At 43.6% G+C, this 143,489-nt stretch overlaps 5 protein-coding genes across 16 annotated transcripts in view; 3 read left to right on the top strand and 2 right to left on the bottom strand.

Moving 5' to 3' along the window:
- Positions 1–6,630, bottom strand: part of ZC4H2 (zinc finger C4H2-type containing) — a 10,553-nt gene extending 3,923 nt beyond the window's left edge. The window contains exons 1-2 of the mRNA XM_082322880.1: positions 6,563–6,630; positions 554–725 (exon numbers count right to left, since the gene is read on the bottom strand). Coding sequence (XP_082179006.1) covers positions 554–725; positions 6,563–6,615 — 225 coding nt within the window. The 5' untranslated portion in view covers positions 6,616–6,630. The remainder of the gene's footprint in view (positions 1–553; positions 726–6,562) is intronic.
- Positions 6,631–19,376: 12,746 nt separating this feature from the next.
- On the top strand, positions 19,377–53,726 carry ZC3H12B (zinc finger CCCH-type containing 12B). 10 transcript variants are annotated; one of them, XM_082323383.1, is made up of 10 exons: positions 19,377–19,644; positions 20,270–20,362; positions 24,153–24,408; positions 40,135–40,285; positions 40,518–40,699; positions 41,596–42,370; positions 45,936–46,075; positions 46,822–47,056; positions 47,146–47,252; positions 47,818–53,726. In XM_082323383.1, the coding sequence occupies exons 6-10, from the start codon at positions 41,760–41,762 to the stop codon at positions 49,236–49,238; spliced, it is 2,514 nt and encodes an 837-aa protein (XP_082179509.1). In that variant the 5' UTR covers positions 19,377–19,644; positions 20,270–20,362; positions 24,153–24,408; positions 40,135–40,285; positions 40,518–40,699; positions 41,596–41,759; the 3' UTR covers positions 49,239–53,726. The 10 variants fall into 10 exon arrangements, with proteins under 10 accessions (XP_082179509.1, XP_082179513.1, XP_082179514.1 ...); XM_082323387.1 differs by having other exon boundaries at positions 40,146–40,285; XM_082323388.1 differs by having other exon boundaries at positions 24,263–24,408.
- A 3,266-nt stretch (positions 53,727–56,992) lies between these two features.
- LAS1L (LAS1 like ribosome biogenesis factor) lies at positions 56,993–90,060 on the bottom strand (the record flags this gene model as incomplete). Of its 3 annotated transcripts, none has more annotated exons than XM_082323391.1 (13): positions 56,993–57,412; positions 67,579–67,720; positions 70,142–70,521; positions 71,108–71,243; positions 72,442–72,657; positions 73,610–73,695; positions 81,272–81,381; positions 84,559–84,605; positions 86,504–86,695; positions 87,704–87,785; positions 88,981–89,050; positions 89,239–89,364; positions 89,864–90,060. In XM_082323391.1, the coding sequence occupies 13 exons, from the start codon at positions 90,058–90,060 to the stop codon at positions 57,322–57,324; spliced, it is 1,875 nt and encodes a 624-aa protein (XP_082179517.1). In that variant the 3' UTR covers positions 56,993–57,321. The 3 variants fall into 3 exon arrangements, 2 of the variants coding, with proteins under 2 accessions (XP_082179517.1, XP_082179518.1); XM_082323392.1 differs by lacking the exon at positions 89,864–90,060 and adding an exon at positions 89,459–89,673; XR_014229395.1 differs by lacking the exon at positions 56,993–57,412 and having other exon boundaries at positions 67,587–67,720; positions 68,130–70,521; positions 89,864–89,978.
- Positions 90,061–90,146: 86 nt separating this feature from the next.
- LOC309595970 (voltage-gated potassium channel KCNC1-like) lies at positions 90,147–96,944 on the top strand (the record flags this gene model as incomplete). Its single annotated transcript, XM_082323604.1, has 3 exons — positions 90,147–90,218; positions 94,991–95,528; positions 96,141–96,944. Exons 2-3 carry the CDS (start codon positions 95,037–95,039, stop codon positions 96,942–96,944), a joined length of 1,296 nt encoding a protein of 431 aa, XP_082179730.1. The 5' UTR covers positions 90,147–90,218; positions 94,991–95,036.
- Positions 96,945–121,380: 24,436 nt separating this feature from the next.
- MSN (moesin) overlaps positions 121,381–143,489 on the top strand; it is a 46,722-nt gene continuing 24,613 nt past the window's right edge. The window contains exon 1 of the mRNA XM_082322831.1: positions 121,381–121,503. Within this exon, the coding sequence (XP_082178957.1) occupies positions 121,492–121,503 (12 nt within the window). The 5' untranslated portion in view covers positions 121,381–121,491. The remainder of the gene's footprint in view (positions 121,504–143,489) is intronic.

The following is a 143,489-nucleotide window of genomic DNA, read 5'->3' on the forward strand; positions in this document are numbered from 1 at the left end:
TTCCTTGTTTATAAACTGCTTTTCTCTTATTTGTATTAATTCCCTTCAGGCTGGTGCTTCTTAATGTTTGGTGGTTCCCCTCAGTGATGAAGGTCAGCTCTTACTAAGAACCTCACAAATATCATATATTTTCCCAAAATGTCTTTTCTTCCAAAAACCTCCAATCAAAAGTCCCACCTTGCTGCCAAAGTTTCTCTGTTTCCAGGTGCTAAACAAGGAAAGACTACCAGGAAGAACAGTTTCTATGGGACTGCCAGAGTGATGTTACTGTGGCTACTGGTAAAGCTGTAGCCAGAATGGGCTTGGTTATCTATCCTCATGGTGCAAATGCTTACTACGCCAACATTACAAAATATCCTGCCCAAGACAGGGAAAAACAAATACCCCGAGGTAAATTTACTTTGCACTCTTTGTAGGATCCTAGGATGGTGTTGTAAAGTCCAGATTATTGAACCAGTGATAGTTCACTGATGTGCACAATTCCACAACCTGTGGCATGATTCATATACAACCGTGTCTTAGTCAGGCTGTCCGCAGCTGGACTGTTGCATACCACATTAATATCAGCGTGGATCAGCCGCAGCTCCTCCACATGGGCCATCTTCTCTTGCAGCAGCAGGTCCATTTCCTGTTTGTATTCTTTCAGATGCCTCTCCTCAGACTCCAGGGCTTCAAATTCTGCTTTCAGTCGTGCCTTTATTTTTTCCATCTGCAAAGTCTTATTCCTGGATCCCAGTGACAATTAAAAATACAGAGAAACAACAGTGAGTCGCTGCAACATATTTTTCCGAGGTGTCACTTTATATGTGAATAGATGGAAGAAGGTGACAGCAGTAATAGACAAGGGTGAGACTAAATGAGTCTGAGAAAGGATGAGGTGCAACGAGGAACTGAATTCTAATCCCAGCTCTTTTGCTGAGCTTTTCTGTGCTATGGGAATTCTTACACTGAATTATGAAATTAACAGAACATTGTCAGACTTTAAAAGTTACTGTAGATTCAGAGAATTTGTACCAATAGAGTTCTACTGCATCAGTTAACTCAGATTAAATCCTAGTTCCAAAACAGAGAAATACAGAAAATCTGGGAGGTTTAGCACAGGATTCTGAGAAATGTAAAATGAATTGGAGGTTATTATAGTGTCATATACACTGACTAAAACTATGTAGACAGTAATTTGAACTGCTAAAATACTAACTTCAACTTCAGGTTAAAGAAAATTCCAGAGCAATGACATATCAGAATAGTAAAAACTCAAATGACACTGGCTGTCAACATCCCACTTGCAAGTAACTCTGCATTCTCCTGGTTCTTTGCTAAGATCTAGTACCTGTCACATATTTGTAAGTGTTTCTGCCCATATCCTGCATTCTGATTTTTTTTTCATTTGTGCCAATCTGTAATTCCATAGCAAAAATATTTAGATACTCAGTCCTTATCTCTCTCTTCAAAGCTAATAATCAAAGAGCGTGAGTTTCAGTCATCAGACAGTTTTAAGCGGCAGAACAGCCTGCTGCTGTAGTGATTCAACACTTGTCCAAGCTGTTGAACAGAACAAACAAACTGTTCTTGTTCCTGTGATTTAGTTAATGAAGAGGCCTTAGTTATTTTTCCTGTACTGTTAGTTAGAATATGATACTGCGTAACCAATGCGTCAACAACACTGAAGTGTTTCTGGCAAGAGGCTGCAATGTCACCTTTCAGTCATGTAATCAAGAGTTCAGGACTCCTCGCTTTACCTTGTGTGAAACAGACAGGAATGTAGCATTCCGTTTTAGTCACCTAACACCTGGTACAATAGCTCCAGATTGGTTTCCAAGTGCACTACTGAATAACACAGTAGACCTCCTACAAGCATGATGTAAGACGGGGCTGGGGAAGAAGAGGTTTGCATTCATATTTACATATCCTATTCCTATCCCAATGCAAAGTGGGATAAGTTTGCTTCAAATTCACCGTAAGCAGCAAAGCTGAGTATAGAATGCAGTCTGTAGATTATAGGAAGCTGCCTGTCAGATTAGCAACAAAATCCCAGAACAGGGATTCCACCCCGATCCTGGAACAGGGTGTGTGACTTCCCTTCCCACTAGGCCCAGACTTGCTCCCATTGAAGCAAGCAACACGGGTCTGATGTTTTTAATGGAAGCAGAAGGCACTGAGCCCCCTGGAGGGAGCTGGTCTATCACCTGTTTCTAGGAAAGGGGATTCTTAAACCTCTGTGGGGCATTTGTTCCTTTTACAAACTGTTTCCATACCCAGTCCCCAAGGGCCCTTTCTGAAACTGCTCCCACAGCGCTGAGAAATGAGTGGTTTATCTCAGTGTTATTCTATATCATACCTGTAAGAATAGGGAATATATATATCCTGGGCTTTAACAGAGTTACTGTTTTCTCTCACTCCAACCAAAATTCCCAAAGAAATTTTAAAGCTAGCCTGAGGACCCTTCTTTAAAGTATATGGCAGGTGTCTGTATAGATTTCATTCTTGCTTTCATTTGACCGAAGCTCACCCTCTGTCACCATCCCTCTTGGGGAGGCTCTGACATTGTATCTGTGAATCCTCCTCTCAGCCCCCTCGTTTCTGCTTCCAAATCAGACTTTGTGAGTTCAGTATCTGCTTATGCACCTAGTTTTGGTAACTTTTTCCTGAGTGCGTGAGACATCACTGGCACAACGGGCTTCCACCATTTGCTGAAGAGCGTGGCAGAAAGCAGAGTCAGTCCCTGGGACAACAGATTATGGCTATTTATTCCAAGTGCTATAGCTAGTAATGTGACCAGGGTTCCTCCTTCTCTCACTTCAGGAGTTTATAAAGCTGCAAGAGATAAAAATGGTATCATAAATAACTTTTCCGGTATGTATTCAGAAATGGGCTGCCTGGTAGGGATAATATGAATGAATGAGATTTAAAATGGAACAAGTAAAAAATTGAAGGCCAGAGGGACTGCTGCTTCTTTCCTTAGAATAAAATAAGACAAAATTCTGCCTTGCATTGGTAGTTCAGAAATAATTGTAACAGTAAAGTTCTTTCCTCTATATAAATAAGTCATAGGAGATACAGATTATTATTCCCAGTGATGGCAACCCATCATGGCTGTTAAGAATAGAAATACCAGACCAAAGAGAGATACAGAAAATGCCAATGACAAATAAGAACATGTCAGGGGTCACTCAGAGACGTTTACAGATATTGTGGAAGACATATTTAAAACCAAATTTGATAAAATTCACTCGGTAAGTATGATTATTATATCTGTACTGTAGCTCACCATAGAGCTCACCGTGCTTCAGATAGTATGTTTATTATAGAAAATATAAACTGTGTACCTGTGAGCGTACATTTATTTCAAAAGGTACACAGTCATTCCAGTTCTGAAAAGTCCGTGTCTCACCATTAGAGTAAAAAATAGCTGTTGGAATAATAAGTCAGCTAGTAAAAGTTCTATGAATGAAGTGCAGAAGAAGCCTGGATGTAGGTAGAATTCAAGTATGTAGCTACAACATTGTAATCTTTAATGTCATTGGAGGTGTTCTGTCATTTACTACACAACGGCATATACCAGTCTGAATGTAAATATTGGACTTAAACCAGTAGAGGAGATCCTCTCTGCCTTCCATTTTAAATGTGGCAATATCCCACTAAAAAGTACCATCCAACCGCCTACCCTGTTTTCATCAAGTCTCATTGTTCCCATTGACTTAAAACATTTATTTAGTAATGGCAGCTTTGATTACCGAAACGGGGAGTATTTGTCCCCAATTTCCTCCCTGTTTCCTCCCGTGTATTTATGGCATGTGTTCACCTCAGACCATGGAAATGGATCAGTTTCCTCACTGTTACTAGTCACTGGCTGCCATGCTCTGCCAAACTGCTACAACAAATGAGTTGCAGGGGATTGTTTCAGTCCAAATGATTAGCTTTTGACACTAGGAAAGAAAAAGTGCACACAAATTAGAACTCTCCCTGTTAGCATCAGGCAACATGCAGTAATGTTTTAAAACAGAAACCATAAGTGTGATTACTAGACTGCCTAATGAATTCTGCCTTCATATTCTTTTCCCTTCTATTTAAGTTCTTACACTGCATTGTTGATAGTAGTCACTAAGTGCGTCCCAATAGGACATTAAGCAGTGAAACTAGCATCTGTCATCAGTAAGTTCACTCTCATTCTCTTTTACCTCCTCCCAGTCAGAACACTGAGGTCCAGTCTTTAGGCATTTGCTTAATTTTATGACTGGGGTTATTTCTGTAGAACTACTTGATGCATATAAATAAGCACGTGCAGATATGTTTGGATTGTGGGCATACACATACGTTTACTGACAGCAGTATTCCATTGACTACAAATTATATGTGTGTATCTATAGATATAGATACGGATATAGATACAGGTCTTCAAAATCACATTCCAGAATCCCTTCAAAAACCCAGCTGAGCTGCCTTTAATAGGTGACAGAGATCAACTACAGGAGTGGGCAATTTCTTTGATTTTGATTGTGAGGGGTTTTTGCTCTCTGCTGTAGAATAGTACATGGAATGGAAGTTAAAATAAAGCCTGCCAAACCTATCAAAGGTGTGCCTGTAAACATAAGAAATTCTCATGTTTATTTTGAAGGAAACTCTTCATAGAATGCAAGCTCCTTGTAAAAGATTTGGGGATGAAAAAATAGGTTTATTTGATCAGATTTTCTTAAAGGCGACTCAAAATTGACATCAATGTTGCAAGTAGGATAGACTTTTTGATGTTGATTTTTTTAAAATTTAAAATATATTCAAGCAACTTTCTTGATACTTCATTGTACACTAAAGCTAGTAACATCGCCTTTACAGTACCTTATGCCACAAACTAATAGCAAAAATGTCTTAATTACAGTTTATAGATCGCCTTTGAATATATTATCAGAAAACTGAATGCACCATAAATTTCCAAATACAGGATACCACTCTCTCTGAAAAGGTAATGTAATGAGATATTTAAATTAAGTGTTATAGTAATTGGACCACAAACTGTAGTAGGCCATATTTAGATCTGTATTTTAAAACAGAGCCTGCCTAACAGTTGAGTAGAAAAGCATTGTTCCTACTCTGCAAAGTATGTGTTGTCCCATCTCTTTCTACAAATAGTTTTGGGATGCTAGACACACAAATATTTTTGCTTGATCCTTGTTCTCCTTTGCAGTATTGTGTGGAGAAGGCTGAGGCCCATACGCTGCTGCCCAATTCACCTCTTCCATGGGTAAAATGTGCTTCTTAGAGGTGCGGTTACCAGCAGCAGGCTCTGTGGCCACCTGCACGCGCTGCTGGTGGCAGCGCCTCTGTCCCCTGCCCTCTGTCCTCTCTCCCCGATAGCCCCCCTCCAGCTGTCCTGTCCCAAACACTTCTCACCGCTCTGGGGTTACCCGCTGCCAGCGTGCCTTGCGCCTCCCAGCTACATCCAAAATCACAGCCCTCACTTTCTTTGTAACGTGTTTTGGCTTTTGGGTGCATGAATTCCTACTAAATGCAGACAGCTCAGGCCTCATCCTGAAACTCGGTGCCCGAAGCCGAAGAGAGAAAATGCCCTACCTAAAGCTAAGGCACGCCCGCGGTGTGAGCAGGCACGGTGCCCTGCCTTGCTGCTTACCAGCCCCCTCTTCCAAGGCACCCTGCGGTTCAGCCTACGAAGGACGCTACACAGAAATCGGGGCTGCACCGCCCCGCACGGAGCAGCAGAGAGAGCCAGCTGCTGCCCTGGGCGGGTCCTGGAGGGGAGGGCAGGAAAGGCCCCGTGCCGGTGTCCCCATCCCTCCCACGCTGCCACCCCGCCACTCGCCGCCCTGCTCGCCGCTTCGGGGTGGGGGCCAGAAACAGCAGGTGGGGGGACCGCCGCGGGTTTCCTCGCCCGCCTCAGCCGCCCCTCCGCCCTCGGGCGAGCGGGAAGGGCGGGCAGGACGAAGCCGGCTGAGCGCTGGCTGCTCCCCAGCTCATCTGCTCCCCTCTCAAAACAGCCACCGCCCCCCGGCCACGGCCCCAGCGCAACGCGGAGCCGGACCCCCGGCCTGGCCGCCCGGGAGCCCCGTGCCCTGCGGCTGCGCCCCGCCCGCTGCCGCCGCGCCGCCCGGCCCCGCTGCGTGCCGCGCCACCCCCCTCCTTTCCCAGCCCGTCAAGGCTCCCGCCGGGGAGCGAGTGGGGCAAAATAATAGGTTTATGACAGAGAGCCTGAAGAACAAGAAATAATAATTGGAAGGGCTTAAAAAACCCCACCCGCAGCCCGACACCACTCCCCCAGCTGCGTGGGGCTGCTGCGTCCTTCCCACCCGCGCACCCCTCCTTCTCCCGTTCTCGCTCGGGGCTAATTCCCTGGAAATGCACGACCATTGCCGCCCTTCACTGCGCATTCCAGCAGCGACTCCCAGCAGCGGATGCTCCTTCCCTACTTCGAAAAATGTATTTTCAGCTCTTATCAGGAAGCCCCGCGGCGGTTTTCTTTCCCTCAGCAGCACAATAGCTACTTTCAGATCGATGCAACTCCTCCGAGGAAAAAGCTGCTTCGCGTAACTGATGCGGCACAAAGCAAACATACCTGATCTCCTTGATGCTCTCGAGTTTGCACATAATTTCTTGCTCATCTGCCATGCTTTTCGCTCCCGATTTAAACCTCCCGTGAAATGTACAAAATGTCAGGGGAAAAAAAGAAAAAACATACAATAGACACAATGTAGTCACCCCCTCCTAGCATATGGTCTCTGAGCCTGTGCGGCAGGCTCTAGTGGGAGCTCTGGGACTTAGAGTCCAGCCTCCCATTGCTGCCCAGGCAGAGAGGCGGCAGAAAGACTACAGCACCCACAAGGCAGAGCAGAGCTTTCCTGCCCTGCTTCCTGCAGCTACATTTTAAATCAATTTGTCACACCTCATTATGTCAAAGGTTGTTAGGAGTGCAAAAAGAGCAGAAGGCTTCCTCCTGTGCAATGTTTAGCATTTCATCAAAATTATCGAATATACACTAAGAGACTGTTGACTGAGTTCGCGATTTTGATTAAAAACTTTTTTGACACAAAGGCATGCTGTAGCCATTATTACTACCATGCTGTTTTCTACTAGATGCTCTGGGTGATGTGACTGTGCCTGGAGTTCAGAAAAGACATACTTTGTTCTTTAGGTTTTTCTTTTTTTATTTCTGCTACTATACATAGCACTTGTAACTATGGAAAAGAAAAACAGAATGTGAATAAAACTGTTGGATTGAGGAAAGTGACCATTTGTCTTTCTATGGGCATTCTAGCCAAGAATATCAGAACACTTTATAGGGACTGATGAATAGACTCCCAGTCTTTCCTCAGCCAGGTAATTATTTTCCTTCGGCTTCTGTAATGTACTAAGCACTGTGTTGTAATTTATGAAGATAACAGTTGTATCTCAACACTTCGGAAGGTCTCTTCCAGGATATGTCCTAAGGGATCCACAGTGTAAATCCATGATCCTGCACCTGTATGCCCAAGCACTTACCCTGGGGTTTACCAGCTCTGATGGTCATGCTGGGCTGAAGGATCAGCACATTAGAATGAATGTTAAGCTTAAGGTCTAGACAGTCAGTAGGGAAATTGGATTCTGCAAACATAAACTTCTGTGTGTTACAAATGTACGAGCAGCAGTACCATAGTCTTGGTGAATCCACTCATCAGTCAGTAGTGTGAGGCTGATGAGAACAGGGCAATTATTCTGGAATACATTACAGAAATGTTATGTGGAAGGCACTGGAAGTACTTAACCTCTACTCAGCACTGGTCAAACTTGCAGGTGTCTGGTCTGGGGCTCTGAAAAGGAGGTGAAAAAATAAAAATGGACAGAATGCAGAGGAGCAAAGAAAATGACAAGAGTTTTGGGGAACATGAAGGATGGCTGAATGCAAGACAGTGTGGCCGTATTTACATGGCATGTGGTAGATCTGCTTGAGTTAGGGCTTACGGTCACAGAACTGAACGTCTTGAGCCAGCTGCATCTACAGTTGCAGACTAAAGGGCAAGCAGTCCCCTTCATGTATGAATATCTGTGCATGGAAAGCTAGCAAACTAGAGTAAGAGGTAATAAGCAGCTGGTGTGAGTCATTGGGGTGTTGTGCTCTGGCTCCAGCACTGAGCAAATAGGATGGTATAGATGTAGCTCATAATAATAATAGTCTTCCAGTGTGAAAAATGTGTTAGAAGAGCCATCATGGCAAATAATCCACTAGGTCAGCTGAGAGAGAAGTCTAAAAAGTAATCTATTTAATGAGCAATACAGAAAGTTTAGGGCAGATTTCAGTAAAATGTCCAACTACAGAGTGCTTCACTAGGAAAGGCCATCTGGGAGGTGGAGAAGTCTCTGTATTGCTTTTAAGAACTACTTAGATAAAGGTGTCTCCATACTAATCCAAGTGCTGCAGATCCTTGCTTTGTGGTAGGGGTTTTGACCTGATCAAGGTTGAGTTACCCTTACAAATGTGGCATATAGCCTGCCACTGCAATGACCTGCTCCTCCTTCTTTAGTGACCTCTCGACATGGCCAGGGCCCTGGGGACTGGATGAGTTGTCACACGTGAGCATGGATTTAAGTGTCTGCATTAAGTTCTCAAGTCAGAGAGTGCACTCTTGAGAGGGCTGAAAAATGAAAGAATGTGTCCTGGCAGAGGAGGACCTTTCACCAGGAGTCACTGAGAATGAAAAACGATAGGCAACCAGGAGGGTTTGTCTGGAGAAGGGATGGGGCCTGAGACTGGAGTGGCAGCTGGGAGGAAGGCAGGCAAAGAGATCTGAAAAAAAAGCTAATTTGGAATTTTTGTCTGTCCAAAGCTTCAAAGTAGTAACTCCTACTTATCTGTAAATATTTCTACTCCTGCTCATTTATTTTAAAGAAACTGAGGTGTGTTCTCATTCAGTTGCTGATGCATTTATACCAAATATTGTCTGGAACTTTCCCATTTATTAAGTGTCACGATGAGGAATCACGGAGTCTTCTCTTGTGCACTCAGCTGAGCTAAAACTAAAACTACAATAAAAATATCACTTGTTATCTTTGGAAATTGCATGCATAGTCTGAAACAAATACAGAAAACCTACTGAGAAACCAGGCACAAAAATGAAAGCAAAAAAGAAAAATGCAAAATGTTCTGTGTAACAGAAGAGATTTAGGCCTGTAGAAGGGAATGTGACAGGCTAACATTCCCTCTACCTTCTCTTGAGTTCTTGTCAAGAAGGAAGAAAAGGCTTAAACTCCTGAATTCTGATACCAGGCCAGCCTCCAAAGAACTTTTGCTAGGATATACCCTCTCTGCCCTGCTTTGTTTGTGTAACGATGATGTTTAAGCAAACCTTTTGTAACTGAGGCAGCAAATGTTTATCAGTGGGATTTTCTTTTTCCTACACAAATTAATTACACTGTCACCAATAAAATGTAATGTGGATCAGACCCTGTCCCAGGCAGTGTGAGAAGCTGAAAGTCCCCAGAGATGCAGTTTGGCCCTTTTTTTCTGCTTTCACTGATGAGTGGAAATGAATGATCCAGGAAATCAGGTCAGCCATAAAAACTCTTCAGCACTCAGGGATGACATCAGAACCAGTGTGCTGCAGCTTTCTGCTCATTTTTGCCTGATAATAATAGCTTCAGTCATCATTTTAAAGGCTTTTAATTCCTAGTGAAATAAATGGGAATTTGGAATGAATGCAGACTCCAGTACCAGACCCCCATTTATTTTAAAAATTGGGTGTTTTAATAGCAAAAATTATTAGTTTCCATTAAGCACAGATAAGCTGGGTGTGTGTGTACCCCTTGGTTTACCTGTGTTCTACAACCTGCTCTTTACTATTCTCTTGTTCTCTGTGGCAGTTTGTTTTCTCTAAGTGCTTTTCCTGCTACTTCTATTTACCATCCTTGTCCCTTGTGCTGCTTTGGAGCAGGGACCCCATTTTTGTATACACCTGTAAAGTAATATAAATTTGCATGAAGTTATGAAGCCGACATAAATCTCAGAAACTAAAGCCATGTATTACTGCAATACTTGGTAACGGAACTCACATAGTCTAGGTAAAATAGCTGGTTCTGAGCTACAAATTGTTCTTGGAAACTCTTCACATGCCACAGTCCCCAGCATTTCACATGGAAGATTTGTGCAGTATAATGCACTCGACGTGTTGGGAATCACCCCTACCAATTTTCTACCCATGTGGGTTTTTTTTGTTGTTTTGTTGGGGTTTGTTTGTTTGTTTGTTTGTTTGTTTTCCAGGGAAGTTGTAAACTGAAGCTGTGGAGAGGCTTGGATGAGGGTGCTCGAGTTGGAAGAAATAAGAAGCCAGAAAACAGGCTTCAGAGCCGAGCTGTTGGGACTGAAGTTTGTCCTCAGTCTGAGACAGGGAAGTTCCTAATAGCTGGAGCAAACAGACCCAAACCGAGATCCCTAAATAGCCATAGTTAGGGAAAATAGCTGAACTGATATTTGTATGTCATGCCTTTCACTCTCTTGTAATCGTAACCATAACAAAGATAAATCCCTTGATGGATTGCTTTTGACCAGTCACTGAAGCACCTGTGTTGATTCAGGATGTGAAGAAAGTCACACTCTCTGAAGGATTAATAGCGGAGAGTTTGATTACTTTTTTACACTTCTGTGCTGGTTTTGGCTGGGATGGAGTTATTTTTCTTCAAAGAAGCTAGTACAAGGCTATGTTTTGGATTTGCACTGGATACACTGTTGCCAGCACAGGGATGTTTTTGTTATTGCTGAGCAGTGCTTACACACAGCCAAGGCCTTCTCTGCTCCTCACCCCACCCCCCAGCGAGCAGGCTGGGGGCACAGGGAGCTGGGAGGGGACACGGCCGGGACAGCTGCCCCCAGTGACCACGGGGATATCCCACACCACAGCATGTAAAGCTGGGGGAAGAAGGAGGAAAGGGGGGGCATTTGGAGTGATGGCGTTTGTCTTCCCAAGTCACCGTTACGCGTGATGGAGCCCTGCGTTCCTGGGGATGGCTGCACACCCGCCTGCCGATGGGAAGCAGTGAATGAATTCCTTGTTTTGCTTTGCTTGCACGCACAGCTTTTGCTTTACCTATTAAGCTGTCTTTATCTCAACCCACGAGTTTTCTTGCTTCTACTCTTTCGATTCTCGCCCCCATCCCACCAGGGGAGAGTGAGCGAGCAGCTGTGTGGGACTTAGTTGCCGGCTGGGGTTAAACCACGACAACTTCATTAGCAAATTGGTATTTGCTTTTCGAGAAATGGTTCCCATGAGAGTAGAGGTGTCAGCTCTGAGACCATGCGAGTTGTAGGTGGTTGGTATCTCTGAACAGTGAGATCTTCCCTGTCATGAATTTCATCACATTAGTGTCTACAGTCTTAAGCTATGGAGCAGGATCCTTTCATAATTAGCACTGCAGAAATCCAAGGACAAAAGCTGGTGGTTTCTGTTCCAAATAATTTACCTAAATATAAGGCAAGAAATAAAAAGAGAGAATGAATAGAAAAAGATGAGAGCACTGGACATCATGAGAAGCAGTGGCTGAGGTTCACCTAATGCCTGAGCAAGTGAGAGTAGTGATCAAACATTCCCCTCAGACAGAAGATTATTAGTGTTGATAATCTATTTATCACTAATTATAATTAATAATCAATAGTTAAAGAGAGTTAAAAACTCAGATGACTTGCACAGAACATCTACCTTCTTCTTCTATCAATTCTACTAGACAATAAATTAAGAAATAAATTGAAGGTTTCAGGCATTATAAAAATTATTTGAGTCTCTTATGAATCTTCCAAGTAATGATTTTGAGGATTTATCTGTATTATACAAATCCAATGTTTGCAAATGCACTCTTGCTGGTGTTGCAGAAGACGTATTTCTGGAACAGATAATTAATAAGCAGCAGTTGTGAATGGGGAGATGTTTTAGCTATTTTTTGCATTATTTAAGGACTTTTTCCTATGATGTCGTGTTCTTCAATTAAAGAAAGAAGAAGATGAAGGAAAACGGTGATAGCCATCAGCATCCCCTTCATCATCTCACAGCTTTTGTAAAGAAATTAGAACATGCAAGGTCTAATCCTCATATAATCTGAGTCCATTGCAAACTCTTGCTGCCTTAAAAATTGAAGACTGTAGGATTGAGCCCTAAGTGAGCTGTGTGCTCAAAGGGGGCAGGCTTCTTTGATGCATGATTTAAATAGATTAACTAATTGATTTGAGGGGGTAGGAGACAAGTTAGCTCCAGTGGGCCAGTGAATCTTGTTGCTAAGACACTGAGGGAGTGAGAGCATGCAGGGCGAGGATATGAGAGGAAGAGAAGGAAAGTCCCCTCTAGCAGGAGTGATGAGAGTCCCAGCCAACATTGGCAATGCTTATCCTATTTTTCATTTCTGATTTTACAAGCTAAACTAAAAGGTCGAGGACAGAAAATGAAAATGCAGATGTTCAACTTGTAACTTTACTCTGTTTTGAATGACATAAAGAAAACCACTTCACAAAGTGTTAGAAAATATTTGGAAGTTCTTAGCCAGGAAGTCAGCCTACCCACAAGTATTAGCAATCATTTTTCTTTCCATGTTTAAAAAAGGGACAGAAAATACTACATCTACATATTTCAAAGTACTTCAAAGGGGTCATAAAGTTTGATACTTATGGTCTGTTATATGGATTTAGGAATACTTTTAATGATGTAATACAGATGTAGGGATGCTTTTAATGTTATGTAAACAATAGCTGAGGAACAATTCCTATCACCTTTCTTCCTTACCTCTGGGATAGAATCTTCCCGTCCACTCCTGCATTGCTAAAATTCAGATCACTTATCTGTTTGGGCTGTTCTTGTTTTAATAGAGAGGATGGAGGCTCTCTCTTCACAAGGAGCCACATGGAGAAGACAAGGGGCAACGGGTACAAGTTGCATCAGGAGAGTTTTCATCTTGATGTAAGAAAGACATTTTTTACAGTGAGAACAGTCATTGACTGTAACAACCTCCCCAGGGGTGTGGTAGAGTCCCCATCACTGGAGGTTTTCAAGATGCAATTGGACAGGGTGATAGATAATGTTGCCTAGGCTCCTTTTCCCAAGAAAGGTTGGACTGGATGATCTTTCGAGGTGCCTTCCAACCTGGGCTATTCTGTGATTCTAATAATTCACCCATTGTATTGCGTTTGCGTGGCAAGGTTTTGGTAGCGGAGGGGCTGCAGGGGTGGCTTCTGTGAGAAGATGCCAGAAGCTTCCTCCATGTCAGATGGAGTCAGTTCCAGTTGGCTCCACGATGGACCCGCTGCTGGCCAAAGCTGAGGCAATCAGCGACGGTGGTACTGCCTCTGGGATAGCATATTTAAGAAGGGGTAAAAACTGTTGCGCAACAGCAGCTGGAAGAGAGGAGTGAGAATGTGTGAGAGAAACAGCGCTGCAGACACCAAGGTCAGTGAAGAAGGAGGGGGAGGAGGTGCTCCAGGCGCCAGAGCAGAGATTCCCCTGCAGCCCCTGGTGAAGACCATGGTGACGCAGGTTGTCCCCCTGCAGCCCATGGAGGTCCACGGTGGAGCAGAGATCCACCTGCAGTCCATGCAGTACCCCATGCCAGAGCAGGTGCATGCTCCCTGAAGGAAGCTTTGGACAGTTGGACTAGATGATCATTGTAGGTGTTATGGAAGTTACACATGCCAGCCACTGCAACAGGGTTCAACTCTAGGTTTCCACATAAGCCGAAAGATAGATTCCTTTATGAATGTACTTTTTATTAATAGCGCTACAGCTCAAGCTGGGTGCCTCTGAAGAGGGACCCCGAACAAAGAAATCCCTGGGCAATTATACCCTTACAATCTAAGTTCCCCATCCATCACGCGATAGTTTGGACCAATAGTAATACCAAGGTCTGGGGGCTTCTTGATTTTTATTGGTTTGATTTGTTTGCTGTTTTATTACTAAGTGGTTGCTAAGTGGTCATCTTCTACAATAGCGTATCCTCTTAAGTCGGTTTCAGCTGATTCGGTAGTTAGCTATTTGGCATGTTGTAATACAGTTGTTACAGTTCATATACCACGATCTATAGGCTTTGTCTACTCTAGCTGTTAATGTTTAAGCTGCTAGCTCTAAGTTTTGACTAACATTTTCTACAACAATAGGTCCCGTCCAACCAAAAATATCCTCTCCTCTCCTCTCCTCTCCTCTCCTCTCCTCTCCTCTCCTCTCCTCTCCTCTCCTCTCCTCTCCTCTCCTCTCCTCTCCTCTCCTCTCCTCTCCTCTCCTCTCCTCTCCTCTCCTCTCCTCTCCTCTCCTCTCTCACCCTGCGGAGAGCCCATGCTGGAGTAGGCTCCTGGCAGGACCTGTGGACCCATGGAGAGGAGCCCACACTGGAGCAGGTTTTCTGGCAGGACCTGTGGTGCCACGGAGGACCCGAGCTGGAGCAGTCCGTTCCTGAAGGACTGCACCCCGTGGAAGGGACCCACGCTGGAGCAGTTAATGAAGAACTGCAGCCCGTGGGAAGGACCCAGGTTGCAGAAGTTCCTGGAGGACTGTCTCCCATGGGAGGTACCCCACACTGGAGCAGGGGAAGAGTGTGAGGAGGAAGGAGCGGCACAGACAACGAGTGATGAACTGACTGCAACCCGCATTCCCTGTCTCCCTGCGCCGCTTGGGGGGAGGAGGTAGAGAAGTCAGGAGTGAAGCTGAGCCCATGGAAGAAGGGAGGGGTAAGGGGACGGTGATTTAAGATTTGTTCTTATTTCTCATTATCGTGCTCTGATTTAGATTGGTAATAATTTAAATTAATTTCCCCAAGTCGAGTCTATTTTGCCCATGACACTAATTGGTGACTGATCTCGCCCTGTCCTTATCTTGACCCACGAGCCTTTCATCCTATTTTCCCCTCCCTGTCCAGTTGAGGAGGAGGAGTGATAGAGCAGCTGGGTGGGCACCTGGTGGCCAGCCAAGGTCAACCCACCACACCCATCAAAACATTATTGGAGCATACTTAAGACGGTCTCTTGGGACTAGCAGGTGCTTTATGCAAGCCTGTCTTTCCCCTTCATTTCCCCAGAAGAATGAGACTTTAAAGGTTTTGGTATAGTTTCATTTTTGCTTTATTTATACAATACCCATCTGTTTATATAACAGCAAGGTCAAAGAAGTACCACTTGTGCTTAATATGCATAAGGGTCGAAAACCAGCTGGGTCTGAGGTGTGTTAGGTCTCACATAAAGTAATTAAAAATACAGGAATACAAACTTCATCATTTGTACAAAACTACAAATAATTAGTTGTGCAGAATAATGAGGGGAAGAAACAATACTTAAAAGCATTCAAAAGAAATGAAGGCTTGAGGTGAACTGTATTTCGTGTCAGTAGGTAGATTCCCATTGCTTTCAGCAGGTTTTAAATCAGACTCTAGATAAATAGCAGTCTTCTGGAGCATGCAATTAGCTTGAGCTCAGCATCCACAGAAAAATCAGTGTCTGCTGTGGTAACACATCCTGTGCTTCTCTCAGCTGTGGAATCAGCATGTCTGTTTTCTCGTGCTCTCCTCCCTGTGCTGCCTTTGAAGTACTGTGAATCTTCTTTGCTGTCTGTATCCTCTCAACTCTCCCTGGTTTTGGTAATGTAGCGGCATTTTTTCTCCCCACCACTGAAGAATACAGTCCTTTATATGCTGCTTCTGCTATTGCTGCCAAATTTCTGAATATTTTTTCAGTGTAACTTTCAGCAGACAAAGTGATAGAGGAAGAAGAGGGAAGCACGTTCTTTCACCACTGTTATCAGCTGAAGAAACAAGGTGAGGAAAAGGCACAACATACCCTGCAGAGATTTGTCAGTATTCCGATAGATGTACGCTCTGAGATCCCTAGTGTTTCTAGAGATGAAAATCCTTTTCCAGATCGCAAAGTCAAGAATCAGTACTTCATGAGGCATGTTGCTTTGAGGGTAGAGCAGAAGGCCAGGGGTCTGGACATCAGGATTGCTCTTTCAGCTCTGATGCTCACACTTGCTGTTCGAGCACATTCCAACTGGTAGCATTCAGCTTTTGCTTCATGGCTTTGGTCAAGTGTCTTAACGTGTCTGTGTTGCACTTTTCCTTGTATACAAAATAGGTCTGACAGTTCTTTATACGAGCTGAAATCACTGCACTGATGTTTAATGTCTATTCTGCTGCTATTTATAAACTTTGATGTGTGAGATCCAAATAATGGTCAGTTTTTCCCAGCACGCGGATTAGATTCTTCAAAGAGAGCTAAGGGACTTAAGCACAGAACTGCCATTGAAAAAAATCTTTCAGCTGACCCTGAAAAATTCAACCTTGTTTCTATTTGATCCTTTCTAACCCAAAAGCTAATAGGCAGATACCTTTCAAAACAAGTTGCAGCCTTATGCAGAATGAAATCAATGCTAAAATACTCCCCTACTCCATTGAGCAGAGGATTGAATTTTGTTGCTTGAAAAAAATTAGCCGCTTCCATTTAACAGTCTAATGTCAGTCCACACAGCCTTATCGTTGTGACAACAAATCCGGTACAGAACAATTCCAACCGCAAGAATGATTCCCCCCCCCCCCCCCCCAGGTAATCACCCCAGCTAGAGCAATCAATTCTACAAGACTGGATGTAATGAAAATTTTTGCTTTCTTTTCTTAGTATATGCTAGGTATAACACGTTAATGTAGATTCTTTTTTAAAAAGTTCTTCACCATTTTCTTTAAAAAAGAAAAAAATCTGGGTACAGAAGAAATGAGCCTACTAAAAGTATACTGATGTTTAATTTGGACATTTCTTCACTATTACTTATAGAAAACTTGACACATGTTGTAAAGAGCGCCCTGATATAACAAACTATCATCAGAGTTTATTTAAAATGAGTATGACTGATTTAGATAACAAAAATTACACATATAGTAACATTGTATATTTTGTCAACTTTTGCATTTTTTTCATCAGAGTATCTGAAACATCTTTACAGACAAATATCAGCGAGTTAAAGCAGCCAATCTGTATAATTTCTTTCTTGCAGATGATAAAACTCAGACATTTAGTATTTCATAAGGTTGCCCAGCTGGCAGGGGAAACTTGGAGACATGAGGGCAGGTGAAAATTCGTAAGGATTGACATTAAAATACCGGGAGTACTGTGTGCAGTTCTGGGCCCCACAATTTCAAAAGGATGCTAAGGTGCTTGAACGCGTCCAGAGGAGGGCAACACAGCTGGTGACAGGGCTGGAAGGCACGGCCTGCGAGGAGTGGCTGAGGGCCCTGGGTTTGTCTGAATCTGGATCTGAATTCTCTCAGTGCCAGGAGGCACGCAAGGCGCGAACATCGTTCTTCCACTTCGATCGGTCTGCGGCTGCGTGCTCTGGAGTCCCAAGGGCCACAGCGCAGTCTTCTGTTGGTTTTTTCCTCAAGACATGACCGATCCAGTTCCATCTCCTCCTCCTCACTTCATTACTGATTTTCTCCATCTCCGCCACTTTGTGTTTTTTTTTTGAAAGTTGATGCTCGTCGTTTCTGCAACTTTTTATTTTTTTTTTCCGGGAGGAGGTAGTTGGCTTCCTGCCCAACCCCCATGACTTGGAGGGCCAGTGGTTTTTCTGTCAGGGTGGCCTTCCCTTAGGCTGCGTTGGTTCGCGGCACCTTCTTCAATTTTATCCGGTGCACCCTCCAGAGAGGGATCCCCTATCCACCACCCAGGGGACGCGCCTTCTAGCCGTGCAGCCCCAGCCGAAGGCCTGGGTTTGTCTGTCTGGAGAAAAGGAGGCTGAGCAGCGACCTCATTGCTCCCTGCAGCTTCCTGAGGGGCGGACGTGGAGACGGAGGGGCTGAGCTCTTCTCCCTGGGATCCAGGATCTCCCCGGGATCCTTTGAGCCTGGGAACGGCTCCAAGCTGCGCCCAAGCTGCGTCCCTCAGGGGGGGATCGGGCTTGACGTGAGGAAACACTTCTCTACCCAGAGGGTGGTCAAACGCTGCAGCAGGCTGCCTGGGGAGGTGGTCGATGCCCCAAGCCTGTCAGCGTTGAAGAGGCATTTGGCCAATGCCCTGAATAACACGCTTTAACTTTTGGGCAGCCCTGAAGGGGTCGGGCAGTTGGGCCAGATGATTGTCGTACGTCCCTTCCAACTAAACTAATCTATTACAAAAAAATGTGTGCAACATGTTTTATGAAACAAATAGCATTTAAAGAAATATTAGAGAATAAAGACTAATGGAGAAGAGCCCCCAGTAAAACATACGACAGGACTGAACTTTGGCTAATGTACGGCTGGATTAAGTACAAGTCACCGTGAGTAGAATGGGTAGCAATGTTATTAAACCTAAGCATCAGAAAATGGATGAGTCAAAATGGTGCATCCTAAGTTGTGAAATTTGCTTTAAATTCCTGAGTTTTTAAAATGGAAACGGGTTCTTTCTGTATCCCATTGGGGTTTTGAGCATTCAAAATGTACTCAAGTCACATTTGCGGCATTTTTTCCTACAACCAGGCCACCCCAATTGTACCAGCCCACTTCATATTTTGAGGGAAAGCTGATGCTGGTTTCAGGAAGCTTTGGGAAGCTGAAGACAGTCATCAGCAACACTGAAACTGATAGGAGGCAACTACATGCTAGCCCTGAGATATTAAGAGCATCTAGTCTTTAAATGTCAAATTTATGCAAAGCCTAAAGTATTTGCAATCTTTTTTTTGTTAATCCTTCAATATATCCTGTGTGTAAGAGCACCCATTAGCATCCTAGCCAGCTAAAGGTTCAAGTACCTGCGTATGTTGATCTTGGCCCATTCCAAAGGTGGGCCTAAACAGATCTGAATTTAGTCACGCCCTTTATTTCATCCTCCATTCTCGTAACGTGCACGACGAGGAAGACGCGGTGTTTTCCCCGATGCTGCCTGCCGCCCCTCTGCCCTCCCTGGCCCTCCCCACCTTGCCTCCGGAAGGGGGTCGGATGTCCATCGGGGACAAGGCAGAGAGAAACCGTCTGCCTTTTCCCATTCGTTCCGGGAGCCTGTGCACGCAAGCCGCCTGATCACTTGTTTCCAAGAAACGGTACTCCCGAGCGGCGGGAGGTTGCTTACGAGCAAGGAAAGGCGCTACGAGCGGCCTCGCTCGCAAGAACGGCCCTGCAAAGCGCTAGCGCGCGCGCGCCGCCGCTCCCCACCGCGCGCCCCGCGCGACGGCCGGCCGCGCGCCCGCTCGCGCCCCGGGCTCGGCGGGCGGCTGCCGCCGGCGCGGCCCCGCCCCCCGCACGCGCACAGCGCCCCGCGGGCGGGGGGGCGGGGAGGCGCCTGCAGCGCCCCCGCGCCCGGAGGGAGGGGGAAGGCTGGCGCGCGCTGCCGCCCCCGGGAGCGCGCGGGGCGCCGCGAGAAGCCGGGCGCCTGCAGCGGCGGGGGCTGGGCGCGGTTGCTAGGCGACGGCGCCCGGGCAGCGGCGTTGGCCCGGCCGAGGCGCAGGCAGCGATGAGGCGCAGGCAGCGGCCCCCGGGCTCCCGCCGGCGCTGAGCCCCGCTCCCGTCCCGCCCTGGCTTCGCTCCTCCACCTCCCCCCGCTCCGGCCTGCCCTTCCCCCTCCATGCGGCGGCAGCGGCCGGAGTGGGGCCCGTGCCGCGGCCGCGCCGAGGCCCGCCGTCCCTCGCCCCCCCGCCGCCAGGTCCCGCAGGGAGCCGCGGGCGGTGTCTGCAGCGACGACAGCGGGTGAGGCCCCGGCTGGGAGAAGCGGGGTGGCGAGGGAGGGCGAGGGGGGGCCGGGGGCGGGGGGCGGCGGCGCCGCCAGCGCAGCGCCCCGGCAGCCGGCGGCGGGGGCCTGCGTGCGGGGAGAGGCCGGCAGGACGCCCCCTGCCGCCCCGCCTGGCGGCGTCCGGGCCTGGCGGCAGCCGAGCCGCGGCCTCCTGCCGCCCCCCGGCCCGGCTCCGCCGAGAGCCGCCGCCGCCCCGCGCGCACGGGGAGGGCCGGCGGCTCGGCCCGGCGTCTCCCTCCCCGCGGCGCGGCCGCCGTCCGCTGCGGGCCGCCCCGCCTCGGGGGCCGCCTGGGCCCGGGGCCTCCGCGGGGAGCTGCCGGTGGCGCTCTGGCGGCTGCCCGCGGGAGCCCGCGTTGGGCCCGGAGGCGGTTGTGGCGGGGCGGCTGGAATGGCCTAGGCCGCGGGGTGCGGAGCCGGGCAGTGGGGCTGGTGACATTTAGCAGTGGTGCGTGCCAGGAGGGGTTGCGAGGGCTGCGTTAGCGCGGCGTTTGAGAAGGCGTGCGGAGTCTGAACAGGAGAAGGGTAGCAGGGAACTTGCATTCACGAAAGCAAGGTGGTGAAATAAGGGAATTACTTTTGTAGAGGGTACCCGAGGATCACTTCTCGCATCCTTCCATTTTGCTCTGTCGTCGAAATGTGAATAAGGAACTGGTCGCTTGCTGCAGTATGCATGAGGTTTGAGATACTTTTTCTAATCTGTTCATTTAAAAATGTTATTTTTCGTAGCTGTCTGCTTCTCTAATTGTCATTTAATCCTTTGGAGATTATATTTCACAAGTGCTGTGTATTTCCTTTGCAAGTTAGCAAACAGTAAAATTGAATCAAAAGCTAGATTGTGTCTTAAGTTGATAAATGTGGATCTAAATTAATTTGGGTTTATTGAGAGATATGTGATACTTTTTTACTTTTTTTTTTTTTTTAAATCTTGCAGCGTGTTTCAGTGATTAGTATGTATTGCCATAAATGGGAAGTAGGAATAGGAGGAAAATTAAAATACTGGTCATTTATGAACTTCCATTATGCGTATCGGTAGTTTTGAGTGCCTGGGAGTGTGCAGCATTCCAGATCCATCTGATTTCTTATGCTTGATATGTTTGTTTATTGAAACGGATGTGTCTGTCAAGTAGTCATTTTTGTATAGGAGGTATCCTTTCTTGATGAGATGTGTCTTTTGATTGCCAGATGTTCTAAATGGACTATGGTGCGTAGAACTGAAAGGTGTATTTCACAAGTGTAGCTAATGTCACTTATAAAATTGCCTTTGCTTCTTGCAGGAAAAATAGGTTAGTGGGAATGTCAAGGTCATCCTCAAATTTAGAATGATTTAACTGCCGTTGGAATATGTCTTTTCTTCACTGTCATATGTTTTCCATATATCGATTCTGTGGCGATGTTTTCTGGACCTGTGATCTGTTTGTCTTCTAAAATGATCTAATGCTTAGCGAGTTTTAATAGAAGCAATCTATAAAGCTTCCTAAGTCAAGTTAATTTGAATGACCTCTTTAAGATGTATTAAAAAAAAAAAAAAATCTATCAGCATCCAAACTCACTATTCAGAAAGAATGGAAACAAAAGGTGTTAAGAGGGTGAATGGATACCAATGACACTTTATATGCAGATGAACTAGTAAGAAAGTAAAATCTTACTGTCAACTGCTATGAATAAGGTAAGTTCTGGCGTCCTGTTCTTTGATCTTTCTGGATGCCTTTTCCAATGCAAATTATTCCACTGTAGACATCTACTGGTTTTGAGTTTCCTAGACACTTTACAGTTTGCAACTGAAATGTCACTTTGTTAAACACTTATAATTCTACTATAAATCTGTAAATAATAGAAATAAACCAAATTGCTTCTGTCACTTGCACTCTTACTGTTTACATCAAGAGCAGAAGCTTGGAACTTTTGGGAATAAGGAAGGCAGCAGGTAAGTTCAGTTATGGAAGCAGGGCTTGGAAAGGTGAAGGAATGTAATTTATAAACTCAGAAGAAGTTTCCAGGTGTTGCCACGTTGTAAAGTAGTTTGATAGATTGATTTGTCCATCTCATAATGTAAAAAAAAAATACAAATGGCTGTGATGCTACCTAGACCTCACACACCTCATGCTATCCTCTTTTGCTCATGCATCCTGCTAGACATAAAGGGCTTTGAAGAGCCATGTGTACATGGCTGGACAAATATGTATTTTTGTATATATAAGCTTGTATTTTTATTGTAAAAGGCTATTTTTTTCTAGGCATTATAAATGAAAAGCGTGTTTGAGTAATAATACTGGTATTTTAAAAATTCTTTACCTCTTTTAATGTGTTTTATTCCCTGTGAATTGTCCCTTTTTGTCAATAAGCTATATTTGATACAATATGTTCATGGTAACACAGATAATTCATCTGGAAGTAAGAATACCATGACCACCTTTACAGATCTAGGCTTTCTGATGCCGTGATATGTAGTATTGCATTTGCTATATTTCAGATTTAGGAAACATATTTGGAAGTGCAGAACTGAGCAGTATAGCGTCTCCTAAGATGTAGTTTTATTGTTCTGAGGTGAACAATTTATTCATGACATTGGCCATGATAAGAAAAACTCTTCATTAGATGGCAGTTTTGATTAAAATATATATGTTCTTTCTATATTTAAACAAGTACTTCAGCTAAGTGTCTTTGAGTTTTAAAGGTAGCTATTGTATTTCATTTTCTTACATGAGTTATTTTTGACATTGCTTGCTAGCAAAGCAGGTTGAATCACCATGTCAAAATAAAACCTAGGCTTTACATGGCTTGTTGTGGGCCTCTTCTAGAATTTCATTAGGATATCATGGTACAGTGTAACTAAAACTTTTTACAAATCCTAGCATAGGCCAAGGTGCTTGTTGGTTACATAGTTGAAATATAAGAGCTCCTTTTCCACGTTTAGTCCATCTGGAGAGAGTACCCTCATCAAGATTTATATCTGTTCTGATTATCTGAGTCAACTTCTGTTTCAGTTGTCTGGAGAGGAATGCTATAACCGGGACAGAGTATCAACCTTAGGCTAAAGCCAAAAGTTTAGACTCTAATTATTTTCAGTAAGGACATCCACAAGAAATTTAACATATATGCTCCTTTAATGAGCCCACAGACACCTCAGCCAAATCACATAAAGTCAAAACTAAGTCTTAGAATTTTAAATGAAAAACCCCATGCAATTGCCCCCTCTGACCCCCTGCCTTTTTTTTTTTTTTTTTTTTTTTTAAGATCAAACACTAATTTGAGACTCTTTGCCAAGTCTTTCCCTTTTCTGATTTCTAGGTTGTCCTGATTTTAAAAAATGAACAAAACCCCACCCCCTAAAACACAATATCCCACCAGACAAAAAAACCCTTCCTCTCTGAGGCCTAGTCCATACATAGATCTCCCTTTAGAAAGGGAGAGATGAAGTTGCTGGAGCATAGGAATTTGCTGTTTTCATTTTCGAAAGCAAAGCAGTAGGCTTTTTCTCTTGTCTTCTTGAAGATGACTTTCCAGCTTCTTCACCTTGGAAATGAGCAGTGTTGTTATGATAAGAACGAAGGAATCTTAAAGTAAAAGAATAATTAGTTTGGATTGGACCTCAGGAGGTCACCTAGTCCAACAACTTGCTCAAAGCAGACCTAGTTAGTGACGGACCGACTTTGTTTTTGCAAAAGCAAGGTAACAGGTGTGAAAATCTAAAGTCACAAGATGCCTTTAAGCTCCTATTGCTGCATTCCCTAAAGGTACTGTTTGATGCTTACTGAGCAAGGTGTCTGGCTTCTGCCATTTTTTTAATAGCTTCTGAAGTGGTTGTTTCAGTTTATCAGAAAGCATGTGTCCTAACAGCTGAGTACATCCTGCCTCTTGTGGAATGGCATAGCATGTGAGGGTCCACCCAGTACATTGAGATTTTTGGTTAAAAAACATTTTGTTTAGTCTATCAAAGTAGTGTTCTAAATATTCAATTACAAAATTAGAATTAGTGTAAGTTAAGATGATGTGATGCATCACATCCTTGATGTGTCTTTGATTTAGCTGCAATCACAGCTTCTTTTTTTCCTTCCCGGAGCATTAATGAGTCATTTAGATCTGCAGAGTAGGTAGTACTAAACAGCCTCCTATCAGAACGTGGATTGGGAGAATCAGTGTATTGCTTTGGTTTTAGATCTGAATACATGATCTCAGTTTATAAGGAACTGCTAAGAAGTAACCTTTTAAGGGGTTACGCTCCTGCTCCTATTTTACCTAATGTCGTCAGCTGAAGTGTAAATGTTGCCTTGGTAGGGACAACAGACTTTTTGAGTAGCAATAATGCTAGTTGTAACTGCTTAAGATTCTTAGAAAGAGAAGATTGGTAGAAAGATGTACTATTAATATAGTATAGTATAATATAATTACTATAATATAATATATTGCTAGAACACCTTTTTTGAATACGTGTTTACTGTCTACTTTCTTTTTTTTTCTGTCTTAGGAAGTATGGTTGAATACCTAATGCAACAGAAATATTCCATTTCGTTCCCTTCAGAAGTCTGGCCTGTACTTTGTACTTGTCTTGTGCTCAGAACTACCTGTTCTTTCTAGGTCAAGAAATCGGTTAACTCCATATGCAAATCATAGATCTTAAGAAACAGCTAAAATGCCACTTCCTCTATTTATAATTCCAACTATGTCCATCCTGTCCCTTTGAGCTCGTACTTATGACTGTGACAAAATGAATGAAGTTTGAGGTAAGATGCTTAAATTCTATATTACCTTTGTGTATCTCTTCAGTTCACACTTGATTTGTAGTTGACTCCTTCACAAGCGCTTTCAAGTCCGCTATTTGTGTGACATGCTAGACACAGCTTGCTTTTATGTATAGTCTAAAACTGATGTCAGTGATCATTTGAAGTATTTACTGAAAAAAATTCGAAGTACCTCAAACATTGAGGTGATATGGTGGTTTCCTAGTACAAATTTTCAGTTTAACAGAACTCCACAGTATGCTAAGAATGAGGTGAAAATGGGTACCTTCCTACCAGGTTTTCTGTTCTATGATATTGTTTCTGCCGTATGTTTTGAATTAAATCCTGTAGTCATCACCAAAGCAAAATGACTTCTTTGCAAGTTCAGGCTTGGTAAAGGCTGTAGATTTAGGCCTAGGGATTCATTGCATATTTGCACAGCAAAGGATACATTGTTTTATTTAAGGTTCCAAATCTACTGTGATGTTAGCGTTTAATAGGTTTTATTTTGGATCTTCAGAAGTGGCCATGGTTTCTCAAACTTCTAGCTAATCAAAATGCTTTTACTTCTTTCCCTGTTGTCTGTTAACAAGATCACATTTTTGTTTGCCTGGCATTGTCTGAAATGGTCTCTAGGTTAATTTCTGAATCCTTTAGGAAAGGTTAGCTATGGAAAAGTGCCACAGATGTTTAGTCATGCTCTTTAAACTTGTCAGACAATCCTGCAGGGCAGATACCTAAGGTTTGTGATGTACAATACCACAGTTTGAGCACAGTTAGAAAAATGGAGTTCTGAGCACCTCTTTGAGGTCTTATTTCTGATGCAGCAAAGTGCTATGCTTTTCCGTTTAGTGTCTTGCTTGTTATGGGCAGCTTGAGCTAATAGCATAGTAACTCAGTACCATTTCCGCTAAGCTGAACAAGGAAGTTTTCATCAAGGTCAGCCAAAAAAAGATCTGTAACTTTGAAACCTGCTGGGACTCAGTGGCAGATATGGGAAGTTCTGCAGGTGTGGTTTTTTTTTTTTTTTTGTCTTGATCACTAGAATTGTTGTAGTGTTTAATCTAATTTTGCTCAAATAAAAAGACTATAAAAAGGCAGAGTTGTGCTCATTAACTTTCACAGTCTGGGAAGTAAGTAGTGGCTCTTGGATGTAATTCAGCTGAATGTCTTGTGATTGCTGAATGACACTGTCACTCTCTGATACCTTGTTCAGTAGTCCAGCCAAACACCAATTGCTTGCATTCAGCAATGTTGAAATGGAAAGTGAGAAACTGAGCTCCTTAGGGGGGCAGTTGCACAATTACTTTCTTGCGTGACAATGCTAGTATAAGATACTTTTGTCTACCGTGATGGTTCTTTCTTGCCTTTGTGTTGCAGGATGTTGTTCCCCTTTGCACAGGTGCAATTATTTTTTTTGAGATGCACTGTAAACTTGATCTGTGTTTAAAAACAAACATTTCTCCTCTAACTCCCCCCTTGAAAAAACCCTCACCCAGTCCCTTTTCCAGCTGGCATGCATGAGCCCATCAGCCTCTTCATACTGTAGGGAGTGTCATGGACAAGTAGGTTCATAGCTTAGGTGTTTTGGTTAAGAGTCTATGGCAAGATGGCATGAATCTACATTTTCATACCCACAGATATTCTTATCAAATTTGAAAATTAACTGATCTGCTAGCTCAGTGGCTTACCTTACATCATTGGCAGTGATCCTGAGTTTACATAGTTCTAGCGTAGCATTCATCATTTGTTTTAAACTGAGCCAACTGTGATAAAGGGATTTCGGGGACAGTGGGCTAGAAGTTGGTGAGGAAGAACAACTGTGTGGCTTATGTTTTTACAGCATTTGGGAAGGAAAAAGTCTATTTCACTTTCCTAAATTGGTCTGTGAAATGTATCAAGTGATACATTGACAGATTCAGAACTTTATATATATATATGGGCATATCTATCTATGTTTGTTTGTGTATGGTGTTTTTTTTTCCGTCACTGTTCTGTATAGACAGGACAACTGTAGGCACAAAAAAGATACAGAAGATCAGAAAGGTAAAGCTCAGTGGTATTTCTGAAGTCATTACTAGTTCTATATATTCTGGTGTGTGGATTCCTCAAATTCAGTCCTTTCTGCACAGCTGAACCTCTTCTACCATTACAAGTGTTCCCCCAGCATTTGTTAAGAATGAATATCCCCTTCAAGGTTGGGTGGTGATGATGATTACAGTCGTCTTAACTGGTGAGTCAACGCTGAAAATCTTCCTTTGCTTTTTGCCTCTGTAACAGAAGTGCGCTAAGTCACATTCCTTATTGTTCTACTCCAAAGGTGGTTAAGGGAGCGAGGCAGATGCAAAACAGAAACAGCAAATTTGCTTTTCTTTTAAAATACTACATCTGATTTGACTCAGAAAGAAGGAAGCTTCTAAATAAAAACTATTCCTAACCATAGCCAGCAGGCTATTTTTTCAGTTGCGGTTTCAATATTAATTTTAAGGACAAGATGTTCACTGCTGGTGTTACCTGCTAGTACTTTACTTCAGATTTAATGTATATCAGTGTTTTATTTCAGAGAAGTCATAATGAGTAGAAAAAGTAAAATATTTTTCTTGATGTTGTTCTGAGTTTGGCTTGATAAAAGACTATACCATATTAGGTCTTTGATTTGTGTAAATTTAAGGGTTCTCTGTTCATCAAAATGACAGTGTTGAAACTTCCCATTAACGTGTTGAGACTGACATTGCATAGTAACGTAAGAAAAATCCATTAAACTGAATCAAAATGCTGTCATTTATATGGCTCTAATTATCAAGGGACTAAAAACTCTGATCTGCCATTTTACTGCTTCTGTTAAAAACGCTATTTTTTAGTGCATACTCTGGGAATACTGATTATACATGTCTCTCAATGTATAAATGAGCTGCAGATCTGTGCTCAGGTCTTTGGTTTAGACCATCTCTTCTAGAACAGAGAAATGAGTTGGTTTAATTTATTAGATTAAAAAGTACAAAAAGTATTTGACCATATGTTCATTTTAAGTATCTTAAGAGTATTCCTTTTAAATAAGGAAGATTCCTTGCTCCTCAGTGAGCAAAGTACTGTAAGTGATGTTAATCCCAGATATTTGCATCAAAAGCCAGCTGCTTTTGTCTTGGTTAAAGCCTGATATACTTGTTTTCCTTCAATGAGTGACTTGTATGTATTTTGGATTTTTTATGGAAGCTATATCAGAATATGTATGCTATAAATCTGTCAGTGATATGATGCTTATATGAGTGTTGTTTGCGAAGTACAAAATCTCTTAGGACAGTCTTAATAAAACTATGTAAAATACAGTTTAAAGAGGAATAGAAGGGCAGAATTCTTTATTCCAGGTCCTGCTAGAGAAATTCAGAGTGCTTGGTCATATGATCTTATTGACATTACTGAGAGGTGTGCTTGAAACTGTGACTACAAATTATGAATATTATATTTTTGCGAAAGCATCACGTTTTGGAGTCACTTTAATTTCAAAATGGCCAACTTAAATAGGAAAATTTTGTACAAAGCCTATTTTACCCTGTTTTCCTACAGGCTTGCAACACTTGACACAGTAAATGAAAATTAAATATGCTAAGCTACCACATTTGTTACATGCTGAAAATAATTCATTCTAAGGTTCAAAAATAAATTGGTGAAAGTGATTAATTCCTGTTGAATTAAAACATATGTATTATTATGGTATGCATGTATAAACTGTAATGTATTCCTGTTATCTCTGTTTAAAATAATGATAAATATGGAAATCTAGTGGTTCAAGGTGTATAAACACACAGGCAAAGTGCTACAAATCACCAACCTTTTTCTTTTTATTAGGGACAAAAGAGAATTGCACGTAATGTCACGCAGCACAACTCTTCCAATTTTTTTAATCCATTCTGAAATACCCAAGTGTTAATTTTAGCATATTTTCTGCTTTTCTTCAGTTGTGAATCTGTCCCAGCAGATGTATACCACCTAAGTGTATAATTAGAATGAGAAAAAGCTACAATTTTTATTTGTGACTCATATACTTTGTCAGCTTTAAGCACTTCTTTCTCAGAAGATAAAATAGTTCACTACCTCAGAAAATATTCAGAACAGCAAGCAGTAATGTGTAATATCTGTACTGCTGCTGAAATAAGAATACAATAAGAAGGTTGTGTCTTCAATGCCATGAAAACACCAATATTGAGTTGTGTCACTTTTTTTCATGAGCACTGTAGAAATGCGGTTTGCAAAATTGAGGGCTAATCCAAAGTCTGTGCATCTTGAGCTGCTCTTTGTCTCTGTCCTCTGACAGTAACTACTGCCCAGTAAATACTGTTTGGTCACATTCCTGAAGACTAGAGCAGTGCATGTCGGTTTTTTGGTTGGTTGTTTCTTTGGTTGTTTTTTTTTTGTGCTGCAGGCCCAAGTTGTAATGTCTTTAAAATGAGAATTAGTCGTGTGTTGGGGGTGTTTAAAGATCACAAAAGCGTACTCGAGAGCGTCTCTTTAGAGTGACCACTAGTCCGTGCTGTAGCACACTGCAGCGTCGAAGAGTCTATGGGATGTAGTGTCTCTGAAAACTGAATTGTTTTTAAAACGACTTCTCTTTCTCTTTGTCTCTACTCAAATTGTTTCCATGGTTTTAGACTCTTAATTTACCGTAATCGGTGTGTGTGTAACCAGGGAGTTGTCAGCTTTTGTGTTAGTAGGCTTGTACGCTGTCTACACTGTAATGGCGGGGCGTAGTTGTAGTAGATATATAGTATATAGTGTGTGTATAGATATGTAGTATACCAGCCCTACCTGTTGTTTAGTCGTGAGGGTGATAGTGGGTTTCATTCATTCATGCGTTGTAGAACAAGTAACATGGGATCATGCTAGGTTTACACAGTTTGTGTTGAAGTCTGTGTTGTTATGATTTGGTTGCTCCGAGTGCCTGAGCTAGCTACATGAAAATCAATTCGTATATATGTCTTTGTGTACTTCAGTCAGCTTCTGATGATGTAGAAATAGCCACAGTAATCAAAGACTTGGCTCTTGTTTACAACAGGCTTCTTCCAGAAAGCTGCCTCTTCCTGTATGCCTGTCTTACAGGGAAGAATCTCTACAGAGGAGCACGCTAGTAAGTTAGTGAAATGGAGAGTAAAGAGAGATACTAAGACATTACAATTCATGCTGAAGCCATGGAGAGAATAACTTAATTTTCTGAATAAAAAACATGCCAGGTTTTTAAATTCTAGTGAAGGTGTTTATTGGACAGTTTAAGAAATATAAGAGGAGAAACTTGCGATATTTATTCCTTTATTTGTGATTTTTTTTTTTTTCCCTTGGAGTGTTATAAAAAAAAAACCCCCACACTTGTTAACTACATGTATCTCAAAAATATACAAACAATCCTCCTTCTCCTTAAAATAAATCCTATAGAATCATTGTCATATGTATTTATTATCCAGGTGAGAGAGACATTTGAGAAAATACTTGGGCTGTTTTGGCTGTGTCTTTTTTTTTTTTTTTTTTTTTTTAATTTTGCCTTTTAGTATCAGCAATGACAGAAAACAAGTAAAGCTACTTAAAAGTTGATGAAGTTAATTAATAAAATATTTTTCATTTAAAGGTTGTTCCTCATAACAGATGTGTGCATCGTATAATTGCCCTTTTGAAGGGCGTGGCTCAGAGCACACTGAGACAGTGGAAAGATAGTGTCATAAGGAACCAAAAGAGGTTGGTTCATCCATTCTTTCACCCTGTCTTTTCTGATTCTGTTGGCCCTGCTGAAATGAATAGGCTTCGAATAGAGTGTGTGTAGCGCCAGCTCTTTAATAGTCATTGTCATTTGAATATTAATTCTTAAATAATTCCCAAGTGTTTTTCATAAATATTACAGTACTTTATTAATGAGCAGACATTTTCCTTCTGTTTTAATATCAGCAAAATTAAATAGATGCTTTCAGTTTGGTCCTTTATGAACAAAATATAGATAATTTTGCCTCACTCTTTTTTCTGAATCGCATTCTACTAGTCAGTCGTGACTGTGCTGAAAGAGGTGTTTAGTAAGAAAACTTGGTTGCTTAGCAATGAACATCACGAAAATTAAAATTTTAAAGCTGCAGTATATATATTTCTGAGTTATAATATCTTCAAATCAGAAATTGGTAACAGCTTTATTTTTTCCTCTTTAAGTGTATGTTCATATTCGGCTGTCTTTGGGGAGAATGTAACTCAAACTAAACAAACACTAAAATTTCAGTGATACAATGTTATTGTTTATGATCTGTGAGATGGGATTTTATTCCATCTTTGAGAAAATTTTGAGGCACGCTGACTCATTTCTCAATTTTGTAGTTATCAGCAAAATCAAGTGTTACTCAAATTATTTATGTTTTTTAATGTTTGTTCTGTTTTTGCTTGTAAGTGGATTTTTTTTTTTAATCCCTGCGTGGTAACTCCTTAATGCAGCTATACTAACTTTAAAAAGTGCACAGTACAAGCAATAACAAAACAAAAAAGTGGAAAATCATCTGCAAGGATAGCTCTGTAAACTAATTATTAGTGCTTTTTTCCAGTAACTTTTTTCTGTGCATGTAAGGGCAAAGGGAGCGTAAAGGCAATGAGATAATAGAGAATTCTCAAAAGATCACCTATTGCTTCCAGAAATAGAGCTCAACTAAGATATCCCTGTCCAAAGAGTTTGCCTGAAAGCTGTCGTTTTATTCTATGTGATGCGTGAATTGCTTGCACTAGATTAAATGTAACCCATAGTTCACTCTTGTACTCTTCAGTCTGATACTACCCTGATAAAGATACACCGTGTTTGCAGGCTAACTTTATATGCAGAGTTGAGATTATCACTTTGTCTCTTCACTTTATCCTCCTCTTCCCATCCTTCTTCCTTCTGTAGAGGGTCCCAGAGTCTAATCACTGTTTCCTTTCAGTCTTTTATTCTATACCATGTTATTGGGGAATTAATTCAAATGGCTTGAACTGTTTATTTGCTTCACAAATTTCTCATCTACAGATCTTCTCTCCTTCTGCTCGAGCTCCTGGCTTGAATAGAATTTTAAAATTCATCCTAAATGTTCAGATTCTAATTTAAACTGAAAATGGCTGAACCACTGCTTTCATTTCTCCTGGATATGTGGTCCTGAAATCTAGGAGTCCTTGGCTGTCATCTTAGAGCCATGCAGCCAGAGTACTTCTGAGATTTCTCAATGGGAGAAATGGCTGAGATGGTCTTCCATTTCTGTTAATCCACCAAAACATTTATCCAGGCTGTCACTTCATACTGAGATCCTTTCCTAAGCTGCTTATTTTGATGTGTATGTTTATGTTTGCAAATGCGCATATTAAACACATAATTTCTTTCCATTTGCTGCTTTAAAACGTCTCCATAAACTCCCTTAGTGTGCCCGCAAAGTACTACCTTCTGGACAAACAGTGACCTGAAACAATACCAAAATGTTTCATGTAGTCTTTCTGATAGTCCAGTTATCACTTGTTTAATTCATCCGTAGCCTGTCGTCATAATTCTAGATTGTATTTTCTTTTGGGCAGGGACTATACAGTTGGACTGGAATAGGAGTTGAGTGAGGTCCCTAGGTACAGCTGTAGCGCCACTGCTAGATAATGTAAACCAGAAAGAAAAGAAATTCTTCATTATTGTCAGTATTCTGCAAGATGACGTGTTTGAATTTCTGAGAAGTGCAGTGTGGAAAAACAAACAAACAAACTATACTATTGCAGCTTTGAGGTTTTTTAGTCTAAATGCCAGTGAGTTAATTGCATACATATGTTGCTGCTGACTGGAAGTTCTCTCGGAGATGTGGTGCTGATTGTGGTTGTTTTTACGTGTATCAAAGAAATTATGAACTTTGTCACTTAAAGTGGGAAGCAGGAGGAAGATTAATAGCCAGGAGTTGTTTTCATATGGATGTGGAAAACATGAACTACCAAATTATCTTTTATTAAAAAAAAAAAAAAAAAGTTTTATATTTTTGCACATACTTTTTCTTTAGGCTATATGTATACAAATTATGCATATTACATACAGGCTATCACTTTAAAGTTTGGGTATTATCTTTACTCCATCTCTTTTATTGTAGAAAAATTTAGTGGTGACTTGGCCAATTCAAAAAATTAATCATGTGGGACCTGATGCCATTAGAAAAGAAGTTGAATATATATGGCTTTAGCCATTTCCTTTAAAAAACATGGAAGTTTGAAGGTTTAAGTACACCACATGAGATGGGTGCTTTGTACAGCTCCTAGTAACAACGATAGGCTTCTAACTCAGTAACAAAGGTATGTTAAGTTCTTTGCATTGTATTTTCGCATTTTTTACTTTATTAAATCCTTTTTAAAAAGAATTTAAAGGCAAAATTACAGTGTTTGGACAAAACATGATATTTAAGTTGAGAGAAACGTGTAATATTCAAGTAATATTTAACTTCATATTTAAGAAGTGTGATGTAAATGGTATTATGTATATTAAGAGTTTAGTACTAGATTTAGCTTTTGCTGTTTGAACCTTTTCTAACCTTTTGTTTATTACGATGCTAGAATATAATTTGATTGTCCTCTCAGTCAGGGGTCATTCAGCTGTACAGAAGACACTCTAACAGAAATACTTGTAACAAATTACTTAGCTCAAGTAGCAAAAATGTAGATATTTATATACACATAATAATAAAAAATGCATCTTGCCTGAAATGTTGGAAAGAAACTGATACGGTGTGCGCTAAAAAGCTTGTCTCCACAACCACAAAGGAGCATGGGGTCACGGTGGCAGGCCAGGGAACCCCGATAACACAGTCAGAGAAATGGTGGCCCAGGCTTCTCCGGGGGCTGTCACAGGAGAGCCATCAGCCCTGTGCTCTGGAGGTCACCCCCCTCACGAGGAGTCGACTAATGCTAGGGGCCGTCGGGACCATCTCACAGACCGAGGGGGCACGGCACACAGCTGGGGGATGCAAGGAAAGAGTGTTCTGTGATTGCGTACGACTTGGGCGGTCTGCGGGAGGAACCAAAGGCATCGCAGGGGTCAGGGGAGAGAATGGAGATTTCAAGATGATTTGTGAAGGAGCCATCATGGGAAAATAGAGGGATAAGGGGATGAAAGGGACAGATTGCCTGTAAAGGGGTTGTTGATCAGTATGCTTGTCAGGCCGTGTCATGAACCTGGTCAGCACACTCTGTCCTGTCTTCACATTGAACTCCATTTCTGACTATTTTTGTGGGTGAAGGGCTCCCTAGGGACCTGTGTGTCTGTGCTGCAAGCAAGTGGAAGATATGCATGTTGGTGCATGATTGCTAGCAAATATCAAGCTGAAGTAGCTGGCAGGAAGTTTAAGTGGCTAGGGAGCCACGTATACCTCTGGAATGAAACAACTGGAAGAGCTGGCTACTGGAGGGACGAGCAGGTCCAGGCCAACTGCTGGAGAGACTGTAAGGTCTGGGGGTCAACATGGAGTGGTGGTTCTGGGTGTGTATCTGTGGAGGATGTAACAGGGGAGACTGAGGGAGACAGGGGCCACCAGTGTTGCTGATGGGCTCAGCTTTGGCCAGCAGTGAGTCCATCTTGGAGCCGGCTGAAACTGGCTCTGCCCAACATGGGGGCAGCTCCTGGTCTCTTCTCACAGAAGCCACCCCTGCAGCACGCCTGCTACCAAAATCTTGCCATGTAAACCCCATACATGGGAAATGTATTAGAAATTGTAAGAGCAAGTATGGGACCTTCATCTTCATCAGCCAGAGAGGGGGGAGCAAGATGAGGCCATTGGTACTGCTTATGTTTGTGTAAGTGCTGAGTGTTTGTGTCTGTGTCCATCTCTGTGGCTGGCCACGCGTGTGTGCTGTGTATACGTGTGTGTGTGTGTGTGTGTGTGTGTGTAACCTGGGATTACATGCTCGGCCTTGCTAATGGCTGGAACTGGGGGTGTGTAGCTGCTCAGGGTTTCCTGAACAGAAACCATAGTTATTTGGTACACTATATGGGATGTATTTGACAAGTGATACTTAGTAATCTATAAGCAGCATGGGAAGCAGGAAACAATGCTAGCAACTATAAATGTGTTTTAAAATTCTTTATTAGGTTAGGCTTCAATAGCAACAGATACAAATAGTGAAGCAAGGAACTCAGTTGAAGAGGTAGTGAGGGGAAGGCAAAACAAGCTACTTATGAAAAGCTTAATAAAAAAATCCCAAACTTGCTCAAAAATGTATTAGAAATTGTAAGAGCAGTAAAAAACGGAGGACTTGGACTTGACTTAATGTCAAGATAAAATGTTAATCTTTTATCTGCTTAACACCATTTCACCTTTCCTGTGAGAGGCTGTAAAGAGCAGTGGCCACAACTGGGCCCTTCTTGTATTTGAGATAGCAAGGTAGAATCTAGTCAGTATCTCCTTTGCTCTTGATTTCCTGGCAGCATCAAGCTTCTTTTAAAGGAACTTCATAATTCCTACTTACAGTTTTTAATCAGTGATGTCTTTAGTTCGACTGTTGCAAAGGAAACAATTGAGATAGGTGGTGAATTCAAGTCACTGAACTTAGATGCTTTGAACATACAGAAAACTCATTTCCCCGGTGTGCCTATATAATAGATGACTCCTTTATTTGAAGGAGAATGATGTGGTCCGCTAAGAAGGGATAATATACTGAATGCTTGCTACGCTGTAGGTAGAGAGGTAATGATAGCAAGTAGAGGTGCTTAACTGGAAGTCAGAAATAAACTGAGACCAAATATGGTTTCAGACATAGAGCAGTACAGAGCAGAGACCTCAGCTTTCCAAGCACAGGGCATCTGAGCCGTTTTGGAGTGGTGGTACTGATTACGTCTGGATTGCTGGTGCTGACAAAGGCAGTGACTGACAGCCTTGTTAGATCAAAATACTGACTGACTGACTGAAAAGAGATACTATCTGTGCTGTAGTGATCCTGGGCTCCAGAATTGGATTGCAGATTTTTTTAAAAAAAACATGACTGCATTTTGAGGACAAGTAGTAATCAGTTTCTGTAGCTATACCTTTTCTCACTGTGGAGAGCTGGCTTGCTCAGGGACAAGGGTCTGGATCATGGTCTGTGAACACACATAGTAAATCTATAGTGATAACTGTGGGGCTATAGGTGGGTTCCAGGGGCTGCAATAGGGTATAGATTGGACTGTTCAGAGCTGTGAAGAAATGAGGGAGAGACCATAGTGCTGGTTTTATAGCTGAATGATGGTGTTACAAGTCTGATTTCTAATCTGGAGGGTGTCAAGAAGGGTGCTGTGTTAAAGTAGTGGTAGGTGCTGCTGCTGCTGCTTTCTCTTGCTCAGTTCTTCATTCCAGTATGTTTGCTGGCTTAGGAGCAACACAACACTTCTTCCTTCCTAGGTGCCCTCTCTGTGGTCAGTGGGAAAACTTGGTCCTGTGCTGTAATAATTTTGGTGGTGTTTTTGGTGTTGGATTTTTTGTTTGTTTGTTTTGGTGCAGCTGGCCCAACAATGAGATGATCCTTATTGTTTGAGGATCTTAACCTTGTGCATTTGGGAACAAATCCTACAACGTCCCAAGTCTGTGGATGCAGCGGAACAGTTAAGTTGCACAGATGGAGCGACTGGCTAAGGGTGGAGAGGCTTCGGTGCAAGCTGGCTTGTTTCCTAGGAGCTCTTTGTACAGAAGTGTACGGGGGTTGTAGAGATGGGCTCTGGAGACTGCCTGCCTCATTTTCTGTCAGTATGGCAGCTGATGCTAAAACAGATTATCTAAACGATTTGACAAAAGTTTCCTCTTCGGAAATTGGCTTTGTGTGCTGGGTGTTTAAAGGAAATGGGGAAAAACTCCTTACTTTTCCAGAAGTTATAATGTCTACATATTGTATCTTTTTTTTTTTTGTGGAAGATCTGTGCTATATCTTGGTATAAATCACTACAGCTGGTACAGGCAGGACCTTTTGACTTTTAGTACTTCCCTCACAAGATCCTAGATGGACATGAAGAGGAGATTTTTATAAAACAGTGATTTAGTTTTTAAATAGTTTGAAGATAACTAGAGATTTACTTCTTTTTTAGCAGATTTTTAATTCCCATCTCAAATATTTCAAAGATAACGGTGATGATTACATCACAGAGCAAATGCTTTCCACTGCTACGCAAGAGGGGGATGAGACAGCTAAAATTTCCCTGGTTAGTGGCTTTCAACCAAAGGCTGACATGAATGAAAAAAAAGGCAAGAAACTCCAAGATGAGTCATAGAAGTGGGTGTTTCCATAAAGTGAGCTTTCGTAACAGATCTACCAATCTATCACTAGTGACCAAAGAATAGTAAAGCACAGCACAGGACTGGCAGAGAGCGGTCCTTCCAGATATACAATACTGCTTCCTTACACGGATTGTATCTATCTATCTGAGCCGTTTCCTCGTAAGCCTGACAGAAGTGAGTACGCCAGCAGCAGTGATAGAAATTGTTCTTAGAATTGAATTTCTTTGTTTATATTTTAAATAATTTTTGAATTCAGGATTATTTAGATCTGACTATGATCAAACTATCTTCTTGTTAAAATAAGATCTTACTTTCAGGGAAGGACAGAGGAAATTTATGATAAATTGCTTATATGAGGTTAAATAACAGAAAACTAGAGATATGTATGTGGAACTGGGACAATGCAACAAAATGGTGAAATCAGTTTGTATGCAGATAAGAAATGTTATTTTCCAGCTAAGAAAGAGGAAAAAAAAAATTAAGAGCAAAACTTGTATAGTTGTCATTTACAAAAAAAAAAAAAAAAAAGATGAAAAATCTAAATGTGGAACTAATAGTGTTACCCAGATTATTTTATTCCTATTAAAAAAAAAAAAAAAATCATAGTCTTTTTGAGTGAGTCCCGTTGATTTAATTTCCAGTTGGGAAGGAACATATATTTTGCTTGTAGTTTAGATTAAGTGTTTAGAAGAGAATGTAAATTTGGTCCTTTAAAAATTGGTTTAAAGGGATTACTTCTGGAAAATCATTTGTTGAAATAAACCCAATAGAGAAGTTAATAGTAAATTTGAAAACCTAAACAACCTCCTTTCCCTTCATCATACTTTCAAGGTTATTTCCAGTCTTAAGAACCTTTGACTGATCATTCTTATGACATTTCCACTGGCAAAGGGGTTAGAATTATTTACTAGAGGTGGAAAAACAGGCATGATAAGTTTAACGAAAGCCAAATACATTCTTGTGACGTTACTCTTAAAGAAATGATGACAACTTGGGAAAAAGAATGGAAATCTTTAAACTTGGACCAACAGAATCACACTGTTCTTTGTCCAGTGCCAAAGCAGTACAGTGTCATAAATCTGAAAAAATGAGCCTTACCACAGGTATTGTAAAGTGTTCCTTAGTTGCAATATTTTGTAAGCTGAGAGTTCAGTGTGTTGATAACCTGTTTTTTTTTTTTTTAATCTTCCTTTATAATAATTTTTTATAGCCTTTGTTTTAATTTTGGCAAGGTACAAGGTTATACATGAGACCTAATTAAAATCCATTCCAGATTAAGCTGATTCTTATATCTATGTTGGCAATTACTTGGCTTGTAAATATACTGCTATTAGTGCTATGCGAGAGAAAATCACCTCAAATGAAAATAGAGAGTACTGTAATAATAGTGTCTAAATATTTAGAGGGATACTCTTTGAATGCATAATATCAAAGAAGAGCAAATATCTAAATCTAACCTAATCTAAGTCTAACCTAAACCTAAATAATCAGCATTAGAATTTCCATTCAAATGCAAGGGAGCTGTGTTTTTATTCCATGTTGCCTAAAGGACTTAGAATATGGTTCTTCTTTATTAAAAAATAGTGTTGGTTGACTCAAAACTTGTCACTTTAGGTTTTTTTAGGTATCAGTGATGAGCTTTTTATTTAATTAGCTTGATTTCCTAAGGAAACTAGATTTTTGAGCAGCCCTCTCTGCACATGTGTGTGTTTGTGTTTGCGTGTATGTGCATCACAAAAAGAGCACGAACGAGTGAGAGTCATTACATTTGGCACTGTTTGGAATAATTTTGAGACATTAATGGTTATCAGTCAAGCTAGCTACCTTTGCTGTGTACTTTTCTTGTTACTTAGAACCACCCAGTTGTAGCTGAAAATCTTGCTGTTCATATTCATCAAAAGAAATTTTCACTCAGACTGTGCTTCACATGATATGAGAACTAGGACTATATTTTAGAATATTCTATTTTTTTCTTCTAAACCTTTTTTTTCCACTGTACAGTTAATGATGGGAGTAATTCCCTCTTAGCCACTCTTAAGAGGTCACAAGTGAATTGAACAGAATATGAAAGATCTTTATCCCCAAAGCAAACAAAGCACATAAATAAATAAAATTTCAATCCAAGATATTTACCTAAAATTGCTCATTTGTAAACATACATATTCTTAAAATACCTACCTTTACTAGGTAGGTACTTCCCAGTGCCACTGGAAATGCGGGTTGAAGTTCATTGTATTCTGGATATATATCTACCATCTCCACCAGTATGTAAATTTACCACAGCCAAGTGAGATGTATAACTAAAGAGCATAAATTAGAGTGCATTCTTGTAGAATGTTACTGTTGGGCCTGTTTAAGGTAGTTATATAATTATATATTACTGTGTAAATGTTTCGCAGATTAATAATCTTTGTTTCACTTTGAGACAATTTTAGGTTTTTGTTGTTGTTGGGCCAATAGGGACCTGTCTTAGAGATCCTTTTACATTTTTATGGTTTTGATTATCAAATTTTGTCACTCTTCTAGACCTGTTGTTCTCTGAAATACTCCCAGAGGCAACAGAAAACCACCATTTAATGTAGGGAAACAGTCAAGGAAGGTGGCTTTCCGAGATGAGCGGTGTATCAGGGGCTATGATTTTCAGCATCTTATTACCTAAAAATGAAAGGATATGAAAACTCAGAACGAATAAACTTTGAGTTATGTGCACACTGGTGGTTCTTTCATTTTTCTTTTGTGGCTTATAATGCTTTGTAAAATGTCCGTACTGTTTTTCAGAAAAAAAAGATCAGTTTTTAATTTTAAAGATACTTTTAGTATGTAAGATTTTGTTTTCATGTTTATTATATTTGTTTTACGTCACTAAATGAATATATTCATGCATGTCAGCATTTCCGTTATTATTCTCTTGGTTTCACTATCTACTGAACTTCGTTCTGTGAAAAATTTAAAGTTCTATTTTTAGGGAAAAAATGAAATAAATAATAAAGTGAACAATGTCAGAGATGCTCTTTTTCTAGCAACACTAGACACAACTTTCCCCCCAAGACAGATTCCAATACTTATTTTTAGTCCCTAGATTTTGCATTACTGTACATCAAGAGAGTTACACTGCTGTACGTTAAGGGAGTATTTCTCCTATCATTGGCTGTTTTGGTAGACCACAGTAAATAAATAAGAGCCACAGTGGTCTCTTGGGGAGATAGGAATCAAAAAGCTTTTGAATACAAGTATATTTGATGATGTCCTATATATAAATAATTCATGTACTTGGTTGAGTGCTTGTGCTCTTTTGAGGAAAATTTTGTTGTCTTTTAATGTTTGCTCATAGCCTGAAGGAGTGGAAGAGACATGAGAGGAGATGAAAAAGGTGCATGAAAGAGATATAAATTTATTCTTAGTTACACTAGTGACCAATAACTCCCCAAAACCCCATGAGTTAAATACTTTTGATTTTTTTTTTTTTTTTTTTTTTTTTTGGGTGCATGAGGAGCTTATTAGGAAAGGACATCTTTGACCAATCTCTATTCCAGTGCCAAATTCGTGCCTATTCTGTGTCACCACAATTCTCTCAGGAATCCTGGGAAAGAGCTTTTCATGCATCCACAGCTTATATCTACAACATTTGTCAGAACACAAAGGTAACTGGCTGTACTGTTAAAAGCAAAGGTATATTGGAAAACTGATGTCAATACTAAGTCTTTCTTCTGTGATTGCTGTTTAAATCTGGGATCATGCTTCTCATGCCTCTCCGGATTACATCTGTGCTGACAGAAGTCTCTGCAATAGATGTAGCTTTAAAACTGTGCTTTTCCAGAAGTTTGGTCCCTTTTCATTTTTCTGTCTTTCAGTCTTTCTTCTCTTTGTCTGTAGTTACATCTAAAAGAGGTGACTTTGACAAAAGCAAGATTTATCAAAACAAGGAAGTGGATTTAAAATAAATGGTTTCTTCAAGACTATTACCTCATTATTTTTCGTTACTCACACTGGATCCTGCATTCTCAAGTCTGCTGTTTTACAGAGGAGAGGAAAGTGGGACTTGGAGCTTTCTGAAAGTAGGCCTCTAGCTAATTACTTTGGTAATCAGTTTTCTCCAGTTACCTGCATTTATATGTAGGTCTTAGTTTACCATTTTATCTAAAACATGCACTGCTGTAGGTGCAATTCCTGTTAAAAACTATTTTTCAAAGGCTCCGTGACCTTCATGGAGCCATTTTCCATGGAGCCTCCTTCATGGAGCCTGACCATGTTCAGGCCTTCACAGGTCACTTGAATCTTCTAGTTTGTCAGACCTCTCACTAGAATTCCTTGAACAATTTTTCTTCTGGTATAAGACAAGAACGATGAGTGTCTGTCCTGACTTTCTGACAAAATGCAGAAACATCCATCCTTGATTTTGGAATTTTCCGTGCAGTAGGTACAGTAAATAGACACAAGATGATCGTCATGTAGAACTCTTGTGCATCTCGTTATTGACTTGTACGTGTCTAGCAGCCAGCTTGCAGCGAACTTAACTTGTCGGGTCTGATAGTAAACCCTTCCTGAAAGAGGCTGAAATGGATTGTGTTAAATTTTATGCATACTGGAACTCCGTGCTGTGGTTCCTGATGTAGACAGGCTGTTCCTGCAGTAGAAGGCTGTAAAGACAGGTTTCTAGTGAAAGTGGTGGGTCACCCTTTTCTGTTTTATTATCTTTAAATATTACTGAGATACTCCGTTAATTCCAGCTGTGTGGGAAGTGTAATTTTTTTTGTACGTAGAGTAACTGGGGGAGGGAAAGAGAGTTTAATTTGTGATTAAAGAGACAACATAATTATATGCTTTATTATGATAAATTTTTACACAGAAATATGAATGACTAGGGACCTCTACTGACTTGTAAACAAAATCATTGTAGTTGAGTATTTCGCAGAATTTGTCAAAAGCTAATTTTTTTTTTTTTTTTTTAAAGGAACTTCATGTTGGTGTTGTTTATGCCAGAACATAGTAAGCAAGACAAATTAACTCCAGCCTCGTGTAAACTTCTAATAGGCCGACACGATGCAATTGAGTATGAATTCCAGGTGTCTTTGGAAATGAAAGAGAACTGAGCTCTCTGGCTGGAAGCTGAACGTGATGACGGCCTGGTCTATGGTAGGGAAGCTGAAAATGGAGAAGAGGCACTCCAGAGAAGACAGAAATGTGGAACAAGATGCTGGGGAATGCAGTGCTGAATCTGAGGAATGGACAAGCTCAGAAAGCGAACCTGAGCAACCATACTTCAGAAGCAGCTGTAGCAATACTCAGTGGAGAGAAAAGGAGGTTTCCACTAAACCGCATCGGCCACTCTGTCGGTCCCCTTGTTTGGATCGCCCAAGTTTTTCACAGAGCAGTATCACACAAGACTTGAAGCTAGATGAATGCAAAACAAATTTGGACAAGGAATACCAAGCTAAAATGGATTTTGCTTTAAAGCTTGGGTATGCAGGAGATCAGATCCAGGCTGTACTGAATAAATTGGGAGCAGATGCGCTCATCAATGATGTTCTGGCAGAGCTTGTGAGACTTGGCAACAAAAGTGAATCAGAGGGACAAAGCAGTGCCAGCAGTACCACTAGTACTCTGGTGCCAAGAGGCCCTGGCCCAAAGGAAATAGCAAGCCCTGAATTGTCACTTGAAGATGAAGTTGTGGATAACAGTGATAACTTGAGGCCAATTGTCATTGATGGAAGCAATGTGGCTATGAGGTGGGTCTCCCTGTCACAACGTTTGAAAAGAATACATCACTAAAATATTTATGAGAAAAATCAATATTGATGGCAAAATCATTTTAAGTCATGTAGTATATTTACAGTGATAACACATCTTTTTTATGGACTCTAGTCCAGGCTTTTAATTATGCTGTTACTCCTTTATATGTAATCTGTATTCCAATTCCCCTCTCCCCCTTTTCAAAGCAAGTTCTCCCTCAGATCTTTTGTTCTAGCAATCTAGCTGGAGTGTGCTTTTGTGTGGATGGGTTTAATTTTTTGAAGTCCTTGAACAATGTTGAAAATTACTTTTCTTTAATGTCCAGAGGCAACCAAATAGGGGAGGAAAACTTGGTTCTTTCTAAAATGACATGCAGTGTATGCTGATGATACGCAGTGGGCTTCAGGGTGTTTGAGCTCCTGCTGATGAAGCCTGCTCAGAACTCAAAGCAGTTTAGCTGTGTCAGTACAGGGATATGCATGAGCTAAACGTGCCGACTCGCACAGCTACGGTGCTTGTACATTCAGACGTGTGTACACACGTGCGCTTGGCTGCTTGGGTCAACGCTAACTCGAGGGGTATCTGTCCCATGCCACTTTTGAGCATGTCTGTGGAGTATGCAGTTCAGCTAGCCGATGATTTGTTTATCATTGAGAAAGTATGATTTTCTATGAGGGAGTTCTTTAAATGGTCTGTTTAGTGATCAGTGATACCAAGATTTCTTCAGGTAGTGGTTGCACAATAGATTTCCTTTAGTATCAGCTTTCTGCTCTAAAAGAATCTGTGATCTGAATTTTTTTTTCCAATGTGTTAAGAAAATGCAGATTTTTATAGGTGTGTCGAGTACTCTGAGTTTTTTAAATACATAAGCTGCCCAAATCCTATAAGAATATTTTATATACAGGATTTTCCAGTGCCAAGTTGTGGTTACATCAATCCAAAAGATGTTTCTGTAAAGCAACATCACCAATATTGGATTTAACTTTTTCCTTTCCTTTTTTTTCCTGTGCCTGTTGCATTTGCAGTCTCTGTACTGCTTGAGTTACTCCTGAGCGTAATGTGGCAGCAACTGGAGAGAAGTGTGTGTGCTCTTACTATTGCATAGCTTAGAACTGATGCTCTCTTTATAGAATCATAGAATATCTCAAGTTGGACGGGACCCATAAGGATTATCGAGTCCAACTCATAACAAAATGCATATGCATCTGAAAATGTAAAAGGATATTAAATTCTGTAAAATCTGAAATGTACAAAAATCTAAAGCAAAATGCTTTAGCAACATTGTGGCTTCCGTATTCGTTATTTAAGTTGCAAGGATTTGGACTATGCTGGTGATCCCTAGGCCTTAGTTAAACAGATGGTATTAGATCTGTCTGCCTTTGGTCTGTTTCAGTGCTGCTTTATGCAACATTTTGAGCCCAGGAAGAGCATGCATCCTGCTACGGTCCAGTAATCTGTGATGTTGTTCTATAATAATAATAACAACAACAACAACAACATTGAAGTAAAATTTTGAATGATAATCCATAGAATAATGCTAAAGACAATTTTAATGAGATGCAAGTCTCTTAATTATGCAGCATCTGCTCTACAGACTGAGAATATCTGAAAAGTGCAAGGGTTATACACTTCTCATGCTTAAAAACACTGGCATTATTGATGCAAATGGAGGCCTTGCCTTTACGGTAAGATGTATATGTTCTTGGAAAATGGAACCATTTCCATTTTCAGTATTGAAATTTTCTTCAAGTAAACAGTTTTGTGGGATGCTACACAGAACTAACAGCTTGGAACAGGATGGTGCAGCTGCTGGATGCCACTTTGTGTACAGTCAAATGCCAGCTGCTTTAAGTAGTGGGAGGCCTTCCTAGTGTTGCACAGTGCCACAAAGCCTCCTTAATCACAGCCAGCTGCGTGGACGGCCCGCACACTTCAGGGCTGCTATAGCAGAGGCCTCTCCTGGCTTTCTGCCCAGCATGGCTACCTAGGCCCCTTGTGGTTTTTTTCTAACAGGGAGCGTCACTGGTGCGCATGGCCTCCCCTGCCCTTACCGCCCTCTGTAACCCTCCTGGCCTGGCCACTCAGCCACTTCTTCGTGGTGAGGATCTCCCTCCTCAATACGGCATCGCTGATGTGATTCAGTTAGCACCTTTTGCAATGGATGGAATGATTTTGAGAAATTAATTACTTTTCTTCACAAATTAATAGACAAGTCTCCTCAGAAATAATGACTGGTAGGTGCCAAACTAACTGGGCAGGATCGCTCCTAGCACAATTGATGAAAAATTGCGGCTGTGTTGAGAAAGGGGTGGGGGAAATGGAATTAATACATTTTGAAGAGTGTGTATAAGGGAGCATAGCATTGCCTTACTAGTCCACCCTTTTCAAATGCAATTTTGGAAGTAGTTCACTTTGCTAGCCAAACTGAAGTGTAACAAAGAGGGTCGATTTGGGTTTGTTTGTTTTTTAGTAAAAAGGGCAGACCAATTTTTTTTTTCTTAAGTAATTACAACATTAATTGAAAAGAACCAGAACCCTTAGTTTTTGTTATTCAATTATATGGTGTAGCAGTAATATATGCACTCTGTTATTCAGACAAAGAAAATGTTGGCTTGACTCTAAATATGAAATCCAGCCATAAAGCAAAGAGCTGTGTCTCTTTCTTACCTGTGTAGGCTAACTACTAAGGATATTATAATTAAATGTCACCTTCTTCTCTTACATGTGTGCTTATGTATTATTCAGGCATTCCTAAACTATTTCCTGAGAGGATTTAAAACCTGATTCTTTAGTTCACCCTCTGTTTAGCAAATCAAGACAGGTGCCCCCATGAAGTAGACTGAATAAGGTTGATAATTAAGATTCTACTTAGTTTCTGTTAAACGTCTAAAGAATTTCCTTTTTCCTTTGCAGAAACTTCTTAGGCCATTTTAAACATTAAACCCCTTTATCTGAATTATGTGCTGTTTTAGAGACTCCTGTGTGTTTCAGAAAACAAATTTTTGATGGGGGCAGGGCTTAAACAACTTTGAGAGAGTTATTTCTTTCCCTTAAAAAGTCCTAATAAAAATGCAGAACATTTACTATTAGAGAAACATATTTTTTAATCTAGATGTTTAAAAGCACCTGTCACCTGTGACAACCAGCATCATTAGTTCATTCCTTTTTTGTTATTCATAACTTTTGATGGTACTATTTAAATAGTAAGCTCAGTTTTTTGGGGAAAGTGATATTTTTCATTAGCTCAACTAATAAAATGAAAAAGTGGAAAAACTTTGTTTGTTTGTGGGATAGTGAAATTTCACCATTTCTAGAGTTTTAAGTAGCAGAGTTGCTGTAATCTGATGGCTGAATAGCTCTGGACAATTGGCTGCTTCCACTTCTGTAAGCTGGTCTAATACAAGGTTTACCTGTCTTTACAGACTTTGTTTCCCTTATGTCCTTAGACTATGGCAGCTTGAGAAGGGGGGGAAGCAAACACAAAAACACCACCACAACAAAACCCAGAACCAAATGTAATTTTTGTCCTTGCTGTTTCTAAAACTTTTGCATGTTCTTCAGCCATGGGAATAAAGAAGGATTTTCCTGTCGGGGAATTCAACTAGCTGTTGATTGGTTTCTGGAAAAAGGACATAAAGATATCACTGTGTTTGTACCTGCATGGAGAAAAGAACAGTCTCGACCTGATGCACCTATTACAGGTAACAGATAAAGATTTTCTTTGACCCCTTGGTTAAAAAGAAAAAAAAAGTATTGCATTAAGACACAGCCATGTCATCTTTCTGATGGATACTACCTACTGGGCTGTGGATGTGACGTTGCACTCAACTGTTTGTTTGAAAACACACCACTTTCACTGGTGAGGAAACAAGCATTTAAGTATCTGCACCTGTAAACAATGCTGGTTTTTTGTAACATTGCTGGATCATTTCAACACTTTTAAGAAGTAGTAGTCATAGTTTTCCCATTAGCAAACACTGTTAAGCATATAGGAACCGATTCTTAGTTGCTGGGTGAGTATGAAGTAAGTGGTGTCAGGGCAGGGACTCATTTCGTAGGATTATCTTGAACACTGAAGAGGCAGCGTGTGTTTTGACCCCTAGACAGTACTTCTGTTTTACTCTAGGCTAACAAGAAGGCTGTTGTAATACAGTAACAACTGAGTTCTTGATGTGTTCGGGAAGATTGAATAAAGGTACATGGTTGTTTACAGAGGAGTAGAGTGGTTATGAAGCTTAAATATTGAATACTTACCCGGTGCTTTGAAACCTCAGAAATAAAATGGCACTCTGCATCTAGGTATTTTGTAACGATAACAGGGACCGTATATGAACGTAACTGCAAAACGCTTTGTCAGAAAAGAGGGTGAGAAGTTTCATATTTCAAAGGCTGCATTTCTTTTTTTTAAAATGTTTTAAAAAGCTGCTCAACTAAAATTATTTTACAGATCAAGAAATCTTACGCAAATTGGAGAAAGAAAAAATTCTCGTTTTTACCCCGTCTCGAAGAGTTCAGGGAAGAAGAGTAGTTTGCTATGATGATCGATTCATAGTAAAACTTGCTTTCGACTCAGATGGCATCATTGTATCAAATGACAACTATCGGGATCTTCAAAATGAAAAACCAGAATGGAAGAAGTTCATAGAGGAGCGGCTGCTAATGTATTCTTTTGTGAATGACAAGTATGGTTTTTTCTTCAAAAGTAAGGGAATTTGCTAATTCAGAATCCTCAGTAAAAACCGAAATACACATTTCATTTCTTTCCCCTTAGGTTTATGCCTCCTGATGATCCCTTAGGACGCCATGGTCCAAGCCTTGAAAATTTCTTAAGGAAAAGGCCAGTTATTCCTGAACATAAGAAACAACCGTGTCCTTATGGTAAGTGCTTAAGTAAGTCAGATTGATTTGTTGTATCCAAAGGTAGGTGGAGCAAGCAATTAATTAACATCCTGTCATTACTGGAGGGGGCGGAAAAAAGGGCCATTTTTTGTGTTGCCACCCAAGCACTATGTCTGTTTTTATACCCTTCATACACATATTAATAACAGCAATGTAGCAGAAAATTAAGGATTACCAGATATACCATGTGCTTAACACAGCTTTTTGCTATTTTCTTCTGGTTTGTGTTCAAGGAAGGAGAGTCATAACTATACGAACTGTGTTACAGCTGTTTTGTTTTATAAAGCATTGATTATTCTCAATATTGGAATCATGAGCCAGTAGGAAGAGAAGTGATGTGTCTTGCCCTTGATGCAGCTCTATATGTGGATACAGGTAGCAGAGTCTGTGGCTGCCTGTATATACAATATGTATTATTCCTTAGGGGGTTAATATAGAAAGATGACTGTTGAGGAGTGGTGAAAGATATTAAAGAAAAAAAGATAGCAACTGGTGGTATTGATTAGTTTTTGGTTTATTTAACCTGAAAACACTTTTTTTCCAGGTAAAAAGTGCACCTATGGGCACAAATGTAAATATTACCACCCAGAACGGGCAAACCAGCCTCAAAGGTCAGTAGCGGATGAGCTTCGAATAAGTGCCAAATTATCTGCTGTGAAAACTATGAGTGAGGGAGCCTTGGCCAAATGTGGCACAGGGCCATCCAGCTCCAAAGGAGAAATCAGTTCTGAAGTGAAACGCATTGCCCCAAAACGCCAGTCAGATCCAAGCATTAGATCAGTAGCTGTGGAGCCTGAGGAAAAGTTATCAGTAGCCCGGAAGGCCGAGGCCAGCTCTGTCCCGTCTCTGGTTTCTGCATTAAGTGTACCAACGCTCCCTCCACCAAAAAGCCATGCAGCTGGTGCATTAAATACTCGTTCTGCAAGCAGTCCGGTGCCAGGTTCCTCACAGTTCATGCATCAGAAATCCTCACTGGAACATATGTCCAGTGTGCAATATCCTCCTATACTAGTCACCAATAGCCATGGCACCTCAGTTAGCTATACTGACCAGTATCCCAAATATGAATCACTGGGGGACCATGGCTATTATTCCTTACTCAGTGATTTCTCCAACCTGAGCATAAGTAGTATCCGTAACACAGATTATTACGGGGCTGATATGGACCAGGGGATGTATTCTAGAAACTCAAGCCCCTGTCCTGACAATTGCTTAAGCCATACAAGTAATGATTCTTATTCCTCTTACAATGACTTGTATCTGGGTGTAGCAGATGCCAGTCCAGAAGACAATGTGAAGATCCACAGACTGCCATCGCAAAATCGTCTTCAGCCTTTTTCCCATGGTTACCATGAAGCCTTAAATAGAGTTCAGAGTTACGGAACTGAAGAGCCTAAGCAATCCCTTCGCAAACAGTCAGTTTCCCACTTAGGCCTACATGCCCAGCATCCCGTTGTTGGAGCACGGTCCAGTTGTCCAGGCGAATACCCTGTGCCTCAAAATGTTGATCCATCAACTGCACAACCAAGCCGTGCCTTGGTCATGACGAGAATGGACAGTATTTCTGACTCACGGCTTTATGAAAGTAACCCTACAAGGCAGAGGAGACCACCTCTCTGTCGAGAGCAGCATGCTAGTTGGGATCCATTACCATGTGCGTCAGACTCTTACACTTACCACTCCTATCCACTGAGTAACAACCTCATGCAGCCGTGTTATGAACCTGTAATGGTAAGAAGCATGCCTGAGAAGATGGAGCAACTCTGGAGGAATCCCTGGATTGGGATATGTGGGGAGCCACGGGAACCACATATCATCCCAGAGCATCAGTATCAAACGTACAAGAACCTCTGCAATATTTTCCCTCCAAGCATTGTCCTTTCTGTGATGGAAAAGAATCCCCACATGACAGATGCACAACAGCTGGCAGCTATGATTGTTGCCAAATTAAGAACAGGGCGTTAAAGCATTACAGCCTCTTTTGGATAACTGAAACTATAGAGCGTGTAGGACCTGGAGGAAAGCTTAAACGAAGAAGGAAGGGGCCAAGCTATTGTAAATAATTTCTACTAAGATGATAGTATAAAATTCTGTACACAGTAGCAATCACATATATGCTGAGGCACTACATAAGAGTTGATTGTATTGTAAATTTTAAGATTTTAAATATAGGGATTTTTAATAGTATTTTATAGGAAATGCATACCTTGCTGCATGGATAGCTCATTAAGAACTACAATGGCACATTCAGCGTCTACAAAAGCTGTTACTACAAAATTATTATTAGCAATTATATTGCATGTATTAGTGTACACTTTCAATTTGCTTATAAATACCTAATCGGCCTTTAAAAGTATGCTCTGTACACACCCGGATGACTTCTAGGGTTTCAGCTTTGTCATTTGACACTGCCTACTGGCATGTTAAATATTGAAGAAAAAGTAACCTTGACAAAAATTAAAATACTCCATTTGTAAAAGGAAAAACTGAGCTCAGCTCTCAAATGTCAATATTGTTGTTGGTACTTAAATTTCAAAAGTGTTCCCCAAGAGTCTGAGTATCTATTACCTTGTCCAATACTTTGGCTCAATCCAACAGAAGCCAAGTACTTTATTAAATTAAGGACCAAAACATGAAGGAGTGTGAAGGCGTGAGCGCCATCCAGTAAACTAGAAGTTGTTTAACTGTAGCCTCTCTCTTCAGAATCGCCTCTCAACTGTGTAGCAAGCAGCTGCTGGCCCAGATGAGTAGACAAGCTGGAAGTGAATTGTCACTTTTATGTAAATTGGATTACTCGACCTGAAGCAGCGGGAACTGGATGTTAAGATGGAAGTTCATCAGTAACTGCCGCCCTGCCTCTGGGGACGAGGATGGTGTTTGCGTGAGCCTGTACAAGATCAGCGTGAGAAGGGGGTGGAGGGGGAAGGCTGCTTCTTGAGAAGAGAGGCTACAGTTTGGGCTTGTGGCAAAGCTGGCCTGGTTTTTGCTCTTCAGATCCACGCAAAGGTGTGCATTTGCCTCATGAAGGCTTTTAGAGTTCCTGTTTCAACAGGTGAGATAATTTTGTGTGGCACTGTTTGCGCAACTGGTATCTTGCTCAGGGTGGGAACCTTTGTAGCTAAATGTCTCCAAAAGAGGCGTTTATTGTTTTTTAAGCTGCACTGACTGGACGCCCTTTTTTGAATCCATTGTATATTTCAGCATTTCAAACCATTACTAACTCGATACGTCTCGAGCTAGGACTTGTTGACTTCTACTGTAGTTTTTTTCATGAAAGTTGAGAAGGCCTGGTTTACGGCCTTTTGTTTCTTCATGAGAAGGTGTGACACTGCCTAAATGTTTCTTACTGTGAAACACACGGAACGTGAGGCTGCAGTCAGGGTTGTTTCTGGTGTTTTGATAATGGCTTGCATGCTGCTTTCTAGTTATCTGTTTGTCTGAGGAACAAAGTTATATCATTTCCTCCACTGGTGTTACTGTAATGGTTGGTTTGATTCAGAATATCTCGTGCGCTCTTTATCATGTGCAAACTACGTTCCTGTCGTATAAAAACCAAACAACCAAACCAACAACAAACCACAATTACAGGTGCAACTACAGTTAATTTACTGATATTTGATAACCGTATCGTTTCACACAGGATAGATATTCTTGTGTTGGTACAGTAACATATATAATGACCATGTCATTATGTATTTAAAATGAGTTAACTTGAAGGTGATTCTGTATTTACACTTGGTGTTTAAAAATAACTTAAGTTTTAATTAGTTGGCTATCGTTTCTGTTAATGGGGAAAAAAGAAATCTTCAGACATTTATAATAGGCGGGGAAAACAGATTTCTCTCTTGATCAGTTTTCAAAAGCATTTCTCGCTAACCAGCATTTTATATTTTTAATTTGCAATTAATTCTTATTCTCTTCTCTTGCATGGTATAAGCAGCTGAGAGCAATGCCTCAAATAACCAGAAATGACCTTTTGTTTGTTGATACAAATTGTATCTCTTTTTCTTGATTGTATAAAAACTGTGTATAAAAAAAAAAAATCTCTAGATTAACTTCAGTATTACATTTTCACCACACTGTTTGTGACACCATGTGTCACAGGGAAGTAGCCCATGAGTAATTATGGATCTTTTTTATTTAAAGTGGGCACTTGTAGTTTATAGACAAACAAGGACAACTTTTCAGAACCAGTTTATTATGTGCACAGGTACTGTGTGTACACCTCGACGCATTACATAGTTATCTTCACTCTATTTATTAAGCAGATACATTCTTGCACTAAACTTTATGTAAAATGTTGCTGTTAACTCATCTGCATGTGTTTAAAATGTAACACTATAATTGCTATAGACCCAGCTTTATTCTTAAGGGATTAATTTATAAATTATTTAGGTATAAAATGAAGTTTATTGTGCACTCACGTTTTCCATCTTGCATGGAATTAAATATTTGTATGTAGAAAAATGTTCGTTCCCTTTTTCTCCAGTTATAACGATAAGCTATTGTAAGAGAGGTTTAGTGGGTGTTTTTGATGTTTTCTAACGTGGAAAACTAAGCAGAAATTTCTGTATGAAGTGTTGGGTGGTTTATGGAGATACTCGATTCTTGTAGGATTTGTCTAGTCATTTTAATTTTCACTAACTTCTGTCTTACTGATAGAAAAATTCCTTTTTAAACAACGGGAATGCTATGCCACTACAACCCAGCATACTATTTCCCTAAGGCACTTTGAAGGCAAACTGTCTTTTTCTAAGCAGCTGTTAGCATCTATCATGCGCGGAGTTACAGAACGGGCAGCGTAGCCTTGTGGAAATAATTTGCAAATTTTGTGCTTGTTTAGTCCTCCTTAGAGGTAATGAAACTTTTGTACGTGACGTAGTCTTTTCTAATCAACTACTTTAAGTGGTAATTCAGTCATCCACATCTGTTTTCAGGTATGTTTACAAGCCAATTCAAAACACTGACGCATTCATTAATCTTCAGCGCATAAGCTTAGATTTCTTCTTACATGGAAGAGTTGATCTTATTAACACCCGGTCATAACTGTCTATATTGTAAATATAAGACTTTGTATAAATGCTCTTTTTGAGAGCATGGTATTTAAATGTTTTTAAAACTGTAAGAGAACAGATCTAGAAACTATATTTTAATAAAATCCATGAAATTACAATTCTAGAGGAGAAGAAAAAAAGTGGGAAGGTAAAATCCTGGCCTACTGCAATCAGCAAGCGTTACGCAGTAGACGTCAGTGCTTTACTGGGGCCAGAGCGGTCTCTGGGCGTTCTGATTTACTGAGCTTTCATCTTCAGCTATATTACTTTCACATAATTTGTCACTTAAAAGTGTATAACCTTAAATTCATGAATCAAAAATCAAATGCTTTATGGGATGTCAGTCTAAGTTATTTAATGTTTTTTGTAAGAATTACATGTCAGTAAAATATTAAATGGTACATATACATGATTTCACTACTGTTAGTCCTGTTGTTGTCGTACTGAGCTGCAGTAGTTGGCTTTATTCATTTGTAGAATTAAACATTACTGTTTAATTGTTGTAAAATTTTATAAATCTCTTTGGGTTTTTTTGGGTGACCCAAATATAATGTAAGTCTTAATGACAAAATGAGTGAAAATGGATGTTCAACCAGTATGTGGTATTCGTAAATCTCTAGTAATAAGCCTGCACTGCTCTAGTTGCTGCTGCATGTAATTCATTCACTGGTGTGAGTCTGTTTAGCTTCTGTAAAAATGCTTTAAACTGTAAACTTAAAAATAGAAGGCGTAGGTATGGTTGCTTAGGACAAGCAGAAGGATCCTCGTTAAAAAAACAAAAACAACCAAAACATCTGTCTAGGTGAGTTCCCCCTACATACCTTTAATGCCAGTTTGCCTCAAATCATGAATTTTGGCATTTTGAAATTCTTAACGATAAAATTGGAACACGCAAAGAATCTGCCCAAATAATTCAGTTAAAAATACTTGGTGACATGCATCTGTACCTGTGATGTATAGCAAGCGACAACCGGGAGCATTTCAAGGGACATATTCTGACTAAGGTAATTTTTAAAACCGCATGGTAAAGAGAAGGAACATGCATCATTTCTGTGAGACTTTGCTCTGCAGGACTCACAGTAGTCGGATCATTAGATCTTATTTCTGTGGTGAGTGTTCAGCTTTAATACTCCTCTTTCTTACGTACCCACAGCTTGTCCATGTGACAGAGCTCGTTAACTGTATTTCTTGCAATATTCCAACTGGAAAAATACAAGTGCACCGTCACTTAAATTATTCTTATGCCAGTGTTTGGTTAGCCTTCGAAGAGCCGTTATACAATATCTATGATTTTGGTCTGTGGTATTTAAAGTTTGTAAATGTATTAGAAGAATTGAGAGAAGAATCTAGAAGAAATACAGGCTATTACCTGTTTCCTCCCCTGCTCTGTATAAAAGGTTTGCACAATTATTTAATAATATGAAACGTTATACTTTATATATATATATAAAGATTTGCTTATTTAATAAAACTGAGAGCCATTGGATTATTTGTTTCTAGCTTTTTATTTTGTAACCCTCTTTAGGTGAGAGCCCCAAAAAGCTGTTTTGTCCAAAAGAACTGTCGCAGGCTGCCCAAATTATTTCTCAGTATTTTTAGCTGATTTACTGAAAAATACCCAGATTCTGAAATCATATGTAACGCTCAGATTTTTCCATGTGTGCTTAAATCTATGAAGGAACAGAATGTTACTTTTGTTTAAAAAGCAGATGAAAAAGTGCTATTTACGTCCTGCTGTCTTGTCAGAATAACATCTTTTGTCAATCTCTGTATTACACAAGTTTTCTTCCGCTATTTAAATACTTAATCATTTTCCTTACTACGAGGGAGGTGATACAATGTCATTTATTACCTGCTTTGACTTGTTGGGAGGTGAGGGGGAGTAAAGCTAACTAAAGGAAAATGACATACAAAGATCATCTCTGTCTGGATTTGCCTGAACTTCTCACCGCTACCATGTCTGCTCTCACAATGGCCAGGAACCAGGTGATTCAGAAGACAGCACAAACCCAAACAAAACCAATAAAATACCTGTATTACAAAGTTGCTTGTTCCTAGTCCCAGGCCCTTTGTGCTTAATTTGCATCCTCAAGTATACCACTCCTGAAAACAAGTACTAATTAGATTCCACAGGATATTCCTACTGTTCCAGTTTTCTCCCCCAAACTGTAACCCCTGGGTAGAGCTGAAGTCCTTGTCCAAGTAGCTGCCTTTGGGAATGAGAAAACAGAATATTAAAGACTTGAATAGCCAGGAACAAATTATCCTAATAAGGTTCCACTACTCTGTCCAATTACTTACATTGAAAAGAAATTCAAAAAGCAGAAAAAGCCAAAAGGCCACAAAAGCAGCGGACCCAGGCCTTAACTTCCTCAGCAATTCCTATTTGCATGGTGTATTCCATACAGTCCCAGCTTCTATCTGCAATCCTGTCTACAGCTTCCCTTCGGAGATGTTTTTTCGGACCATAAAGATCTGTTTGGAGAGATTAATTTACAGGGAGAAAGCAGCCTCAAGAAGTCCTGCCCAATGCAAAGGAAAAATCAAGTAATTTAGGAATACATCACCCTTGCCTTTCCTATCCCCACTCAGAATATGCTTCTAGCGAAGAAAGTAAGTAGCAGGTTGAAAACAAATTTTACCAAGTAAACTTTTACCAAAGGGGGAAAAAATTATATGTAGCACAGTATTTTGCCAGCATCACCCTTTCCTTTTTGAACTGTTACATTTGCATTGACAGACCTCAGAAGTACCAAATAGAGTAACTGTTTACTTACTTGCTTTTTAAGTCATTTGAATTGGCTGGCTTTAAATGTTAAGGTTATCTATCCATTTATTATGCATTATTCATAGTAATGATGTAATTTCCCCGGTACTTGGGAAAGCAGCTGCAACATTGTTCCTCCCGTGAATTAACCAGACCAAACAAACACCAAGTTTCATAATCCTGAACAGAGCAATACATAATTGTCTACGTTTTACACTTCTGTTGTTTTAGTAGAAGCCCCTTCTTCACTTTTTAAAAATCAAAACATTTATGTTTCTTTTCTCCAGCCATTCCCAACTTTTTTTCCCCTACCCTTCAAGCCTACCCACCCCGAGTAGCACTTTGTTTAAAATTCATGCCATTACTATTGCTTCGCCTCACATCGTGGTATTCTTTTTTTAAAGCATCTGGCAGTTTTGTGCTTTTCTACAAGTCATCCATAGCACTGGATTTAACTATTTTATTTGACTCTGCAATTAGATCAGAGATCAGGATTTTTATTCTATAATTTGCTAGGTGGGGTAATGGCAGATACACGGGGCAGTAATTACAGCTGACGAAGAAACTGTAGTAGCACGATTCTACCATGTAAACCTTTACCAAAGGGGAAAAAGGTTACATATAGCACAGTATTCACCAGCATCACACCTTCCTTTTTGAACCGTTACGCTTGTTTGCACTGACAGAGCTCAGAAGTACCAAATACAATAATTTAAGTAATTTCATACTCTACCAAATACGTTAATGAAAGAACAAATCCTCCTCACTCAAAATTTCCTAAATAAGCTTGAGGAACTGCTGGGTAAAAGGAGAAATTTCTAATACTAGAAAGGGGAAGGGCTTACATGAAAAATCCCTCCTAACAGAAAGAGAAGTTTGTGTTCTTTTGCATTAGCACTGCTTGTTTTTAGAGAAGGAAATGTACAAGGTATCATCCATTTTAAACAACTTTTGGCTGTCTGGTACAGAGTAACCGCAGTAGAACAGGATGACGAAAATTAGAACAAATAAGTAATACTTACATTATGGACATTTAGCTAAGCCGTTACTTGAGAGCCAGCCCAAAGCATCCATGAAGTTGCTGCTCTAAACTTGCAATTCAAGCCTATCCAACGTACCGCTGCGGTTTTATGTCCCTTTTTGTATCCCTTTCTACAGAACATTAGCACATAACGTCAGCAGTAGTTCTAAAGAACTAAAAAGATTTCATTTCACAACACTGCACCGACATGTTCCTGTTTCTGTTTAGTTTGTAATACTGCAAATTATTAGACTGACTCAGAGAAAGGCTCTGTCTTACCCGCTAGCAGATCCACTCCAACAAATTCTTACTGAGGAGTCCTGCAATAAATATGTGCTTAAAGTCCTATTTTTTGACACTGAATTGCAGAAGCCTCCAAGTTCCGAGAACCTTTAACACAGGTAAAGAAAACTCAATTTAGGAAAAACTAGCTGGAAGTTCTTTTTCTCAACAACTTTTCAACAAGGTACTTGAGTCCATTTCTGCAGTACTCGCACTAGCTCTCAGCAAAGACCACAGTATTAGTTATCAACCTCAGCAAAATCATGAACGGAAAACACACCAAGCAGAAAACTTGCATTAAAAAGAGACAGCAGTGGCCTCAAGACTATCACTTGAAAAAAATGGTGAGGAAAAAAAGATATTTATGCACTACAGTGCATTCAGCCATGCTGTTACTAGGCTTGATCCCTGAAGCTTCATGTGAAACCCTAGCTAGACGAAAACTGTAGCACAATCTTATCCTGGCAAATTCATGCAAACTCATACAGGAGAATATTAGCGTCACTGAAATAGGAAGGGCTCAATAGTCCGATTAACAAGGACCGGGGACACTTTCCTGAGTACCTGAGTGAAGAAGGAAAACAGGATCCAGAAAGAAGGTTTGCCTTCAGTCAGCCGTATTTATTAACCATGAAGAAAATTAAGGAACACCGAGGGATTCTGAAGTACAGTTAAGAAACTGTATTTGGCAAACATCAACTAGAGCTAAAAGTTCATGATAGTGGTTAAGCAAGACAATGGTTACTACACATGGAACTTAAAACACACCACCTTTATAAAATATTGATTTTACACGGTAAAAATCAGTAAATCTTCACGAAAAAAGAAATATATCCTGGAGTGGCTATTTCCCCACCACCATTACTAGTTCTTCCATGCCACTTATCTTGTGCAATACTGAAAGCTGCAGAGCACTCTGCTGTCTTAGAAAAGTTGAAGGCCACTTTTTATTTTATGGAAGTCATTCTGGGTCCATAACAATCCTCCTGTCACAGGACTATTCAATTCTGCAGAGCTGTGAGAGGAAGAGAAATAAAACACGTAAGCACTGAGCTGATTCAGAAGCTCACATCACCACAGTAGTTTTGATAGCACTTTAAACTTGTTAACAAGTTCTATTTCCAAAACAAAATGTCATTTCTCATTCTTAGCTCTGAACATTTAGCTGCTGGAACGTCCTTAGTTTTTTAATCAGTTCGTTCAAGAGAGGCAACAGTGCCAAAGGTACCAAAGCACAAACCAAAGGAAAGGTTACCAGTTACGAACAATTGCGAGGGAGACATGACTTCAGAAGCAACCACACAACAATTTTGATCTGAACCTTCGTCTGTCCTTTGCAGCTAGGAATACAAGCTAATCAGGGGAAATGCTAACACAGCAAGTAGTCGACATGAAAACAGTCTGTCATAAGTTACAAATATTACAATGCCTATACATTCTGCACACAGAAAGTAGCCCTTCCTATGGCTTTACAACGAAGTCACAGAAACTAGTGCATTTACAGAGACTTTGAAGGAAGTTGTTTGGTGACACCCGCAGCATGCTAAGTGAGTTCTAATTTTAGAAGGTGGCTCACTCCAACAGGCGTAAAATCCCTTTTCATTGCAGAAGTTACCCAGTTAGGGCTGAGTCCCAGAAGTCCCCCGAACGACGACCCATTTACACGACTTGCTAACACAGCATACAAAGGAGCAGTAAGATCTTATATAGTGCTCCCAGACACAAGGCACTGTGAAACACAAGGCTGAAAGAACAGTTGAAGAACATATGTAAACCTTTCCCTACCCAAAGTTTTACTATGTGAAGGAACTTATATCACTACCGTGTTGTTAAGTAGGTCGGATAAGGGTTTGGTTTATCATTTTTATTCATTTTATGAGAATGGTGAAGGTGAAAGCTAAATCTTTAAAGGATCCACTTGAAACCTGGTATCTGACAATGTGAAGGAGAAAAAGGGAAAATCTGGTTGTCTTGTGCATGTTTTTCACTTTCTCTATTCCTTATGCCCAAGGAGAGCCCATGCACTCCTAGCTACAACCTAGTATCCTCCAGGATAAGAATATACTCCCGGCCTAGTCACTGTCTTTACCTTCAGTACATATTAACCACCCCTCTCACCTACTTGCTTATGCATCTCATCCTTAGGACAACAAAATCCAGTCATTATCCATGACCATTAAATGATGAATCCCATTTTTGAAATGTCAGTGCAGTCACTTGATGCAATCCCTAAAGCAACTGCATGTCAGCAACTCCACCCTCAGAAAACTCTCCAGGTAGTCATTATTTGCCAAATTTGCCCCTCCTCTCAGGTAAAACTGACACTGGGAGCAAACAAAAAGCACATATGCTTATCACAAAAAACCAAACATCTGCCTGAGGGTGACAGCAGCTATTCAAAGCTTCAGAGGTTGCCACAGCAACACTAAACACAAACTTTGACAACACACACGCACAGCATACACCAGAAAACCCACCAAAAACATGATCTTTTGGGACCATGGAGGAAGGAACTGCAAGCTTTTCCAAAGTATCCAAGCATCACAGGAACTTATGTCTCATGTTAAAACAAAACCAAAAACCTCTGAAGACAGAAAATAATTTTTGCAAACAAGACTGAGATGTTTGGAAAGGTTTATTTACACAGCAACTTCAAGCTATACACCAAAAAACTCCATGCCTTTTCCAGATGTTCAGTACTGGAATAACTGGCTATATAGCAGAGGCTGCTGCTCAGAGCTCCTCAGAGACAGATAATTTCTCCTTTAAGGTCAGAACACCTCTCAGACACTCCCTGTTCAGATGAAATACTGCCAGAGGCCTTGCAGACAAAGCCAACACAGAAACACTACAGCTATCACACCCAGTGTTATGACTCCCACGGTCTTCCTCTGGCTGTTGGAAACTATCCTGAATTCAGCCTGCTAATGGGATAATTTCTCCTCCCTTGTGATGTATAGTCATCATTCCTGACTTCACAGGCCTGCTGTCATTCCCAGGACAGGGACTCAAGGGACAGACACTGACATCATTCTCTGCCTCAACTGTACTGCATGAAGGTTGCCAAGAGCAAGCTCATCACAGCAGATCAACAGCTTTTCAGGAGGGATGAAACTGGAGTATCACCAAGCAGAGTAACAGCACTTTATTACTTGGGATTCCAGGGAGAAAGTGCCTTTTCCATAATCAGTGCTACTTTGTCCCCCAGCCACTTGCTTGCCACTAGGTTTTTTCCTAGTATATCCAGTACACTGTTTTTTTCCAGTACATCTGCAAAGGCAGCTAGATACGTGACAATGGAGTGCTGCCTCAAAATTCACTGGTTTTGTCTGGATTCAGCTCTTCTTGAACTATTTTGCTTCTCTGAGATTCAGGCTATTCTGTTTTGGAAACAGCATGCTTGTCTTTGGGAAGATCTGATGGCAAACCAGAGAAACTGTGTGTAAAGGGTTCCACAAGAGGCCAAACTGTGTGAAAAGTGGCAGGCAGAAAAACAGCAGCAGGGAAAGAATAAAAAATGACTTATCCAGCAGCCTTGTGGGGGAAAACTTCGTGGATAGCTAGGCTGTTGCTTTCAGCATAGAGAAGGCACATTCTCCAATTTTCCGAACCTCCAGAAACAACAACAGAAGCAGAAAAAGAAGTGAAACACAGCAATTGAGATGGGCTCTTGATGTTCTCTCAGGATTGAGTTACTCTTTAAAGTGAGGTTGTCAGCTGAAACCTGTTTTTCCCGGTATGTAATCAAGTTCTGCTACAGATTCATAGGAACTATTCAGTAAGAAGCACAGACCTGAAACAAGGCAGGCAGAATTCAGGCAGATGTTAAACAACATAGATTAAACGCACGATAAGATCACCAAGCGCTCCATTCTCATCTGGGGACCTGGTCAATTAGGGCTGCAGCAAGAGGTTCTGCTTCTGTTACTTGACTTGTCCAAAGCCCTTTTTCCAAATTAAGGTCAACCTCCATGCTCCAGGAAACCCTTTCTGCAGTTCATTACCTTCATTTGCTTTAAGTCTGTGGAGCCAGAGAGAAAGACAAAGGTGGCCACAGCTTTTAGAAAGGGCATGTCCCATGGCATATGCTGCAGATGCTTTTTCCAAGCATCTTATGGATATTTTCAAAGTAAAGCATCAGATTTTCACAATCTCTCATACCATACTGCGGTACGCCTATAGTGAGCCTGGCAGAAAGCTCTCTGCAGATGGCGAAGTTGGAGGGCAGTATCAAAGAAGAAGTAAAAGCAAACACCCCTTCTGGAATAGCCCATACAAACCCCTTTTGAAGGGGAAGCAGAAAACCCCTGTAGCTGCAATAGAGCGGACAAAGTTTCTACATAGAAGAATACATGAGAAGTAGCCAAGAAAACCTGTTCCCTTCTGCCTTGGGGCAAGTCAGACAACCTCCCCAATGCTACCTGGCCTTCGGCAAACAGAGAAGCTGCTATGTAAGGGAAATAAGAATGAACAAGCTGCTGTTGTAACACTCCTATTGAAGCTTGGATTGTTTCCAGGCACAGCTACAGGAATAAATCAGGTTCTGCTCCTTTTTTTTTTTTTGTGGTAACAATAGGTTTTCCTCATGTTTCTTTCTGAGTTTTCCTTGGCCTCCTGCCAGGCTGTGATCTGAGTGGCAGAAACCGTCTGCCCCTTTCACCCACCCAAAGAGATGCAGAAATATGTGTTGCTTTTGGCCTCGTATGTGCTTTTTCATTTTCTACATGGGCATTTTCTAGTAATACAAGCTGCATGACACATTACACTGTTCAAAAAACGGCCAACCGACGCAGCACATGAGGAGAAAAAGAAAACCGCCTCCTTGGCTGAATATATACAAAGCTCTTGCAATTGCTCCTCTCTGTATCTTAGGCCACATGGAAAGCAATTATTGGGGGCAGAGGGGAAAGCAACACCTGCTGGCTTTTTTCAGAGTCTGCACAATGAAGCACTGAAATCTATATTTCTGGATTGCAACTTTTTAGTCTGCAATCAATATACAATCAGTCCTGACCATGACTAAATCATATTTCAAAATGCAGCCCAGGCATTCCTTCCTCCAAAGGAACCTAGTGCTACTGATAAGGGAAGGAAACATTAACTGGTCAATTAGCTTGATCTAGACTGTTGCAGAATTTGATTTGCCAACACGAGAGACACTTTCCTTTTGACAGATTATTTGCTGCTTGGGACCCACTTGCTGAAATGGTTTACTGGCAGGCCTATAAAGAACTCCCAGTCACAGAGGTGAAAGGAGAGCATAATACTTGCTAACCTATGAGAACTCTACCATTTAATGAAAATAAAAGATATTTAAAGACTTTGTTTCCCCTGGCCAATCACAGATCAAAAGATCTTCAATTCTGAAGCCAGTAATGATCATCCTTTCAAAAATGAGAGGAAAAAAAAAAAAAAAAGACATATCTGTTTCTTTTGCAGGATATAAGACTCCAAATACTGTTAGATGAACAGAAGTTGGACAATGAAGTCAAATCCACAACCTAAACACGCTCATGTTTGCTCTCTGAGCAGCCAGAACTAGGTGCTTCAGAAGACAGCACAAAACCAAACAGACACAATAAAATATATGTATTGCAAAGTTTCTTTTTCCTAATCCCAGGCCCTTTGTGGTTCATTCATATGTCCTCAAATACACTGCTCCTGAAGACAAGTACTAACTAGATTCCACAGTATAGTCTTACTGTTCCTACAAACACCTCAAATTAGTTTTCATTTTGGACAGAAGTGGTTACATGTGGTAGCTTCTTTTCAGTTAGTTTTTAGGTTATTACTAAAAGTACTTCAGCAGTTTATTGCTATTATCCATTTTCATTGAGGTAGTAGGAAGAGAAATGAGCAGAGATATCTTCATAGAATCACTGAGGTTGGAAGAAACCTCTTAAGATTGTCTAGTCCAATCTCCCTGCTTGGGTCGTCTGGAACAGGCTGCCCAGGCCCACGTCCAGCTGGGTTTTGAACGTCTGCAAGGATGAAAACTCTACAACCTCTCTGGGCAATTTATTCCAGTATTAACTACCTTTAAAATTCAGAGTGACCCAGCTCAAACAATTTGCTGGCAGCTATGCCTAGCATGCCCTTTTCCTTAAGGGTAAGAAATGTCACCTTTGTATGCTTGCTCCTGCTCTTTGAGGACTCCGCTTTCTGTAATTCAGATTTGTCCCAGGTCTTTCTACTACTGCACTGAGACTGAATTTCTAGAAAACAAACCCAGTATGCTACACCAGGTCACTGCATACTTCTGATGCCATTATATTATTTTTACTGTTTTTTTAAAAAAAAATCTTTAAATAAACCAATTGAGGTTGTTCTTCTGCAGAAAGGTTTCCATGAAGTTGTCCTCAGTGACTACCGTTAGCAGTGATCTTGAATATTTTAAAGCTAAGTGAGAGCCATTCCATGCCTATGAGTAGTTTAAATTGTGTCCAATGCTGCATCACAGTGCATTTATTCACACTCATTTTCATCATCCAATTGCCTGGGTTTAAGGGAAGGGGGGGGGAAATCACATGCAGCAACATTTAAGATACTACTTCTAACTGAAAAGCATTAATTAGGTGTCTTCAACTAAATGCCCTTTCTTCCATTTCAACAAAATAGTTCTCGATGGTACTGGGAAACTGCAAGGCAAACAGTATCAGGCAGTTGGATATCAGAAAGTATCTACCATAAGAAGCAAGCAAAGTATGTCACACCATTGGAATGTGTGCAGATAACCAAATTCAACTGCAAACACAGTCATAAAATACACCGGACTAGGGAACACCAGATAAACTGGTCATCCTAATCCCCTTTGCAACAGACAAGTAATTTCCAGAATTGTATCTTCCACTTTACCTTGAAGCCGCCTCCATTTTCCTCTATTCCCTTGCTGTCTTCTTGGATTCCAACTGTCTCCTTCTGTCACTTCCTAATAAATCCAGGAACCTCTCGCTTGTCTCAGGAAGGGACAAAGCCTTCTCCAAAGAAAAAAAACCCAAGCTTAACACTAATTGCTTCCATTCAAGGAAGGGCCCAACAGCTCTGTTCTGGTAGCACAACTTGGCTTTTGCAGTGCACCACAACACTACTCGCTTGAAAAGTCTGTATTAAACCTGTAATAGTACAGAACAGTGTAGGCAAAATACTGCTGTGGGCTCAAATCAATATGGACGTTAGAGAATGTTTTGAGCCTAATCAGACAGACAAAGCTTAATGTTGAAAACAAAACTTTCTCGCTCAATACAAGACAACCCAGGGCAGATAGAGCTGAGGTAGGATACACACCATCAGAAGTGATAAGGAGGAACGAACATTTTTACACAACAACTCAATCCTATTTTTCTAATACAAAAATCACCTAGACTGCCACGCTAATTCTTCACAGCATCAATGAGATTCTCTACTCTGGCAAAGGGTGCTTCTTTATTTCCAGCATTCAAAAGCAGGCTAGAGTCAGATTCCTGCTCTGCTGGTGCAACCATGGTTTTCTTGATATGAGCACAGGTCCTAGGTCTTTCGGATTCTGTTGTAACTACTCCAGCCCACTCTCCATTCCCACATCTCTGGCAATAAGGTAACAGAGGTTTGTCATGAGAAATGGTTTGTCATCTCTCCCTGCTCCTGTTCATGCCTAAATACAATATGAGGAAACATGCCTCCAGCCATCAAACCATGCTCCTTTCCCACAGGTTTGCTTTTTCTCCAATATCAAAAGCAGCTAACAACAATAAATTAAAATTAATCCACCTTCTGGATTTGCCAGTGGGTTTTGACTCCTCTTTTTCCTGTCTTTTAGGCTAGAAAAACTCTTCGAACTGCTACTGTCTTGTAGGGCTTTACAGTCATGACACCACTGGTGCCTTAAGGCACTGCAGTACCTTTGTGCCACAAATAGAAGCAGCGCAGAAACCAAGGAGGTATGAACAGGAAGAATGGTATGACTTGAAGCAAAGCCTCAGGTTCTTTTGAGGCACCTTCTGGACAACAAGGTCCTGTGACTTACACGAGAATCATGTAAGGGCAATTATAAATCTTGTAATTGACATTATTTAAAATGAGGTCTCTTCAAAGACGACAGCAGCAAATTCTGATTAAAGCAAGTTTCAAGACAATTTACAAATTCCTAGAAGCAATTAATTATATACCTCTATGGCATTTTCACTGTTGAATATATGATGAAATTGTTTCATATTAAAATATGAAGAAAAGGCATGCCACAATTGATGCAGAAGACTATTTTCAAGACAATACAAAAAAAACAGCCTACAGTGAGCAGAAATTTCTAAGTGTGACCTTTGCTATTTTAAGTTTCCAGGATACTACTTTTCCAGCATACTTCTGCTATGCTCGTCTTAGCTGCTACCACGTTCCACCCAAGAAGTGGCTGAACTTTGGGGTCAGCAAGATGATTCTGAATGCACCTGCTTTGTAAATTGCTTTGGTTTTCTCTGCAGTAAGAGTTCAAGAAGTACAAATAATTCTGCTACACAGAACAGGCAACACACTCTGTGCAGGTCTGCAATGCAGCAGTTAGTAGGGACTCATTCTGCTTCTGTAACACAGTCATGCACTGCAGCAGAAATCAGCTCTTACGCGATTCCTTCAGGAAGTCAGCTACATCGTGTACATCGCTTTTCCTCTTTTATTTCCACAGTACATGAAGAGAGCAGAATACTGTAGGTAAAAAGTGAATGATACCCTCAACCTTAACTGCAAGATATTTACTGGTGGCTCAAGCTTCCCCTCCCTTTTTTAAAGCAAGGTTTCTAAAACGGCTTGTGTAATTGGTTTCACTGATGGCTAGTTCCACGGCCACTATAAGCCTCCCTGCAAAGTGCCACCATTGAAATTCCACCCTTGCCCCCAGGACAGGCATTGCAGAAAAGGTCTAATTCTCTCCAGGGCTATCTACTACTTTGCACCATAAAATGAAATGGCAGATTCCTCCTAACCATAGAACTATGAACAATCAATCTACACCAACTGCTCTGTCATGAATTCCTTAATGTCACCACGTGTTTTTTCATATCCTTGCAAGCACCAAACGACTAAGCATTACCTACAAGAAAAGCAGCAAAGAAACTGGAAAAAACAGGTCCTTCCAGCTGCCCATTTGCAGATATCAAGAGGAATGTTTTGGCACATGTGAGCAAGAATTTATAATGCAAATTAGGTTTCTCTCTTCCAGGAACAGAGGAGCTGTGCGCCTTGGCAAACATTTCTGTTCTGGTTACCGGCAGCTTGTTCTCCAAGCCAAGGTAGGGGCCACAGTCAAGTGGCATACTATGGCATAGAGCGCACTGCTTCCTGAAGATAACCCATGTTATTCCAAGGTTCTTGCCTCTGCTAAGTATCTTTAGCAAAATTTCCCATTACAGTATGGTACAGAGCAGAAATTCCTGGAAACGTATATACTTCAGCTAAGCCTTGAGCCCAAGAACCTCTTGGAAATCTTCAGCTGGCTGACAGAGTTTTTTTCTATCCTATAGCAACATATTTGTTGTTTGGTTCCCCCCCCCCCCCCCCCCCCCCCTCTTCTGGGGGTCTTTTGCACTACCCCTCCTGCTATCAAGCTTAGCCTATTAGATAAGAGGAACTTGGCAAGGATGGAGTTTGTATAATCTCATCTAGGCTCCCCTTCCCACGGAAGGCTGGACCAGATGATCTTCTGAGGTCCTTTCCAGCCTGGGCTATTCTATGATTGTATCACGTTCCTTGGAATGGAACAGAGATGCAGGTGAGATTACTTACATTCCATGATGATTTGACCAAAATTTTCTATTCTTAATTCTATTCTAAATTTTATTTAAAACAGAGATGTTTCCACACTCAGAGTAAAGCTGTAACTAATCACACTTCAATACCAGCACTCACTTTAACTCCTGCTGACACTAGCAAAGATTTTGTTGATGTCCAAAGCAAAATGACAAAAAACCATTTATTAGTCATTTTAGTGAATTTTTATTAACAAATGAATTGAGCAATACGTGCTGGATTTTCAGGCAGCAGACTTCATTATGGCCAAGTTCCAGCTCCTTTAACACTTACATCAGTGGTATGATACAAAGTTTATATCTAGAGGAATTCCTTTGCTTGTAGAGCAGAACTTGGAATCATTAGGTGATTTTTAATTCCTGTTACTCTAGAAAACACTCCAAGAAATACACTGGGATTACAGAACACCTGAAGCCTACAACACACAAGTCAGAAAGGGCATGTGCTACAGCTGTTTCCAGTAGCAGCTTACAAACAAGCCAGAAGAGTGAATCACACTACTCCACATACGCTTCATTACAGCCTCCATAATGATGATTCCAGCTACCGTGCACGGAAAAATCAACTGAGCCAGTGAGGATCAGATTAAGAACCCCCCCCCCATCTCTCATCAGAGCCTGCTGGCTAGAGGCCAAATGGTACCGATTACTGTAGCCAGTTAGAATTCTGCTGCAGCTCCTTATTCTTACCAGTGATCTCACCTACCCAAACATCAAGTCAAACAGCTTTATGTTTAAAGTCTCTGAGATCAAGTATTTTACCATTTGTGACTACAGTCAGAGTGCTGGTGCTCTGCAGACTAGAAGCAGACGTGCAAATTCCAGGAATTTGCCTTATTCCCAAGATGGAACATGTTGCAAGAAACATGATTCATGGCTGGCCGACACCAAAGGGCTCTTCTGCTGAATCAAAAAGGTTTTTCTGCATCTAGTATAAATTTACTCTTCTTTTTGGGATGATGAACTATCAGAAGACAAATGGTTACTTGCTCTCTTCACAGTCTGAGAGGAAATTCATGCAGCGCTCAAAGCATAGGTCTTGTCAGGGGTTAATATCATTCAAGAGGTCTCAAAAAGGATAACTTATTTAACGTCTCAATATAAAGAGAGGCAGGTTTGGTCCTGCCTCTCACAGAAGTGTTGGAATCAAGGACTTCATTAAGTATGTGAACCATCAGAAAGAGGATATGTGTGTGTTAATTCCAAACACACACGTTACTTGAAAAATCCACGCAAAGCACAGTTAGTAGGTATTAGAGATAGTAGTAGATATTTGGGTCAAACTATTTAATCAAACAGAAGTAAAAAGGAAATCTCATCCTTAATTTTTCACATCGTATGGCACAAGGCAGAGAGACAAATGCATTTTGTGGTTCAGGGGCAAAGTCCTGCCCACACCATTACTCACTGTGTATTGGGAGACTTCCACTCATCTCCCACTGGCTGGTCAAGCAGGGACATCATGGAATAATTATCCAACATGAGACCATCAGGGTCATCTGTCTGACCTGGGAGTTTCCCAAGAGGAAAGTCCTTCCATCGTACTTCGTCTGGGTAAAAACAGTACATAAACAAGAAGTCTAAGCTCCCCAGAGAGACTTCCAGAAAAAAAGATCCCCCCAAGCCCACCAATACTGTCTCATGCAACTCAGCCATTCAACAAAAATGAACTATCTCAGGTATTAAGCAAAAATAAGTTTGAACTATAGTTTTAACTAATTTTATTTCTAACCTTATTATCTCTTCCAAAGAAAGTCACTCTGCTATGTGAGACAACGTCCATTAAAAGAAACCCCACAGTATTCTAGAGCAACCCTTCATATTTACCTTCCACTTTTAAGCATACTTTCGTTTGAAACACACACATTGACTTACATACGTTAATTTTTAAAATTTACTCTGCATACTTCCGTAAATGGAAAGAGCCATTTGTACACATATAAAGATACAAAATAGCACCTTTGCATCCAGTAGCTCATTCCTCTGGTGAGACTAAGCATCAGCTTCTTAATGACTTGCTGAGATTAGCAGCTGCACAGCAACAGTGCAACAGTGACTAAAGAAGAACTGAAGCCACAAAAGTAGAAGAGTATAAGGCTGGGGAAGCCTAATTAACCAATAAAGCAATTCTGGACAGACAGGTGGGCTAGCATGAGATGGCAAAGAAAAAGAATATGACAATGTCTCGGAAATTCTGCTATTTGTTTTTATGAGCACCTATTGCTGTTTCCTCTCCATGACTTCACATTTGTTAAATTTGGCTTCCAATGGGGGCCAGAAACCGCATGATGAGAAACCATTCATCACAACCAATAACATCAGTGAGTCCATTCCTCTATATTCTGGTGCCAAAATTTCAAAGGCAGTTCCCAATAGGGAAATCCCCCCTTTAAATTTCATTCTTATTTCACACCTAACTAAATGAAAGATACAAATTATTACCTGTCGTTGTCAAAACAATAAGATTTCTTAAGCCTATGTGCTTTCTTGATACCAGAACACTTATTTCTGGAATGCTTACTAGCAGCTCAGCAAAGAATAGCAGACAGAAGCCTTCAGAAGATAAGACACTCCACTCCAGAGAGCCAGCAATAATTACACAGACTAGCTGAGACCCCTGCTAATCACGTACAACTTGGCCATTTCCTCCTCTTCGTCTGAAACTGATTTGTTTTGTGTACCTGATATCTGCTCAAAAACCCAAGCACTGCCCTAAAGAACCAGCAGATGTGTTTGTTTTTCCTTTGATACCATTCTTGGGCATTTAATAGAACAAAACATCTTGACATAGGACAGTGCTTTCTAATGATTATTATTTTACAATTAAAAATGGGGCAGAAATAGCATTTGGTAACATCCAATGCAGCTGTAAGGCAAATTATGGTTATATATATTTAACAGGATAAATCCTCTCTTTGGGGAACAACCTAGTAAATAGTTGATATACCACATGTTGTCATGGGTTTGTACATACCTACTGGCTATAGTTTCAAATTGTTTAAGGATGGTAACTACACACATTATTCAAACAGAAATTAAGTTTACCCACAAACAACTACATAAACAGAATCTTCACAAAAATCAGGTGGTTCAGGACACAATGCGTGTTCCTTCAGTGAGAGCTTTGCTTGATCTGAACGGAAGTCACTGAAGTCACTGGACAATTTTGCTCCTGTTCTCAAAACATCCAGCTCTAACAAGCTGTTCACATCCACATAACTAAGCCAAGCTGCTCAGGCAGATCTTTTTTTTTTTTTTTTTTGACTTGGGAAAATTTCCCTGTGGGTGGGGTACAAGAGTTCATTGTCTTCTAATGGCTGCTTTTCTTCTTCTTCCTTTAAACATCACTTTACCTCCAAATCCTCTCCACCAACCTCCTCCTCCTATCTTCAAGTCCCTCCATAAATCACTCATCCAAAATCTTCTTAGCTACAGAACCCCCATCCCAATGAGAAAGTATAGCTACCATAATAAAGCTAACAAAACACCGGATATACTGTTCTTTTGCATGTCATAACAACAATTTTCCTAGAGCATGGAACTTATGAGCATATGACTGGTGCTTTCCAGCACAGCCAAACTGTGCTTTCAAATACCCCCAACTCTGACAAACAGAAGTCCAAGAAACATCCATATTTTCTTTGCCATTCACAGCTGGCATATATGCTGCCCCATCAATTGGATGCACTGAAATTTTAAACAGTTTGGAAAAGCCTGATAAAAAATTTAATGAGGCAGTAACAACATGCTCCTGGAAAAAACACTCACAGTATTTTAAGAGTTTAAGAGAGATGACTCCTGCACATGAACCGAAGACTGGAAAAAAACCCAGTTTTCAGTGATTTGGTATTTAGATGATTTTGAAGTACACTTCAATTCTGGCCAGGCCCAGAGAGCTGAGATGCCTTTGCATTTCAATTAACATATGCCAGTGACGAAGATTGTCTAAGTCTTACAAAGTCATTTTTTACCTGCAGTGATCTGCCAGGCGGACCCTTGCAGTGCTGCCCTTTTCTCAGCAATAGCCACCACGTTACCAGAATGAGCAAGTCCTTCCAAAGGACTTGTTTCAGTTACCATCTCTTCTTCCTCCTCCTCCACCTCCTCTACACCATCATCTCTCTCCAGCACATCTTCTTGTTTCTCTACAGTCTGCCCTTGATTTTTGACCTGATTTTCTTGCCTGGCCCTCCACTGTAAGCTCTCTATAGTGTAAATTGGCTGTTCGCTGCAGTCTGAAGGGAGGCCGGGACTGGACAAAGGGCCACCCCCTTCTGTGTAAACGGAAGCGAGATAGAGAAGGTTCTTCCGCGAAGAACGTGGCAAGCGAGGTCTCATGATTGTGAGGATCCTAGAAAGGAAAAGGGTAATGTAAAAGTCTTAAAAGCAAAAAAGATTCCAGGTGAAGGTTCATCAAGCTGAGCAGCCTTTTAAGTGTGAGTTTCCTCCGGGACAGCTCGCTCATATCTCTCCTCTAAGAGACCAATCTGATTATTGCCCGGTGGGTGGATGCTGGAATACTCCCTCTTTGTGATTAACGACTTGGGATACTTCTAACAGAATTCCTGCTTTGCTGTTTTCATGTGAAAAAGTTACCACCTGTGCTAAATTTGTATCACCTGTGTAAGCAGTCACATCTCTGCTACCAAGTCACTTTTCTTCTGACCAGGTTGCTTCTTTAATACCTCCCCAGATAATACCTGCTTTCATTTTGGAGGTGCAATCCTTTTAAATTGTCCTCCTTCTTCTCTTTGTAGAATCAATGGGGAGATGAGCAGAAACAACCAGGGCTTTATATGCACCTGCCACAATTTCTACTAGATGTAAAGGAGAGGAAGGGAATGCAGCTATAACTCAGCTGATCACAAGGGAGCTGGCCAAAGCTGTTACAGAGCACTGTTTGCTGGCCCTTTTCTAGGTCACAGGATCACACTTACAGCTGAAGAAGGTGTGGGGTGGCCCAGCAGGGAGCTTCCAAGCAATTATCAGTCAGTCTTATCCACTGCAAAGGAACTTTATGGAGGAACAGCTCCTTCGCGGACACCTGTTTGTTACAGTGCTGTCTTTTCTTCCCTTCAAAGAAGATAATGAAAACAAGGTGCTCAAAATTCATTATAAATAGGCCCTTCATCCCTTTGCATTTTTACTGGAACACCATCCTCAAACAAGCTTGCATTCCAACCCAAGTCCAAGACCAGATGTACTGACCAAATACATCAAGGTTGTCACAAGGGACTTGCCAATGCACGGGCAGCTAGGTTAGCTCCACATGACGTGACCACAGTGAGGCGTGGATGTTCCCAAGCTGGTTCTGTGCATGCCATCCCAGACAGGAAAGCCACAAGATGTGTTTGTACAGTATTGTCCCAAATAAATGCATTATACTGCTTCTGGGACCTGAGATCATTCCCAATAGCACTGCAATGAGTAGACTTAACAGCTGGGAACTACTACCATTCAGGGATCTTGGTACATAATAGATATGCTCAGCGCTGACTGAAAGCATCAAACATGAACCCATGACTGCCACAGATACTGGCAAAATCTTGGTGCAGACTGAGGCAGACCAGGAGATGACAGAAGAGGTGGCAAAAACAACCAGCTGGAAAACTCATCAGGGATACACTATATCGCAGTATAAAAGTCCTGTTAACAGAATTCCTGTGACACGCTTCGAGTAATTAAAGCTCTTCTGTGCCCCTGTCTCTGGAGTGGAACATACAGTTTGCCAATTTAAACAGTTCTAAGCAGTTAAAAACAGAAAACAAAATATTACTTAGTACTTTTGTGTAAGTTTAGAAGGCATGAAAATCCTGTGATAGGATTAAAAAAGGACAGCAAGACTATATAAGTGTCTTGTAAAGGCAGGCTTCTGTTAAGTGAGGAAAGAACTGGGAACAGGGAACTCATAACAGGTGGCATATAACATCTTTATTTGTTATCTGCTATTGTTATTTCCTACAAGTACTAATATCTGCACTTAAGGGCCTGATCTTTCATGGGAGAAATTGGCTTTTCCTGTCTTGGGGAGGCTGCAGCAAAGTTGCCAATAACAATTGCAATTTTTTGCTAAGAAATGTATGATATACATAAGCTGCAGGCTGAAAAGTGCAAGAAATGCAACAATAAAAGCTCTACATTCACATGACAAAATGTAATAATTAGGTTATTGCACTTTCCATCTAAAGGTCACACCACTCTCCCAGTTTTTGCAACAGTACAGAAGAGACTCTTACATTTTCTTACACCCAGAAATTCCAGACATACTCACCAGCATTTACTTTGGCAATGCCAGTCAGCATCTCAGAAATCCAGTTGATCAAGAACTGAGGACGGAGTTCTGAAGAGTCAGAACATTCCTTCAACTCCATAAACATTTTCTCTATTAGGATCTGTGTAAAACTTCGGGAAAGGAGGCCTGTCAGCAAAGGTTGCCAAAAGCAGTAAAACGTCTGAGGAATTTTGAACTGCCATACCTCTTTGTTTGCTGCAATAAGAAGAAAAAAGAGAAGCCAAAAATCACCATTTTGTGATTTTTTGCGAACCGTGGCTGTGACACTTGTTCCAAACTAAAGTAGTTTGTTCCGAGATCACTGGTTCCAGGGTATTTCCTGGGATCCTTGCTGAACCTGGAACTATTACTTTCTTATGCTAGGGAAGTAAAATAAGCAGCAAATTAACACAATAGCTCAATAAAAGCAAAAATTACAATGCCTGAACTAATCACATGGTAAACCACAGGAAAATCTACCTGTTTTGCTAATCCCTTTCCAGTTTCAGCTTATTTCACACATAACAAAGAGCTATTCTGTCTAAAAATATACTGCAAAGAGAAAGTACATTGAGCAAAGCAACATAGAATCAAAAAGCTCCTAAATTTTTACTACTGTAATACAGTCACAGAAATTTGAGGATCTTTCTTGGAAAGTTCTTTGGCTGGTGTTTCCAAGAGGTCCCAGGGAAACAGACAAATTATTAATTTTCATTGCCTCTAGGTACCTAATTCTCTTGCAGAAAATCCATGCAACTCCACACATGTGGGCAGCAACATGGAACTAAGATGCAACCAGCAAATGAGGCTCAAAAAAACCCATTTAGATTTGCTTCAAACCTTCAATGTAGAAAAGAAACTAGTAGGATTTCATTAAATCAGTAACTATTGCAGATAAGGGCAGAGATGCAAGCTTCAACAGACATTTTGGCCAGGCAGCATCCAGTGCTGAAGAGCTATCCTTCCATGGTAAGAGATTTATGCAAAAGCAATAGCTAAGCATGGCCATAAAGGGGTCTGGAGAACAGATCAAAAGATGTTTAAGGACCCAGATATGTGAAAAATATGCAGAGAACTGTCAGATTTCAATATAATGAGAAAAAAAGAACAGACTTGGACATAACTCTAGCTATAGACTTTTTACTTATGTGGTGCCCAAAACACTAACCTTCATACTTGATATTTAGCATCTTCAGACACTCCATCTTTGGGATGAGAAAGCCATCACTGAGAAGAGCTTCAGCCACTGTCTCCCTAGAGCAATCAGAGAGCCTTATTAACACCAGTTACTCCTTTACGTATCAAAACACCACTTGCACCGGTTCTGAAACAAGTGTGAGAGCCAAATACCTGGAACTAGGAGGAGGTAATGTAGCTTGTTGTAAGGCACTAAAATTGTATGCCAGTTTTGGGCTGGATATATCCCACTGGACTTGGAGGGAATGTGCAGTTGTGCAAACTGCAGCAGAACCAGAACCTTCAAGGAAACATTTCTGCTCGAGTTGCAGAGGCAAACACCTTGGTATTTCAAAAGCACAGGAACATTTACCATACTGAAATACCTATGGTTTGCAGTATGATCCAAGTCTTCTGCCAGCAGGCCAGCCAAGATTTGAGGACCTCTGACCCACAGAGCTAGGTTAAATTTCAGGGGAAAAGCCAAGCCTGTTGACTTGCTGGCAAGGCACACCTTAAGGTGCAGTTCACACAACTATTCAGGACATAAGTTGCAGCAGGGTCACAACTGCTCTTCCCTACAGCACCTACAGCTCTTTTTTGCATGTCTCCTGCCCTTATAGCTATCCTGTGAACTTCAGTTAGTCTGACAGTACTGAATGGCCCAGCTCAAGGATCACTTCATCTCCTATTAGGCTGGCTTAATGCAAGTGGAAGACTGAGGGGACCCACATAGGTAGGCTGAACTGACACTTGAAGGTAAAATACAGCAAAAGCAACAGAAGTCAAATTCCCACAACTACCCCAATATCCAGCCATGGGATTCTCTTGAGTTCTTCTGTTCACACTTCTATCCATGAGCTTCTCTATCCATGCAAAGATACAGCACTAAAATAAACACTCCTCAGAATAAAAATCACGGTGGCCATCTTCAAACACTGAATAAATTCCGCAGAAACAACTGCTTTTGCTCTCAGACTCATTGGATTTGGAATGGTCGTACCCATGTCAAACACGGCATATTTTGGTATGGAATAGATGAGAAAGTTTGTCTTCTCCAATAGGGTTGACTTTCAAATCTAAACATTCAGGCATGACTTAGATCCAATACAGGATTTTTATAAATACAAACAGCAGCTGAAGACCTCAGAGTGCAGAAACAACACACACAAACACTGGACCATTTTGTCATAAATAGATGATGTGGTGGAAAATCAGAAGGCAAGTGGTAGAATGTAATTTGTTTCTAAAAACAAAATTCAGTATCAATCCTTCTCTTCTCTGGAAACTCTCTGGAGCTTCTGGAAGCTGTTCCAGCATAATTACCATTATTCCTACATGCAATGACTGCTCATTACCAACTATTAAGGACATCTCCACACAGATGGCCGCTTCAATGGAGAACCATTTAAGCAGAACAAGATGTGACTATGAAAGGTACACCGGGTCAGTTCTCTGAAGCAGACTGCAGAGGATCCTTTGCAGTCAGTTCATTTTGCTTTAGGTCTAAAGGAATCTTCTGCGCTCTGCGCACCCCAAATTACAGGGTATGTCGATAGGGGAATGAAAGGCTTTACTCGGAATTACAGGGGCATTCTAAATTAAAAAAGCACTTTCATAGGTCACTTGACATATTCAAGAGAACTCATAGACGCTGTTATCCCTGAGACCATAATCCAAGTGTCCGAACCTAATGAAGTCACAACCTTGTCAATGCTTTCCACGCCAGTCTTCCTCCCTCCCGCGTAGTCTATTTTCCGTGAGTGAATAATCAAAAAAAAAAGTCTCTCTTAAATGAAAGCAAGAAGCTGAGTACTTAAATTAAGCATCTTCAGAAATACATAGGAGACTGCAAGAACAACCCTGTCTTCAGCTGAGAAGGAACGTACCATTAGCCAGTCCTTCAGAAAACTAGATTCTCATAGGGGCCACTGGGAAAGCACTAGCCCATCTGCTTTTGTGATACACGACAGACTCCATGTGACTGAAAGAGTAAACAGTTGCGGCATTTCAGGACAGGTACAAAGCAAAGCAGAAGCAATTACCACAATGGCGTTCAAAAACAACTTCTACAAACCTCTGTGTTCACTTATGTAAACATATACGCACAAATGTATGTTTAAAGCTTGTGGAGTTTCTTTGGGTTTGTTTTTTTTTTTTTAAGTAAAAAAGTGACTTGATTATAAGCACTTGCACACTCATTGCTGCTTTGGTAGCGTAATACTATTCATCTTCTCAAACAAATATCACGGTGGAGAATGGACTGGTAGCAAGGGCTACAGAAGGTAGAGCTTTTATTGAGTTTCTGAAGAAGTAAGAGAATCTGTGACTATTCACAGAAGAACATTTAATGGAGAATTCCCCCTAAAGGAAGATAAATCTGCACTTAAGAGAAATGCCATGCCAGATCACTGTATTTATGTTGCTATATAAACACCAGTAGAAACCAGAGCGCGATAGGGTCTCATTTGCAATACAGTTAACATGGTATTATTAATAAACAGAAGTAGAAGGTGCATGTATGAATCCTTTCTGGGAACTGTTTTTAATTATTTTGGGCTCTCAAAGAAAATGTGTAGGTCGTTCTAAAAAGCTGGATATAGGCATGGCCTTTCATTAACTATAAATACAACAGCTTGTGTTCCTTCCAAGTTGCATCCAGATGCTGGAATAAAAATAGCATGAGACAAAGCAGGCACTCAAGGATGAAATATGGGAGCGAGTGCCAAATCCTAGAGTTTGCTCTACCATTCTGAGGCTTCCAACCCACCTCTGTATCCCCCTCCACAAGAAGAACGTACATGTGATTTGCCTGACTGTTCATCATGCTCAGCGAGCTCAACTTGCTTCTTACTGGGATTTAGCATTTGTCCATAAGGACACTTGTTTTATGTAAGCTAGTGTAGCGTTTATTCAGATGCAATGTGGCCTTTGTCCTGTTATTACTCTGAAATGAGCACCACAGTAGAAGTCTTCCAACAGAGGAGAGCTTCAGTAGAAAACACAGATTAATTGAAAAATCATTTTCTCTCTCAATCAAAACTGTATTATTCAAGCAACTTTCTAATGTTAAACAACATAAAGGCCTGGAATAGGATTCTTTATTAAGCCACTTGCATGTTGCAAAACAAATAACTGTATGATATCAAGATTCTCCCTTAAGGATCCAGACAGGAGAACAGGGCAAGTTGGGTTTTGAGACAAGGACCTGGCTGCATGAAGCGAACTCCAAAACTTCCTGAATAAGTCATCATGGTTCCGTCAGCAGGCTGCCAAGAAGATGGCAAGAGACAAGTGGTTAGTGGGATTTTCTGGCTTTTCCCTCCTCCCCAGCTCAACTTTGACACACAGGTGTTTTTAAAAGTGTAGTGAAGGTAGCAATCTCACTGCAGTGTTAGTTGGAGTCTTTGCTATAATATATGAATGTTCTTGCTCGGAGGGAGGAAAAAAACACAACTGTATGCTTGTAGGTTTGTTTCTTTTAAACAGCTGGTCTGCAGAAGGGACACTCCAGCAAGGTTCAAGATGTGAATTTTTATTATATTTAAGTCTTAAATTGATTTTCAAGTAAATAATTTTCACGCTGCAGGATTAAAATGGGGAAAGTAGGCATAAAGAAGGCTTAGATAAGGGGAAGCATGGCAGCATCTGGCCTACACTGCTTGAACCAAAAACAGAGATTGAGAATGGATGAAGTAGCTCTTTGATCTGACAACAGTCAGTGGAAAATGACTATACCTCAACATCCTGCTAAAATCTGGCTCCAATGACTGCTGCCTCACACTGAAACAACTGCGGAGCTGAGCCTGTACTGTCACTCTGGCGAAACATTCCCATGACATCACTATTATTTCAGGTACTTCACAAAGAGCATTGCAGAAGTGCATCAAAACCCGTGCAGAGCTACCACATGATGCATGACTGGATCTTGCCCAGGGGCCTGGAAACCAGCACCACCCCCAGCGGTACCCAGCATCAGAGCTATGCTCAGCACTTGGTTTCCAGCTGTGCTAGCTAGAATGAAGACGACAAAGGCTAAGGGTCACCTATTTGGCTTTGAAGAAAGGTATCAATCAAGTCCCTTGTCCCACTTCTCTCTTTATCTCCTGATAAAGGAATAAGAAACTCGCCAGGAGAAATAATAAGCTGAGTGACCAGACTTTTACATTCTCCTATAACACACGCCCTCTCCCTACCTGGGCTCTGCCAGCTCCCAAGAATAAGCACATGTGTGAATATAGTCAAACCACTCTCCACAAATCAAGGAAAATGCTTCATTACAGCAGCTGGCCTACCTGACATCTACAATTGATAAGAGGAGAAAAATACAGAAAAGTACCAAAACTAGCAGTATGTAACCTGACACCCAGTTTCTGGGGCTTTCTGGAGTTAATACTGCTTAAAGAAGCAAAAGGAATGGAGAGAGAGCCTGTAAAATAAAAGGAATAAGGGTTGGAAACCCCTTCCCCAAGTTTGGCCCAAAGTCTGGAACTGTGGAACCGGTACTTACTGGAAATAATACACGCACGCACAGACACAGACACACACAGACACAAAAGTAAAAACATTCTTGCCAAAACTTCCCTCTGAACAGTGAACACACAAGGCGGTTAAATGCAACTGCAAAACGCAGTAGCGTCACTGCTGAAGGGTTTGGCTCTTTGCTAGTTTTGCAAGCTGTGAGTTGTGAAACAGTCCTCCTTGGCTGCTGTAAGCGGGGGACTTCCCCGCATATCAGAGCAGCTATTTTAATGAAGTTGCCTGATCATTAAGAGTCACTCAGGAAACCATGAAACAGCTAACAGAAACAAAATCCACAAGACACAAAAAAATACATTTTTATAGTCATAGAAACCAGCTTCCTCCTTGTCTTATTTGAAGCCTGTGCTTAAGGGAACCATCGAAAAAGCCTTATTCAATGTAGCACAATGCAGTGAAGAAAAAGTTCTTATGAAAGCGTTACTGCCAGATTTGGTTACTTAAGAAATGACACATACCCTAGAGACACTATACCATCAGACTTTTTTGTTGGAACGAAGGATCCGGTGATGCTGTTTTTCACAGATTCTTGTCCCATCTCTGAAGTTTCTTTAGGCCACACCTAGCACCTGCCTTTCATACGCTTACCTAAGTTACTGGGCTGGAATTCCAAACAAAGCTCTGAGAAAACTGACAGTGAAAGCTGGAAATGAAATCACGCTCCTGAGATGCGCCACCTAGTTCTAGCACTTTCCCAGATAGATGACAAACTTTTTAAACTGCTTTAATTTTGGAAGCAGCATCTCCTAAGCACACTAATTCATTGGCGCCCTGTAATCCACGCTATCACATGCACCTGAAGAAGGAAGGATGTAAAAACAATTCTATCCTACTGCCACTTTACCTTCTAAAGAAATGACTGCAAAGCAGTGAAATTCCCAACACATTGTGCAGGAGTTAAACGTTTCCTTTATAGTCTACAGCTATCCTAAAATATTTCCACACGTAGGTCTTTTTGAAAGACAGGAAAAGTCTAACCTTCCATTTGACTTACCAACATATAAGGACACAAGCCTACACACTGCAATAACAACACTGAAGCATCTTAACTACTCATCCGCAATAACAGCTTTCAGAAGAAAAGACTCATGCACAGGCACTTTTGGACTAACAGAAGCTGTTTAACAGAACATGACAACTGCACAGATTCCTTCCAAGCTGGAGGTGGTGTTGGGGGAGGGATGGTTACTTTTCAAGTCTTCTCTACATCTGCCAGACCAGAGTTTCCTGTAGAAACAGTAATGCACAAAAGCCTGCCGCATTCTGGTGACATCACCCTGTACAGAACAGCATTCCACTGAACCAGGTTCAAGCAGCTTAAAGCCACACTTGAATCCAAGCCTGTTAAACGGTTCCAGAGGTGCCGGGCTGATCGCAGGAAAGCAAAGTCTTTCTTACTTGCCCACTGGCCAGATACACCACAAGCAGGCCTACGCAGGCTCCCCCCACTATGCTGCTCTCAGAGTATTTGCTATTTGCTCAGCAGCACCCTTCAGAAGCAAGGGAAAAAACGTAACCAAGCTTATCAGCAGGAAAGCTAGTTACAACAAGCTGTGATAACTGTTGATAACTGTCGATGCTGTACACAAGCACGACTTTAAGTCGGACTGCTACCAGTATCCTGGAGTTGGGAAGTGCTCCGGAGACAGTCAGTCCTCTGCAAAGCAGAAAAGTGGCTATTGACGTTAGGGTGTTTGGGGTTTTGTTCGTTTGTTTTAAAGTTACTACTTCCAAAGAGAGACTAGAGATTCCCCTTTTTACTGCACACTCCTGGGCCAGCAGCGGCTCCACATTGGGATCATATGTTATAAAACTCATCATGTGCCGTAATCTTTTCACTGAACAGAACTCCAAAGAGGCTTCCCTTCCCCACACACCTGCCCTCCAGCCAGTGCACAGACCGGCACAGTAGCGAAGGTTTAATCGACAGCCCTGCGTCAGAATCCCATCCCATTCACTTGCTGTCCATTCTAACAGTTTAGGCACTGCTGAGATGGTGAATTCAGCCTAAAGAGTTCTTCTGAGAATTGCCCATGAAATATATAAAGATATAGTGCGATGTGCTTAAGATAGAAACTTGAGATTATTTAAAGGGAAAAACGTTGGCATGGTTTGGTTGTGCTAGTAGTAAAGAACAAGCATTGCAGAGCCCCGGGAACTGGCTGGGTATTCCAAATGTTTGTATTCTCAAATATGCCATCAGTTCCAAGGGTTTCAAAAATGAAGCTGCCCCAACTCCCCCATTCACCCCCCAGCACATGGTATTTCGCAGCTGGATGAGGACAACTTTGAAACACTGGTGCTTCAAAGGCCACAAATGCAGTCACTAACATCTAAATTCTGAGTATTCTGGGGGAAGATTTAATTTGATAGATGAAGTATTCTTGATTCTTTTGGAAATCCACACAATTGGGGCTGAATGTACTTTGTGCAGCTGCATGGGACAAATAGCAAGAGCTGATGCAACAGGTGGTTCCTAGAAAGATGATGACAAAGAACGGCTAGAATGTGATTTAACACACTTTCAAAGGATACCACAAGTACGTTTTGCAGAATCAGTGCACAGCAAGCGAATCAAAAGCACAGTATTTTCCAAATTAAGTACTTGTTTTGATCATATACTTACAGGACAGTACTGTTATGAAAACTAAGTTTTGCACAGACATAAACGAATAGGAGAGCATGCCAACAAGGCAGCATTAGAAAGACCTCAAATACATGACTATCTTAAGATCTTCACTACTTCAGTTCTCCTATATGGAAAGGGACTTCCTATGATCTTTTACCATGCCCTGCAATTTTGAAGAATTCTAACGGTTACTGTGAAATCAAAGTCTACACAAGGTTGTGGGGAGAGCTTTTGAAGACACTGAAGATGCTGACATGCCTTGGGGCCAGCACAGCTAAGTCAGAGACAACACCTGGGAGACCATCTGGCCCAGGAAACATTACTCATTAACGCAGATTAACAACTCAGTCCTCAAAGATGTTGAGGAAATCAACCAATTGCTTTCTCCATGATCAGCTGAACAACACGGCGAAGAGGCAGTGCAACAGGTCTGCTGGCCCAGCTCTGCAATGTACCTTTCACCTCAGTTCCTTATCGGAGATGTACCTGTTCTCTTGCATCAGGTCTTTGATCTGAGCCAAAATCCAGTCCACTTCTGAAGAGGAATCTGACCACAGTTCTCGAGACTTCGAAACAGACTGCACAGTCTGCATAACCTGAGTGAAGGAAAAATCTAAGCATTAACAGAAAATATGCTCCAATGGAGAACAGAAAGGCATTGCTATGAAGAGAAGATGCGTATGCCACATGGACTTCACAGTACTTCAAAAAACTCACAGAAGTTCATATGTCATACTCAGAAAAGGCCTGAATGAAAAAGGCAGCAGCACCAAGAAGTCACAGTCCCGGCATCCTCATTCTGGTTCTAAACCTTGCTCTCCCTGACGTCAGCACAAACCAGGACAGGCTCATTTTGAATCATTAACTCCACATGTGGGGTGGGGATGAGGTTGCCTACTCAGGACAAGGTTTTGCCAGTCATATTATGCATACAGTAGATCAAAATGTCAAATCAACACACGCATCTAGGTAACCTGTCATCATCTGGGAGCACCTGATGAATACGAGCAATACACGAAACAGACTACCAGCTTCTACCAAGAATGGAAGAGAGAATGTTGGAGGTTAGTACTCCTCTGAAAGTTAGTGATTTCTTGGTTTGATATATACCTTATCTGAGTCTGTCCAGCAAGGTAAGACATGCCTTCTACTTACGCTCACAACCTACCCAAGTGGCAATTCTACCATTCACCACCACCTATAAAAAATGGGCATGAAGCATGTTACTTCACCAACAAGTATGTAGCAGATTCTTTTCAGAAGACAATAACTACTGAGAGAAAAGAAGAAATTATTTTTCCTGCCAGGTAGGAATGTAATATAAAATGAGACTGGAAAACCAAGGTGTCATTTTCAGGACTGTGATTACCTCTCTTAACCTATATATGCAAAGCTACCACTGCATGTGAAAGATACATTAGATGACAAATCAAGTATAAATACATGACCTGAAGTGACTAAAGAACCTCTAGCCTACCCATACGAACAATCAGACAACAAAGTACACAGCCCCCATGACAGAGCTTATTTTGGCCTAGATTTATATAAACTTTTAGGCATAATAAGTAGTTAACAAAATAGCTAGAGAATTATCTGGATCAGAGACTGTACAGTTGCACTGTTATAAAGATGACTTAGGTATAAGTGATTCTCCTTCTTATGTGAAAAAGATTAGAGACAGACTATACATTTATGCAGGGAGACTTTGCTCTGAGTCTCCCTGCAGGGAGACTAACAAAGATACTGTACCACTCTTGCTATGCCAGTCCAGGGTAAGTGTTTAAATATAAGCCTAAAAAAGCTTCAAGTAGTATTTATTTGATATTTGGAACATCCAATTCCTGTCATGGTTAAGAAATTATTTGGATGCATCAAACCATCTGCCCTTAAAGGGCACAAGAACAAGCCCACGTCATTTTTTTCAATCCATTTCTAAGTTTCAGAGCTTTTTATCAGCTATAATCATTTTTAAATTACAGGTCTACTGTTGTACAGAAAAGAGTTTCAGAGGCCAACAAAGGACCAATATGCTTGCATCTCTTCAAATTGGTGGCAATAGTTATTAATGCGTAAAAGTATTATGTTTTTTATTAAAGACAAACTAGTTCAGTTAAGAACTTGCAGGTATCAGCCATAAGGAGTAACATTCCTTGCCACTGACAGATCTTGGCAAGCCCTTTGCCCACCCTTATTCAGCGTACCTCAGAGCGGCAAAAATGATACGTTAAAAGAAGCTATATCCACAACACGTATCTACAGAGCATTCATTTTTCACAATTCAGCTGTATTTTGTCACAGTTGACAGACTTAGAAGTGCACCACTTGAAATCATTCAACAAGGAAGGCAGCCTTACGGGGTGAACAGAGAAATTACAGAAGCACAGTATGCAGCATTCAATTAAATTGATGCATATAACATAAGAGTTTACTCTTCAGCCTGTATTTACACCATTTTGATGGGATAAGGAAAGTTTCACATGAGCTTTGAAACAAAAGCTTTGAAATGACTCTTTAGCAATTGACTGACTGCTCCTTTCCCCCATTCAACCCTGCCCAGTTTAAATTTTGAAGTTGCATTTTCCAATTCAGTTTGAAATACTTTCCTCTGTTCTGTTAATATGTTAAGAGGTCACTCACCACATATAATCAATTTGTCTCCTTTACCACGCAATGTGAAACGTACAAAATAAGCCAGTACCAACTACAGAAAGGGAAGGATGAACAAAGGAGAATCACGTTATATACTCCAAAACCAAGACAATGAAGGAAATTGGACATTCATTTTCAATATAATTCCTGACCCTAGTTCTCATTGCTGATTAATTCTACGCTTGACTGGAATGTTAGCACACTTTCTCCTTCAGCCCCTAATGATATTAATTGAAACAAAAGTGAGAGCAGCTCCCCAATAACAACAGTATGTTGATAATGTCATATCCAAAGACATTTTACAGGGTCTGTAACCCAGCTCTCAACACATCTTAAGAACTGTCCCATTATTAAGAAAGGGAAGCTGAGCAGAGAGATTTCTGGGGCAGATTATTCACAAATCTGAACTGCAGCACCTCAGCCACTGGGCCACTGCAAAAATACACAATGGACGATAGAAAACATGGGCTAATGACTTCTGAATGACAGCTCTCAATTTCCAGAAACACTAGGATGAACGAAAACAGACTGAGCACTATCCGCCTGCACAAGGAAGACTTGGGATCTCCAACAAGCACATACCTCATTTATAAACATGAACAAAGTGTTCACATTAGAAACCATCGCAACTCAATTTGCTTGTTCTCTGCAGTGAAGCTTTACTTTGGCAAGCCATGCATGACAACACTAGGAGTGACATCTGAACAAGGAACTAACCAAGCCTCCCTCCGCACACACAGCAGTCACAGGTCCCTTATGGGCTACGCGCCAGACGGCAGCACTACTTTAGGCAAGAGTACACAACCTGCAAGCGTTGGCAGCACTGTGGACATTGGCGTACTGCCACCTCTGCAGCACTGATACAAATAGGACTTCTGGGTCACTGATGCTTCTGGACAGATTCTAGCTGTGGGAGGATGCTACAGGGAGAAAAAAGGGATCCCTGCAGTTATATGAAATAAACTCCTGGCACAGCAACTCAGTCGTGCCAGCACTCAGGTATTATAAACGAGGCCTGGCCAAGAGCACCAGTTCTTCAGTTTGGGCAAGAATGAAGAGAAGACTTATTGCCCCAAGCAGGAAACGAGAAGAACCAAAAGTGCTGATGATCAGACTGCACTTACCCGAAACTGCTCATTCTTGTAGGATATCAGCACATCTCTGACTTTTTCTAGAAATAAACATAAATATATAGTTTAAACAGGGAATTTTGCATCTGGGCAAGTTGCCTAGTTTTGCTGAACATACACTCAAGAAAAGACATCAGTCAAATGAAGTCATAAATTCTGATTCAGACAACACTCTGAAGACTCCTACAGCTCCCAGACTTTTCCAGTAACATAAATTTTATCAAGTGAGGTTGAACTAGGAGTTCAGTATTTTATCACTAACAGTGGCCAAAGACAGCCAAGTTGGATAAATCCAGACAGCTCCAAAAAAAAAAAAAAAAAAAAAATCCCTAAATAGATCAGTTTAGGAAGAAATTGTTCCCGCAGGCAGCTCATGTTCTGATGCATATTTGTATTCCTTATACTTGCATTTTAAATCCATTGCAACAGCACTGTGGCTATTCATAAACCAACCATAAGCTTATTGGACTTTACTGAACTTTTATTTACCATCTACATGAAATGTCTTTTCTCTATCTGTGGACCACTTTTACTGTACCTGAAATAGCAACGTCTTTCAAAAGACTTCACCATTCACGTGTCATTGTCACCTGCTATCAGGATGCCCATCACCTAGTATCAGCTAGATAAAACTTCAGATGCATTTGAACAGTAGGATTGATATACCATTGCCATTCCACGACTCTGGACATATAAATCACAGAATCTACTGTATCATTCTGTGGTTCTCTATTTCGGCAATGGGGGTGGGGTGTTCTAGGGAGAGGAAGGAATAGCACATGTTTAGATCTCATTGAACATGAAATCAGACAGAAGCCCAGACATATACTCTGACAAGAAAAGTGGTAAGTGCTGCTGCATTCCACAGTTTAGTACTGCCTCTAGGTTTGGACTGGTCTAATAAATTCTGTATTAAACTCAAAGTGCACAACAAATTAGCTAGTATTTTCTGGATCACAGCTACTGTATCTATGTACGAGTCTGTTATAAAGGAATCTAGAAAAGACCTGCAACAAATCCATAGATCCTAAAGCCAGAAAGATCATTATAGTCACCTAGTGTGACCTTCCAGGGAGCAACAACGGTCACTTCAGCATTTCTGCACACTCTCTGGACCTTGGATTGGGCTGCCGTAATCTGTTGGGTGAGTTACTCCCAATAGGCATGCCATGTTTTGTCAGAAAAAATTATGATTAATTTGTTTTACTGTTTGAGGTACTGTTTGATACCTCACATGCCTCAAACTCGCAGACCAGCCATCTAATCTGAACTCCTGCTTCCTCCAGTAAGTCATTCAAACCAGAAATTCACTTTGAGAAAAGCTCGTTATTTTGGGTTCAAAGACTTCTGGTGATGGTAAAGCAACCACTGGAACACTTTACCAAAGTTTTCCCATTGTTTTGCACTTTATATCTTAGATTATGTCCAGGTTGAGTTACCTGTGATTTTTTTTTTTTTTTTTTTAATACTATTGGCAGCTAGTGAGTTTTCTGTCCACATGTAAAGTATTTTGAAACTGGCTGAACTGCCTTTATCCTGCTTTTGCTCAAGTTATGAATCTACAAAGTTTTGAGGGCTATAAAAGGACCATAGCGAATTTGTCAGCAGTGGCCTCAATACCAAAACTCTGGCTGTCAAGACACTACAACTAATTTTCACAATGCTTGGTCCTAAACTACCCCAGTATAACTGTTGCTACTGATTAGGATACTGCATATTCAATAGAAGTAAAAGATTTTATGCTACAAAGTCAGTGAGCTAATACCAAAAAAGTCAGTCACCCCAAGAGTCCACCAAGGCCCAAATAAGAATCCCAAAACCTGAGCTGGAGGTGTACCTTTATGCATTGTCAGGGCTAGAAGACGACACTTTTAAACTGCTTTCTCTAGCACGGGACATATCTAATCCTTGCATCTGCCATGGTTCTAGGGACACCTACCATGGAATTCCTTGTGTTTCTGACAGGCCTCATGCTGTGGGGTTCGAATCTCCCATGCATCATTGTCCAACTCTGCATTTGCTTCCACCCCTTCCTGCTCCTCTTCCTCGTCCTCGCTTTCTTCACACAAGTTATTGCCCAGCTGACGGCTCCAATACGTCTTTCGTAGCCAGTCCAGCACAACATCACAACCTAAGAGAGCACAGAAAACATTCTCTTCTCAGTGAGGTTTTCTTTGTTATTGAAAAAAAATAACAGAGGTGGCACATTGCTAACTTGCATTGTGAAAAGAAATGCTGTTAACGAGTTATGAACCCTGAAATCACATACAACTCCGTTAATGAAAAGGTGAATGAGTTTAAAAAAGAAAACAAGAAAAAAACACAACAAAAAACCCCCACAACCCAGTATCACAGGCCTGGTAACACCCACCCACTGTCTTTTTGGCAAAAAAAAGTTTGGACACTGCTATAGTGCTGCACCTCACCCAAGCTAGGCCAAATTTAAGCAGAAACCAAGTCCCAGCAGCGGCATTCTGATGAGAAAATGAGTCAATTCTTTAGTATCACCATGATAAACATAGCGTCTATAACAATAGCATAAATTTTTTGTGCAGAGACTACACCAGGCATACATTAGATAGACTGGAAAGAAAACCCCTTTTCTCCCATCACTATTTCACTACCCAACTCAATCCAAGGACCCTGCTGAAGGTTATTTAACTGGCTCCTCAGTGCTTAACCCAAAATTCCCAGGAATCCCTTCAAATGCCGTGAGCTGGTCATTCGTTCAGGCTTGCAGTACCTACTGCATTTCGCCCTAAATGGGATTTTTTAAGAGTCTCAGGTATCTCTAAACCATCAGGAAAAGCATTTACCTCCTTCCCTGTGCTGTAAAGAAACACGAGGGCCGAACTATTGTTTCAGGTACTTTTTTCAGGGGAAGGAGGAAGTCTCCGAACACCTGCCCGGTGATGCACCACGGCCTGGGGCCACCGGACACAGCTCAGCGGCGCCCACAGGGCTGCGGCAAGCCCTCCCGGTGCCTCACACCACAACTCTCCCTGACAGGAGGGGCGCTGCCTGCCCTGCAGCGCCCCAAAATGGAGGTCGGGGCGCTCCCGCAGGGCCTGCGACACCGGCACTGCTGCCCCCACCCCAGCTCAGGCCGGGCCCTCCCAGCGCCGCCCGCAGCACTCACCCTTGCGGCACAGAGCCAGCCGCGGCAGCTTGCCGTGGGTCAGCTCGTGACGGAGATCCACAACCCAGATGGGGATATCCACCTGGAAGAACAGCCACGGGTGTCACCCCACAGTTCCTGCTGCACCACGCCACAACCGCAGGCAGCCCTGCAAGGCTGCAGAGAACCTCTGCTGGGCGGGAACCGCCTCTTCTGGGCCACGCCTGCACCGCAGCCCCCCAGCTTCCCCCTTCCAGGGTGGGCGAGACCCCCTCCTCTCTCATCCCACTCCTCCCGTGGCCTAGGATCCATACAAACTTGGGATTTTACAGTTTAAGTTCTTCAACGTTACTTGCAACAACAGATGTCTTTTTAGACAGAGGTGCGGTGTATAATTTAATGAGACACTGAGCAGCGGTTAAATTATATTTAAACTGATGAAACATTCTGGATGACAGTTTGTATATCAAAGATAGAAATCATATCATATATAATACTCAAATCATACACACTCTAAGTTGCATACATTTTTTGCAACTTTCCTAAGGACAACTAACTAACTATGCAAGACTTCTATTTTTAATCTTGATCAGTTTTAAAAGGTGAGAAGCAGCACCATTCTTAAAAATCCACCAAAAACCCCCACATTCAATTAATCATTCTCACATAGGGGCCCCAGACAAGACTGCCTATATAGGAGAGTCTCAAATACTGTCTGTTCTTCACTTTCAAAACTTGCTGCTCAGACCCAGGTATGATGCTCAATGCAGCTAGCAACAAAAGGACTCAAATTGGTCCTGCTACTACAATTACACCTTGAATCTTCCCTCCTCCACACAGAAGTGGAGAAGGTCACCTCAAGCGAGAGACATAAGATGAAAATGTCTGCAAATGTGATTAAGTGCTTTTTATGTATAACTTTGCTTGTCAAAGGCTAGAATTTATAAACCATAGATTTAGCTCTTCTTCTATATCTCCGCAGCTAAGAAACAAAAACGTGTGGTGTATATGCCAAGTGGGACTATTTACATGTAAATCAAGACTTTTAACATGCGATTCACAATGCTTTAATGGTCATCAGCCTTTGTTACTCCTAATCTGACTTTAAAGAACAAAGTTTTAGATCTAGTTACATCAAGCCTCTTTAAAACTTTGCAGTTGGAAAGAACTGGCATCTATATCCATTGCTTGGTTACAAAAGAATGACCCCCCCAACTCCCTCCACCCAGTGTTAATAGACAATGCGTAGGCTCTCTGTATATACACAAGTTAGCGAGTAACTCTTATTAAATATTTACCTCTCTGGCTAATTGTCTCAGAGGAATGCTGACCATTTTCTGTTTCCTTTCTGTGATCAAGTTGACAAACCTGCATGCAGGTTACAGGAGAGATAAATGACTATCAAGAGCTGCAGAGAAACTGGGAACCCCAGAGACAAATCCCCCACATGCTGTACAATACCACGGTCCCAGAGATGCAAAGTGAAATTAGACAGCTGAGTAATGCTACCTGTCCGGGTCCCCCCTCTGACAGCACACAGGCCGTCCGAGCCCTACCTTACAAGCGCCAGCCCGTAAGAGAGGATGAGCTCATGCGACTTCAATCTGCCAGACGAATCCAGGACCTTGCAACGAATCAGTTCAGCGGTGCAATCCACTGCCAGAGGCATTTTGGGACCATACCTAGATATAAAGGAAAAACAGGTGAGCAGTCTCACAAGAATACTTTCCCTCTGCAGAAAGCGTGGCTTTCCAGCTACTTTTGGCGGTGTGGTACACGACAGCCGGAGAAACGGTATGCAGAAAGACAGCAGCAAAGGCTCTTCCCAGAAGGCGTTTATTCGGAGCGGTGTGCAGGGCTCCTGCCTGCCCTGGTGCGCACGGGGCCAGCCTGCTGCATCAGCTGCGTGCCCGAAGCCCGCGGCCTGGAGCAGGCGCCCCGCCAGACGGGGCTGCCCGCCCGTGCTGCAGACGCGGCCCCGGCCGCCGAGCAGCCGCGGGGAGCCGCGGCCGGGCCCCGCGCGCCCTACGGGCCGCGGCAGAGAGCGGCGGGAGCAGCCGGGGCCGGAGGGCCGGCAGGGCCGCTGCAGGGACGGGGCGGCAGCCCAGAAGGCAGCGCCGGCCCCGCGGGGCGCTCCCTGCCCGCGGTGCGGGGCGGAGCGGAGCGGTGCGCGGCCCGTACCGACTCTTCCAGGCCGAGACCCGGTCCAGCGCCTCCTGCTGCAGCCGGCTGTCGCCGCAGTACAGCCCCACCATCACCTGGTCCCACTCCGCCCTGCCCCTCCACGCCACCACAGTCCGCAGCGGCTTGAGCCGCTTGCGGGCCGGGGACGGGCTCCGCCGCCCGCGGCGCCAGGCCCGCTCCGCCCGGCCCGCCATGCCGCCGCCGCTCCCGCCCGCGCCGCGCCTGCGCCGAGCTCCCGCTCCCCGCCCCGCGGCGGGGCCGCTTCCGGGGCGGGCGGTGGCGGCCGCCGCGGGGCCGCGCGGCCCCGGGGCGAGGCCGGGATCGCCCGGCGGCCGTAGGAGGCGTCTCCCAGGTGGGGGCTCCCCTGCAGCGCCCGTGGTCCGGCGCCAGCAGGGGCCGGGGGCGCCGAGGGCGGCGCGGAAGGGGCGCGTTCTGCCCTTGCGCGGCGGGGGGAGCGGGGGACGGCGGGATGTGCCTGGGCTCCGGGCGGGCGCGGCGGCCGGCGGCGTTCGGGGCAGGACGCGGGGCTCGGTGGGCTGTGGAGCGCGGCCCCCGCGGCGGCGGCAGGGACCCCGTTGTGCCCAGGGGATGGGGGCTCGGCGCTGTATCTGCGCGACCGCACGGAACTGCCGCTGCGGGGACGGCGGCGGCCGCCGGGGGCCCGAAGGAGGGCGAGGGGCGGCTCCCCTGGAAGCGGCGCCTGCCGCGGGGACGTTTCCAGCGCCCCTGGCCGGCCTTCCAGCGCCCCTGGCCTTCCTTCCAGCGCCCCTGGCCTTCCTTCCAGCGCCCCTGGCCTTCCTTCCAGCGCCCCTGGCCGGCCTTCCAGCGCCCCTGGCCGGCCTTCCAGCGCCCCTGGCCGGCCTTCCAGCGCCCCTGGCCGGCCTTCCAGCGCCCCTGGCCGGCCTTCCAGCGCCCCTGGCCGGCCTTCCAGCGCCCCTGGCCTTCCTTCCAGCGCCCCTGGCCTTCCAGCCTCGGCTGGACGTACCTGCACTTGCAGAAGACTTAGCGGCTCTTCTTTCCAGTTGCAGCGTTTTACAGGTTTTGCAGTAGGCTGAATCAATAAATGATCCAGGCTATAAATCACCTTATTTTTGGAGGCTTTGTTTTTAAACTTCTCTTTTCACTGATCTGTTTGCATAATCCCAGGAATACGCTTGTGTTAGAGGTCAGGCAGGAGGCAGGACTGAAAGATGGGATGGGAAAGAAGCACTGGAGGTGGAAGTCCGCAGAAGCTACTCACGCTGGTTTTGCTAGTAGAAGAGCTACACCTGTAGGTTCTGGTACCTCCCGCACCTAACGACTAGCTTGGTCTTTCCCCAGGGCTGTCAGGACTTCAGGATAGCTTAAGCTTTCTTGTTCAGTATTGTGAAGCAAGATTTTGTTTGCAAAACTGTTAATCATCATCACTTGCTTTTTATGAACATTCTCTGAAGAAATGCTTATACTGGAAAGATAAAGCTCCTCTTATATTCTAGCACAAATGCAGTTAACGAAGCCCCCCCTAATTTAGACTAATATAGTTGAGACCAAGTGCATCTGAATATGCGTGAATGAGAAAAAATTATAGAACTTCTGACCTGTACGAAATATTTATTTTATTAAGTACCACAGATTATGGGAAAGAAATGCTGAATGAGTTCTGTTAAAATACCATCTTTGAAAAATGCCTCAGTTCATTACAGCTTCAATCTCCTCCGCCCTGCCTGCCCCCTAAAAGTCTGCCTTGTTCTTTGGTGTTAATAAATGTAAGCCAGATTGAAACAAGAGTTTCATTGCTCAAAAGAAGTGTAAGGTTGAGGGAACAGATTTGACATTCGTCGCCAAACTCCCGCAGTGCTTCGTGCAGTGAAAGTGAATTCTCAGAAGATACGAGGCAGGGAGAAAACTTGGAATAAGGCCCTGTTCTCTGGAAATGGAGTTGCACTTTTCATCTGCTTAAAAAATGCTCTGAAAGAACAAGCTGTTTACTGCAATCAAAGGGTCTTATTCAGAGCACAGGAACACCATGTGTCATTTCGCTTGCCAGATTATTTCTGGGTTTCAGAAATCAAGTGCAGTGCAAAGGTTGTAAAAGGCAAATACTGTGGTGCTGTGGAACAGATAGAATACATCAAACTCGATCGGATCACTGGCTTCCAGAACCTCAGAGACATAACAGAAACTAAATTAAAAGGAGTATTTTTCATTCTTATTCTCTGTGGAGAGGGAGAAAGATGTAAAGAGTTGGTGTCTGTTGTAGAGATGGAAGAGAGCAAGGACTGAACCCGCATAGATTTCCCATGCTTCATGTGCTTTCAGAGCCCGGGTCTATGGGGAATTACGCTTCTGCTGGTGCTCTGCTTGCCGTGTCTGGCTACGAGGTTGCTCAGTACACAACTGGGAGGTAATGGGCAAAGATGGCTTGTTGCCCAGAATGTCCCACACAAGATTGGCAGCAATTTGCCATTCTAGTTTCTGCAGCCTTGCTGAGGTGTTGGCTGAGAGAAGAGGCCAGGATTGTCTGTGGTGTCCCTGTAGTACTTGGGGAATCTGGATGGTTAGGGTGAGTGAGGTTACTTGCACCTGCAGGTGAAGTGCCAATGAGGAGCGAAGAACCAGACTGCTATCTAGGTAAAAGGCCTAAATGGAAACCCTATTTTTTAAAAGAAAAGATATTTCAGAGTGTCAGGGTAATGTTCTTCCTGGAGGAATCAATGACAAAAAAATGCATTTAAAATGAGTGGGTGCAAAAGATTAAGCTTTGGGTCATCCAGAAATGAAGAAGAAAGCCCTTTGAACCAGAAAAGGAGAGAGTGTGACAAGAAAATGGGAGGTCAGGTGGTTTTTTGGTTTGTTTGTTTGCTCCTGTTGTTTTCTATATTATTTTTTGACTCAAACTTGAACAAGGCACAGCCAAGAAAGAACCATGCTCTCTCTGCCTTTCTGTGGCTTGAGAGTTCAATCTCTAGTTGGTCCTAAGACATTTGAGCTCCGTGTCTTCCCCAAACGCCGTGGCCCTTTGCGATGGGCAGTAGAGCAGCGGGTGGCAGAGTAGTCGGAGCGTATCTGGCCTGGCAGTTGTTGCCTTCTTGTTTGAGTGCTGTTCCCTGGAGCGGGCAGAGCGACTGCTGATAGGGCAGAGAACAAGGGAGAGGGGCCTCTGCATCTTTTCAGTGCTATTGGCTGGTTTTCTTTTCTGGCGTCTATGCGACTTGAGCTTTGGAGACCAGCCATCGAACATCCTGTTTTCACTGAATTTGCCTCTGTTCTTCCCAGTCTCTTCTCCTTTCTTCTGCTTGCAGAGTTGCTGCAATAGCACCAAGGTAAGAATATGAAATGGCACTTCTTGGCTCATTTCTCACATGGGGATTGTTATGTTTGAGCAAGAGGTATCTGGCATTCTAAGCAGATAAGGGCAAGTTTAGCTGGGATCTCAAAAATCACTGTGCTCTGTAGAGAGCTAGGCAACAGAGGCCATTAATGTAACTCCAGATTTGCTGAGTGTTGAATTAATCTAACCTGCTTAGAATCACGCTGTGTGGATTCCTGTGCAGCAAGTACTAAGCAATGCCTTCTCACTTTTAGTCCTTATGCTCAATCCTGCTCTCGTTGAAGTTAGTGGAAGTTTTAGGGTGAAGCTGCATCAAGCCTCACGTATGCTGGGATTGTCAAGGGCAGCAGATGGGCAGCAATTCTCTTGTGCAATGAGTGTGTGACCAAGCTGCAGCTTTCAGGCTTTTCTGATAAAGCTGAACGAGGTGCTGTGTGCAGTTCTTTACTTCTGGGAGTCTCCCCTGGTGCAGGGCTTGTTTCCCTGCTGATCCTGGATGGGAAGGTTTGTTACAGAAGTGACCTGTGACTCCCATGCTCAGCACTTTCTGCAAAAAAGGGAGGAGGGACAACTGGACTTTCTGTGTGCATGGTCTCAGCACACTGAGCAGCCGTCTCTGGGTAAGAGAGTCCAAGCAGGAAAGACAGGCTTGCTCTGTTACAAGAAGAGAGGGGCCAGAACTAGAAATGCAGGGCATAAGAGAAGGTTGGATGGAAATGCGTAGGAATGGAGGAGGGGAAATGGAGGGGTACAGACAGTCGGAAGTGGATAGGTGTAGGTGAAAGACAGCCCTAGTCACTTCCTCAAGAACGTAGTGCTCCTATTCTGCACCTCTCCTACCTGCTCCTGAGGCTACAGAGATCCTTGGCTTCCCCCCTGCTCTTAGAATAATGTTCATAAAGCAGGGCTTGAGTTTCTCCCAGGTATGTTGGATTTTGAAGAGCAAAACAGGGGTTGTATTACAGGAAATAAGCAACTGAACATGCTTTCCAGTGCCAGAGGCCTTGGCAGCAGGTTCTGGTGCTATTCTGAGATGTCAGCCAGGCCTGAAGGAGGAGGCAGTATGTTGTTCTGCGTTTCTGTCTAGTCCAGGAATCCTGGTAAGGATTCCAGGTAAGGAGCAGCTTCCTGCAGAGGGAAAGGTGATTTGGCTCAGTGGGACTCTGTACAGGGAAGACTCAAGGAAAAAGCATAAGTCAGACAACATAAATGTTCCCACCAGGCAGCAGGGTCTCTTGCGAAACTTGTTATGCCAGGCTCAACACAGGAGATGATGTTTAAAGACTTGTTTGGAGAATAAGCTGTTGATGACTGGTTTACCTCTGTGGCACATGGAGGTCTCTGCTAGAAACTGCTTGTGGAGAAAGAAATTGGGGGCAGAGATGGAAGAACTAGATGAGGGGAGAGATAGTGGAAGGAATGTCTTGGGAATGAGTTCTTTCCCTGAAATGGGTTTATTGCAATGATTATCTACAGTATGTGAACAAATGTGGTGAAACAGACTCTGGACTGTGTGCTCTGTCCCCATGGGGAGAAGCTGAGAGAGAGAGCAGTGCAAACCAGATGTCTGTCATCTTGTTTGATGCATCTCCTGAAAAGGGCTCAGACAATATGGCCGTGGAGCAGCGTCTAGGAACAGGCACTGTACGTGATGGGGAATGGCAGAAGTGCCTTCGTCCCTATGGGAGATGCAGGTTTCAGGTACAAAATGTGCTTTAAAAGCACTGGAATGAGGTACCCTGGAAAACCTTCCTGCTCCAAAACTTTCTTTACTTTACTTCTTTTAATTTGTGTTCTTCTCTTTTTGACTGAAGATAAAGAAGAGCCTATGAGGACTTGCACCTCCCTCTTCCCTCACAGATGGAAGGCTCCAAGGAAAAAATCATCCTGAATATTGGGGGAGTCAGATACGAGACATACAGCAGCACCCTCCGGACCTTCCCAGGGACCAAGCTGTGCAGCCTAACAGAGCCCCATGCCCCAAGCATCTACGACTATGATCCCACCACCAAAGAGTTCTTTTTTGATAGGAGTGCTGAGATCTTCAGCTACGTGTTGAACTATTATAGGACCAAACATTTCCACTGCCCCATTGATACCTGTAGGTCAGTCTTAGAAGAAGAGCTGGCTTTCTGGGAAATAAATGAGACACAGCTAGCATCCTGCTGCTGGCTGAAGCTGAATAACAAAGAGGTGCAGCCAGAGGAGTTTAATGTTTGGGATGAAAATGAACAGACTGATGACCAGTGCCTCATAGTCCAGACGGAAAGAAGGGATTTCAGCTGGCGAACCAGGTGGCAGCCAAAGATTTGGTCTATATTCGAAAAACCCTTTTCCTCTTTCAGTGCTAAGGTAATACTATATGTGGAGATGGACACAGCCTGTGTCCTTTGGGAATATTGGAATGGGCCCATGAAAAATGCTAATGGGTTCATAGCTTTGATAAGTATGCTTTGAGTCCCAGATTAAAAAAGAAAATAAAATTCTCTCTTCTCATTAACAGACACCTCCTTCTTCTCTCCTCTTGTGCCTGTTCTCTGTACAAAATGCATGCTCCATGCCTCTTTAAAATGTCAGGCATGCAGAACAACAAAGGCAAGTCAGAGACTGCAGAGGACGTTTTCTGTGCTGCTGGTATTTCTGGAGCCAACATTTAGTGCCGAAGAGGCCCTCTGTGAGTCTGTCCGCATTACTCCAGCTGTCAGACATTTCCCCTTGCTTACAAACTCCAATGTAGGAGTTGAGGTGGTTTGTTCTTTGACTCCGGTCTTCGCTATTATTTTTCAAATCTGGAAGGAGAAAATGCACTCCATGTGAGCAAAACGATGGTGATTTGAGAAGGATTAGTCTGGGATTGTGCCACTGTGCCTGTGGAGGGGGTCCTGGGGTTGTGGTGGGGCAGTGAGGTTATCCGATACTTGTTTGTTGGACTAATTGCATGTGTGCCCTTTCCTCCCTCTGCAGTGCTTGGCTTTTGTTTCTCTGCTGTTCATCGTTGGAATTGTCATCATATTCTGTGAGGAGACCAAGGCACAATTTGAGTTCTTTACTGCTAACTTCACCTCTGTTGGCTATTCTGAGGTCTCCCACGACAACCATGAGCCCTATTACCACCAAGCTGCCTACTTGCTTCATCTGGAGCTTTTCTGTGTCCTCTGGTTTACTTTTGAGTTCTCTGTGCGATTTTGTTTCTGCCCAGACAAGAAGTTGTTCTTCCAAAACCCCCTGAATGTGGTTGACTTCCTCTCCCTCTTCCCAGTTTATATTGAGCTCTTTGTGGCTGGGCAGATTCAGAGAATGCCAAGCCTGGGGCTTTGGTTGGGCTTTGTTCGCATTGTCTATCTCCTCAAACTCCTGAAGATATCCAAGCTGATAGAAACGCCACTGATCCTCAGGGTTCTGTGCTACACCCTCAAGTCTATCCTTAGAGAGATTTGCATCCTGCTGATGATTTTGGCCTTTGAGACGCTCTTCTTTGGCTCTCTCTTTTTCTATGGGGAGCTGCTGGGGAGCCATCCCTCCTACACAGGGGAGCTGCACTTCACTGACATTCTTGTTTGCTTCTGGTGGGCTTTGATCACACTCACTACAGTGGGCTACGGAGATATTATCCCTCTCACTACAGTTGGCCAAGTGACGGCAGCCTTAGCTGCGGTATTCGGCATGTTAACTATTATCATCCCAATACCCATTTTCCTGGTGAAATTTAAAAGCTATTATGACATTGCTATCTTCAAACAGAAGCTGAAAAGGAGCAAGAAACATTAACACTTCGGAACCTCTGTTCCCCTTTGCCTTTAGCAATAAACCTTCAGCATGGTTTATTCCCTTTGATGGGAAGGGAGTGCAAGTAGTTCTTACTGCGTTTACTTGCTGCCTTAGCATATTTCAAACCATTGGTGAGGCCTCAGGCCTTGCAGTACCTGATACACAACTGATCAGACCTGTTGAATCCCATGGGTCTTTCCCATATTGCACTTCATCCCATGCTCTTTTAAATGCCACAGTTTCTCTCTCTCATCTAGCTGTTCAGAGATGGGCTGTGATGCTGCATTATATCCTGAATGTGGACCACATAGCCCAGTTCCATGACCTGGGGCCGCAGTGTATTCCCTCAGCTGGCGTACAACCCATGATGCTAGCTGTGCCCTCCATCACCTGGCAGACCATAATCTCATTTTGCGTGCTGGGAAAGGAAATCTGCGCATGGTCCTGCTCTGACAGTGAGGAGGAAGCATGGCTATTTTTTTTTTTTTAACATCGTTCTGTTTCTTCGTTTTCCCAAAACACGCGAGTACGCCTGATTTGCCTGCACTCACACACTGGTGTACAGAAGGGAGCAGGCTGAACTGAGTATCTGTGGTCCTGAGAGCCAGCCCTGTTTGATAGCCTGCTTTGCGGGCTCACAGGAATTGCTGTGGCGTTCGGGTAGCAGCAAGGGAGCCCTCCAACAGCAAATCCTTTTTGGCGCTGCTGAAGTCAATGGCAACCTTTCCTTGACCTCAGTGAGATCAAAATTTCATTGGACACTTGCAGTGCATCAACGCATTTCAACAGTTCTTGATTTTTATGTAACAAAGGCACTGAGCTATTAGCCAAAATATCTATATGGTTTTTGCTGTTTGAAAGGAAGAACTTAATCTACAGTACTCAATATAATTTTAATGTCATTTACTTTCTTAAGGCATAGATATGAACTAGCAATATTTATCTTTTAACTGGATAGTCTTAATTGTTACCTATGTTTAATTTTGAAATAACAAATATTGTTGAGGTTTGAAAAAAAACCACATCCCATTGTTTATATAGCAGGATGATGTGCTAAGATTATTTTGTTTAGTAAGTAAAAATTTCTGTATACAATAACATGTATTTAAATTTCATTAAGGCTGTATTTTAATTGCAATTTTGATTAAGTTTTGTCTGTCCCTAAGAAGAGGTCGTGCTCCCAGGTGAAGGTAAGCACAAGGATGAAACAACCCCTAACACAAGCTCATCTGCCACCAGCTCAGTGCAGCAAACTTAGCCCTTGGTGATGAGTCCTGGAGCTAGAAATCGTGGAGGAGATGCTTTCCCAGCACAGGCTGTTCATGTCAGCCTGACTGCTGTGCCGTCACTTCTTTCATAGCTGGGCCGTGGGCACACAAACCTTACAGAGGGCATGGCAGGCTCTTCCTGAAAAAAGGGGAGAGGATACGTGCTTGGACAGCAGACTGTAGCAGATTTCAGTGTTGAGAGGGCAGGGATTCACAACAGAGAGGAAGAGAAACTGGTGGCATTTTACATCAGTGCGCTGCCCCTACCCAAACATTCAACTTCCCAGCAGCTGGTAATGTGCTTTTATTTTCAATCAGAATAAAAAGTCAAAAACTGGGTATCTCTTCAGAATCAGGTTGTCAGGATGCAGTGGGGGCCAGCACAGGAGTCAAGCACAAAGCCGCAACCCCCAGAGCAGGGTCCTTGCCGGCCGGGACCCAGCTGCACAGTACCAGGTGAGGTGAGGTGAACAGGCAGACCCGGAGATGGCAGCCAGATTCAGGCGAGACTCCTCATCGGGGGGCAAGCTCGTGGTGACAGGAAGGGAACCTGCAGACCAGGGTCAGGATCCCGTCCAGTGACAGTTCCCAGGGTCACACAGCCCAGTGATCACCAGGTAGGTCCGGAGTGAAACAATCACTCTGAGAATACCAAATTGTCTCATTTGGATTCGGTAAAACCACTTGATTGCAATGAAGGCAAAACGGGAGAAAACGTCTGCATGTGTTTAACATGCGAATACAATAATGTATTAATACAGATGTAATGTCCAGAATAAGAAAGATGTAGTGAGGCATTTTTAGCTCATCAAAATCCTTCCATCTTTATTGATCAGAAAGTAAAAAAAAAAAACCATTTTTCATAGAATCATAGAATATCTCAAGTTGGAAGCGACCCATAAGGATCATCGAGTCCAATCCCTGCTCCTCACCAGACTACCTAAAGCTAAATCATATGTGAAAGAGCACTTTTGACTTCTTTCATGAAAATATTGGTAAAAAGAATACATTCCTGCAAAACAGCTTAGGATTTCCCAGCAGAAAACTCCCTTGCACATGCTGACCAGTGCTGCTAACTTGTCCTGACCTCTGAATCGGCATGGAGTAGATAGAGCTCCCCCTCCTTTCATGTTCCCAGTGCTCCCCAGTGTGGAAGGATGAGGAGTTACTTGTCACTGGGAAACACCACCACAGCTTCACACAGTGCAAAAGTGATGGGGAAAAGGGGCCTGTTCTTGGCAATACGGCTTTGCCAAAGCAGCTGAGTGTCCCCTCCCCTATCTAGACCACGCTTCCCTCTCTCGTGGAGCCTCTTGGCCGCAGATTTCCCAAGCAAGAGGAGCGCTGCGAGGAGCTGTGCTTCAGTGAGCGATGAGGGAAAAGCACTGCTGCCTGCTGGTGTCAGCCACCCCAAGAGCAGTTTGTGGGACAATTCCCTGAGGACTCCAGTGCAGCCCAACGAAGGTACTGAGGCTTGTCCGTGCTTATGACCTGCTCCTTTGGCCCTGGTGGGGAGCTGGTAATTGCGGCCTCTGATCAGCTTTCCATTTCTTTTGCAGTGCTTGGGTGGGAGTAGGGAGTCAGGTCTCAGGCCACAGGTGATCTAGGAGTAGATGAGAGCACTGGCATGGGGACGGATTGTATTGGACTCCCAGATATGATTTTAGGTGGGTGGTTTCCTTAACTAGCCATGCCATGCACTTTGTGCTTAGAAGTCACGATCTTCCTAGGTTGCTACATTCACCCCCAATGCTTGTTTTCTTATCCTATTCCAAAACTCTTTCTTCTTTCACTTAAAAATATTTAACACAAATTGTCTCACAGCGGGTTAAGGACCAAGCTGTTTCTGATGCCCTGCATGACAAATAAATTCGTGGTCATGAAGTCTCTGCTAGACCCCCCCACCCTTTGGCACTTCCATGGGAGCTTGGTTTCCAAGGTAGGTTTCTAAAGAAGTGTGTTTTGTGGCTGCTCCCCATCCCAGCCAAGCACTTTCAGACCAGCGTCCACTCATCAGAAGCAGCAGAGAGAGGAAGAATAAAGCCTTTTGCAGCATGACAAAATGAGCCATCCTGGTTATGTTTTCTCGCTCAAATGAGATTTTAAGGTGTAACTGCAGAAAATGAGGTTCTTTGCCGCTGCTGCAAGTGGGAGCCTGACCAAGGTAACCAAGTGTGCTGTGTCCCACATCCTCTTCTTGCATTGATTTGCAGCCAGTTTCGTGCTCCATCTCCCTACCCCTTTTGGCACAGAGTGGCAGCAAATTAGCTGATGCAATGGGATCTTGTGTCTTCTGACACAGTTGCAGAGCTTGGGAGGTGAGCAGGATTCAAACCGAGGTAGAGGACCGCTCACAGTGGCCATTCGGCACTGTTAGATAATATTAACTGCTACTTGCTTCCCAGCCAGTGACAGCCTGAAAGCAGTTAAAAGTTCAGTACTCCTGTCCCTCTCTTCGGAGTCTGTTTTAATATTGTCTACACTTGATGGGCTGAATTTCCAGTGATTTTAGCAATGTTAACTCTATAGCGTCTCCAAACACTCCAAAGCATGTGCGTGCTGCTGTGCTCCATGGGGTTGTGACAACTCTGTGCTCCCAGTGCTTTGAACATGGTGCTGTTATTGGACCCAGCCTGCCCAAGGCTGGGATGAAGAAGCCATAAGCCCCTTGCAAGAAATCTCTTGGTCAAGCGTTTTATTATGGGAAGGGCCAAACCCCATCCACTGCTTCTCTCTTCCCCTCCGAAGGCTGTTACAGAGATGGATCCTGTTCACCGAAGGGATAGGATGTCAGACTCGGTGTACCCATGAAGCGGATGAGAGGGGCCACTGACGCAGCTCAGGACACTTTCAGAGAAACAAGCCATGTTCTTGGCTACCCTAAATACTGCCAGCACCATGACTGGTGAGAGCTTTTTGTGCCAGTGAGGGCAGTGGCTTTCCTAGGCCCTCAGGGTATGGAGAATTCAGGGTCTGGTGCAGCACACTCCCACGACCATTCAGCCTGCACCTGCACAGGGCGTCTGCACAGCCCGTCTGTGGGCCCCGTGACTCAGCGGCAAAGGGAAATTCGGTTGTGGATGGTGAAGTCAGGGCCTGGTGAAGCCCCAGTCTGACTCACAGAAAGCAAATGCATTTGACAGATGGGGGAAGTGAATGAAAGTTCCCAAATCGGGACGCTTCTCAGGACTCAAGAACAAGCACCCTCAAGAGACACACTGACTCTCTTGAGGTCATGCTGTTAAACTTTTGCTCACTAAGTGCAAGTAGTGCCCCTTCCAGATATTTCTGCCTTTCTGTGTTTCTCTGCAATTGTAGCACTGCTCTCCTGGACATATTTAGATTTTATGTTGTAGTTGTCCGAAAAGGTTTTCATTCAGATCCCACAAAGTTTGCAAAGAAGTGATGAAAAATCCTTGGTGACTGAATGATGGGAGAGTGTGTGTGCGCGTGTATGGGGGGCCGTCCACTTGCTGTGGCCAGGCAGGTTGTAACCACTCTGATGCTACCACGTGTTGAACAAACCTGTTTTCCGCCTAAAAGCTGTGCCTGGAAAAACAGCTGCTTGCGGTAAGGCTAAATCCTTCCCACCTAACGCTCTGAGTATCCTTCTTTCAGCCTACCCCTGCCTGCAGAGGAGCACTGGAGGAAAACTGGTGAGGAGTGACTCTCTCTCATGATTGCCGATGAAAGGCCTTAATCGCAGCCACCCTCCCTCCTGGCTGCCAAACTGCAGAAGTCATTCTCCAGTGAGGCCACCTTTGTCACTATTTAAGAAGGAGGCATGAATGATGTAGTGAGGCTGACTCTAATCTACCGCTTGCTTGTGTTTCTTTGAAACAAATCTCCATCCCACCATTTATTTGGGAGCAAAGTAAGAAGTGAATATCCTTCCCTCACCCCAGCCTCGCACGAGGTGCACCCTCTGTGCACTTTGTGCTAGCAGTGTTAAGAATCGTATCCACATCTATTCACATGGTTCTTGGCAGCCAGTATGGTTTCGTAGTGTAGATCAGGTTGTAGTTTTAGGCTATTGCTTTTTGGCTATTAAAAAGCTTGTGACAGAGTGCACAATTCTCTCCTTTCACATTGCTGCCTCAGAGGTATATTTAATAATAATAATTAGAGTGCACAGGACTCTTCATCTTTAAAGTGCTTCCTAAAGATGAGCTAATTAGTCCACACAACTTACCAGTGGATAAACCCTTACAATTTGTCTTTGGGATTATTAAAGAGAGGAAAGCCTCAACCCCTCATTCAGCAAAGCATTTGAGATTGTGCTTCATTTTAAGCATGTCTGGGAGTGAAGTACATGTTTAAGTGGGCTTAAGATCCCAGGTACCTGCTTGGGGCAAAAGCTTCCCATTTATTCTGGACCAGGATAGACCCACGCTGTAAGATAATGAATGTGTGAGCATTGCTGGGATAGTCTTTCCCTCCCAGCCCTGATTAGCTGCCTCAGGTAATAACATCATGGGTAATAAGACTGAGGACATCATAGCACCAGTGGCTTTAATGCAGTTTGTATCAGCTTGTCACTGACCACAGGTAAGTATTTGAGTAACATAAAGTGGTGAAGTCACATCTTCATGGTTCCTGTTCCTTCCACTAACTGCTGTAAATTGCACTTTACACTTGCAGCGTAGATGCAGGGTGTAAGTGCCTCTGACCGTATCTTTTTCTAAAAGCTTTTCCTGCCTTTATGAACTGGAGATCTGCAATTTCTAAATGTGCTGAACAGAGCCATGGGGCTCTGAGAAAGGCTTCCTGCATCCTCGTAGTTGTGCAGAGTGACTGTCTCGGGCTTTTTGCTTTTCCACTTGGGAGATTTCTTGGCATGATTTAAAGCTGTCAGTGTTGCTGATGTTGCATGAATGGAGAGAAACAGACAATAGAAATAAAAGTATTTTATTTGCTACCCTCTCCCTTTCTACCCTGTTCATGTCTAGACTTAGCAGGATAAGACAAGAAAGGAGCAGGGAGATGCAGCAGAAAAGGGAAGAACACAGTTGCATCAGCCAAGCCTCCATTACCTCCACCAGCTGGGACAAGTGTGGCCTCATTCTCTGCCTTTGGTTCTATCAATCAGCTGTGCCTGAGGCTGGGTTGACAACTTAGAGTCTCAGCAAGGATAAACAAACACACCACTTCATTATCCAGCATTTTTTCAGCTCCAAAGAAGTATCATTTGGGCTGAGGATGATTCATGCCAAGGTAAAGATGGGGAACTCTCTCACTGAACAGGGGATGGGAGATGGATGTCTCCCATATTGGAGTCATGCGTTCCTCAAACAGGATGCAAAGTCCTTCCTATGTGCAAAGGAAAGCAAACGTCCCACTGAGTGAGCTTCCTAGGGCCTGTTTCTGGGAAGCACCCAGTTATGCTCTACCAGAGGGCTTCAGGGAGAGGACACTCCTGTGGTTTCAGGGGGTGCCTTTTCCGCTGTTTTGTGGCTGTAGTCAGAGGAGCTCATGGCCAACACACGCTAACAATCATACACAGAAAGTAAGGATTTTAGAGCAGGAAGCCCGCTCTTTGCAAATCGATCACAGTTGCTGAAGGTGTCAGAAAGAAGACCTTTCTCCAAAAAGATGGCTAAATGTAAGACACACACCAGGATCTTCACATGGTTGCAAGCCATGAAATTCCTGTGTCATGGAAAACCAAGGGCTCAAGGAACAGAGACAGGGCTCTTGTGGATCTCTACCATTTCCTTGCAGCAGGGTAAGTTTGCATACAGTCTAGCAAGAGACAGGTTAGAAATTAGCCTGACGGTACACCCTGCTGCTCCAGTCTTTGTTTCTGTATGTTATACACCACGGACCTTTTTGCTTATAAAAAGTCCGATTCTCTGCTGAACAGGCAGAAATTCTGTGGTCTCAGTGCTACCCTATGTCAGGTTAAGTGCATACTGTGCTAAAAAAGAAAATCTTTGAAGTGAATTGCCTTTCCAGTTTCACTGGATACCTTGTGTTGTGACAGACTGGAGAAAGGAGACCCCAGCTTATCCTGAGGTATGCTTCTTTTGCACATCTTCGTTCACAGAAAACTCTAATGCCATCTTTCTCATCTCAGACTTTGTTCCACATTGCTGTAAATGACCTGTCTCTTCATACGCCCTCCTTCAGCTCCAGCGATCCTGATATCTACTCTAGTTAGCCACCCCTAGCTACTCCTTACAGTCCCCCAGCTCCCAGCTGCTTGTGCGAGCTCTGCTAGCCCAGTGCAGTAGCTGTGAGCTGGAAGGATATATTCGTGCTGTATCCTTCAGGGAAACGTGAACTGCCCCAAAGCCGATCAGTCTAGCAGTGCTCCTGTTTTCCCTCATTGGAATCCCTTGTCTCCTGGATACTTCCTTACATCTTCCTCACATCTTCCTCCTTCTTCCCTCCATATTAGCAAGCTGGAAAGGACAGAATATCTAACATTCGTGCTGTGCACCCGTGGTCCAAGCAGTGCCTGAATCCCAGCCCAGCCCCAGCCGCTGACTGAAACCTGATGTCGGCCTCAAGCTGCGGCACAGTCTCTGGGTAAAGTCCACTTGCAGCCTTCCTCTGACCCAGCCCCTGAAAGTGTGGCCTCCTCCTCCTTGGAGTCCATCCGCCTATGCCGTGTATTTTCAGATGTGCCTCTGTGGCACAGTTTGCCCAGCCACAGAGAAATTTAGAAGCAAAACCTTGCCAGGGAGCTCTCTGCCGTGACTCATCCGTGCTAGGGAGGGGAGAGTTTCTTTTCCATTTCTGCAGCTCGGAGCGTTGCATCCTCTCGCGCCTCAGCAGGCCACGTTGCCAACTGGTGCCCGGGCCGCTGTGCTCACGCAGCGTGTGCGGGGCCGGCGGGGGAACTGTGCTCTGCGTGAGCCGTATGAGGGGAATCGTCCCGTCAAAATGCGCCTTTCTGGCTCCCTCCCCGCTTCCCTTTTTCCTCCTTCAGTGCTGTCACCTTGTAGTATTTTAATCGGAGGAAGCAGATATATCAAGGAAGTCAATGGCAGGGGCGAGGTGGGTGGGGGGGCGGGGAGGAAGAGGAGGAAAATCACATCACAGCCCAGTCTGCCAGGGTAAATACTTGATGATTTCCTGTTATTGTAGCCTAAAATGTACCATGACATCATTTGCGGGCCTCCCAGAATCACCCAGAAGGAGGAAAAGCCAGCATTCCCAGCCCGCCCCCAGTGTGAATCCAGGAGATTCAGACCCTATAAGGCAGTGAAGCTCTGCAAGCAGCAAAGATAGAGTTTCGAAAGCTTTCTTGTTCTTGGCAACGTGGAAATTTCACAAACAGGAAAAACTGCTTTTACTTTTCCTAAAGGGGAACCGTTTATGCCTCATGAAATATTGATGCCTTGAACCATGGTTACTTTAGAAGCAGAGCTGAAATATAAGAAATGCTCTTAGCTGAGGACAAGCACAGGGGAGCCCCTCACCAAAATCACGTCAGTTCATCGTTCCCAGCCATCCACTTTTTTATAGTACCCACTTTTATTCCAAATCTCTCTGCAAACAAGGTAGTTAAGTCCAAAGCTGTGGATCATATAAAACAGTCCAATATGGAATTAATTTGATAATTTTGAAAGGTGAAGCTAGCCCTCAATATAGCAGAGATTGCCAGTGAAATGTTCTTCCTTCTTTCCTGAGCATTAAATCAATAGAGACATTTACCCAGAAAGTGAAGAGCCAAGCTCTTCTGAGCCTGGATGCACGAACTATCCTGGAATTTGACCCAATGGGTCAGGTTTGTGTCTCAGTTACAGTTAATCCTGAATCACTGCACTCAGTCTGCACCACTGTAAGGAAGAACAGAATCGGGTCCACAGAGACGGACGGGCTCGTAACTTTTCTGAGAGGGACAATACCTAGGCTGATTCCACACCGCACCCTTCAGCTGCCCTTTGGGCAGCCTTTCAGATAGACCACAGTGGGATAGCTGCAAAATTTGGTTTTTCCTAAGCAAGGCAACAAACTTCATAAATACAGTGCTTTACTTGTAATCATTGGTACTCATACTCCCCGTTGCACACCTGCCAACTGCTTGGCAAACATCAGTAATTATAGTGTAACTTTTTGTTCTTGAAACAGGAGAAATTAGTGTTTTCATGTTATATGTAAGGAAACTGAGGCACTGAGATTAAATGAACCACGACCTTACGGAATAGAATGTATTCTCTTAATGTGGACTTAAACCAATCCTATAGCTCCAAATAGTATCAGAAAATTAGATTTGTCTTACCATAAAGTACACTTGAAAAGTCTGAAGAAAGTCGGCCTAGAGAAGAATGATATAAGCAAGTATAGTAAACAAAGCACACTTTGGACTGACAAAAAATAACAACCATGTATAAGTTTTCCCGTTATTACTCTCACTTGGACTTACTGGAATACAAAAGTGGGTTGTTCCCCGTGAGCTATTTTTGGATAGGAGAACCAAGCCATTCAATTCTTCACCATGTTGAGCTCCTTTCAAAGCTATATATACAAGATGATTATCACTCGTTAAGTAGTTTGCTCTTCATTCCCAGTGCTGCAGGGTGCAGCGCTGGGAACTGAGGTGAACTTAAATTTATGCACAACTATGTCAGGGCCCTGCATCCAATGAATTGAAGGGCTAGGTTCCGATGAGAACATCAGGAACCAGCATATTTACGCCCAGCTCTGCCGTGAGCAAGGCACCAGCAGAGCAAATTGCTCAGATAGCACTGCGATAGCTGTGGGGTGTCGAGGCCTCGACTTAACTTCTACGATTCTGTTATGCTGAGCCAGCAGCAGGGCTGAGCACCTGGCGACAGATGGATGATTGCAGTTCTCTGTGTGTGGGTAGCTGCGGAGTTTTGCGTGGTGTGAATGTTCATCTACGATGCTCTCCTGTGTGTTTCTAGGATGTCGCTCCTTGTCTGCGCAGGAGAAAGTCTGGGTCACGTGCTGAGTCTTTCTCATTTCATTCCCGCAGCGCAGGAGTGATTTGCCTACACAAGGCTGCTCTTCACTTTATGCTTACGCGCTGCAGGCTGCTTCAGTTCTCTGCAGGGCAGGTTAGTGTCACGCGATTTTTGACATAGCTAGCCTTTGATGCTAAATATTTCCCATTTCAGTTTTATGGCACGATGTGGTGCCATGTTTCCCGGGTATGACAAATGGCACAGTACTGTGATGTAGTATGACTGGGATTTATGAGAATACTTCATCCCTTGTGACAAATACAAAATGATGCAGAGGGACGATTAGTAAAGATGACAAAGTAGAAATGATAGCAGTTTAGGTTATGATGACGAGTTTGGGAGAGCAGCAGTGTGCTTGATTCCCACTGATTTGTACAGGATTATCTCTGCTTATAGCCAGGGTGAATCATCCTGGAAAGTTTGACTCCATTTATTGTGGAAAGCTAGGCAAAAACGAAGTGGAAGAGAATCTGGAAGAGCAGTCATTCATCAGGGCAGTAAATCCAGATTTAAGACTCTAAGTATCAGACCGGACACACATTGGCCTGGTGATACAAGGAGCCGGTCCAGAGGCGGCTCTTTCTTTCTTCTGATTCAAATTTATTAAAAAAACATTGCTGAACTTGTTTGTCCCAGGCAGATGGATCAAGCATCACCTGTCCATGCCCCTACAGATTTAAAACAGATCAAATCTCATCTCTGCTGAAGTGTGCTGGCATTAACGCATGAAGTCAGCAAAACTCAAAATGACCCAGCTAATCAAAGAGAAATGTCCTTGCCTGCTCCAGAGGAACAGTTTACTGTTGGCAATCCAGAATTAGTGGATCCAGTGTTAGTGTTCACAGAAACACAGCCTGTGTGAAAGGAAATCTTCTAAAAAGAAATAAATACCTGATTTGTGTTTTCTAGGTCTACTTCCTCTAAATAATGTAAAATGGAAACTGCAGGAAAATGCAACCGGAGGCAAACTGACACACCTCACATACATGGTTTGGCAAACCAGAAAGTACAAGGTAGTATTTAATGTACTTTTTTACCTGAAGGTTTAAGGCTCCTGGTGAAAGACATTACCCCAGTGCTGCAGATATAGTGCCTGAGACATGGAAGGGACGGATGCCTTCTTCAGATTGGGGCAGAGTTTGGATCAATACCCAGAGTGATGCTCAGTACCTGGAATATACTACCATTCAGGGAGGACCATGTAGCTAACCATAAAGAAAGGGAATGTGGCTCTGAAAACGGTGACTAAAAATCCATTTGACTGAATGTCACACAAACCAGAGGACTTAGACTGTGTTTAAGAAGCTAGCCAAGATTGCTTGGGTTGAACTGTTCCAGACAACATCGTTAATGCTGGCCACAATAGGGAACTACAAAACACTCCCAAGCTGTTGCATCATCTATCTGCTAACTTAGAAGGAGAAAAAAATTGCCAAAGAAGCATCCTGCTTAAGCCTGTTCTATAATTTTATCCCTCTCTGTTGTATATTGACTAAAAGAGTCCGCTAGGCTGGGTTCTTGACTCTCTGTTTTTCACATTCGTTAGCAGGAGCCAGGAAACCTTCTCTGTATTTTGTTCTTAGTGAATGCCATCGAATGGTGTCAGAGAGGGTGAAAAAAAAAGAGTCCCTTGCTACCTGTGTGAGAAGAGAGCCTTTGGACACTGTCTGTACGGGGCGGCTGTACAGATCAGCAGCTTTCCCTGCGTCAGCATGTCCATGTATCGGTGGCTACCGGAGCCCCCAGGGCACTCTGGATCTGGGTATGTGAACGCAAGCGGGTGGCACAATTCCAGCAGCGAGCTAACCTAAGATCAATATGCCTGACCAAGGCCCTTTTCAGGAGAGACTGGAAAAAGGTTCAGGTGATTTGAACATATATTCTGTCCCCACACTTGGCCTTTTGGGTGCCCTGAAGTCAATAGACAAGATTCACATGACAAGTGGAGAGAGATAAAATTAATGTCAGTGTCCAAGAAATTGACCTTGTGAAGTAACCCGAGAGAAACCCAGGGAAGGTGCTGGCTTTCTAAGCTTTGTAGCTTATTGGTGTATTTGTGTTTTGGCCTGCTGTGGACATGCGGAGCCCTGGGGCAGGGACTGAGCAAGCACAGCAGGGTGTGGCGGTAGGACTAATGAAGTAGGTTAGTCTATGTAGGGTTTGGGGGGGGGGAAGGGGATGGCTGCTACATCTTAATGTTAACAAGCCAGGATATGTGATGTATCATGTGGCATAGGAAGCTCTGGGTGCGCCCGCCAACACATACCATTTCAATTAATTCAAAATCATCTGCAATTCACGGAAAGGAGGAAAGAGCCTGAGGAAAAAAAGTTTTCTGTGGTCGTTTGTGGTGGACGAAGCAGCTTCCTAATCTCATTCTGTTTGAAGTAGGTGTCAGCAGCCTACACATGTCTGCAAGTCAGTGCTTTTGTCTGCATCCAGGGGAGAAATGGGCCAGGTCATCCCAGGCCAAGGAATGTCTTGGGAGATCAGCTGCTCAGCAACCCAGAAAAGTAGGTGGGCACTGTTTTTTGACATGTTTTGTATGTATCTAAGGAACAGGATCTTCTGGCCAGAAATAAAAGGTCCCAAAGGTCAGTCTCAAGGCCTCCTCGGAGCTCTGTGAGAGGCAGGTTGCTTCTCCCTGTAGAGGGACAGAGACTTCAGCGCCACGAACCATGGGGCTGCACTGATACAGCCCGTAATGGGTGATGCAGGAAACCGCTGCACCCTCTGCTATCCCACCCCGCCTTGGAAAGGATGGTGCACTGTGAGAACAGAGAACAGCTAAGAACACAGTATGCATGTATATATCTATATATGTACCTACCTATCTATCTGTTATCTATCTATCTATCTACCCACCTATCCATTCCTCTTTTTTATAACCCTCTCACTCTGCTGGTACAAATATCCTAAATGCCTTAATTCTCTGCATTTTAAGATCAGAGATGCCATGTGTTTAGTAAAAACCCAAGAAAAATACGTTATGCCATCTGCCATGCCTGTGTAGCTGGGCGGGGCGGTGCGTGCTGTGTGGTGCGTCACCCTGTCCTGCTGTGGGGAAAAGAAGACCTGGGTGCAGAGTGCGGGGGAGCTGGGGCTGCCCCGGGGTGCACGTCTCTCAGTCATGCAACCCTGACTGCCGATCACGCCGTGTGGTGTTAACCGTGTGGGAAGGAATTCCCTTCGCCTGCGAGTGAATCAGCTGGGTGGGAGAGGTAGCATGAACATTCCCAGATTAAGACTCCTGCGGCTCTAGGCGTCTCCCGCACAATAACGTTCTGGGGTTTTCGAGTCTACTTCATGATCTAGCCCAGAAAGAGCTGCAATACTTACCTAGGCAACGTTGCCATGGGTCAGGGTTTGGTGTTCACCTGGAAAAAACCTGCCATCTGAGCAGGAGCCAAGAGTAATATCTTCAGTATATAATGTTCCTGCATTGGAATAAAAATGGCTGGCAACTGCCGGCATATTTTTAAGGTTTCCAAAAATAGATTTAAATCTCAGGCAAAATGAATGGAGCCAAGACTTAGATGGAAAGAACTGGTAAAGGGTTGTTTGTCTGAAACGGTTAGTGCTGAGATCATCTTCCACGTTATATGCCACTACCTGGAAACACGGACCAGTTTTCTTTTCCCTCTTTATGGCTGTCTGAGCCCTGTGTTCCAGTGCGTTGATTCACTTGACCAAGTTTCAGTACGGTGGGGGGAGTTGACTTAATGTTAGTGGGGAGGCTGAGCGCTCCCTCCCTGCTCTGCTTCTGCTCCGTAGGAGCTGGAATGCCTGCAGCACCGACTTGGAGCCCTGGAGAAGCAGAAGGGAGTTAGATTGTAAGCAGCTGCTCTGTGTGTGAGGGAGAGAAGGTTTTCGAATCACGGTGGCAGGTGAGAGAGGTCAGGGAGAGATGAGTGGGAGCAGGGTCTAACTGGAGGGTAAATCCTCTGGGGAGGTGCACGCTGACGTTCCAGGAGGAATCTGATGTCAGTCAGTGAAGCCTGCGTCCATGGGTGAGCCTATGGCATTTTGCAGAGGGGAGAAGGAGAATTTAGGAGCCAGCTTCAGAACTGCGGTTTGGTGCTCAGTGCACCTGTGGGCTAGCCTGGCTCAGCTGGCCTGAGGCTGAAGGTGCTATTTGGCTGCATTTAAGACTGCCTTCCTTGGAGGTTACTGTCCCCACAGAGGTGCCAGGAAATCTTCATGTCTCCTCGCTCCCTAACTCAGTGCTGCCACCCTGATCCAGGCTAAAATCCATCCTGCTAAAAATGTTTGAACAGGTTCAATAGACATACAAGCAAGCCTGGATCATTTTGACAGGTAAGCAAGTCTCCATTAACAAGTAGTGTGGTGTAGCGGGAGCAGATACGGAAAACAAGAGAGCTGCTGCTGAATATTTAACATTCACGCTAAATGTGTTTCAGAGGGAGCTTATTTTGGACTTGCTCTGTTCTGGTCCAATTAACTGAATGCTTGCCAATAGCTGGAGCACAATAGATGCACCCCTGGAAGCACATCATCTGGCTTATTTTCATCCAAAGGGAATTCAGTTCACCAGGTATGAGACTGCACCATGATGGGAAAGAGAATGCAGCAAATAGGAAATTAACTTCAAAACCAAACTCCTGATCTGAACTAAAAAACTAATGTAGGTGCGGCTTACTTATATAGTTTGGTGGCTGAGGAGCTGGTAATCTCCAGGAGAGCCAGAGGTGGGGACGATGGGGGTGTATGAAAACTTCTTAACCCAGCCCAGTTACAGCCTGAACGCCACATCGGTCTGCAGCTGAACGCGCTGCAGCCCAAACCCCCAACCACATCAGAGCCAGGGCTGCCTGGGGGTTAGCACGCAGCCTATTCGCTGGCTGCTGCTTTGGGTGGATAAGTGCTACTTACTGTAGATGATTCTTGGAGGAATAATTCTGCTCCCTCTCCCACAGTGGTCCTGCTGTGCCGTTGATGAATGAAAAGGGGAGACAGGCTTAGGCTGGGAATATCGAGGTGGTGGGACGTTTGCTTGGGCCTCCCTGTGCGTGTGAGAAGCCAGGGAGCAGCAGTTTGCAAACGTAAACCAGGGTCACGGAACAGATTGTGCATGCAAGAGCCTACGCACTGCTGCCCCAGGGTGCTAAATGCTCTGGACCTAAAGAAAAAAGAGGGCATGGAGAACCGTCCAGGAGTTGAACGGCTGTTTTTTACTGAGTTTAACATAGACCCAGACTTCATCAAACTGCAACTTTGTGCTGAGAGCTGGCGATGGTACGGCAGCAGCTGATTTAACGGTCTGTAGGAACTGTTGCTCTGGCTGCAGCAAGCTCTGCCACTCGCTCACTGGTTCCCTTACCCACGCCTGCAGACTCACACAGCACAGGGACTGCACCCTGCTGCCCTCGGGGCTACTGCACGCTCAGGTAGGAACAAGGCCAGGCTCTGTTACTCTCTCACTCTGACTGAGTTTCAAATCTCACAAGTAAGCAAGGCAGCTTTTAGGCCAACAGGCTGCACCACCCACTGTCTAGGATGATCAGGATGCACAAGTGAATGTGCTCGACTACTGAGCTGTTCAAATGCTACTGTACAGGTGCATTTCTACCTGTGCAGAGTGAATGGGCCAGATACATGACCCTGACTTCCCAGCTGTTCTCGACACCTATGCAACATGAGCGCAGAGACACTTTCCAAGCAAAGGGGCATATTTTAGATCATTACTGTGCATGACGGTACAAAGTACTAAGATGTGGAGGATGAGGCTCCATAATCATCTACATCTGTTGTGCAAATTTGCAGTTGGTGAGATTTGGATCAGACTCTTGTGCAGTTTTTCCCTTTTTATGTATCACAGAGCCTGGACAAGAAAAACAGCTGCTGTTCTTGTCCTGCCATCTGCCTCTCTGGTTCTTGCTATTAGCAGTGCCCTGAAGTACTTGAGCTATAAAACCTCAAAAGACTTTAAAAATAAACTCTTTGCACTGACAGCTTCAAAAAATATCCAGGAAACAATTCTTTTAAATTAAGAATTTAGATAATATGTAGAAACATGTATTTATAAATAATTAACATAAAGTATAGAATTTGCACTGTTGCCTGAAACCTTAAGATGACAACTCTGTCAGCCCCCTCTAAGATAGCCAATATTATGATATTACTTTTATAGCTGGGCTAATCAAAAAGAATATAAAATTATCCAGTCAGACACTGGCACAGCTCATACGACCAAGGCTATCTTCTAGTCTCTGTCCCTAATTTACAGGACAGTACTTTAACAGCCTAATTTTTCTTAGGCTGGGGGTTGTGGATTTTCAGTGCCTCGGCTACTTTTACTTTGCTCATGGAGAGGCAAATTGATCAGGTATTTTTTGTAAGAAAAAGAAAGCTGTGATGTTTGAACAGTGTAGGCAAGTCCTCTGTTGATGGCAGTCTCAGGACTTCCGAGGAAATGAGGTTTGATGTTGCCGTCCCTGTAGACCTCTCATTTTCCTGTTAACTGCTTTCTACCCCCACCAAACAGACTCTTCGTTTCCTCTTCCACCCATTCTTTCCTTCTTTGCTTTCTATGGCAACACGGAATGACTCAGTGGTCAGAGATTCTCCTTGGAATGTTTTTTTAAGATATTTTCATGGGTGCTGGTTAATGAGGTTTAGGAGAACACCAGAAGTTTATTTGATTGGAAAAAATAGAGGGATAGGAATGAATAGCTTATATTGGCTCTTCTTTCATAACATATTTTTGGAACAGACATCAGCCCCTAGGCAGAGTCCATTTTGCTGCCATCTCAGCAGAGCTGCTCTGCTACCTAGTTGATTGGTAACAGTCTCCTTGCTTCAAAGTCAGTTGCAAGAAACTTTTAATAACCATGCTGTAGCCAAAACAGTGAGAGTCTGAACCAGGTTGAGATCTTTCCTTCCTTGCGCCAGCATCAGATGTGGCATGTAGACAACTGGGCGCTTGGATTCATTAAAACCTTTTAAACTCCTCCAGGAGCCATTCGTGAGGAATCACTTGGTGATTCATCTCCATGTATCAGGTCCCTGGCTGGTGTTAAAGCTAGAGCCCATTTAATCTCAATTGCTCCATATAGCAAAAGGTCCGTGTGTATCTGTGTGTCTGTGAAGACGGGATAGGCAAGAAAAGGAATTTATAAAAGGTGAAGAGAAATGTGAGATGTCTTTCCAAAGGTTTCTGTAAATCTAAGTTTACAGCTCTTGTAACCAACACAAATGACAGGTCACTGTTTCACCCATCACGAAAAGGCAAATTAATGCAGGATTTCCTCAAGCCCTTGCAAAAGTTAAGAAATTGATAACCACTTGTTGAAGATCTGGTCCTGATCTGCACGGCCTGCGAGGAGCGGCTGAGGGCCCTGGGTTTGTCTGTCTGGAGAAAAGGAGGCTGAGCAGCCACCTCATTGCTCCCTGCAGCTTCCTGAGGGGCGGACGTGGAGACGGAGGGGCTGAGCTCTTCTCCCTGGGATCCAGGATCTCCCCGGGATCCTTTGAGCCTGGGAACGGCTCCAAGCTGCGCCCAAGCTGCGTCCCTCAGGGGGGGATCGGGCTTGACGTGAGGAAACACTTCTCTACCCAGAGGGTGGTCAAACGCTGCAGCAGGCTGCCTGGGGAGGTGGTCGATGCCCCAAGCCTGTCAGCGTTGAAGAGGCATTTGGCCAATGCCCTGAATAACACGCTTTAACTTTTGGGCAGCCCTGAAGGGGTCGGGCAGTCGGACCAGATGATTGTCGCACATCCCTCCCAACTGAAATATTCTATTCTATTCTATTCTATTCTATTCTATTCTATTGATGAGCAGGCAAGCTGTACAGCTCTGGAAGACTGGACTCCTGTTGTGAGGCCTGAAGGCTGCAAACACAGCAGCCCAAGAATGTGTTCTGGGTGATCACCCAGAAGATAAAGCCCGGGGAATGAAGAACTGGAGGGGGCAGGATGTACATGGGGAGAAGGAAATACTTTAGTAAATACTGCTGCTTTGAGATCCCTCAGCTGATGATGACGAATTTGAAGTTAAACAGACTCGCCTTCTTTTTTTTTTCTTTTTTTTTTTTTGCTGATAAATATCTTTATAGATCAGCAGAATGGCAGGATAAAGGGTGAACAAATATCTGTGACAGCCTCCCTGGGTGACAAGTAATGAATTGGTTACAGCTACAAAGATCACTGACATTTTGTCACATAAGTTGTGCACCTAATGAAAGCTCAACAAAGACCGTCAGTCTCTGGTTATAATCAGTGAGCTTCTTCCCCTGAACCAGGCCTGGCAAACTACTGGCACTTGTGCAAGGAACCGGTATTTCTAATAAATTTGGAACCAGTGGCCAAAATAATTTGCTGTCACTGCATTATTCTCAGTGGGTTAAATTCAGCCCTGATATAATTCTGTGATTCCACTGGAGATACAGGATACGGGATGAATGTATTTTGCAAGGTCTCCTTCCACCCTGATTGCAGAGCCCCTCCTTTGTCACCCCATGAATGAAACGCAAAGAGCCCTCCCAGTCTCTACAGTTTTGCATGGACTAAAACCTTTATGGGTGAACAGTAAAAATCACCACATTCTGCCCAGTCTGTCACAGCACCACTGGCCTGCCTCCGCTGCCTCCTGTCAGGATCGGGCTCTGTTTGCAGCTAGAGACTCCTGCTGTGATATCTCATTGCGGACGCTGGTGATCCACTTGCCTTTGGGAGGGGTTTCATTTTCAACAGCCAGACCATATTGCCCTGAAAATCCCTCTCAGAACTGGCTTCTCCCTGGTTCCTGTTCAGTAACACTCAGTTTGGTCCTTCTATGGCCCTTTTTCACCATCTCGGACTGACTCTGTCTACAATCACTCCTGACTATTACGTGTTGAAGCCTTCCGAAAACCCCAGTGTAAGTAAACGCGTTCCCGACAGAGTCCTATCTGGTGGTCACCTGCATCAGGGTCATCTGGAGCCTGGTGCTCAGCCCCGGAGGCTGGACTGGGCACTGACATTCTCCGGCAGGCATGGAAGGAAACGCCCGGTGGCCTTCATTACAATCTCCCAGTTCCCGATCTCTGAGTCAGAAAGGCTGTGGCCTTACATGGTCATCGCACAAGTACCATCATCTTGGCTCCACACCAGCCATCTGGGAGGGAGGCAGAGCAGGAGAGAGGGAGGGAGGTAGGAGAAAACTCCCAGAGAGCCTGTTTCTTTGGGGCGCTGAGATTGTGAAGATCTTTCCTGAAGACTCCAAGTCACCTCCCTTTCTGGAGCAAAGCCTATTAGTGTTGCATGGAAGCTCTTGCTGGTCTGAGCCCTACTGCATAAAAGAATTGCTAGACTTTATGTCTACAAAGCTTTGGATTGTCCTGTTAAGAAAGAAAGGTGGATGGAGAACAGAGCAACAGGTTTTGTTAGATTTTGGAGCTTTAATTGTTTTTTTCTGTCACCGTTTGTTTACAGAGAGGCTTTGCTGGTCTAGACAGCTCCGGTGGGCATCCCGCAGGCTTTGTGGACTGCCTCAGGGGGTAAAATGCAGCGGGTAATGTAGTATTTTGCCTCTAACTCCCTGCTTCCAGTATGTTTTTAGTTGACCATGACCACTGTAAATGCTTAATGGCCTATGAAAAATACATATGAGTAAGTATGTTTCCTTTTGGATATACATCACACCATCGAACCTATCAGAATAAATACCACTACTTTTTAGAGCTACTTTTTAGATTAGATATCTTTTCTAAAACTGAGATCCCTAGCTTGATTCCTCCCATCACCCACAGGAATAATTTCTCATCGCTAGTTTGAGGTGGAACAGATCAGCGGGACTTACCCCACCTCCTTGCTCTGAGGAGAAGGTGCCAGTGTCAGTGCCAGTGAGGTCCCAGCATATCCATTACATTTCCCTTTGTTCCCACATTGCTGCAAGCAGTACAAGGTGTAGAAAGCAAGCAACACATGAGCATTTGCTCCCCTGTGGTACATAGAAAGAACAACTGAAGAAGAGACAATTCTAGCAGATGGGTGGTTCTTACATTTTTTTCATATGGTCATGGCATACACTGCACACCCTTTGTCTGCTTTGAAAGTCTCCTCTTTAGTCTTCTCTTGCTCAAAGGCAGCGTATCCCCAGGCACGCGGGGTGAGGTGAGCGGTGGGGGCCAGGCAGGGAGTCCCTGGCCCTAGTCCTGCCTTCTCCCTTCTTCCTTGCAGGGGCCTCATGGGCAGTGGGGGACTTATCTGCGGGAGGGAACTAGGAACTCGGGCTGTACGGAGTGTCTGGCAGACTCAAATCCCTGGGATTTCCAGGCAGTTCCAGCTGTTTCTGCCCTGGGGAATGGACAAGCCAGGAGCTGGGACCGTACACTGTAATGAGCTACATTCCTGGAAGTGGAAAGGGGGTCAGATAAATGGGGTCACACATCCAATGGCCCCGTCGGCTTCTGCCCCATCCCAGCAGCTGAATGGGAAGGGAATTATTCTCAGCCTTTTCAAATCCTGCCCCCCTAGATGTGGTATGCTCTCCCTCTCCTTTGCCCCTCTCATCCTCCCAGCTTGAGAATCACTGCAGAAGATTACCCCGATGCTCAAGGCATAAAGGCGTTAAAGAGGCAAGGATGTTTGGAAAGAGTGATTGTGTGTGTTTGGGAGAGAAGAGGCTTTTAGCCTCTAAACACAATCAAACACTAAAATGATCCAAGATCGTCATCGAAGGCATCTCACTGTGAACTTGTAGGCATTAATGTCTGAGCAGAAGGAAACTGTAAGAGCAGGCGAAAGCAGCTCACCTGCTATTCAAAGAACAGCTCATAACCAGAGTGGTTGATTTTAAATAGAGGACAATCCAGGACCGCTGTGTGATGAAGGTGTAGTTCTCACACTGTGGTAACAATTTCATTTTGTGGCTCTCTTTGCCTATGTGAATCAAACTAAATTTCTTTCAGCCCTTTGAAATACACCTTCTAGTATGGAACACCTTTGCTTCGGGTTTTTTTTCTGTTTGTTTTTTTTTTTTTTTTTAATTACATTGCAGCAAGCTGGATGGAATAAGGCCTCTATCTTCTGCCAAAGCTACGCGAAGGGCAGTTCAAGTCACCCAGCATTAGTCAAAAAAAACTATATGCTGAAGAAATGGCCCCTTGTTTAAGTGCTCATGCTAAATAATTCTGGTATTTCAGACCAAATAATTTACGTGCTTTTTCTGCTTAAAAGAAAGTGCTACAAAAGGTTTGATGTAAATGAAACCAAGACAATAAATCCCCAGTGAAATACCAGACCTCCTCCCAGGAGAATGCTTAATGTCATCCTGGTCTAATCTCATTCTGAAATACTTTAATGTTATTTGGGCTCTGAGCAGTCTGGAAATAACAGCATTTTTGAGGCCCTGGGTAATGTTACTTGTCTCTACAGCCTCCTGCAGGGAGGATCCTCAGTCAGCTGATGCTTTTACCCCTTGGAATCTCATCCTGCAGTCGGGGAGGAGAGATAACCCCTGCCTGTGGCTCCCAAAGAATCCCCGATGCGCTTGTTCTCACAGGTGGGCAGGCAGGGAGGGCTCAGCAAGCGGCTGCGTGACCCACCATCCCTCCTCAGCCGCTGGCAAGGGAGAGGTCTGCCGGGGAGGCGAGATCTCCGGGCAGCTCCTCCGCAGCAGGAATTCCTCACGACACCGCAGCTGGAGCTCGGTTCGAATGTTTCAGATGTCTTGTCCTCCCCCTCAAGAGGGAAGGGGAAGAGGAAAGGAAGAAGCAGGCGAGGAAGCGAAGCGTAGAGACTCATGTGCCTGTCACAGGGAAGCCTGGTCTTTCAACGTGGCATGGATGGTATTTTGTTTGGCTGTTGCTATGAGTAATAGAGAAGATAGACAAGAGAAGTGGCTGGGGTGAGAAAGAAGTGTCTGTCATGCGGCAGAATCCACTCTGCTTTGTCTCGCCCCTTCAGACTGTTTGTAGACTGTTCGACGTAGGGTTTATGACTTTCTGTGCACGTGGCCAATGCCTGGCACGCTCTCAGTGGGACTGCAGTTGCTCTGGATCTGGTCGTTGCACGGGCATGGGGCTTCGTTTGCATCATGGCTCCCGTCATTAGCACTGTGAAGAAAACGTTAGGTCCCTGGACGCTAAACTGTGGCTCCTTAAATTTGGCTAGGAAATAGCTAGACTTTTATCACCTGAAGTTTTATCATCTTCGTGAAAAAGAATGATTAAATCCTCCAAACAGCTACCTCAGTCTTACGAAGGAATGTTGGAATAGAAGTCCCAAAAGAAGCCGAATCGGGCCCTCCCCATCATAGATGATGTCGCTAGCGTGGTGATAAGAAGTCTCCACAGAGCCACCTGAATTCTGTGAGAAAGCTCAGCCCTAACGTTCCTGGATTCAAACCTGGCAAAAATCACGAGCAGGTGCCTTTGTTATTCTGGATCTCTTCTGTCAGTATCAATTTCTGTAGGAAACAAGTGGAACCCTTTCATGGCACAGTCTTGTTTAACCTAGTCTAAGAAAGTCCTAATGTAAAAATGAGTCAGAAAAGGAAGAAAACGTTGTAAAATAGGCTTTTAGGGACCCTGTGACTTTTTGTATAGAAAAGTTACGCTGATTTGCGTCAATCCAATTATACCGATGTTTTGTAGACACAGCATCGAGATTCCAGTTTAGGTGAAACCTGCCTATTCAGCTGAAGCAAACGAAGCTCACGGACCCCATCGCCATTTCCTGCCAGCTGGGCACAGGAATATTTTTATCAATCTCTGTAGTATTACTCCTAGTTCACTCTGGGGTGAGGCAAGGCCTTGTCTCTTACAAACTTCATTTTTCATTTTTTATAGGGTGAGAACTATTCTGGATTTTCTCTTTCTCACATCATGCTGCATGGCGAGGAAACATCACATTGAAAAGCAAATCAACACATTTTATAAGCCCCTAGTTTAAAAATTATTTGCGTTACATTACATATACATTTACAACAATATTATTCCTTGGGGAAAAAAGAGAGACTTCCTTTCTGCAGACCCTGAAGATTTAATTACGGGTATTTACAAGGCACTTTGAGATCTTTTGAATAAACTGCAATTTTAAAGACGTACAAAGTGTTGTCATGAATCTGCTGTCAATTCCCAACATACCTCAGTTCAATATTAATCCCAGCAGAATCCTGTAATCAAATTAAAGAAAACAGTTTACTCGGCAGGAGGCTGTGCTGAACTGCCTAGTAGAGCTTGGCTTGCTCTCTTCCTATTTTATATCTGAATTTATGTGTTCTCATTAACACAATCTTCATTTATTCAACATGCTAGGAGAAAAGTAGGTATGAAGTACAGCTAGTCTGCATGGTCTTTCCATCAACCAAGATGGCTTAAAGATTGAAAATGTTTAGTAGATTAGACAAGAAGACACAAATTCAAGAAAAATACGAAGATAGGTTCCTACTTCCCTTAAAAGATAAGACGTTAAATTTATTGAGAACATTTCTTTCTTCAGGACACAGGTTGTTAACTTTAAAAAGAATGACTTTTTTTTTTTTTTTCTGGGAGAAAACAGGACTTGGGTTTCTGCTTGACAGCCTCGTTCAAAGTCCCAAACGAGACGAGATGGCTTCTTTAAACCCCCATGAAAATGCTGGACCTTGCTTCCCTCCCTCAGTGGCTCCAAACACAGACGGCACGGGAAGCTTTGGCGCGCGGTCCGCAGCTGGGCCTCGCTCTACTTTCACCCCGCATTCGCGGCTCGTTTGCGGCGTGCGGCGATGGCGGCGGCCCCCCGCAGGCCCGAGGCGCGCAGGCTGCGCGCCAGCCCCGAGCCAGCCCGCGCTGGGCGAGCGGCAAAAGGATCCATCCCGCGTCAGCGCCGTGGGCTTCCTCTGAACAGTGCAAGCGCCCATAAAGTAGCATTGTTTTTCTAAATAACGCTTTTAGCGAGGACCACAACTCCCAGCGACGCCTGACACGCAAATAAACTTCAGCGTCCCGGGCTTCCTCGGCACCTCGTCGGGGGGGCGCTGGGAGCCCCCCGCCGTTTCGCCGCTGCCTCGGGGGCCGCTGCCGCCCGCCCGCTCCGGCGGGGGCCGCAAAGGCTTCGCCCTCTCCCCGCGGCGAGGCCGCCCCGAGTCTCGGCGGCGCCGCCGGGCCCGGCCCGGCCTCCCCGCGCCGCCGGGCCGGGCCGGGCCGGGCCGGGCCGCGCCCCGCCAAGCAGGCCGGGGCGGGGGCGCTGCAGCTCCGGCCCCGGAGGAAGGCGGCCGGGCGCGGGGCCGGGCCGTGGGGCGGGGCGGGGCCGGGCGGGCGGAGAGGCGCGGCGCGGCGTCCCGTTAGAAGCAGCGCGGAGCCCGCGGAGAGCCCCACCGGCGCAGGAGGAGCGACCTGCCGTGCCCAGTCCGCCGGGAAGATGCCGAAAACGGTGGGTGCCGCCGGAGCGGAGCGGAGCGGGGGGCCCCGCCGCGGGGGGGCGGCTCTCGGCGGCGGCCGAGCGGGGCCGGCGCCCGGGGCGGGTGCGCGGGGCTGGGCGGGTGCGGCGGCGCCCGGGCCTGGCGGGGAGAGGACGGCGCCGCCCCGGCTGCCCGCCTCGCCCGCCCGCCGGCCCGGGGGGCTCTTCCCGCCGGGGCTCGCCTGCGTCCCGCCCGGCAGCGGCCGCGGCCGCCGCGGAGGGGGAGAGGAGCGGGGGAAGGAGGGAGCCCCGGGCAGCGCGGCGCGGGCCGGGCGGCGGGCGGGAGGGAGCGCGGCCGCCCGCCCCTCCATCTTGTGCTGCCCGGCCGGCCGCTCCCTGCCCTGCCGCCGCACCCCGCCCGCGGGGCCGGGCCGGGCGCGGGGCGGCTGCTGGGCCGGGGCCCCGCCTGGGCCGCGGCTGCCCGCTGGGGGCGGCGGGCTGGCTGGGCGACGGGCAGCGCCCGGCGGGGGCCGCCCCTCCTCTCCAAAATGTCCGGTGGGGCCGTGCCTGCCGCCCCGGGGCTCGGGGTCCCTCCCCGGGGCTCGGGGTGCGCCCGCCTCGGGAGGGCGTGCGGCGTGAAGCTGTCTGCAGCCTGACGGGGAGCTGGTTAGTTCTATGGCCGCCTCTCATGTGCTCTGTGAAGAGGAGAAGTTGGGGTTTTCACAACTTGTAATTAGTCAGCTTGAGTTGCTAGGGAGCCTTGTCCCAGCTTGACTCGAAGTATTTCTTGGCTGGAGAGATCTTAGTACTTCAGAAAGCCTGGTCAAGTCTGTACTTGACTCTCCTCCTCGCAGCAGGAGTTCGGTGACGAATGAGGAGCATGGGGTTTTTCCATTTAATTTCCCCTGGTTGGAGTAGAAGAATTGGCCCTAGCCCTTCATTGATAAAACAGGAAGGGGCAGGCTGGAAGGCTCTGGATGTTTCCTCACTGGGAGTGATCTGAAATGGCCTAAGAACATCTTATGTTTAAGCTAAGAGTCTGTGGTTTACATAAAGGAGAGAAAAAAAAAAAAAACCTCTAAACAAAAACCCACCCCTGTGCAAGTGGAAGTTGAAATGGAATCCACCCTGATTTTTTTTTTCTACAGATAGTTTAATTTTATTACTTTAAAATAGATACTAAATGCCTATTTGACTGACTTCTGCTTTTCCTGCTGTCTTAAATGCCAGCTCTCTGAGACAATAGCTGGATTTTTTTTTTTTTTAAACATCAACATCTTAAAGGATATCAAACTCAAGCCACTTAAACGTTAAGACAGTATTTTCTGAAGCTTTCGAAAGGCCTTTCTTCAAACATCAGCAATGATTAGTGAAGATTTACTTAAAAAAAAAAAAAATACGGGCAACAAGTTAAGCAAGATTAACAGAAGTAGCTCAGGTTAGGGGACTTATGCGTAAAATGCAGTTGAGACCTTTTAGCTACAGAGTTTGTTAGCCAGAGAGTTTACGGTTGTAATGAGTGACTTCTTTTAGTGTGAATCAGCCAAGAGATCCTGAAGGTGTTGAAGAGACGCTTATGAGGCAGGGTTCCCACTACCAGGCTGCACCAGAGGTTGGGACACGGCCCTGCAGGGTGCCCGCTGCAGCCGCTGTGTCTGCCGACACACGCGGGGCTGGATTCGCCTTCTCCCTCTGCTGCTCTCTGGTTCTGACAGAGCAGTTCTGCTTTCGGAGCTCTTAAAAACTGGAACAGATAAAGAAATGCAAGTGCTTTGCTACGGCGCCATGTATTGCACACCGCAGATTCCGCAGAAAGCGGTTCAAGTGTTTGGGCCTGTTGAGGTGCAGAGCTGCAGGCCTCCTGCTGTATCAGCCTTTGGTTTCCTGCCCCATCTGCCCTAGTTGCAGGCCCAACTGAAATAATATTTTAAACATTATTTCTTGAGCTGTGGTTTGCAGGAACAGGATATGCTGGCATAACTGTGTAATCAGTTCTTCATGTGAAAGAAACAGGACTACTAGTGTGCTAGCTTAAGATTTGTTAATAGCTACTTAACTAACAAAACAGTAAAATGCAAGTGACTTTCCTCAATTAAGGTCAAATGTGGGTGAAACTCGAGCAGTTAGATGTAGCTATACATGGGCTTCATCACAAAAATAAATCCATTGTGAAGAAGGCAGATGGAGGAAATGTTCCAGGGAACAGTTCTGGCTGGGCAGGAAAAACATTTGTGTCTGAAGTGTTTGGTAGCTCTTATCATTCATCTCACCAAGCTTACAGAACATGCTGCTGCGTGGCTTGAGCAGCAAAACCTGTTGAGTTCTGAGTCCCTACTCCTCCTTAAGCTAGGCTAAATGTTAACACATGTAGCTAGAGATTGCTGTTTTGTTACACGAGGTTTGCCACAAGTGGCACTATGCTTTGCTGCACTATTAATAGGACTTCAAGATTAACTCTGGTAACCTTTGAACTACGGGCACATGATTTGCTGTTGTGAAGTGTGGTGTCTGCACAACTGGGGGCTTTGGTTGCTGGAGGCCTCGTAGGCTACGTAGAAAGTCCGTCATGGATCGGCCTGCTGATCCTGCCATGCTTTCCACAGGAAAGCTTCACTGTTTTATCTAGAGTGATGTTTTAGTTAAGCAACCAACTCTGGTTTATAATTTTTTTTGTTCTGAAAAGTTTGCAAGATGCAAACAGTTAAAGCACATGCCAAAGAGGGCATATAATTCCCCCTCCCCCTTTGTATTGCAGAGGGGTGGAAGTAGTTGAATGCTAAAACGCCCATTGTCAAGTTCTGAAAAGTCCCCCGGTTGTGAGAAGTCTGTGTATTGGCCATGATCTCATGCTTACTGACCAGTGCACTGAGTCATTTCAGGCTGGGCAGAGCTGGAAGTCACACTCAGTTCCACATCCTGATAGAAGGGAATGAGCTGTCATGTTGATGGCTAGTCCAAGCCCCGTAGTTAATCACTTGAACTTCAGTGTTACAAAAACCGTTGCAGTTGGAGGAGTGGGAGGGAAAGCCATCTTTATTTATACCAGTCATGCCCATTTAATGGGCTGATACTTTACTGTCTCTTTAGCTACTAGAAAAAGCAATGTTTCTGTATCAGGATTCATTAACTATTTTGCCTATGAATGTATTTACTTTATGGCTCTAAGAATGGATAGGCCACTGGACTTGAAATGTGAGCATGTCGTGTATGAGGGGTGTATTCTACTGTCCTGTCACTAGGACTTGAGCAGTTCTATTTTAAGTAATGTAGTGTTTACTCGTAGAGAAATTAGTTTAATCAGAGCTAATCTCATGAATACAGAAAGCTTCAAACTAAGGTATAATAAAGTTTGGACTCCTCTTATTGTATCGGCAGAACTAAGTGTTTCTCTCGATGCTCAGAACGTAAGTCTTCAGGTTTCTAGGGCAAAGTGTTACTGCAGAGAAGATCAACTTGGACAAGCGTGAAGTCTTCAGCACAGAAGAATAGCAAGATTCATAGGTCTCAGCTCTGTGATGCTATTTAAGATTTTTAAAAAAAGTCTTTTCTGCTGTTGCCTCTTCCCTTAATACTTTCTAAAACTCAGTGTAGCAATATCCATTAGGGCCTTCGGGGACCCTGTCTGTACCTTAAATTGATGGTCTTTGGTACTTCTGGGCCTTCCACGTTAAACAGGGAGTTTAAAGAATACCATTGATAAATTAGCATTCGCTTTGTTTTTAGATACTGGTAAACTCTTGCTTCACCTTCTTACAGCAAGCCTTGCGCCTGGCTGTCAGTGTTGTGCGGAGAACATCGGTTACAGCGGCTTCAGACCGTAGTGCGTGAGAACTGTTCCGAGTGCCTGATCCGAACTGGTAGTCGCGATCCAGTTCTTAAACTTTAATGTGACAGTGTTAGGCCTAAGAGCGCTTATCATACCAGAGGTTTGAGGAGATTAAAAGTGTTAGTCGAGTCCATCCTTTTGGTTTTGACCTCTTGATTTGTTGCTTGAGGCAGATGAGCAAGAGGCAGGTTGGTGAGGTGCACGCAATAAAAGGAGCCCAAGGAAAGCTTTAGATCTGCTGCTTCTGCTGTGGAATCCTGCGGGGAAAAGAGTGCCTAATACCAGGGCTTGGTTGTCACGCTTCTTGCGAATATCCTGTCCCCTCAGCGTTTGCAGGCAGTGCCTTTTCTGGACCTGCAAGGGGCTGCAGCACTTTCCTTGGGGTGACTCTGCCTCGTCTGATTAATCGCCCCGAAGGTTAATTACAGCTCTTGCTTTTCTCGTGAGGATAGTTCGTAAGATGTCTTAATATGGACTCCTTTTTTTGACAGGAAATGGCATCGCTGCCTCTAGAGGAAACGTGTTTCGGTTGTTTTATGTATAATGTCTGGTCTGAAGTGGAATCCTCCCGCGCAGAGCCCACTGAAGTCCCTAGGTAGCTACATGAAAGACGGCTGATAAACTGAAACCGCAGGACTGAAATGCCTCCTGTCGCAGCTTCTGGCGAAGCTGGGTGTGCAGGGGGAGCAGGAGCAGGACCCTCCCGGGTTGCTGGGCTCTGCGCGTCCTTGCTGAGCGACTGGCCCCTTTCCCAGAGAAGCCCCTCTGGAAGAGGTAGCTCTGGCCCCGCTCCAGGCTCTGAAGGGAACTGACTAAAAGCTTCCTCTGGCTACGTCATCTCCTGGCCTCTTTCCTGCCTTGCTGCAGCTCAAACAACCTTATTTGGCTGACGACTTTTTTCTTTTTCTTCCCCTTCTCTGCAGTGAGAGGGCCTCCCTGAATTTGCACAATAAAGCTGTTATCTGTGCTTAATCGCTGTTCTGAGGACTACAATGGGGTCTGCTTGAAAACGAGTTCCACGATCTCCACGCTAACTCCTTGCCCCCCCTCCCGGTGCCTTGGTTGTCTGTCTGCTAAATGATGATACTAGAAATCGGCATCACCCTGCGAGGAGTCTCTGCTGTTGCAGACACGCTGTCGGAAAAGAGGAAATCCCTCCCTGCCCGGGAATAATCGAGGGCAATTAACTGATGTAAATTAAGAGCACTAGTAAGCAGCCAGTTAATTGCTTGCTTTTCCCTAGGGGTGTTTGGGAACAGCAGGAATTTGCATAGTGCAGCCAGTAATACAGCATCAAAGGAGTTTGTTTTTATCCCATCTGAAGCTTCTAAAGCAGGCTGAAGTCCCTAGATTCATGGAAGGCTACTCTTTTGGGCAAACCTCTTTGAAACACTTCTGTGGCTGTTTCTTGGTGGAGCATTCAAGTGTTTCGGAAGTTGTGGGCACAGAACCCACCCTTCTGACTCCAGTAGCTAATGCTGACTCTTACTGTAATGTTTAAAAGATTGTGCAGCCAATACTTGGCAGGGATATAGGAAGAGACAGTCACTGGCAGGCTTGGTGGTTATAAACAGGATCAGCTGCAACTGTTTGGAGGTTTAAAACGTGAAATTGCAGAGGTTTGAGCCTTATCTTGATGAGAGACAACTGTGGATACGTAGGTGGGTGCTCTGGTGCTGCTTCCTTCCTCTGCAGCCATGACCGGAGACTGCACGAAGGGGTGAGCCTCCAGTGGAGCACTGGGGCAGGCAGAAACTCCTGGCCGTTGTGTAGCGGCTTGTTGAGCTTGTATTAAATGGGGAGAAAACACTCCTTGAAGAGATTTTTTTTTTTTTAATGGTATACTCCTGCAAAATGCTTTTTCCTAGTTGTTCCAACATCTCTGAAGCTGTAGTTGTTCTGAGGAACCTATTCAAAAATACAAACTTTGGATGAAGGAATGATGGTTGGTTCTCGTCCCATTCCCAGGCTAAGAAATAGGAGTGTTTGGCCGTGCTAGGTTTCTCTCTCTTTGGCGGTGGCTGGTTGATGAATAGCAACAGGCAAAGGCACAGGGGTGCCCCTAAAGGAGGAATGAATGAAAACGCTCCGAATCTGATCTGCTCTGTAGGGAAACGTGCAATTAGGCAAGAATGAGATGACGGACTAGGAGGGGGAAGAGACAGACTCCTTTCTCTGCCAGCAGTGATTCTGTGTAGAGAAAAATGAAATCTCAGAAGAGATCAGAAAGAGGATAACTGAAGTAGTGAATAAGAATGGCATGGTATGCGTGGTCCAGGCTGATCTATGCTCTCTTGCCTGTTTCTAGCACTCTTGGTCAATTTGTTTTGTAGAGGAAGGCTACTCAGGAGAAGAGACTTCACTGTGCTGGAGTGTGAATGCTGTAAAACCTTCTTGTTTTTGTTTTTTTTTCTTCTTTTTTGGGGCGGGAGGGGAAGGGGGTTAAGTCGATGTCAGAGAATCTTGCGTGCAGCAAATTGGAGAACTGCTATTCTGCGATTGTATGCCTTCCTATGTTCTCCAGGTATTTTCTTTTTAAAGCAAAACTGATGACTTCCTGCAGCCATGAACCGTTCTTGTCTGTCTGCGTATCACTGATTTGTCCTCTTCTCCTTAGTAAGCCCTTATGACTCGCAACATTTTTTCTCTCCGGACTGGGAGACCTAGTTATGGTGGGGAAGTGACTAAGTACAGGAAAAATCTGCCATCGCAGTCTGATCAATCACTTAGTCACACCATTTAATAAATGTATTTGGCTTTATATAACACAGGCTAATAAAGCACAGAATTCTGGGCTAAATCTTTCCTTGCCATAGCCTTTAAACTGTACTGAACTTGACTCTCCAGTGTTAATTCTATGCTTGGTTACAGTGCAAAAAATGAGCTGCCAGACAAATTATTAGGGTGAAGTGTCAGGGCTCTCAACATCCCCCACCCCCCAGAGGTGTGGCTTTTTGTTCATAATGTCTCTAAGAATAATAAGGTATAATTTTTTTCACCCTCTGAGTATGTTATTCTGGAATAATGAATTAAAAAAAGTGTCTATTTCCTGAGTACGCTAAATGTCTTTTCAGGCTGGCTGCTGGATGGAAAAGAGGGTTCTGGTTGCATGATTTTTTTTTTCTCTATTAAAATCCAGAACTTGATATCACCCTAACATGACCATAGTTCACAGGACTTGCAGAATGGCAGCAAATGGTTCGGAAGGCACTCTGTAAGGAAGTAAGGCAGTTCCACTGCTGACAAATTCAAGCAATATCAAGCTGCCCAATAAAAAAGTGGTGATACAAAACCCACACAATACTTTGTGGTCCAATGCATCCTCGTGTATGAAAACAATCCTACTAGTATGGCAACTCACTAGCAACTGTGGAGTTCCAGTTAGAAATGATAGAGAAGGAGGGATTTGTACATATGTATTAAAAGTAAGGGTTTACTTACAGATCCGTTAAACAGACACTTGAATGAATGGTTGACCTGTTCATATGCAAGATAGCGAGAGGCGTATGGCATAGAAGTCTTTGTACGGACATCTCTAGAAATGCTTCCTCCCTGTGTGCAAGAGGTGGCTCTTGCAGAAGTTGACCAATGGTGAATCTGTTCGGGAAAACTGACTAAGAACTGGTGCTCCAGATACTGTGGAGGTTTTGTTTTTTGTGTTTTGGGTTTTTTTTTTTAGGGTTAGCAAAGTAATGCTGACCGTTGGTCAAGAAAGGGTCAGCGAATCAAAATCTTTCATAAAAGGGTAATAATAAATATGCGTAATACTTATTTCAGTTGTATGAAGATGTTCTAAATTGAACTTAAGCTAAAAGAAAACTTCCACTCTCGTCCTTCCCCTTATTTTAAACAAGAATTTTCATCTGCCATCATGTTGGATATTGGAGGCATGGATATAGTGTCAGATATGCTAACTTATTTTCTTGGTGAGTTTCTTCTCGCTTTCATATTGTATCTTGAACATACAACTTCAAGGTGGTTAGAATAGCTTTCTAAAGCTGGAAAGTTAAAGGTTCTTGGTGAACTTGGTTTCTGTAGCTTCTTTCAAAGGAGATAAAATGTTTTTCTGTCTTAGGATGGGTAAGAGCTTTTAACTTTTGAGAGATTTTGTCCTGTAATGAAACTACTTTCTGTTTAACATGCCTGCAATATGCAAATAGTAGTTTTTATCTTTGTTGAGCTCTGAAAGAAATAGATAGGGCTGTCGATCACAACCTCTACTTAGAGTAGAATATTTCAGTTGGGAGGGATGTACAACAATCATCTGGTCTGACTGCCCGACCCCTTCAGGGCTGCCCAAAAGTTAAAGCGTGTTATTCAGGGCATTGGCCAAATGCCTCTTCAACGCTGACAGGCTTGGGGCATCGACCACCTCCCCAGGCAGCCTGCTGCAGCGTTTGACCACCCTCTGGGTAGAGAAGTGTTTCCTCACGTCAAGCCCGATCCCCCCCTGAGGGACGCAGCTTGGGCGCAGCTTGGAGCCGTTCCCAGGCTCAGAGGATCCCGGGGAGATCCTGGATCCCAGGGAGAAGAGCTCAGCCCCTCCGTCTCCACGTCCGCCCCTCAGGAAGCTGCAGGGAGCAATGAGGTGGCTGCTCAGCCTCCTTTTCTCCAGACAGACAAACCCAGGGCCCTCAGCCGCTCCTCGCAGGCCGTGCCTTCCAGCCCTGTCACCAGCTGTGTTGCCCTCCTCTGGACGTGTTCAAGCACCTTAGCATCCTTTTGAAATTGTGGGGCCCAGAACTGCACATAGTACTCTAGGTGAGGCTGCACCAATGCTAAATAGAGCAGGATAATCCCCTCTCTTGACTGGTGGCCATGCTGTGTTTGATCCATGCCAGGATGCGGTTTGCCCTCTTGGTGCCGGGGCACACGGCTGGCTCCTATTGAGCCTGCTGCCAACCAGCACCCCCGATCCCTTTCTGCAGGGCTGCTCCCCAGCCACTCCTCTCCCAATTTAGACTTGTGCCTGGTGTTACTCTGTCCCAGGTGCAGAATCCTGCATTTATGCTTGTTAAATTTCATGCTGTTGATGATTGCCCAATGCTCCAATCTGTCTAGATCCCTCTGCAAGGGACATCTCCCTCAAGAGAGTTAACAGCACCTTCCAGTTTTGTATCATCAGCAGACTTGCTAATGGTGCATTCAACTTGTGTATCCAGATCACTGATAAATATATTGAACAGAACTGGCCCTAGGGTTGAGCCTGGAGGAGCACTGCTGGCGACTGGTTGCCAGCCGTATGTAGCCCCATTCACCGCATCCCTTTGCCGCCCAGCCAGTTCTTCACCCAGCGTGCCGTGAACCTGCTCATCTCACAGTTGGACAACTGGTCCGGAAGGATGCTGTGAGGGACAACATCAAAAGCTTTGCTAAAATCCAGAAAAACTAAATCTACTGCCTTCCCCTCATCCATTAGGTGGGTGACCTTATTGTAGAAGGATTTCAAATTAGTTAGGGCTTTTCCTTTGTGAACCCCTGTTGACTGTGCCTGATGACTGTATTGTCCTTTAAATGCCTTTCAGTAGTGCCCAATTACTTGGTTAATCTAGTTAATATCTGACCACTAAAACAGATCTTCTAGTAACTGTATGTCAGGAAAGCAAAATTGCCTGGAAAGCTGGATGGGTTGAAAGAAACTTGCTTGTATCGTAGCTTATTGTGCAGCTGAGACAATAGAATACTCGGTGTCTAAGCAATAATAACGTGCAAAATCATGACACATGATGTGGTGTGTGTGGTTTGTGTGTGTGTTTTGGTTGGGTTTTTTGTTTGTTTGTTTTTTAAAAAAATGAAGTTGTCTTTTAGGGATGATACTAGATTACATTACTCATTATATTTGTATGTTCCACTAAGTTTTGTTTGACAGCATTCATTGATGGAGACGCTGCCCAGCGTGCATAAGAAGGGTGTTGCTTTTCTAGTTTACAGTTTGTAACTACTATATGTTACATACCAAATGTGAAGATAACTCTGTGCTCTGGGAGACGAAATCAAAAGCTTAAGTATCAATAACTAGTTTGCCAACGTCTGGTTATTTCATTTGCCCCTACATATGTCTGTATATTAAGGAAACTTAATCACTTTTGGAAGGGTGGACTGGTTCGCTTCATTGGTTTTATTGGGTAGATAATGAGAACTTTAGCTGGGATGTATTGAATCCAGGGTCTGGCTGCATTCAGTGCTCTGCGGCTACAGTTATCCTCAGTGAAAAATCAGGATCTGAACTTAAGCTCAAGCTGAGAAACCTTTCTTCTGCTTCTGAAAATGTGCTGTGTAAGCAACTAGAATTTTGTTGCAGTATCTGTATTTTTCACCAAGAAGCACTCAACATGTGAATTTGTTTGCATTGGTGAAATACAGGAAGCGGAGAGCAGTAAAATGATTATGTTCTAGGCGATATCCACAATCTCCTGGAGAACCAGAAGCTGCTGTATGAACGAACTGTTACATGACTGCTCATTTTGTGAGCTGCCTCAAAAACTGTAAGGTTACTGGTAGCTTGAATAATGGGGTCAGAAAAACCTTGTATTACTTATAATACCTAAAAGCTCTGAGCCCGTGGTTGGGAAGGTGGTGGGCTTTGAGAGTGTTTCTATTCAGCACCATAAAACACTTTATCACTAAACCAAGAAAATACTTGAATAAGCAATGCATCTTAGTCCTCCAGCTCCATTGTGCTGCCTTTGTTATGGGAGCTGGACTAAACTTACCCTTTCCTGGAGTACTGAGATGACATGCTTTCCTTGCTGCTACAGCATTAGTGCTTTGCTCCAAAAAGCAAGCAAGCAAGCAACGAGCCTCTGTTAACCTGAACTTGGTGTTCAAAAAATCCAAAAGTGTTTACTGCCTGCTGATGTAATCTTTTTTTGGCTTAAAAGGCTAAACTGCACCTCAAACTGATGGTATTCTGACGCAGCCGTGACAACCTGGGAAGCAGTCAAGTTCTAGCAATAAGTTCCTGAAGACTCAGAATTTCTTACTCTTCGCTTAATGACTTGCTGCTCCAAGTGTTTTAGGCTACATGAAATCTATAGACAGCAATGTCTTCTGCACTGATGGGCACAATGCATACCAAGGCTGTTGTGGTGACAGCCATACACATACGGAAGCGAGTTAAAGCTCAAAAACCCCCAAGCTGTTTTGGTTTTTTTTCTGCTTTATGTTGGTCTGTGGTTTGTTACTAACATGTTAAAGGTTGACTGCAAGCTGCAATGCCATGTATCATGCTCAGTTTAATACCCCTTTGCACACCCGACAGAATAGGGTAGAGATCTTTTTCCAATGAGGATATGTGTCAGCATCTTCAGCTGTGAGAACATATCACTGTAGTGTCTGTCTTGAATCTCTCTATCAAAAGACAGAGCAAATGGAAGGACTAAGTAACTTCCAAATCGCCAAAAGATCAGTCAGCTGAAGATGAGATGTCCTGAACAATACATGCTTCAGCATCATAACAGGAAATAGGACGCTATCTTCGTGTTTCTTCTGACAAATGCTAAGTAATCAAGTAGAAATCTGACAGAAGGCTGTCCTGCTTCTCCTTTGCTACTTCAGTTCTGACAAATTTAATATACAGGCTTTGTTGCTTGCTCTGTACTTGTTTCACCTCCGTGCAAAGTCTCTTCTGCTTCTAAGCACCAGATGTAGCTTAGAGGAGGTGACTAGCCGCTTCTCCCATGGCTAAGCTTTGAAAGTGTCTTTCATTCATACTGCAAAAAAAGCTGGTTGGTGGGTGCCTCTTCTTTTTATATAGAACCCCTCAAATTGCTATAAGGTATTTCAAATTTAAGATTCACTGCATCATAGCTTGCTTCTCAGTAAGCTGGTTCCCTCACTGTGGATGAGGGGTGCATGTTACGTGACTCTTCCCTTCGTATCCTGGGACTGTGTGCTGCATTACTTTGTCCTTTCAAGTTTTTCCTTATCTCCTTGCAAATGACTATGTGCAAATGCTTTGGTCTCGGGGAAGTCTGGCATAGAGGACTTTGCAGTGAAATACTTTTACAATATTCTAATGACAGCTTGGATTTGGCAGTGTTTGGAAGGATTTGAAAATAATTTGGATCTGAGGGGATTCTGACAGTCTTGTAAACCAAGTGATTTCATTGATCTGCCATTCCCTTAGAGAAAGATGGGTTATTAGATGCATTAACATGGATCTATCTGTTTTCACTACAAGCCTAAGCACGAGTAGTTAGCTGCTCTTACTGCTCCTGGAGTTCTGGAGATGTGCAGCTGCGGGTGAGGTATCCGCATGCAGGAGCGTTGAAGGAACCCCGGGCTTTGATCAAAGTTGAATTAATGCCTGCAAATCCTATGCTGCTGTTCCTTAGCATATGGAAAAAACTGAAAAAAAAATCACAAAAAGCAACCCTGCACAGCAGGTCTGAAAAAGAGCTAAGCTCTCAAGTTGACTTACGAATGCTCCTTGCAGAAGGTTACTTTGCAGGCTCCCTGCCTCTGGTTAGTCCAGTAAGTTTTACTGTTTGCTTTCATACGTTATATTTGCATGTATGTTGACTTACACAGGAGATGTACTCAGCATCTGGCTATTTCTCTTCCTACTACTTGGTTGTGTTTCTCAGTTTTAACCTCCAGCTTCAGGAAGACCACTAACAGTTTGGCTTATCTGTATGTTTGGCTGCATAAAGATAGACCATAGCATCTCTGTTTGTAGAGGAGGTTTAAAGGATCTAAATATTGAAACTGCAAATGGTGTAAGGAAATTGCTCCTGCCTGCTTGATGTAAGAAGTCAGTTTCCACCATGAGCATTATAAATGTTTAATGCAGGGTAGCTCCCCAACAGCCTCTGCGGACTTGTGGAATTATTGAAAAAGTTAAGCTGAGAGAGAACCCTAGAAGGCATCTGGTCCAGCCCCATGCTCAGAGCAAGGGCAATTTCAAAGTTGGATCATTTTCTAAGTTAGATTGGATTGTTCAGGATCTTGGTTTTGTTACAGTAGAACAATAGGTCTTGACAAAGATAACTTGAAAAGTACTGGAAGTTGCGAAGTATTGTGTAGGTGCCTGGAAGTTCTTTAACCTCATCTTCTGGAGTGCAGAGGCATGGAGAAAGTAAAAGATCTAGTCAAGTATAATGATTAAAAACTATCAAAAGCAAACCCTTTTTTAAGGAACACTTAATGTAAGGCCAGTTACTTGTGAGTACAGCTATGTTATGTGTTGTGTTTGCTGGTACAGTTGATCTGTGCTGGGTGTCTCTGGTTACTTCCAGGCAGCATCCTAAAAACGCTTTCCCCCACGAAGCTAGCATAGGCCAGGGTGATGTTAAGCCGCGGGAGCCCTGAGGCGGTATGTTACCGATGCATTTGATAGTTGCTTCTTAGCAATGCTTATAGCGCTGTTTCAGAACATGCAGCCCTGTAGCAAACTGGGAATAGCTTGACTCCGTAGCAGTTGCTGGAAGTCTGAGGCTTTATTCTGTTCTTTAAATTGTGACTCTGTCTCTCTGCAAAACTGTAGAGACAGCTACAGCCTTTAACTCAAGTCCAACAGATACAAATTACGTTCAGGTAGCTGTAACTTTTTTTTTTTAATAGACTTTGTGAGAACATCCTGAAAGATTAAAGAAGAAATACTCTGGAGTGGAAGTGGTAATTAAGTGTTTTCTTATATTAAAAAAAAAAAAAAAGCTTCCCCCCCCCCCCCCCCCCCTTCAGTTTAGTCAGGCCTTCTGTGAAAGGCTACATGATGCAGAATGTTATTTATTTTTGCATCTGAAATGGTCTAAGTGATACCCTCTACTATGGCTGGTTTTTAACTGCTTGGTCTCATGCTGTGTGCCTGATCTATAGAATGTCCAACTATCATCTACCCTTAATTCTGTGCATTGTAAGGGTGGTACGTGATGGACCTGTATTTATAAGGAAGACATGTTTATAGATCTTACTTAACCACTGGGGTTCCTGGGCATTTAGCAACATCTTCATGCATGCATCTAGGTCTCAAGTGATAACTGTAGTTTATCAGGCATTCTTTTCAAATAGCCCAATTTCAAACAATGTATTTCAAAAGGTGTATGAATATGAACTCGAGAGTGTGCATTTAATTGCAGCCTTTAACAAACTAGATCAACTTGGTTGCATGTTTGAGAGCTTTGATGGTTTGCTATCACTGTAAAGTTTTGCTCCCATCTGTGTGTTCCTGCCTTGCGCTGCCTCAGATAGTCCAGCTCAATAGCACATCACTTCTGTTCTCCTAGCTCAGCAGAAAACTGGGTTAATGGCATGTGCGGCTTGATGAGGGATAAATCTCGCCAAGGGGTTATGTATCAGGGCTACTGCAAAGGATAAAGTAGGAGTGCCTGGGAGTGAGGAATAAGTAGTTCAATAGCTTGGCCCATCTTGTCCAATTGTACCCAAAAAGCCATTTTACACTCCCTTTAATCTGTGCCAGTAGCAGTGCCCCTGTGTCAATGTAGTGAATGGAGCCAATGAAATGGTTCTGCTGGAAAAAATAACAGATGAGCTATTCTCAGCCTGATTCATTCTTTGGTCCTGCTTGGGGCGTAGTTACGGAGTGCTAACATGAACCCGAAGGCGGCAGTGGGAGGGTGGAGGCCGTTTGGGATGGTTTGCCGTGGCGGGGGGACCGCACCCTGCCTGTGCTGGCACTGCGCCGCAGCTCCTGAGCGGCTCCGCGCCCCTGGGGAGCCCGCTGGGACACGGCTTCTGCGTATCCTGGTGGTGTAGCCGCTCTCCTCTATATTAGGGAAACTCAAGTGCTTGAACTGGATGGAGCTTAAAATAACAAAAGGTACTTCAGAAATCACAAGCTGGTCTTTTTATAAACTATGTACAGTCCAAACAGAGCTATTTAAAACCTAAAATAGGTTGGTGGTGAGGGAAGCAAATGGTGGGGGGGAAACTGAGTATTAAAAATCAATGTAGAACTGAGCCGTTTCAGGGAAATCCTGCATTTTGGGGAACCATGACCTAAACAGATACGAAAAAGCAGCCAGCCCAAATGAGACCCTGTACTGAAAGGAAGTTGCAGGATTTGTCTAGCTCACTGGAAATGATAAAACTGAAAATCACAGGATGATGAAACAGCTTTACCTCACACTTGACTGTGCCTGCAGTTAAATTTGGAGGGATGGCTCATAGTCTGGGCAGTCAGCTCCCACAGTAAGGCTGTGTTCTAGCTCCTCGAAGTCTGGCTATTGTTCAGACGCCCAGTGAGCGCTGTGCGCTGGCCAAGAACTTGACGTGCCACACCCAGGCAGTGCTTCGGCCGCTGAAACAGGCAGCCCTGTGTTCGGCCGCCCCTCTCGCGGCCGGTGAGCCGAAATGCTAGGTGTCTCTTGGTTGAAGAACAGAAGCGTGTGAAACAGATAAGCGTGCTTCTGACTCGCTCATCCAAACACGAGAATCCTTTGGAAGGACGAGCTCAGTCACAGCAGTTATCTTCATGCTCTCTTCCCTATGGAAAGTCTCTTGAATGATAAGCAGAGCGTCTGAGCATAGCTTTTTTTATTTGCCCTCAATTCCAAGTTACCTCTAAAACAATTGTCAACTGCAGGTGAATTTAGAGACCTTTACCTAGGGAACGAGTATTTTGTCTATTAGCTCAGGAACCTCAAGTACCGACTGTGCATGCGGTGCCTCTGTGCAGCTCACACTTGTCTTGTTAGCATCCTGTCTTGATCTTGTTTTGAGCCCCTTCCAGCAAAATAGCTGCTTGTAATTTTGGCAGACATCCACTGGATGCTAGGCTTGGAAAGCTTATTGGCTGTCTGGAAATGCATCCTGGCTACCAGGCTTGTCTGCTTAACCCCTTGAACTGGGTCTTTGCGGCTCTTAAACGGTACTGGGAAATCCCCTGCCTTTGGAATGAGGCTTGGGAGGGAAGAACTAGACTAAGGCAAGCGTAGGGGTGGGGGGAAAGCTGCCTGCTAAGAGTCTCCTCAGAAAATCTGAAATGCTTCCCGTGGTGGGGGGGAGTGTTGGAACTATTCCGCTGGTTAAGCTACTGCGGGAGAAGCCAGGATCATAACACCAGTGTGCGGCCTACAATTTAAGGGGCGGGGGGGAGGTGGGGCACCAAATACTTGATTATAACCTGTGAATAGAATTGCCTAGGAGGGACACACAATAGGAATGTCACCCGTACCAAACATGCCCGCTGCCCTGCTGGCTGCCTTGAAGTTGAAGAGCTTTAGCTAGGGATGTGGTTAAGCTCAGACAGGTGAAGTACAACTGCCAACCCTCCTATTAGGGTGCAGAGGCCATAATAAGTGTATACTATTTCTCCAGAGAATAGGACCTTCTAACAGGCACAAAACAAATGGGTGTTTACAAAACAAAACCCAAAGCTACCCAAAATGTAGAAGTTGAATGGTGGCAACTGTACGTGGCTAGATTTTGCTTCGAGTTTTACCTCCTGATCTAGATGTTGTGGAAAAGGGGTCAGGGTTTTTCCCCACGATTTTTAATCTCCTTCTGGGTTTTGACTAGTAAAGGATGTTTTAAGTAGCTCAAACAACAGGTACAAAAATAGTTACTCTAAGGGCCTCTTTAAACTAGCTCTAAAGAAATGGAAAACGGCAACGTTAATGGCTTGGAACAGCTACAGGAAAGCAATGGGAGGTGCGTGAGGAATCTATTTATGAGAAAGGAAATGGCAAAAATAGAGGAATTGATCCATTGCACAAGGTTGTGAGTAAGTTGTGTAATAAGTGTCATACAAGTATCTGGACTTGACTGTAAATTTGGGGATCCACCCATGGCTTCTTTTACTGGCTTAGTACTCTCATTTTGCAGCTCTTTTGTCAAACTGAAACTTGTTTGCCCTCTGGACAGGGTGGCAAGCTGCTAGCAGCCACGGTGTTGAAACACCACTGGTAGGATGTGACTGCTTACTATCTGCTTGGTTGAAAAGGAAAGAATTATATTCAAGTAACTTTAACTTGGAAACATGTCACTAATGATTTTGGAAGCCATGCTATGTAGTAGGGGGTAGGGGAATTCCCTGTCTTTTTAATTGTTTTGTATGAATAACTTTGTAGTAATCTTATAAAGTAGAACTTTTAGTTCTGAAAAAGTTGCCTGCCCAAATCAGATCACTAATTAAATTGGGTAAGTGATGCTTCCAGCGTTCTACAATGCTGAGCTCTCCAACTTACTAAGAAGGATTGGCATAGCCCTGGCTTTGCATGGCTCTGCATTCTTGCATTACTAGTGTGTGCTCACTAGTGCTAATCAAAGAAGACGGCTCTGGACCTTTGAAACATTGATTATGAGAACTGAAAAGTTGGGGCAGGGTGGGTGAGCCAAGGCCTCTGAAGTAAGGCAACTGCAAATGCCAGCCCCTTTGCATAAGGAATAGGCTTTTTTGAAGCCCTCTTGTGAGCTCTGTGAATGTGGTTTGAAGCAGACCTCGTTTTTTAGAGAGGCTGTCCTTGGGGGTAATAAATCTGATTCTCCACTGCTTGAGGAGGAAAAAAGAAGTCTAGTTTATATAAAGGATGCCTGAAGTAGACTTCCTGACCAGATATGAGTAACTGATCTCTGGACTGACGGACGCGTGCTGCAGGGAGGGTCCCCTCAGGCTCACTCGGTCGCCCCGCGCTCGGCCGCCTCCGAATGCTAGGTGCTGATCAGCTGGGAGGGGGACTTCAGCACCGAGGTAGGTGTGCCTGCTCACACTTGGTCCCCAGAACCAGAAAAGCAACAAGGTACGGCTGTGTTGCTCTGCTCTGTGGGCATTACCTTTTCCAATGGCAGCAAGTGTCCTTGAGGAAACCGATTTGGTTTTTTCATGGGAACATTCCTGTTTACCACTGGCTGTATGGAAGAACTTTATTTTCCTTATCGCTGCGAGATGAGCAGTCTGAAATAATCTCAAAATAGTCTCTTGTGTTAACGGCCTAACCAATACATATTTGGGGCTCTGACATGACAGTATGACAGGGTTTATATTAGGATGAATCACTTGGTTTCCTTTTTGAAACTGACTGCTTTAGCATTGTATTTTGTACCAGATTTTTAGAGCCACCTCAGTCAATCTCTTCTCCTTACCCTTTTCAAGAATAGGGATGGGTTCTTTCAACCACTGGCTACCACGCCTGCTATAAACCCTGTCAGAAAACTTGTATAGAAAATGCTGTTGGAGTGGACACAGAATCAGTTTATTTTGAGCCCCTATGTTAATAAGGCAGAAATTCTCTGCTCCTCCAAGCTCCGCATGGGGCAGAGGTACTTCTAATAACTTCCATGTTAGTCACCAAGTGCTAGAAGAGTGGGTAACCTGCAGCGTAGCTTTTTAATGTGCTGTAACCAGCCTCCCCCCCGCCCCGTGTTAGTCAGTCAGCGCTACGAAGGTGAGTTTTGCTGCAAGTTACGGGCAGAGCGCTTTCTGCACTGGCCGCGCCCCTCGGTGTCGCTGCCGAAGCGCGGTAAGTGTGCGATGCACGCTTGTGTCGCAGGGCACGGCTGGCTTCCCGCAGCTCAGGCGCTCCCTCCTCCACCCTCTCTCAGTTCAGTTTCTGCAAGCAGACTCTTGAAAGCTGTGAACTTTCTCAGTCTTGCCTGCTGTTGCTGTGGCTGGCTTCCTGTGACAGCTTTTTCCTCTTGCTGTCCTCAGCGGCTTGGCTCCTGAAGCTGTGTGAAAGCTGCAGCGTGCTGCCCACGTAGGCCGGCTTGCCTTGCTGGGGACTAAGAGCAACCGGTGGAGGTGGAGGGGGGGACACAGCTCTGATGCGACTTCGTCAAGGTGTGGCTCCGCAGTGGTTGCTGAATCTAAGCTGGCTTGCTGCAGTGCTGCTTCACAGGGAAGGAGTAAGACCACGTGAGCGCGAATCTAGTTAGATTTAGCCTGATCGCTTCCCTGACCGGGCTTGCTGGTGCCGGTGTCGGAACAGGGCTGCGCAGCGAAGCTGCGCTGCAGCAGCTGCTCCTTCCCTGCCTGCAGACCAGCCCGCACCGCAGCGGAGCGGGGCACAGCTCAACACCTTCCACGGCTTCAGAGGGCACCGGAGCCAACAGAACTGCCTGTCCTTCTGGGATGTCAGCTGGTGGTGCCTTCTCCCAGCTCTTCTTCGGTTTCTTATTCAGACAACTTGCTCGTATATGATAATCATGCTGCAATTCAAGGGATTTGCTCTTTTATCATTTTTAGTTCAAATGCTGACCTAAGTATGAGATCTTATTGATGAGGTACTGCTCAGCCCTATCTGCCACTTGGTTTTAAACAAAGGAAGTTTGTTGATTTTTTTTTTTTTTAAGTGAACTTATTAATACGTGGTGTATTTGGGGTAGAACAGTATATTGCGTGTGTGGCTACAGGGCTCTGCATGTAAATCCAGTGGTTATGGACTCTCCTTGAGGACTCGGATCACATTTGTGATCTGTAGGTCAGTCAGCAGCAGTATCCACTTTCCAGTGGAATCTGGTGGATGCTGCCAGTTCCTCACGTTTTTGGTCTAGAGCCCAGTGATGTGTGTTTCATAGCACACTAGAGGTATGATCTCCATCCTTCTGCAAGAGGGGTGGTGGTGGGGATAAGGGAACAGGCCAGAAAAAATACTTGTTACTGAAGCTAGTAAGTGGAGCTTCTTTATGTGCTTCCAGATTACAGTTCTTGATGTCTCTGCCAAGCTGAATTCAAACCGTGGATGAGCCCATTAATTGAGATTGGAGTATCCAGGCCCTTGTTTCTTTTGTCGCTGGCTGCTTACAGAGAAGCCTGTCCTCCCTCTGCAGCTGGCTTTTAATTTAGTTTTATTATAGGTACAAACGGAAATTTCCCTTAGTAGATGACACTGAGCTGTGGAATTCAGCATAACAGTGGATGAAATGTTACTGTAAGGTTCATGTAAACCTGCCATTTCGTGCAGAGTCTGACTGTTACAGCTGGCATTTTTTGTGCTTTAATGACAGCTGTGTGTGTCTTGTTCATGTTAAGTAGTCTGAAGCTTGTAATACTGAGCTAGTTTTAAATGGTGGTTGGGTGCATAAGGTAACTTAATGCATGAGAAGGGCAGTAAGCTGCAAGATCCTCACTACCTTCAGAAGTTTGATCCACAGTCGGTAGCTGGCTGTCCTGTGTTACGTCTTAACACACAGCAGGTGTGGGTGGTTGGGATGTGTTTGTAACCAGTGTATTGCTGAAAGGTACAGTCAGCTCCCTATCTGTCTGGCTTTGTCGGAAATGACATTAAAAATAGCCCCAACTGAATAACTGACAACTACTTCTGCAAAATGAGCTTAGATGCTGTGCTGTCAAATGTGCAAAGAGAACAGGGGATGGGTGGGGAAAGTGCGAAATTTTTTTTTTTCTTCCCCTGTCTTACAACAATCATGGGGGTTTCTTCTATCTGGTAAAACGTTTTCAGATCATGATCTTTGCTTGTGTCCGTTTTTAGTCCTAGCATAAGATGACTAAAAGATGTATGTGCACAGAAGCTCAATTTTTCTGTAACATCAGCTGGCTGTCTTCAGGCTCTGCTCTAAAATCATTAGGGATTCTTCGAAGGGTGAGTTCCTGCTACAGGCTGTAGTTAGGTACCAAAACAAAGCCAAGACACAATTGGTGCCTGTAAGGGTGGTGTTATAACACGTACTCTACAGCACATAAGTCGTACTTGTGGCTCACTGGTACTGAGTGCATCAGAGGGGGGCAAGCTTCCTCTTCCACTGTAGCATGGTGAATTTATTCAAATTGTCATAGTGGGGTGGAATTCTTGGCCTTCCTTGGCCTTATCGGCCCCGCTGTGGCTCCAGTTGAGTGAGGAGTGCCGTGTCCCCAGTAGAGCGGTGGTGGAGAGAGCTGGGAAGCTCCGAGGAGCCATCGGGAGGATCAGTGCTCTCCCTGGGGGCTGCGGTGCGGCAGGGCCAGGGCTGGTGCTGGGGTGTACCTGCTGCTGTTCTGTTCCCTGATGAGCTTAGGGGGATGAAAAGGCCCTTTAAGACTGCTGGAAGGGGGCTTGGTTTAATTAAGTGTAATCCCTTTAGAAATTGCAAGCACTTTCACATGACCCGATTCCAGCCTCACCCTGGCACAGAGGACCCAGGGCTGTTTCGGCAGAGTGCTGGCACTCGGGAAGGAGGCAGATGTCTGTGAGTATTGCTGGTGCTGCGGGGGGGGGGGCATTACCTCTGATGCTCTTCTGAGGCCGTGCAAAGCACGATGCCCTGGTACGCTCTGCGGGTCAGCGTGCGACTCCTGTCCTCGCAGCGGGGCCCGCGTTAGCTGGCCGACGTGGTGGGAAGTGAAGCATAGCCCTGGGGAGCATTTGTCCTCCAGAAAACACTCATTTGTTTTAAGGGACAGGGTAACAATTCTCGTTATACTTACTACACTGTTGCTAATCTTGCTGAAAGCCAAAACTTGCCTTACAAGATCTTGAGTTCAGAGTTTGTGCAACTCCAGCTGGATTTGATGTGCTTCCCTGGTCAGGGCTTTTGGAACTGATGCATGGTGTTAGTCTAGTATCTTTACCTGCAGTAACTGCTGGGTGAACTGGTGCGCTGTAGTGTAGAGAGTCTATAAAGGATGGCCTGGAATTTCTTTTTAACTGAACTTACCTCTGGTCCGTAACAGTCAAATGAGCAATAAAGTATGACTTTTCCCTATGCCATTTTCTCCAGAAATAGTCCGCTTGGTGGCTTGAACCTGGGAAGCATGAATATCTGAAGCTTGAAGCATACAGATTGGCAGGGTAAAACAGCTTCCTTGCATTCAGGAAATCCAGGGAGGAAAGAAGCTTTAGCTCAGGGTCAGGGTTTTGTAGAGGTTGATACTCTCTTGTGCTGACTCTACCTATTATTCTGACATGAATTTCCTAGTACTCTGTTCCTGTCTCAACTTACGACAAACAGAATTGTCTGTTCTACCTCTTGCACCGCTCAACGTGCTGGGACATTAGTACGAGTAATGCATCCGTTACTTAGTGTGACGGTATCAGTCTTTCCTGTTTGTCCTGCTCTATGCAGCCACAAATTTTCATCTTGGGAAGCAGTTGTAGCAGGTTATTAGTAGGACTCACTCAGAGACCTGGAAGATAACCGATAATCATTGCTGCTAGTAAACCTTATTTGGAATCTCAGTGCGGCAGAAAGCAGGACTTGAAGGTATACGGGCAACGTTAAAATTTCTGAAAAGATGTTGCAGATAAGTGCCTGGTACCACTGTCTGTGAAGTCGGTCTCCTGTAGTCGCTAAGCACTGT

The sequence above is a fragment of the Platalea leucorodia genome (assembly GCF_965183815.1).
Source record: "Platalea leucorodia genome assembly, chromosome: 10".
Classification (NCBI taxonomy): Eukaryota; Metazoa; Chordata; class Aves; order Pelecaniformes; family Threskiornithidae; genus Platalea; species Platalea leucorodia.

Excerpts from the sequence above, each read along its gene's own strand:
- ZC3H12B (XM_082323386.1), top strand. The coding sequence starts at position 41,760 with ATGACGGCCTGGTCTATGGTAGGGAAGCTGAAAATGGAGAAGAGGCAC. Across the intron at positions 42,371-45,935 it reads GGAAGCAATGTGGCTATGAG|CCATGGGAATAAAGAAGGAT; the intron begins GTGGGTCTCCCT and ends CATGTTCTTCAG. Across the intron at positions 47,253-47,817 it reads GAAACAACCGTGTCCTTATG|GTAAAAAGTGCACCTATGGG; the intron begins GTAAGTGCTTAA and ends CTTTTTTTCCAG.